Raw genomic sequence first — 144,179 nt, 5'->3', positions numbered from 1 at the left:
GGCCCCTATGCAAAAATAAAAATCCCATGCCTTAAGGACAAGGTAAAAACATTAATTTTAGGTGATATTGATACTTGGCTGAAGGCCACATATCAAACAAATTGTTCAACGGCTAAAGGCCTAGAAAAGAGTTTAAATTTAAAAGGCACAAAGCTTTATCTTAAAACATTTCATGCAAAAGGGCAAAACGAGGAAATTAATTTAAGAAATATTAAAACTCAGCTGAAGGCCTCACATCAATAAAATAACTAAAACCCAAACAGGGAAATTACTATGTAGCACACAAGGAACGGCCCTCAGAAGTTTCCAACGGTTAGCCTGGGATCGTAACACTAATGCCCGTTTAGGCGAGAAAGGCAGCCTGACCAACAGTCTCTAAATCGGAAGGCAGGCCAACCGACAGACAGCCAACGAAGCAAGCACCTGATTTCGGTCACCGGACCAAAATCACTACAACGAAATTGCCAGCGCGGCGAAGAGACCATTAACACTCGTCTTCAAATATTGTTGTGTTAATAGGCCCAGGCGCAATAACTACTGACAGATATGAACGTCGCAACGGCTGTGGAACTACACGTCGTGGGGGACAGCATCAACTCAGTAAGAAAACATTCACTCGCTGCTCTGTCTTAGCCGATCAACTGGCTACTGCAGTAAGCAGACAGCATTACAGAACTTCTACATCTACATCGATACTCTGCAAATCATATTTAAGTGCCTGGCTGAGGGTTCATCGAACCACCTTCGCAATTCATTATTCCAATCTCGCATAGCACGTGGGAAGAATGAACACCTATATCTTTCCGTATGAGCTCTGATTTCCCTTGTTTTATCTTGGTGATCGTTCCGCTCTATGTAGGTCGGTGTCAACAAAATATTTTCGCATCGGAGGAGAATGTTGGTGATTGGAATTTCGTGAGAAGATTCCGTTGCAATGAAAAACGCATTTCTTTTAATGATCTCCAGCCCAAGTCGTGTATAATTTCTGATACACTCTCTCCCATATTTCGAGACAATACAAAACGTGCTGTCTTTCCTTGAACTTTTTCAATGTACTCCGTCAGTCCTATCTGGTAAGGATCCCACACCGTGCAGCAGTATTCTAAAAGCAGACGGACAAGAGTGGTGTAGGCAGTCGCCTTAGTAGGTCTGTTACATCATGTAAGTGTCCTGCCAATAAAACGCAGTCTTTCGTTATCCTTCCCCACAACATTTTATATGTGTTCCTTCCGATTTAAGTTGTTCTTTACTGAAATACGTAGGTATTTAGTTGAATTTACAGCTTTTAGATTAGACTCATTTATCGTGTAACGGAAGTTTAACGAGTTTCTTTTAGCACTCGTGTGGATGACTGCCACTTTTCGCACAATTCAGATATCTTTTCTAAATCGTTTTGCAGTTTGTTTTGATCTTCTGATGACTTTATTAATCCATAAACGACAGCGTCATCTGCAAACAACCGAAGGCGGCTGCTCAGATTGTCTCTAAAATCTTTTATATAGATAAGGAATAGCAAAGGGCCTATAACACTACCTAGGGTAACGCATTGCTCAGTCGAACTGACACAGGGTACACAGTGTTGCACGAAACACTGCCACAAGAAACTGGAACACTCGTGAAACGAATGACTGATGAACAACTAGGACATATCACAGGAGGACACACACACAAAACCGAAGGAGAGTCGGTGACGAAACACGTCGTCTGACCACACGACCGACCAGCAGCCAACCAAGGTCATTGGCACTCAAACCACGTGTATCAGCAATGGTCGGGCGAGTCTTGCCTATCCGGAGCTCACTGCAGCTCCAAACCGACTGAACCCGATGTCTGTCGGGAAGTGGGAGACACGGCGATCCTGGCACGATAGCTCTGACCCAATCATGCAGAGGAACTCTTGCCCATTGGCCAAGACGTTCCGCACAAGAAGGAACCAAACCACATCCAGCAAGATGAGCCAGTGATGAGGCCCAGAAGCGGTGAAAAAGACCAAATATATGTCGGCCGATGAGACGACCAGCAGTCGTCCCGCTCCAATCTCCGTCCGTCAAACAGTTCATCCTCTGTCACGAGCGGTCTGCGAGCACTGGCTGTCCGCGACTCACCGGCGCTCCTTCCCCGACTTCACTGCTGCTGCGTCCCGACTGCACTGCTGGTGCGTCTCCAATTCAGCCGACTTTCTTCGGATGGACGACGTTCCAGAGACATTGGCTCGGACCCAGCCATGCAGAGGGAACACAGCCGACATCTCTGCACAGGAAGGAACCGAAAGAAAATACACGTCGTCGATGAGGTGACGGATCGAACGCCCAACCAACGGTCGCCCTCGCTGGTACTAGCTGTGCGGACCTCCCTGAGGCTCAGTATCTGACTGCACCTACGTTTCGACTGCACTTCTGCCGCGTTCCAACTCCAACCGCTCCAGGTCCGATCACCCTCACTGACTACCAGACACACGACGACACGGAAATACTGTCGGTCGCTCCAGAGATGGTACGACAGCGCACTTATCGAAATGCGCTGCTGCTGTCGCTCACGGACAAGTATGGTAGGAAGTTAGTGACGCTAGTAAGTAGAATAAGTAAACGAGGCGGGGGTATTGTAATAGAAGATGACATGGAATAAATGTCATGAAACACGAGCCATACACGGCTCAGGCGTTCCCACAGACCCTGTGAGAGAATATCTCATGATAGTGTAGGGAGAGTCATCGTGGAAATGCAAGACAATGCAAGTTTCAGAAAGTCCTGGTCATGTGGTGATGCATCCTAATAGTGAAGGTGATTGCTAGTCATAAGCAACAATCAAGATCTAACCCCTACAGATTTAATTCATAAGATAGGAAACCATCCCTGCAAACGGAAACTGCCTCTAACACACCAACACAGTTGCTATCTTTGGGGATGGTTCAAATGGCTCTGAGAACTATGGGACTTAACATCTATGGTCATCAGTCCCCTAGAACTTAGAACTACTTAAACCTAACTAACCTAAGGACATCACACACATCCATGCCCGAGGCAGGATTCGAACCTGCGACCGTAGCAGTCGCGCGGTTCCGGACTGAGCGCCTTAACCGCGAGACCACCGCGGCCGGCCTTTGGGGATGTATTCAGTATTATTGCATCTTACAACAAGTAATTTCATTCAGCTGCTAAGTTGTGTTAGGAATTGAAAATACGACAAATTTCAAACCTGTAGAAGAGTGCAGGGAATCCCTTGCATCCTTGCCTCTTCGAACGTCACAGTTTATAACAGCAGTAACTTTAAACGAGAACTATAACTTCTGCTTTGTCAAAAACAGGAATCAGCGACATTCCATTTCTTTACTTTAACACTAGGCTATCTCCCCAACATGTCGCGCTGTAGTTGTGGACAGTCTGCACAAGAAGTGACGGAACTCACCGCAGCAGAGAGACGGCGGCGTCATCAGGCTGTGGAGTGGCCTGGGGAGAGGTGGGGGGCACAGCTGTGGCTGGGCTCCGGCCGTCGTCGCTGTGGCCACTGTGCGGCTGCGAGGGGGGGCCGGTCCTGCTCTCTCCAGCGCTTGGCGTGCTGCACAGAAGGAACACTGCTTCGAGTCCACAGTGGTCAGATTACCATAGACGGTACTGCTGAGGTACTGTCCACACACAGATAATGGAAAACACACTCGCAACTACAGTAGCGAGCCCACTAAGATGAATCACTCAGAATGCAGATAATCAGTTTACACACTGCTTCTCCTAATTTTCTCATACCTGTAGCCTAGAATATTACACAGTATTTGGTACAAAATAAAGCATAAATATAAGGCTCGTACGAAGCTCAACAATTGTGTTTATGACCGCTATGTGTTGACATAGTTTCAAAGCACAGCAGCATAAATCACAAAGGAACTGGAATGACAGTTCCCCTTCAATGCACTTAATGTGTTGCTGCCGTCATGAGATGGTGTTTGTAGCTCGTGTGTTAAGCGGGGTTGAACGTCAAATGGGCAGACGTGGAGCAGGTGAGGCACCACAGGACACTTCAATTTTCACTGTCTATACTTTTACAAATAAATTCGTGTAGATGTGTCAGCACGAGCAAGAAGTTCCAGATTCACACTCCTAACAGTGGAAGTACAAAATCATAACAAAATAATTTTTTTTTTACATGTGACATTTCATAATTTTTTCACTTACTGTTGGCTGCATTTATTGCCATAGGTACACTTCCCTTCATAAGCATGAGAGATTCTTCGATGAATTTCGCACGCCATACAAACCAGTTATAGGTGTATGAAACTAAAAAAATTATTTAATTAATGAAAAGATGAATCAGGTGTTTCATTTTGAACTTCGTCTTTAGAAACAATTCAAATTTTATAGTTAAATATTTCAATTATTACCATAATTTTTAAAAGCTTTGAAAAACTCTACAATTTTGCACTAAAGAATTTGTATTTAACAAACATACCAGGTTAGAAAGTAATAGGATATTTATTTTGGATGTTATATGTACCCAAGTACAGAAATCTTTGTTTTGCGGAAAATGGCACTTAACGTTTCTCCTTGTATCTGTTATTCATTTACAGCTGCCCACCTCCATAAGCAGGTCCTTTTCAATTTTCCTAAACCAGTTTTCTTTCTTTTCACATTTCTATGATACACTCTTCTCTCATCCCCAAAAATAATTTATCTGTTTCACTACACTCTGTCTGTCCATTGCATAGAAAGCTTTGATGGAGTTCCCTCCTGCCTTGATTCTCAATTTCTGTAAAACATGTTTCCTGCTTTTTTCACCATCATTATAACACGAAACTGCATCATAAACACCAATAGCAAGTCCATTTATTCCCGCAAAATATGGTTTTTATGACTCCTATACACATTGTTTAAAATTTTGATTTGGCTTTTGGGTACCGCCACAAAGACATTTCTTCAATAAGTTTTCATTTGCATGTCTCTGAACATAGGTTTGATGGCTTCCATTACAGCAGTTGGTAGATAATTCCTGTGATGATATTCTTCACTACCAGCACTAAGAGATTGCTGTCCTGAGCCACTAGTGTCATATTTGTTGCAGCTCCCTTTACTGTGTATATGTTGCCCTGGTGACGTTGTTTACAGTTGAAGCAACGAATTCTAGGCATCTTGTGCGATAATATGCCACAAACGAACACAAAACTTTCTGTGTAAATTTGACCCGATTTTTCAACCACCGAAATAACGTCACATACTGTCTCAACCCGCGAAGAATCATTTCGTTTCGTCAGCCATTCTGGATACTTCGGTTCTTGTTGAGGCACTGTATACTTCAAGATAGACTCTACATCATAGTCTTAGATGGAGGTTACCTTTCCTGTCTTACCTGCTTCACTGTCTACAGACTCTACCCTTCTCTTCTGCTGCTGATAAACACCATACATTTATGTTCATGTATGTTACTCGTATAGCAGTGCACCATCAACCTGCTTCCACTTCCATTCTCTTCAGGATTAATTTGGGACATACATAACCAACAATGAAACTAGAAACTCTATCCACTACATCAATATATAAAGTATTGTATTGTATTGTATGTTAACCAGGGACCTAGAAACGAAGGAGAGGCTCCATCTCCACTGCAGCCGCAGTGGTTCACAACCCCACGACGACTACCGCAGTCCACTTCACCCCTCCGCCGCCCCACACCGAACCCAGGGTTATTGTGTGGTTCGATCTCTGGTGGACCCCCCCCCCCCAGAAAACGTCTCACATCAGATGAGTGTAGCCCCTATGTTTGCGTGGTAGAGTAATGGTGGTGTACACGTACGTGAAGAACTTGTTTGCACAGCAATCGCCGACGTAGTGTAACTGAGGCGGAATAAGGGGAACCAGCTCGCATCCGCCGATGCAAATGGAAAACCGCCTAAAAACCACCCACAGACTGGCCAGTTCACCGGACCTCGACACAGATCCGCCGGGCGGATTCATGCCGGGGACCAGGTTCTCCTTCCCGCCCAGAAAGCCGTGCATTAGACCACACAGCCAACCGGGCGGGCTAATATATACAGTAACTTTGGAAAAGAATTTAGAGTAGCAAACGTTCCCCATACTACTACACACAGCGAACTTTTGGTATGAAAATAATCTACACAGTCAGTGCAGATGAATACGTGGAGATTCAAAGTCCTTACATGAAATCTCTAAATTGAACGCCATTTCCTCTCTGAATCCACAGAAAGATGTCTACATCGATTAAAACAATAAGTTTACTGTTAACCATCACAACCTCTGCTTTTAGAAACTAAAATATTTTTTCTTCATAACACTTCGGTAACGCCATCCCCTCTAATTTGTTTACATATTTCGTTATGTAGTGACAGAACTCAGGACATGAAAGAGACGGTGGTACCATCATGTGCGAGGGTTGAGTGGGGACCTGTGGTCTGCACAACTGTGACAAGTGTCTGGCAGAAGTTGCTGTGCTCGCTGTGTGGCTGTATGCAGGTGGTTGGTCCTGCTGTGTCCAGTGGTTGGCACGCTGTGCAGATGTAGACTGCTTGGATACGTGTATTGACACAGAGACCAGACGCCATCTGTCCGTCCACAGATAATGGGACAAATACAGCCAAAGACAACAGCAGGTCCACTAATTCACTAAGATAAATGACTTACTAGTGAGACAATCACTTTACACGCTGATTCTCCTGAGTTCCTAATACCAGCAGGTTAACATACCAAACAACAATCACACAGAGATTAGAAATGCAGTAACTCTTAAATGTACTTAATATGCTACTATGTCCATCAGATGGTGTTTTTAGGTAGAATGCTACAGACCAGGATGCAGGGGGAACATACAGTAAATATGATGACAGATGCTTCTGAAATGACCAGTGAAGGAAATTCAGAGACAAACGTTTTATCGCATTTGTCATATTACGAAGCTACTACAGTAAAAATTTGACTTCCACTAAATGCTTTATTACAGAATTGAAACTTCAGCCAATAGATGCATTTGACACCAATGAGCACTCACACGAAATAGGCGAATGTTGAATATTACCTGACTGGAAGGATGAATGAGCCTATGAGTATGATCAGTAAAATAGGCAGACACATCAATTATATATATATATATATATATATATATATATATATATATATATATATATATACCTACTGAAATTAAGAATTTAGATTCGTTACTGTGTTCAGTGTATTACATAAGGCTATGCACAAAATATATCTACGTGAAGACTCATGAAATCATGCTTTTATATAGAAATTAGGGAAAGTCCATTGAGTGTTTTCCTAGTAAAGAGAAGATACAAACAAATGCCTGGAAACTGAAAGGTCGGCACTGAAGTCAATGAACGTGCCTGTGTGTGTGTGTATGTGCGTGTATCTCTGTGTGTGTGTGTGTGTGTGTGTCTGTTACATCAGTGTTTATTAATTGTAGATCGTTTATGGATGACATGGAATTTACAATTGGTTCATATGAAGCAAGTGTTGTCACGGAAAAGATAAGAAGCAATTCAAGAGTTTTGTGAACCATGCTACATGTAACAGCGGTGTTTAATGGCTGCAACTGTTTGGAAATCCATGTATCAAATGAGAACTACGTTATTGAAGATGTGGCACTTTCTAGTTTTGACAGCTGTAGTTGTGTTAGGTGTGTGTGTGTGTGTGTGTGTGTGTTGGTTAACGTTCGTGATTTCTCATGAGGAAACTGGGCAATGAATATAACATTGACATAACCAGAGATTAATCATGTATATGCATGTGACATGGCTGGATAAGTGGGTGTGAACTGGTTGTCATGGTAAGCAGATGTATTGCTACAATGCAATAGTGTACATAGCTTGAGGCAATGAAGAAGATAAGGGTTAGGTCTAGTGACATGCATCCTATTTAAGTTAGGAACTGCATTTCCCAACTTTACTTCTAAATAATTCAGATAAAATTACATATTTAATGTGTAAATAATGGGCATCTTGAAAAGCTAGCTATGCCGATAAGCATTTTCGTTCAAACATTAATTTTCGCTTCTAATTACAGAATGCAGTTCTACAACAATAAAAATAAATGAGTGATATGTCATTCAGTGTAAGGAGTATTGTCTGAAGGATAAGAAATTCAGTTTCTCAAGCAACTCAGTGAGTAGTGCATAAATATTCAGATATATGTAAAAATAAAAGTAATTTATAATAATTGCTAGTCAGAAGTATTGTAGACCCGCCACATTAGCTGAGAGCGCTAATGTGCTGCTTCATGAACTCGGGTAGGCGCGTCAGCCCCGGATCGAATCCGCCTGGCGGACTAACGACGATGGATACGGTTTTTAGGCGGTTTTCCACATCCCCCTAGGTGGATACCGGGCTGGTCCTCACGTCCCGCCTCAGTTACATGGCTCGCAGACCTCTGAACACTTTCGCATTATTCCACGGACTACACTAGTCGCAGAAAGGTGGGGTACACTAATTCCATCCAGGGGGGTACAGGGAAGGGCATCCGGCCACCCCTTAATCTAACATTGCCAAATCCGATTACCCATGCTGATCCTGCATACCTGCAGGACGAAGGCACAATCAAAAGAAAGAAAGAAAGATAGTGAGAAGCATTGTAGTAAGTATTTATAATTTGAAATGTTTATAACGAAGACAAGAAGGATCTTAAAATCTCTTTCATATTTACGTGGTTAGGGATGGACCTGTAATTGGAACAGGCCATATATGGAAAATCCTAAGATCTATCATAACAGAACACCGCAGGACTAACCTTTACTAAAGCCACATCGAAAATTAAGCGAAGATTGGTCAGTAGATATTTGACAGAATCTAAGAGGCAAGTATGGAGTTTTCACACATAAGAGTGCCTTTCTACGTTTGTTCCACAAGGGAGTGCACCGAAGTATGGCAATATCATGAGAAACAACACAGTAGAAGTGGGAAGGAAATGTGAAGGAAGACGGAGCGTTATATGGAACCGCCTGAAGTGGCAGTGCTGTTGTGGAACCCAGTCTCCTTTCTTGTGAGGTGTTCATGCGGTGTTTACGTTCTTACATGACCTTCTTTGCCGGCCGGTGTGGCCGTACGGTTATGGGCGCTTCAGTCTGGAACTGCACGACCACTACACACACAGGTTAGAATCCTGCCTCGGGCATGGATGTGTGTGATGTCCTTATGTTACTTAGGTTTAAGTAGTTGTAAGTTCTAGGGGACTGATGACCACAGATGTTAAGTCCCATAGCGCTCAGAGCCATTTGAACAATTTTTTTTTGACCTTCTTTAAGAGAAATATTCCATATGTGCTCCGACTGAGAACGACACCAATTTCCTTCAAGCATAGTATACTTCACAAAAGTTATTTCTAATTTCCTTCGACTACATGATTAGATTGAACGAATTTTTGTAACAGAAATTGTCACTGAATCCCTCATATGTATGTATAAAGTAAAAGGGAGATACACAAAACACATAAAACTCTATTACTGATATGGGTCTAGCGTTTAATGTGACTGTCTACTCTACTACAAGGAAGATTTCAGGATTTACAGAATAGAAACATCATGAAAGGGGAATCTGAAGTACGTTGCTAGCAATGTTGAGCCGTGCTGCAGCATACTACCGTACACTATGTGATAAAAACTATCTGCACACCTGGCTGAAAATAATTACAATGGAACCCTCCATTGATAACGCTGGAATACAATATGGTATTGGCCGACACTTAGCCTTGATGACAGCTTCCGCTCTTGCAGGTGCTGGAAGGCTTCTTGGGGAATGACAGCCAATTCAGCACAGAGTGGTGCACCGAGGAGAGGTATCGTTGTCGGTCGGTGAGGTCTGGCACAAAGTTGGTGTTGAGAAATACCACAAAGATGTTCTGTAGGATTCAGGTCGGGACTCTGTGCAGGCCAGTCCTTTATAGGGATGTTATTAGCATGTAACCACTCCACCACAGGCCGGGCAGTGTGAACAGGTGCTCGATTGGGTTCGAGGATGCAATCGCCATCCCCGAATTGCTAGTCAACATAACACAACCGGCTCCGAATTTTACTATTGGCACTACACACGCTGGCAGATGAACTTCACCAAGCATTCGCCGTACCCACACCCTACCATCGGATCGCCACATTTTGTGTCGTGATTCGTCAATCCGACAAGTTTTTCCACTCTTCAATCGTCCAATGTTTACGCTGCTTAAACTAAGCGAGGTGTTGTTCGGCATTTACCGGCATGATGTGTGGCTTATGAGTGGCCCCTCGGCCATGAAATCCAAGTTTTATCACCACTCGCCTAACTGTCATAGTACTTGCAGTAGATCATGATGCAGCTTGGAATTCCTGTGTGATGGTCTGGATAGATGTCTGCCTATTCCATATTATCACCCTCTTCAACTGTCGGCACTGTCTGTCAGTCAACAGACGAGGTCCGCCTGTATGCTTTTGTGTTGTAAGTGTCCCTTCACGTTTCAACTTCACTATCACATCGGAAACAATGACCTACAGATGTGTGGGAGTGTGAAAATATTGCGTACAGACGTATGATACACGTGACACCCAATCACCTGACCACGTTCGAAATCCGTGAGTTCCTCCTAGCGCCCCATTGTGCTCTCTCATGAAGTCCAGTGACTACTGAGGTCGCTGATATGGAGTACGTGACAGTAGGTGGCAGCGCAATGCTCCTAATATGAAAAACGTATGTTTTGTTGCATGTCTGGATACTTTTGATCACATAGTGTAAATGTTTCTCTGGTGCTGATAAGGAGCGTCTGACTTGCTCCACTTCTTCACTTTCACTTTATACATCATAGCGCCATTTATAGGTACCAAATTGTCAGTAGCGGGGTAGACAGCAAACGAGTACAAAGGTTACTTTGAATAAATTGCCCTAGGTACCAACAGTACATGTCACTGCGTCTCACTCTGATCTGAGCCGCCCACCATTGTGTCCATCACTAGAATGGCACCTGCAGTGTTCACAGCTCATTTTTCTTTTTCTTTAAACACATGATGACGTAAATAATAGCTTCTTGTACACATGCAATTTAATAGAAGTGACGACTGCAATTAGGACCTAAATAATTCATGAAGCTATTAAAATCTTATCTATTGCATGATTTTTGCGGGCTAACCTATCTGCTAACACACTCTGTTCTGTGCGGAGATTTGATGAAACTGTTAGAAGAATTCAACGAAAGCATCGTGTGCCATCAGAAAATGCTATTGCTATTTCCAGTGTCTATGTTTATGGGTCTACTATGCAATGGCCTGCAGACATGCATGAATGTTTGAAGAAACAGGTACAGCTGTGAACTACAGCTGCTTGAAGTACAAGAAACGTATGCACAGTAGAGAATACTATGACACTCTAACTGTACAGTTTACTGGGGACGTAAGAAGCTTGATGGACCTGGACTGGAAACCGAATGTCCCGCTTCGTTTATGCGGGCATGCTTCAGTGATCGACGCAAACCTGCACACACACCATCAGTTTCCATGTCTTGCTGTAGAACGAACACTGTAACACAGGAAGAAACTTACTCATTTTTAGTGCGGCCTTTGCCTGGGCATGTAAATACTACTTAACATGCTTGCGTTTAAGAGCCTTCTATGGCATGTCCTTCAGACAAGGATGCATGTCTGAAGGAACGGATACCGCTGCAGTTCACAGATCTACAAAACATAATAAATGTGTTCACAATAGAAAATACGACGAGATTCCAGCTCTACAACATATGAAAATCTACGCCAGACTAGGACCTGAACCTGGATTTCGCACTATATGTGAGCAATGGCCTTTACAACTTCTGCTATTCGAGCATACTTCTATCATCCGGGTTGGAGTCTCAGTTTCGAAAAAAATTTTGCTGTTTTTATACAGTGGATTCGTAGTCCGGGGCTCGTATTTGAGCCGTGCATGGCTCATGTTCCCGCTGTTTTTAACGTACTTGCACCTCACTACGGTAATTTAAATTACTACTGTCAGTGAGTTGTTGTTTTGCCTGACCGTGAGCGGCGTTAGCAGCGCGTATCGATATACCCCCTCTCGTAGTACCTTTGCTCGACTGCTATTACTTCCCGGTTGTTGTCTGTCGTAAGCTGTTAGGCTCTGGAGTTCGTGACGCGAGTTTGGGTCGGCCAGTCAGTTGGAACGCGTGTGGAGCGCAGTCGAGTCATGCCAGTCGGGGGTTGCAATGCGGCATTAGTGCAGTCGGGTTGGAGCAGCAGTAAGGTGTGCGTCGACATAGCTCGCCCGACCAAATGCCGCCACGCATCACTTGAGCCGGGCAATGGTCTATCGTCGGTCGGTCGTCCTACTAGATGACGCGTTTTGGCTCGCCAATCGTTCATGAGTCGGCTGTGGAATTGTGCATCGACTCCCGATTTGTCTTCCTGTGTGCTTAGTTACCGTTGGGTATCGTTCAGGTCTTCGTGCAAGTGTTTGTCAGATTGTGTGTGTAGTGGCGTTATTTCCACTGACAAATATTTAGGATGTTGTCGGCATTGCAAGGTGGTCTGGAGTGAGTCGGTTGGTTGTAGCAGACGAGGGAAGGTATATCCACGCGGTGCAGTCCTCTGGGGCCGCTGGCAGCCCCTGGCAAGTGTCGGACCGTGTGTGGAGCTGTCTGATCGCTACGTGCTTCGTGATTCACCGACCCAGGACATCAAGGTTGAGGAGCGGTTCCAACTACCCAAGCCACGTCCATTTATGTTGTGGTGGTTCGCTTCGATGGTTTGCTGTTGGGGAGGTTTTCCGGTGAGCAACATCGAATGGTTCTGCTGCTGAGAGTTAGCTGGCATGCGGTGCAATTAACTACTTTGGTGGGCTACGATTTGAGTGCACCAGCGGAATTTTCTGTCTTGCGGTCATTAGTGTTCTGGTTACCTGCCTGGCCACTATCGTAACTTCAGGCAGCGTTCTTTCCTCACCTGTTGTCACAGTCCAACATGGTGTGTAATTTTGACAGCTACTACATACTCCACTGTCGATTTCCATGTTTGTAACATTACCGGTTTGAGTTCTCATGTAGTCATTGACGGGAAGCAACTCGTTGTGTCGGTCGGTCCGTGGCTGTCCCCTGGTGGGGTTCCAATGGATCAAGTATAGTTGTGCTCACCACGCGTCTCACCTAAGTGAACGAGGGCAGGCCGACCTCTCTGGAGGCCATCTGAGTGCCACCGGTTTTTAATTATCTGTTGTCAGTTATTTTAAATTTTAGGCTTATGGTTATTTGTTTTGTTTTCTTAAAATTTTGCAAAATTAATTTTTTAATTTATCTTTCAAGCTTAAACACTGCACCAGCCTTCTGCCTTTAAAGATTAAGGTTATATAATTTAAAATTTTGAAGTTTAATTGTGGCCCTCAGCCATTGGTACTGCACCTTGCATATGTTGCCCCTTTAAATTATTTTGTTGCTATCTTAACTGGATTTTTATCTTGCTGGTTTGTAAGTTTTCTTGTTGTTAAACATGCTGGCTTTCTGCCTTTAAACGTCTATGGTAATATATTCTGAAGTTATGAAATTTTTGTCCCTCAGCCATTTCTGTTGCACCTTACATGTGTTGCTTTTTTGGGGGTTTTAAATTATTTTATTGCCATCTAAACTGAATTTTTGGTTCTTGTAAGGTTTCTTGTTCGCCTTCTTCCTTTAAAGGTCTATGCCAATATATTCTGAAATTTTCGAATTTAATTGTGGCCCTCAGCCATTTGTATTGCACATTGCGTATGTTGTTTCTGAATTATTTTATTGTTTTCTTAATTGGATTTTATCCTGTTAAGATTTCTTGTTGGAGGCCTTCAGCTATGAAAGAGTTACATTTGGTAAAGATTCGGCTATGTGCCATTTTAGTTGTACAGGTTATTAATGTAGAATGAATGACAGTTGGAAGCAGTAACTGACTTCAACCCTTGGCCCTTTCCACAATCTTATTACCTGTTCTGCCCAGCGGGTTTAGCAGGCGTATCAGTATTGTTAGCCAATCAATAGATTGTTTTAATACCTAGGAATCGTATTTTTGTGCAAAGATACACGTTTTTAAATAGAACAACTCCTATTGACATTAACAGACTAAAAGTAGCGTAAATCAGAATGCCAGTGGTGTTTGCTGCAGGAGTCGTTTACGAGATACCGAATTTTGGAATGTTCCAGATCGGCACTTGTTTGAGGCATTTATCCTGCTTAGTTGCTAAGTACAGTTTCTTTATATTTGCTTACATTGTGCTTGCGTGTTCTTTGAGAGCATTTCAACATGCTATTCAGTTAGTGTGTGACAGTCCAATGGTAACAACGCTAACATACACTATCTGACCAAAGGCATCTGGACACCCCCAAAAACATTCGTTTTCCATATTAGGTGCATTGTGCTGCCACCTACTGCGAGGTACTGCATATCAGCGACATCAGTGGTCACTACACACCGTGAAAGAGCAGAAAGGGGCACTCTGTGGAACTCAAGGACTTCGAATGTGGTCAGGTGATTGACGTGTCACTTGTCATACATCTGTAAGCGAGGTTTCAACACTCCTAAACATCCCTAGGTCACTGTTTCCGATGTGATAACGTAGTGGAAACGTGAACGGACATATGCAACACAAACGCGTACAGGCCAACTACGCCTGTTGACTGACAGAGTGCCGACAGTTGAAGAAGGTCTTAATGTGAAATAGGCAGACATCTATCTAGACCATCACACTGGAAATCGAAACTTCATCAGGATCCACTGCAAGTACTGTCACAATTAGGTGGGAGGTGAGACAACTTGGATATGACGGTCAAGCAGCTGCTCTTAAATCACATATCACGTTGGTAAATATCAAATGACACCTCGCTCGGTGTAAGGAGCGTAAGTATTGGACGATTGAACAGTAGAAGAACGTTGAGTGGAGTGGCTAATCGCGGTACACAATCTGGCGATCCGATGGCAGGGTGTGGGTATGGCGAATGCCCCATGAATGTCTTCTTCCAGCGTGTGTAGTGACAACAGTAAAATTCGGAGGCGCTGGTTTTATGATGTGGACGTATTTGTCATAGCACAGGCCTACATTGATGTTTTATGCACCTTCTTTCTTTCCACTGTTGAAGAGCAATTTGGGAATGGCGTTTGCATCTTTCAACACTTTCAAGAACCTGTTCATAATGCGCAGCCTATAGCGGAGTGTTTACACAGCAATAACATCCCTATAATGGACTAGGCTTCACACAGTCCTGACCTAAATCCCATTGAACACCTTTGGGATACTTTGGAAAGCCGACTTCGTGCCAGGCCTCGCTGAACGACATCGGTACCTCTCCTCAGAGCAGCACTCTGTGAAGAGTGGGCTGCAATTCCCCAAGATACCTTCCAGCACTTGATCGAACGAGAGTGTAAGCTGTCATCAACATTAGGGGTGGGCCAACACCATATTGAATTCGAGCATTACCGATTGAGGGCATCACGAAATTGTAAGTCATATTCAGCTAGGCGTCTGGATACTTTGATCGCATAGTGTATATCAGAAAAAGGATATCAATTTTACTGTGCAGGTACATCTAATTAAACTTAGTGGTGGACGTATTATACTTGGCAGTACACACACTCAGAGCTGTGCAACATAGATGAGTGGCTTACCTGGTGTCTGTTGGCGTCTCTGCAATCAGGTGAGTCAACTCCACAACAGTTTGTGGGTCGTTGACTACAGCCTCAGCCCAGCCCTGCGTCGCCACCACACGGAGCAAGTGGGACTTTATGAAGGCGATGGCGGCCTGCTTCAGCCTGTTAGCTGAGTGTCTAATCGCGAGAACACCTGTGGCTGATGCAGTCTCGACAGACAGCTGTGAGGCCACCTGTTGCTCGCAATGCGCCTTCAGTACCGACAAGCCGTATTTGTCGGCGGCGACCAACAGCTGTGGCGCCATGCTGGGCAGCTGTGGGGGCTGGAGGGTGTAGAGGTATGCCAGCACCTGGCGCAGCACAGGGCCCTCTATGTCCGAGAGTACGAGCTGGTTGCTGCTGGCCTCTAAGGTGAGATGACGGAGCATGCCCGCAAACACGGCGCTCCTGGCGGCCAAGACAGCCCTGTGAGCCACGAGCCGCGTGTCCCCGGCCAGCAGAGTCACCACAGCGCCGTCCCCGGCGTCCAGCAGGGCGCCCAGATCCTCGGCCGTGGCCTCCTCAGCCTCATGAACTCGTCCCACTGTGAGCGAGTCTGGAACACAGTGTCACTGATCACTTCTTTGCCCTCACACAGCACTCTCTATACTTGTATGAGCCGCAATCAAATCTGTATGAACCTGCAGTTAGGATATGTTTCCAATCGCATGCCAGCTGCAACAATATGATATCTTTGCTGTGTCAAACTAATGCCGAAAGTGAATAGGTAAAAGTAATTAACAATACTTTATAAGGGGGGATGTAACGGAAAATGATAACATTTATTTAAAAATCATTACCGTCATATTTATTAATGTGCAATCTAAAATTTTGTATGCATAAAGCAAAAGAGCTGTGTTTCAACAGCAAAGTATAATAAAATATGCATCATTAATATTTTGCCTAAATTTGAATTTTTCATTTTTTATTGTCTTTTTTATAAAAAAGCCATAGCTCATATTCTAATCATGCAATTAATCTGAAAATTTTATTGTTGTGTCCTGAAAAGGTTATAAGACCACTGAACAACAGTTATTAATTGTGGTACAAATTGTATCATTAAGAGTTTTTAATTTTGTGCATCCAAATTTCCTTTTTCTACATACAATCATCTAAATATCCGAAAGTAAGTGGTGGATCCAGAATTTTTTAGTTCCAACGAGACAGCAGAGCGTTGTGAACAGTTCCTGAAAATTTCATAGCATTAGAGAATATACTTTTTGAGGCAAGGCTTCCAATAAAGTAAAAAAAAATGTAAAACAGAGAAAATGATGTTCAAAGATTTTCTTCTCATACTTCTATATGTAATAAGCTTACCTCAATTTTAAAATCCTCCATACTGATATTCCTCATCCTCCAGGTTTATCTTCTCTCCTCTTAGAATATGCATGGTCTGTATTTGCAGGTAAGACACTGATCTGTTAGCTTTCTTGACCCTGCTCTCGTCGATGGTGTAAAATGCTTTTCTTGTATACACAGCAGGATCTGTACCAACTCTCTTCAGAACTTCAATTCTGCCATTATTTCCATTATTGTAACATATAACGGCATCATAGACACCTATTTTAAGTACTTCAAGTCCACAGAATGTCCTTTTTAAGCATGTAATCCAAATTAAATTACTGAGGCTTTCATATGCAATTTTGTGACTTTCCGTGAAGACAGTTCCTCAATAAATCAGGGCTTGCAAGAAACTTGAATGTGGGATTAAATAAATTCATTACATATTCTGGTAATGAGTGTTATGGGAATACATCTCATTTTATATTGTTCAACTTACACTGATCGTCTGTTTGACACAGATTGTACATTGGTGCTTTGTCACTGGATAAGCTAAGAGCTTAAGTTCTTCACTTCTAATTTCTTCCTCTTTCTTTATGGTAACCCGATTTCCATGAAACCTCCATTTCCTAAACATAGTTTTGCCACCACCAATTATGCATAAATCTGGACTCCCACGTAAAGATTTGTGAATTTAACCTTCCACCTACTAATATGTGTTAGTATTGTCAAAACGTAAATGAACCACATGCAAGAAAGTTTTCAGGCAATGATATAGATGTCAGCCAAAGGAATCGAAAGAAAATAGCTTTGACACTGACAAATATTCCGCTGAAGCAACCAGTTTCCCAATTGTTGGAAAAGGTACCGGCTGTGTAGAGTTAATCAGTTTAACAATTTAATGGCATTTCTAAAACCGCTATCACGATAAAATTCACACACAGCATAGAGTAAACTGTGTAGATGAAGAAAATAATATTTTTGAAAAATCCATTTTTGGACTTAAATCTATTACATCCCCACTTAGAACTTTCCTATTTGCTTGTACAAAAAGCCCGGAAGGAAGAGACCTCTTATCGTTAATCTGTTTCTACAATTACCTGTGCAGAATATCAAAATGGAGATCTAGCACAATACTAAGAGCGTCAGAAGGTAGTGTATTCAACACACAGTCCCGATTTCTGCAGTTATTTAAGGAAACAACGATATTCTGCGCCTGAAATCTGTATCACTCTGCCCTTAACCGCTAATCCAGCATGTTTCTCTGCAGGAACTGATACTCACAGGGGATCAACTAACTGCTATCATGGTCTGATATGACTTTCTACAAACATAAGATCGAGATGGCGGGCATAGCTAGATCCAAATCCTGACATCCTCCAATCTCACAACACCCAACATTGTGTAGAGTAGAGACATAATTAGCCCCCCTCCCCCAATGGATAAAATTAAATTTATGAGGAATGAAAACAAATGTGTCTAAATGTGTTTCGCTCACAATACTAAATTACTTCCAAAAGATTACTTTTATTATTACTATTTCATAATGATGTGATAGTTATTGCATAAGTTACCATTAATTAATGGTTATTTTCAAATAAAGCATTAACGAATTACACGATGTGGTGCAAATAGAAGTTGCCAAACGAATGTATGGACTTCATCTTCCACACATAATCCTCATGCTGTACACAGTAGTTTGTACTTTGTACCATGGACCTATGGTAGAGATACCGAAGCACATAAATTGCATACGGTAAATGTCTCATATAATGCACAGTAGTTTGTACCATGCACGTATGGTAGAGAAATCGAGATACACAAACTACATACCTTTAAATATCTCCATAACAATAAATGAAATAAATTAAACTTTAACTCAACACATATTATGTAGTGGCCCCTGTTCTGTTGTAGGGTGTGTACAGTATTATTATTATTACTATTATTATGATTATTATTTGTAGCACCTAGTAAGACACAAAGCATTGGTAAAATGAAATAGTTCGATTTCTGACAGTACAGGAGTAAGGAGTCCAGCAATCAAGTGATTCAGAAAAAGTAAGTAGAGTGCAAGGATTTTAACTCGATTGATTTTAAATAAGGCTGTAGGTGAAGCAAGTGCCATGAGAGAGAGAGAAGTGGTGTGGAGGAAGCATGTTTTGCAACAAGTATATACCTTCACTGGAGACAGTTAACTTGCGTTTTCAAGGAGTAGTAGATGCAATGAGAAGGGCTACATCATACTACGAAAAATGGTTGTTACAAATAAGATGTACCAGTCATGTCATTGACTCATTCGTTATGGTGATGGGTATGACGCGCTGAGTCCTCCCTGATGCATGGAGCCCAGTCCTGCCACTGACAGGCTTCTCAGAGTCAAGTGGATGAGTGGTGACAGATCATGGACTTCCTGTAGAAGCTGCTGACAGTCCAGTGGATAAGCGGCGACAGATCATGTACTTCCCATAGAAGCTGCTGACAGCCAAGTGGATAAGCAGTGACAGATCATGTACTTCCTGTAGAAGCTGCTGACAGTCCAGTGTATAAGCGGCGACAGATCATGTACTTCCCGTAGAAGCTGCTGACAGCCAAGTGGATAAGCAGTGACAGATCATGTACTTCCCGTAGAAGCTGCTGACAGCCAAGTGGATAAGCAGTGACAGATCATGTACTTCCTGTAGAAGCTGCTGACAGTCCAGTGGATAAGCGGCGACGAATCATGTACTTCCCGTAGAAGCTGCTGACAGCCAAGTGGATAAGCAGTGACAGATCATGTACTTCCTGTAGAAGCTGCTGACAGTCCAGTGGATAAGCGGCGACGGATCATGTACTTCCCGTAGAAGCTGCTGACAGCCAAGTGGATAAGCAGTGACAGATCATGTACGTCTTGCAGAATCTGCTGACAGTCCAGTGGATAAGCGGTGACAGATCATGTACTTCCTGTAGAAGCGACAGCAAGAGGCGAGAGTAATTCAGGTATCTGTGGTATATCTGATAGATGACTGTTGAGAACTCACCAGAAACACCCATGCACAGCAGCTCCCAGTCGATTGATCCTAGCTTATGAACGTCAGCTGACTCTTCCCACTTTCAAGGATAGTTTACAGAGTGTGGCTGCAGTATGGTTGGTGTAATGTCTTACAGAACGGCAAACAAGTATCACTAAAGTAATCCTGCTATTCTTTTTTATACTCTGGACCAGTTACGTTCGAAGGATAGCTAGTTACCGTTAAGATCTGAAGCAGTCTGTACACAAATCGAGATTTTCTTTACGGCAGCAGTAGCACCTTCTATAAAAGCTACTAATTTCCTGAAAGTGTTTAGATGTAGTAGTCGAAAACAAAATCAAAATCATCGTTAGTTTACAGCAAATGCAGACAAGAGAACACGACATGTTACTTACAACAAGCACTACACACACACTGGTTTTCTATGACGTACCAATACACATCATTGGGAACTTACGAAAATTCTCAAAAATTTACGTTTATTTACGTTGATACACAATGAAATATTGGGTAAATGTGTCTTTGAATGGGGTTGCTAGTGCAAAGTTTTTATCGAGGAGAAATGTTAAACGCAACTGATGTTATAGCTCAAAGTACAGTTCCCGTGGCACACAGCGTACGAAAATACTTAATTTATTGCAACACAAGCTCGGATTTTGATGCAGTTGACACAAAGAACATGTTTAAAATTGATGTGAAGTTTTGGGACCTGAATTTTAGAGGCGAATTAATCTGACACATCTGATTTTACTTGGACACGAAGGAAATAGAGGAAATTGTGAGTAAATAGCCATGGGAAAAAAGTGCGGTGTGGAGCACAACTCAACTAAAGGAGTGTTGGTAAACTTTTGTGAAAATTCCATGTACAAACCCTAGGAGTCGATGAATGGGAGTATACGGAACAAAAACTGTCCAATGATGTCCGGAAATGCATGCTAGGCACTATTTATTGAATCATACTTTGTTACAGAAGCTACAGTGTAATTCCATGCAGCCACGGTTACAGTATTCACGGTTTCCTCCTAGAGGGTGATACTGTTTCTCGCACATAATGACCTAGGATGCAGAAAGTCATGAAGGACGTACCCTAAATGATCGGACACCAGAGTTGGAAGAAAATGTAATCAGCACTGTGGAAGGCGACCGCCATATCAGTAGCAGGCAGTTGGCCCACCACTACAGGGTAAGCCAGACGACCGTGTAGAACATTCTCCATGACAACTGGTACTACCCTTATCAGTTAGAGCGTGTGCAGGGCTTAGTAGTGACAGACTTTCCACATCTGTACCAGTTTTGTCACTGGTTTCTTCACCAGGTAACCACGATTCCGGGATCTGTGTCATCCATCCTATTCAAAGATGACGCCATCCTTACGTGATCTTCAGCTTTTACAACAGCCATCTTTGGGATGGTATGCAGAAGGCCCATGGTATGATGACAGCGAATCATCAGCATCGTGGCAGCCTGAATGTCTGGGCTCGGATAATTGGCGACCTATTTTGGGACCAGTCTTCCTCCCACGTCGCCTGACAGGTCGGAAATATCGGCGTTTCTTGTGGGTGACTTGCTGGAAACAGTGCACTGATGATTCTAAGGGTTATGTGGCTGCTACACGATGGTCCTCCAGCCCACTTCGCCATTAACGCCTGGACGCATCTCAATCGCATCTTTTCTGGTTGAAGGATCGGACGAGGAGGTCCAGTTATACGGTCTGCTCGTTCACAAGATTTCAACCCGCTACATTTCTGGTTACAGGGTCAACTAAGAAGTAGCGCGAATGAAAAGTCCGTTCCAGACGTGGAGACACTGGGGCAGCGTATTCATCCTGCCTCTGACACTGTTCGGCTGCAGCCTGATCGATGTGAGCGTGTGAGACAGAGCACGCTACGGCGCGTATACGCGCATGCGTTGGAAACGATTTTCAGCACACACTGTAATTGTCGCTGCGTGGTACAGCGCGAATTATACGGCAGTCTTTGTAACAGTATGTGACTGAATAAAGATTCTCTAGCGTGGAAACCATGCATTTTCGGACATAAGTTCGTTACACATTTCTGTTCCGTATCCCCTCATCGATCAATCCCTAGAGTCTGTACACTGTGGTCAAAATCACCCAGTATGTGCAACATGACGACTAAATGGCATTCCAACTGGAGCTTTCTACAATACCAAAGGCAATGATACACTGATACCCAACGGCGTTGCGTAGTTCGGTCGCAGAATTCTTGTGACTTCCCCTTGACACAAAGCAGATATTCCAACAAGTCCACGCCGGCGTGTACCACGGGTGGGTCACGCCCGTCTCTGCCAGTTATGCTACTGGAAAAACAGTAGCGTGTGAGGCACGTATTGCCTATCTTGTAGGAGCAACGAACAGTGCTGAATACAAGTTTGTGTGACCCTTGGACGAGAGAGATTTCTGAACAAATGAGATATCACATAATTTGTGATTAATTTAGTGTACAATCATCTTTCATCCTCTTTCGCCGTTCTAAAAATAAGTAGCAATGCAGTGTGTTTGAATACGACCGCCACGCCACGGCGAGAAGCAGGCAACAGGTGGCGCAGGCAGCTGGAGGGAAGCTTGTACACGCTCGCCTCCCCACGGCGCCGGCGAGGACGTCTCAAACCACGAGATAAGACTACTGTGATTAAATAAACTAGTACCAAAAGAACCACGTGGACCATGAGGTGTCTGTAGCAGCAATGGATGAAACACTTACCTTTGTTGGTTGTTAAACTATGTGCGGTGACTTCTGTATAGAATTCTGAAAGAGAAATTCGTAACAATCTCAATGAAAAAATTAAAAATATATTTCATTTCTTATGGTTATCTACTATCATACCCAGACTCATATGGATCGAACAAAGTAAAATTTTTACCTGTAACAGAAATTGGGTGGCTGCAGCCAGTAGATATGACTACCGCCACAAAAATGCGGACGAACCAACAAAAGCTTCTGCAGAACATGGCGGAAGGTCTCAGGTGTCGCGACAAGTAAGGAACTTTTCTGTGAAAATAACCTCACCAAACTTGCAGTCTGCTGAACAACCTGAAATTTACGGAATAAGTGTAACCTAAAAAGACATTTTCTAGCAGCTAGCTTCATAATAAATAAATTAGCGTAAATTAATCTTGATTTCACCATTTTACGAGGCGGCTGCCACTCCGTTGTTCCGAATATACTGGGTGACTCACGGAGATATACAGTTGTTTTAATATGTTATTCTACAAGTAAAATCAAAGAAAAAAGTTCATATAAACATAGGTCCGCAAATTTTTATTTACGCAGTTACGGTTAATAAAGGTTTTTGCCTGAAATTTACCAACTTCGCTAGTATAAAGGCATCGCAAAACTGTACGACGTTAAAGTAAAGCACGATTTCCATTTATCTTGTTGTTGTTGGTCTGGTGAATCTAATAAAACTTGTCCCAGGCGTGTATCTCCAGTAATTTTCCAGAACATCCAGAAAAGAAAAGAAGTAATTTCATAAAGTTTTCAATTTATAAACTAGTTGGCCCAATTTGTTTTATAAATTCCAGATGTTTCCACAAAGTATTTAACAGAAGTTGTAGAGAATTTGATTTTGGAAAATAATGCTAATAACGTTAACTGAAACTCTATGAATGTGTCAGATAATGTGCTTTAATTAATACCACAGCACACATGAATTCCTGTTAAACCAGAAGAGACAAAGCTCACTGTTAAGGAAGTTGTACATTGAACATACAATTTCTCAATACATTATAAATAAATGTTCAAAAATGTCTCCACCGAGTTCAGTGCTTTTACCTGCATGTGTAGGAACAGATTTTGTTGCTTGTTTCAATTTCACAGGGTTGTTCTTAATTTCGCCTACTGCATTCATAACGTGAGCAAGTAATGCCTCACGTGTACTGACTTTTTCCTCACAAACTATGCCTTTCATCCATCCCCATACAAAAATCCATTGGCGTTAAATCGGGCGATCTGGGTGGCCACAGACGTGTAGCACCACGACCAACCCATTTCTGAGGAAAATGATCATTTAAACGTTTAGTAACTGCGTTGGCGAAATTTGGGGGCGCACCGTCATGTTGAAAATACATTTGCAATCGCGTAGCTAGTGGAACACCTTCGAGGAAGCGGGGCATTTCTTGTTGAAGGAATTACAAGTACGTCTCGCCTGTTAGACGTCGTGGGAAAATGTTTTATTAGATTTACCTTATTAATAACAACAAAGTAAATGGAAATAGGTTTTTTACTTTAACCTCGTACAGTTTTGCGATGGCTTCATATTAGCGAAGTTGCTAAATTTCAGGCAAAATCTCCTATGAGCCGTAACCCCGTAGCTAAATATTTGTGGACCTATGTTTATTCGAACTTTATCCTTTAGTTTTACTTGTAGAATATAATGTTAAAATGTTTGCATACCTTCGTGAGTCACCCTGTATACTGGCTGATCAGCTGAACTGTTTACGTCAGTTTCGAAACCGTTTAAGGGGTCGTTATCATGTTTGCACCTGCTTAACTGCGAGGAACTGCTGGATGAGCGACGTCGTACTCATATTAACTGCAGGGGACGGGGATCAGCCTCTCTTTTTCAAATGAAATTGCAGTGTGTGTCAATACGTGGTGATGTATTATGCAGAGCTGGAGGAGGACAGGGGGCTGTGTCTCGCCTACAGAAGTGTCGTTAGCCGAGTTAGGCGACCCTCAGGCGGCTAAGGACACGCCAGCGGGTACATCCGAGTGCGGTGCTGGTGGAAACTGCACTCTATGAAACACAGAGTGTGTCAAAAAGTGTCATCCGATTTCAAAAAGATCATAGCTATTATGGTATTTGAGATATGTGAGCCGGCCGCTGTGGCCGAGCTGTTCTGGGCGCTTCAGTCCGGAACGGTGCTGTTGCTACGGTCGCAGGTTCGGATCCAGCCTCGAGCATGGATGTGTGTGATGTCGTTAGGTTAGTTAGGTTTAAGTAGTGCTAAGTGTAGGGGACTGATGACCTCAAATTTTAAGTCTCATAGTGCTCCGATCCATTTGAACCATTCTTTGAGATATGTGGGTGAACAACACACTCCTGGAAAGAGCAAACTTTCGAGTTTTACATGGTTATCAATAGGTAGCAGCAGTGTGCGCCACCTTTAGTTCCCCTAATAATAAAAATGGTGTCGGGACAACGGAAAGCGTTTTGCGAACTGCGTGTCAGTAACAACCATTCAGCGTGACTTTCGTACTGTGTACGATGTGGATCCTCCTACAGCACACAGCAGTAGTCGATGACGTGAACTATGGCGAGAAACAGGTTGTTTGTGTAAAGGCAAATCGCCAGGTCATCCCAGAGTCTCTGACACACACGTCGAAAGCATCCGCCACAGTTTCCCAAGGAGTAAGCACAAATCCGTTCGCCGTGCATCTCGACAGCTTAACATACCCCCGATGTCCGCCTGGCGTGTGATGCGTACACGTTTACTTACGAAACCGTGCCGGCCGCGGTGGTCTAGCGATTCTAGGCGCTCAGTCCGGAACCGCGCGACTGATACGGTCGCAGGTTCGAATCCTGCCTCGGGCATGGATGTGTGTGATGTCCTTAGGTTAGTTAGGTTTAAGTAGTTCTAAGTTCTAGGGGACTGATGACCACAGATTTTAAGTCCCATAGTGCTCAGAGCCATTTGAACCATTTGAACGAAACCTTACAAAATTCAGTCACTGCAAGCTCTTCGAGAAGGTGACAAACAACAACGTGTGGAGTTCTATCATTTAGGTCTTAGCAAGATGGAGGATGAAAGTTTTCTTCCACGCTTAGTGTTTAGTGACGAGGCAACATTCCATTTAAATGGAGAGGTGAACCGTTATTATGTGAGAGTATGGGGTAGCGAACAACCACATGAACTTGTACAACATGATAGAGGCTCTCGAAAATTGAATGTGTTTTGTGCAGTTAGAACAGTAAAAGATGTACGTCCTATTTTCCTTGGCCTAGAACACTGTTACAAGAAGTACATATTTCGATATGGTGGAGAAAGTTCCTATCCCACAGTTGCAGACTGATTCGAACGACTTCATTTACCAACAGGATGGGGCACTGCCACACTGGCATCTGGAAGTGCAGGAATTTTTAAATCAAAGGATAGTCTAACGATGGATCGGCCGCACTGGACCAAATAATTCAGCCTTACATTCTTGCCTCCAAGGTTACCGGACCTGACTATGAAAGACTCTGTTCATGTGCCTCCATTACCAACAACAGTGAATGAACCGAGACATCGCTTAACAGCAGCTGTGGAAGCTGTAACTCAAGACATGCCCGCTGCAGTGTGGGAACAACCTGAATACAGCATTCACATATTCCGTACATTTCAAGGCCGGCATAATGAACACTTATCAGAAGGAATGAAAAAAAAACTTTTTGAGTTTTCCGTTCATCAAAACACAAAAGTCATTGTGTATGTTTATTAGTTACAGAAATATAAACGTGTCAAATAGGATAAATGTTTTTGATATACCCTGTATATGGTGGCAACTGAGTGCTGACTCGAATGGGGGCAATCTATCATGAAACCGAAGATATCACAGAGATATTGGTGAAGAAATGAGCGCACCGCAACATTGATCACAATTTTGTGACAATTATTACAACATTTACGAAACTTTTGATTACGGATATTGTCAGAGACCACTGACAATTAACAACTAACACACTCTTCGAGCTGTAGTAGCATATGAGGTGTCACCTCAAAGCTAAACACTACAAAAACCAGATTTCATTTACGCAACTTGCTCTGTTTTGTAGCATTACGGATTTTTAAATGTGCCAATACTCTGAACTTGCCACAGTTGCACGTGATAAGCGGAAGGTTGAGATATTTAGATTCAAACGTAATCATAATCTATGATGATTACTGTAGCTGATGTTGAATGCTATTTAATCCAAGGTTTATTGATTTATGGAAATGGGCTTTAGTGAAAATTCTAAATGAAAAAGGAAAAGCTCCAGTTTATGTAACTTCTTAGAGAACAAATGAACAGATGGCGGGTGGGCACTCCTCTTACATTAGCGACACGTTAATCGTATATCTCTAAGTAGCATATTTTGTGTGTGCACAGAACGACTTACTTGAATATGATTTACGTTTTTGTTAATATCTTATGTAATATCACACTGCTCATGCTTCGAGTGACCACAAAATGTCCGTGGCGACTAAGATTATTTTGAATTTAACTATTTTGAATTTAATGTAAAGTACGTATGTGGGACAGCCTTAAATATGAATATTACTCAGTGTTAAACGTTGAGTCAGTGTTGGGCGATGCCACAGAGAATGTGGAAGGGCGTGGACCACTGCGCCTGTTCTCTTTGCGTCTTTCGGTTCATTCGGTATTTGGTGTTCCGTCGTTCGAGTTTCAGCAGCTTTCTGTCTCGGAGTGTCGTTCCGGTTCTCTCACGAGAGGTATACCTGTAGACAGATCTGGTCGGCGAGTTAACGCGAACTCTGTCTGGATGCAGAGCGCTGGACTCCAATTAATTTACTGAGCTCTGCCCCACGCTTCCTGCAGGATTTCGAATACTATAAATATAGTTTCGATGATTTATTTTGGAACACTTGTTGGACCTCTAGCTTCGTACTAGTGAGAACCAAGGCAGAAACGAACTTGCAATATTATTGAAATGAATGAAATAAAATCGCAAAAAAAAAAAAAAAATGGTTCAAATGGTTCTGAGCACTATGGGACTTAACATCTGTGGTCATCAGTCCCCTAGAACTTAGAACTACTGAAACCTAACTAACCTAAGGACATCACACACATCCATGCCCGAGGCAGGATTCGAACCTGCAACCGTAGAAGTCGCGCGGTTCCGGACTGCACGCCTAGAACCGCTAGACCGCCGCGGCCGGCAATAAAATCGCCATAACTTGCCAACGGTTTGCTTTAGGACGTTAAAACTGCACGGTTAGCCACGGGCCATGATGGGAATTAATATCCGCATGCGTTTGGTTTGCTTTAGCGACGAAGCCCACTTTAATTTGCGTAGATTCGTCGATAAGCAAAACAAGCGCATTTGGGGGACTGAGAATCCGCACTCCGCAGTCGAGAAATCTCTCCACCCTCAACGGGTCACGTAATAATCGTTGCGATACTCGTCGATGGCACGGTGACTACCGAACGGTACGTGCAGGGTTTGGAAAACGATTTCATCCCCATTATCCAAAGACACCCTGATTTCGACAAGATGTGATTCATGCAAGGCAGAGCTCGATACTATCGAAGCAGGAGAGTGTCTGATGTCCTGGAGAAGCGCTTTGGGGACCGCATTCTGGCTCTGGGGTCTCAAGGGTCTCTACTGGCCGCCATATTCTCCGGACCTGATCACATGCGACTCCTCATTGTGCGGCTATATTAAAGACAAGGTGTACAGCAGTAACCCCGAGACCACTGCTTAAATGAAGACAGCCATTCAGCAGGTCATCGACAGCATCGACGTTCCTACACTTCAGCGAGTCATGCAGAATTTCCCTATTCGTCTGCGCCACATCATCACCAATGATGGCAGGCATATCGAACGTCTCATAACCCATGGACGAATATCAGTAGTGATATTCACATGCTGCACGCCCGACAGCTTGTGACTAATTCGCGATTTTTCTCATACAGTTGAATAATTCTGACCCTGTAGATTATTTTGCTACAGCTGTGTTATTGGTTGCATGTGAGCAGTGAACGATGTTTTGCATCGTGTGAAGGATCAAAATTTTTTGAAATGTTTGCACACAGTTTTGATAATTACCGCTTTGAGAAAAAAGAAATCTGCAAGCATATGTTCTGCATTTACGCTGTACTTCTGCACTTTATTTATGATTATTTGTTAATGACTTTCCTTTGAATCCACAATGAAGTGAGATCACCATTCACAGATATTTCAGTAATATCAATAAATATTTATGAATGATGAACTGTAATTCGATTGTGTTAGTCCACTTTATTAGCCCTACGGTTTTGATTGTTCAGTCCATTTCTCAATACTCCGCTAAACATCCTATAAATTGTTAGACAAATGGATCATTTCTTATCTGCGTACCGGGACATTAAAACACTAGAGTGCGACTAACCTCTGTGGCACATAAAGGCGAGTCAGCCCGCAGTGCAGGTCAGATATTCCGGCCTTGCGACGTCCAGACACCGCTGCCAGAAGGTAGGGAAGAGACTCATTTGTAAAAAAAATTTACAGCTTAGGATTTATCTCCTTTGAACACCGAACCGAAAGTTTTGTTATATGTAAATTCGCGAATTCTTTTGACAGTAGCGTAATACGAAGTTTTCTACTCTCAGTACAGAACTCCAAAATTGGAAAAATAAATTATTTAATGAAGCAACTCAATTCTACTGTTCTGCAAGTCCTGTGGACAAAAGAAAATAAGCTGTATGATTCAACGAATTGGAAAGATACATTACATCTGCTGACTTCAAATAAAATGCTGAGTAGTTGTATCCTTCTGTTAGGTCAGTGAAAATATTAAAGTGATAAGTCCCCACATTACGGCATCGAAATGGGGGATGACAGAGATAACCGACATACTACACTTTTTTCCAAAATTGTTTCTCTGAGGAAGATCTTACAGTGGTTCCTTATTTAATTCGTCAAGCGAACGCCTGAATGACATATTCCGAAATAAACGTCCATTGGGCACAAAAACTACTGAAATCACTCTACAGAGGAATAGCTACTGGATCTGACAGAATGTCAATCTGTTTCTATTTAGAGTATGCGAAAGAATTTTCTCCTCTTCTAGAAGCAATGTACCGTATGTCATTTCAGGAGCGAAGCGTTCCTAGATTTGGAATTGTCTCTTCTCAGTTCCTGATTGTATTGCTGTTATTGTTGTGGTCTTCAGTCCTGAGACTGGTTTGATGCAGCTCTCCATGCAACTCTATCCTGTGCAAGCTTTTTCATCTCCCAGTACCTACTGCAACCTACATCCTTCTGAATCTGCTTACTGTATTCATCTCTTGGTCTCCCACTACGATTTTTACCCTCCACGCTGCCCTCCAATACTAAATTGGTGATCCCTTGATGCCTCAGAACATGTCCTACCAACCGATCCCTTCTTCTAGTCAAGTTGTGCCACAAACTTCTCTTCTCCCCAATCCTATCCAACACCTCCTCATTACTTATGTGATCTACCAACCTAATTTTCAGCGTTCTTCTGTAGCAACACATTTCGAAAGCTTCTATTCTCTTCTTGTCCAAACTATTTATCGTCCATGTTTCACTTCCATACATGGCTACACTCCATACAAATACTTTCAGAAACGATTTCCTGACACTTAAATCTATACTCGATGTTAACAAATTTCTCTTCTTCAGAAACGCTTCCCTTCCCATTGCCAGTCTACATTTTATATCCTCTCTACTTCGACCATAATCAATTATTTTGCTCCCCAAATAGCAAAACTCCTTTACTACTTTCAGTGTCTCACTTTCTAAACTAATTCCCTCAGCATCACCCGACTTCATTCGACTACATTCCATTATCCTCGTTTTGCTTTTTGCTTTTGTTGATGTACATCTTATATCCTCCTTTCAAGACACTGCCCATTCCGTTCAACTGCTCTTCCAAGTCCTTTGCTGTCTCTGACAGAATTATAATGTCATCGGCGAACCTCAAAGTTTTTATTTCTTCTCTATGGATTTTAATACCTACTCCGAATTTTTCTTCTGTTTCCTTCACTGCTTGCTCAATATACACATTGAATAACATCGGGGAGAGGCTACAACCCTGTCTCACTCCCTCCCAACCACTGCTTCCCTTTCATGCCCCTCAACTCTTATAACTGCCATTTGGTTTCTATACAAATTGTAAATAGCCTTTCGCTCCCTATATTCTACCCTTGCCACCTTCTGAATTTGAAAGAGAGTATTCCAGTCAACATTGTCAAAAGCTTTATCTAATTCTACAAATGCTAGAAACGTAGGTTTGCCTTTCCTTAATCTAGCTTCTAAAATAAGTCGTAGGGTGAGTATTGCCACACGTCTTCCAATATTTCTACGGAATCCAAACTGATCTTCCCCGAGGTCAGCTTCTACTAGTTTTCCCATTCATATGTAAAGAATTCGCGTTAGTATTTTGCAGCTGTGACTTATTAAACTGACAGTTCGGTAATTTTCACATCTGTCAACACCTGCTTTCTTTGGGGTTGGAATTATTATATTCTTCTTGAAGTCTGAGGGAATTTCGCCTGCCTCGTACATCTTGCTCACCAGATGGTAGAGTTTTGTCAGGACTGGCTCTCCCAAGGCCGTCAGTAGTTCTAATGGAATGTTGTCTACTCCTGGGACCTTGTTTCGACTCAGGTCTTTCAGTGCTCTGTCAAACTCTTCACGCATTATCATATCTACCATTTCATCTTCATCTACATCCTCTTCCATTTCCATAATATTGTCCTCAAGTACATCGCTTTTTTATAGACCCTCTGTACACTCCTTCCACCTTTCTGCTTTCCGTTCTTTGCTTACAACTGGGTTTCCATCTGAGCTCTTGATATTCAAACAAGTGGTTCTCTTTCCTCCAAAGGTCTCTTTAATTATCCTATAGGCAGTACCTATCTTACCCCTAGTGATATATGTCTCTACATCCTTGCATTTGTCCTATAGCTATCCCTGCTTAGCCATTTTGCACTTAATATCGATCTCATTTTTGAGACATTATATTCCTTTTTGCCTGCTTCATTTACTGCATTTTTATATTTTCTCCTTTCATCAATTAAATTCAATATTTGTTCTGTTACCCAAGGGTTTCTACTAGCGCTCGTCTTTTTGTCTACTCGATCCTCTGCTGCCTTTACTATTTCATCTCTAAAAGTTACCCATTCTTCATCTACTGTATTTCTTTCCTCCATTCTTGTGAATCGTTCCCTAATGCTCTCCCTGAAACTCTCTGCAACCCCTGGTTCTGTCTCCCATCTCCTTAAATTCCCACGTTTTTGATGTTTCTTCAGTTTTAATCTATAGTTCATAACCAATAGATTGTGGTCAGAGTCTACATCTGCCCCTGTAAATGTCTTACAATTTAAACCTGGTTCCTAAATCTCAGTTTTACCTTAATATTATGTATCTGAAATCTGCCAGTATCTCCAGGCTTCCTCCATGTATAAATCTTCTTATGTGATTCTTGAACCAAGTGTTAGCTATGATTAAGTTATGCTCTGTGCCAAATTCTACCAGGTGGCTTCCTCTTTTATTTATTAGGCACAATCCACATTCACCTACTACGTTTCCTTCTCTCCCTTTTCCTACTACCGAATTCCAGTTACCCATGACTATTAAATTTTCGTCTCCCTTCACTATCTGAATAATTTCTTTTATTTCGTCATACATTTCTTCAAGTTCTTCGTCATCTGAAGAGCTAGTTGGCATATAAACATGTACTACTGTAGTAGGCGTGGGCTTCGAGTCTATCTTGGTCAAAATAATGCGTTCATTATGCTGTTTGTAGTAGCTTACCCACATTCCTATTTTTATTCATTATTAAATCTACTCCTGCATTACCCCTACTTCACTTAGTATTTATAACCCTGTATTCGCCTGACCAAAAGCCTTGTTCCTCCTGCCACCGAACTTCACTAATTCCCACTATATCTAACTTTAACCTATCCATTTCCCTTTTTAAATTTTCTAACCTACCTGCCCGATCTGTAGAACGCCAGTTTTCTTTCTCCTGATAATGATGTCCTCTTGAGTAGTCGCCGCCCGGAGATCTGAATGGGGGACTATTTTACCTCTGGAATATTTTACCCAAGAGGACGCCATCATCATTAACCATACAGTAAAGCTGCTTGCCCTCAGGAAAAATTACGGCTGTAGTTTTCCCTTGTTTTCAACCGTTTGCAATTCCAAAATTGCCAGATCTGTCAATCATCCAGACTGTTGCCCCTGCAACTACTGAAAAGGCTGCTGCCCCTCTTCAGGAACCACGCGTTGTTTTGCCTCTCAACAGATACCCCTCCATTGTGGTTGCACCTATGGTACGGCTGTCTGTATCACTGAGGCACGCAAGCCTCCCCACCAACGGCAAGGTCCATGGTTCATGGGGGGGGGGGGTCTAATTGTATTAGAATTACTTCTAATTGTGTTGTATTAGAAGTAAAAAAAAGGAAATGGAACGTTATCTACACCTTGTACAGAAATTGAACTGCAGTTATAAGGACATGAAACGATAGCTTTGAAGTCTTTAGCGTACGTAATTGAACTGCACATTGAGTGTCTTGTGAAGAAACCAAGGACAAATTGAGCAAGGAAATAAAAAACTAAGGGAGAGGAATTGTAAAATTTAAGGTTATCTGACGAAACTGTAATTATGTCATAAATAACAAATGATTTGAAAGATCAGTTGAACATAATGGATACAGTCTTGAAAATAGGGTGTAAAATGAGCATCAATAAAAGTGTAACAATAGTTCTGAAATGTCGTCGAATTATATGAAGTGATGACTAGAGAATTAGGCTAGGAAATGAGTAAGTAAAAGCAGTTGCTTTGTTATACGGAGAGGAAAATAATTGTTGATTGCCAATGTAGATGGGATATAAAATGCTGACTGGAACATCACGAAAAGAATTACTGAGAAGAAGGAATCGATTAAGATCTGATATCAATTTAAGTGCCAGTTAGTGGTATCTGTTACGAGTGCAGCCGTAATTGGAAGTGAGACGTGGAGGATGAATAGTTCAGACAAGGAGATAATGGTACATTTTGAAATGTGGTGCAACAGGAGGATGCAGAAGATTAGATGGGTAGATTGAATAAGAAATAAACATGTAATAGATACAAAATAAAATACAGATATTTTATCTTGAATGTAATCTTTCAACTGTACAATACTTTCTGTCACTGAAATGAAATGTCGTGTGACGAGCGCCTCCCGTCGGGTAGACCGTTCGCCTGGTGCAAGTCTTTCGATTTGACGCCACTTCGGCGAGTTGCGCGTCGATGGGGATGAAATGATGATGATTAAGAAAACACACCATTCAGTCCCTGAGCGGAGAAAATCTCCGACCCAGCTGGGAATCGAACCCGGGCCTTTGGATTGACAGTCTGTCGTGCTGACCACTCAGCTACTGGGGGCGTCACTTAGAATTTGTGTAGAGTCACAGATATAGAACATGCAGTATTTTCGTTGGATGAAAGGATAGACTTATTGTATGACTACTTCATATGGCGGACTGTCATGTATTTATTTCAGAAAAGGATCAGAATTCGAAGCAAGATATGACCTTAGCACGATAAGTACAGAAAAACTCTGCTACATCGGCTATTTAATGGCCAAGAAATTAATCAATATGTATGTGTTTATCTCGATCTCCTGGTGATAGTGTGGCCATTTTCCTCAATAAATTAACAGAAGTACCAGCTAAAATCTCAAGTAGAATAGTCTACATATTGTTGTGTGAAGACATAAACATGAAGACGAGTATCACAAGAGAAACTAGTAGCATCCCCACAAACATCCTTCAGAGTTTAGGGATGTCCCAGTTGGTCAATAGTACAACAATGGCTACTACAACAAAGGGATCAGTGATTGACCATGTGGCCAAAAGTATAGACAGAGAAAAGTGTGAAATAGCTGTACAAGATCTTAGATTATCAGAGCGTTTCTGTCAAATAACAGTAAAATCGGGTATGGAAAATTCCCTAAACTCCAAACTTATGAAACATATTTATCAGAAATCAAAGTACAAGGTTTTCCAAAAGAACCAGCAAACCAAACCTGGGATGAATTGTAATGAGAAACGAATGTAAATGTAAAATCGTCTATATTCTCAACATCATTTAAATTGAATTTTCAAAAGACCTTTTGAAAAGCACCCAAATCACTAAAAATGTTTCACAAAAATAAATGGATAACAGCAGTTGTTAAGAAATCTTTCCAAATGCTTCTGCACCTCAGTTACATTAAAAACAGTCATAATGCGCCAGAATTATTAAATCTTTATCGCACGCGGCGAAAGATTTAAAAACGTTGCTAACTGCGGCAAAAAGTCATAAGTACACTTTTGTTGCTAGAGCAACAGAGCAAGAAGCTAGTAAAACTATGCAAAACTAAAATATGAAAGGTCAAAAGGATTAGATGAAGTAACAATGTGTGTACTGAAACGCTGCGTAGAGAGTGTACATGCTCCCTTAATACACACGACAGACGAGTTCTTAATATCAGGGAAATTTCCAGAATGTTTAAAACAGGCAAGATTTGCACCCCTGCTAAAGAGAGGTAAGCAGACAGTATAGAAAATTAGTGGCCCATTGCGCTGTTGTGACCATTCTGGAAAATATGAACATTTATGAAAGATTAATGAGTTACTTGAATAAATACATTTTAAGTGAATAATTGTTTGACTCTCGAAGTAGTAGGAGTATAGAATGAGCCATAGTGTAATCATAACTTAATGCTCTTGACAAAGATAAGTGTGTCACACGTAGTTTTTAGATGATTCGATTGCTTGTGATACTGTTGACCATGACATTCTACTAAATAAGGTACAAACATTAGTGATAAGAGCAGTAGCTAGTGACTGGTTCTGTCCATACCTATCACACAGCGTAAAAATCATACAGATAACACATACCTCAAATAAGCCTAAGGTCTTAGTAAAGCATTTATCAGAGTCAAAACATATTAATGCAAGAGTGCCTGAGGGTAGCATTTTAGGAACAATACTCTTCCCACTAGTGACAGTCATGGAGAAATAACATCTTTGCTGATCTCTGAGAAAACTAGGGAACTCCTTGTAGAGGGAGCAAACAAGGCCCTTAAGGAGTTTTACAATCGGAAAATAAGCAATAATGTGACATTTAACATAAAGAGAACAAACGTCATGAATTTCAGTTTGAAGAGGGAAAGTGATCCTATTCATTTAAATGTAGTGGCACCTCTATAGACAATGTAGCAAATGAAAAGCTTCTAGGGATGAATACTGAATCTCAGTTGAACAGCGAAAGGTACTTGCTACGTGATGTATTCAGCATCCTATTCCCTTAGGGACCCGCCGTCATTATACACTGAAGCACCAAAGAAACTGGTATAGGCATATGTAACCAAATACAGAGATACTTCAAAAAAGCAGAATACAGAGCTGTGGTCGTCAACGCCTACATAAGACAACAAGTGTCTGACGGACTTTTTACATCGGTTACTAATGCTACAATGGCACTTCATCAAGAGTCAAGTGAGTTTGAACGTGAAGTTACAGTCGGCGCACGAGGGATGGACACAGCATCTCCGAGGCAGCGATGAAGTGGGGGTTTTCCAGTACGACGATCTCACGAGCCTACCGTGAATACCGGGAGACCAGTAAAACATCAAATATGCTACATCACTGCCGGAACAAGATCCTGGAAGAATGGGACCAATGATGACTGAATAGAATCTTTCATCTTGACAGAAGTGCAACCATTCCCCAAATTTCTGCAGATTTCAGTGCAAGTGTCAGTGAGCGAACCATTCAACGAAACGTGATTGATACGGCCTTTCTGAGCCGAAGGCTCGCTTGTGTAACCTTGATGACTGCACAACACAAAGATTTTCGTCTCGCCTGGACCTCTCAATACCGAAACTGTGTTGCTGACGACTGGAAACTTGTAGCCTGGTCGGGTGGGTCTCATTTCAGATTATATCGAGCGGACGGACGAGTACGATTATGGAGACAAGCTCATGAATTCATGGACCCGGCATTTCAGCAGGGGACTGTTATAGCTCGTTCAGGCTCTGTAATAGTGTGGGTCGTGTTCAGTTGGAGTGATATGGAACCCCACATATATCTACATCCGACACTACCAGGTGACGTGTGCGTAAGAATCCTGTCTGCTCACCTCCACCGATTCATGTCCGTTGTGCATTCCTACGGGGTTGTCCTATTCCAGCAGGACAATTCCAGATATGAACATTATTGAGCATATCTGGGATGCCTTGCAACGTGCTGTTTAGATCACCACACTCTCGTACTCCTACGGATTTATGGACAGCCCTGCAGGATTCATGGTGTCTATCCCCTTCAGCATTACTTCAGACATTAGTCGAGTCTGTGGCACGTCGTGTTGCGGCACTTCTGCGCAGTCGAGGGAGCCCTGCACGCTACCAGTTTCTTCGACTCTTCAGTGTATAACAGCCAGCATCTTGTAGTTACATACTGTTCATATGTACGCTCAAATCTTGATTATAATATTCTCTTCTGGGAATCAAATGTACAAAATACGAACACAATTTTCAAAACTGCAGAAAAGTGTCATATCATAAGTAACCAAGCGTAGAACTGGAGGTGATTGGCAAAGATCTGTTCAAAACACTGGGGTCTTAAGTGCACCGTGTGTGTACATTTACAAACAAGTTGTACACATGATAGATATTCGCTTTTACTGTCCGAAGAGCTGGAACAAGATGAAGACGGAACTTACTTTAGCAAGAAAAAATAAGCATAATTTTAAGTAAAGGAATAAAACTGCACTCTAAGTTTCCGAAGGAGATTACGGAAATTGCTTGCTCAATATACAGATTGAATAACATCGGGGATAGGCTACAACCCTGTCTCACTCCCTTCCCAACCACTGCTTCCCTTTCATGGCCCTCAACTCTTACAACTGCCATTTGGTTTCTGTACTAATTGTAAATAGCCTTTCGCTATTCTACCCCTGCCCCCTTCAGTATTTGAAAGAGAATATTCCAATCAACATTGACAAAAGCATTCTCTAAGTCTACGAATGCTAGAAACGTAGATTTGCCTTTCTTTAATCTATCTTCTAAGATAAGTGTAGGGTCAGTATTGCCTCACGTGTTGCAACATTTCTACGGAATCCAAACTGACCTTCTCCGAGATCGACTTGTACTAGTTTTCCCATTCATCTGTAAAGAATTCGCGTTAGTATTTTGCAGCTGTGACTTATTAAACTAATAGTTCGGTAATTTTCACATCTTTTAACGCCTGCTTTCTTTGGGATTGGAATTATTATATTCTCTTGAAGTCTGTGGGTATTTCGCCAGTGTCATACATCGTGCTCACCAGATGGTAGAGTTTTGTCAGGACTGGCTCTCCCAAGGCCGTCAGTAGTTCTAATGGAATGTTGTCTACTCCTGGGACCTTGTTTCGACTCAGGTCTTTCAGTGCTCTGTCAAACTCTTCACGCAGTATCATATCTATCATTTCATCTTCATCTACATCCTCTTCCATTTCCATAATATTGTCCTCAAGTACATCGCTTTTGTATAGACCCTCTGTACACTCCTTCCACCTTTCTGCTTTCCGTTCTTTGCTTACAACTGGGTTTCCATCTGAGCTCTTGATATTCAAACAAGTGGTTCTCTTTCCTCCAAAGGTCTCTTTAATTATCCTATAGGCAGTACCTATCTTACCCCTAGTGATATATGTCTCTACATCCTTGCATTTGTCCTATAGCTATCCCTGCTTAGCCATTTTGCACTTAATATCGATCTCATTTTTGAGACATTATATTCCTTTTTGCCTGCTTCATTTACTGCATTTTTATATTTTCTCCTTTCATCAATTAAATTCAATATTTGTTCTGTTACCCAAGGGTTTCTACTAGCGCTCGTCTTTTTGTCTACTCGATCCTCTGCTGCCTTTACTATTTCATCTCTAAAAGTTACCCATTCTTCATCTACTGTATTTCTTTCCTCCATTCTTGTGAATCGTTCCCTAATGCTCTCCCTGAAACTCTCTGCAACCTCTGGTTCTGTCCGATTATGCGGGTCCCATCTCCTTAAATTCCCACGTTTTTGCAGTCTCTTCAGTTTTAGTCTACAGTTCATAACCAATAGATTGTGTTCAGAGTCCACATTTGCTCGATGGAAATGTCTTACAGTTTAAAACCTGGTTCCTAAATCTCTGTCTTACCATTATATAACCTATCTGAAACCTCCCAGTATCTCCAGGCCTCTTCCATGTATACACCCTTCTTTCATGCTTCTTGAACCAAGTGTTAGCTATGATTAAGTTATGCTCTGTGCAAAATTCTACCAGATGGCTTCCTCTTTCATTCCTTACCCCCATTCCATATTCACCTACTACGTTTCCTTCTCTTCCTTTTCCTACTATCGAATCCCAGTCACCCATGACTATTAAATTTTCGTCTGCCTTCACTGTCTAAATAATTTCTTTTATCTCATCATACATTTCATCAATCTCTTCATCATCTGCGGATCTAGTTAGCATACAAACTTATACTACTGAGATAGGCGTGGGCTTCGTGTTTATCTTGGCCACAATAATGGGTTCACTATGCTGTTGGTAGTAGCTTGCCAGAGCTCCAATTCTTTTTATTCGTTATTAAACCCACTCCTGCATTACCACTATTTTATTTCGCGTTGATAACACTGTAGTTATCTGACCAGAGGTGTTGTTCCTCCTGCCACGGAACCTCACTAGTTCCCACTATATCTAACTTTAACCTAACCATTTCCCTTTTTAAATTTCCTAAACTACCTGCCCGATTAAGGGATCTTACATTCCACTCTCCGATCCGTAGAACGGCAGTTTTCTTTCTCCTGATAACGCTGTCCTCCTGAGTAGTCCCCGCCCGCAGATCTGAATGGGGGACTATTTTACCTATGGCATATTTTACCCAAGAGGACGCCATCATCATTTAAGCATACAGTAAAGCTGCATGCCCTCGGGAAGAATTACGGCTGTAGTTTCCCCTTCCTTTCATATACATTTAATTTCACTTAATGATTCCTTCATTTTTTGACAAATTATTTCATTCTGTTTGAATTTAACTAAATGCCTGTCTCGGTGTAAAGTTCGAAGCAACCTCTGCTGTGAAGCATGAGTAATGTTGCCAGATGACCTCAGAGTAATAAGTACATTCAAATTTTGTTATCATGTAACACAGATAATTCTGTAATTTTTCAAGACATCGAGTGTGTTTGATGAATTCGTATTGTGTTGTAAACTGTTTCAGGTGGTAGCTTACCCCTCAAACCGAGTTCCCTGCCGCCTGAAGTACTGTACGCAAGGGATAAACCGAATTAGCTAGCACTGTCTTAAACTGACTGGCCTTGTATTCGGGAGGGTGGATGGTCCGCTCTTCATTCTCCCACCCTAATTTAGATTTTCGTGGTATCCGTAAATCATCTCCGATAAATGCTAGGTTTATTCCTACTATAAGGCCACTGCTAACTATTTGTCACGCTCTTGCCATTCTAGACCTATAAGCCTACAAATGTCTCTATATGTGAATTATCTTATTTTATCGTTCCTAGATTGTAATACCAGGACGTGTCCGATATGCCTGTAAATAGTGATCTACTAATAAACAACTACTACTACTACTACTACCACCATTACTACAACAACTACACACAAATGCTAAAGTACGCTTACATACCTGGTCAATACATGCATGGGAGTGTGATCACGTGTGTTCTGGACATAATGTAAAGCGCTCATGCGGACTTGTTACCTCATTCCTTCCTCAGTTTATCTGCAATCAGAGGTACAGTTTTCAGCCCTTTCTGGCCTTCTACTGATAATGGTCGACCTATCGTAGTCGCTAAGTAGAGCGCCATACAGCTATAACTGCTGTAACCAAGTGCGTACTTAGTATCTGAGCTAGGAGGTAATTCCTACTAATTTTGTGGATGGGGAATGTGTGGAGAAAACTAAGCATAATTTATTACGACGAGAAACTAAGGAATTATGAAAAACAGTTTATCAGTGCCACATCGTCGTAGTAGGTACCTACCAAAATAAATAGCTCCCTCATAACCTGATTACCGTGTGGGTCAGACCCGCTACCGTGTCAATCTTTGCCATGCCGACTCTGGTTACTTCTTCAAAGTGGCAACAAGCCCAGTACAGGCGCATTAGATTTATTTCTATTTTAATCTGGTCCAGAGTTGATAGGAATATGATTAAGTCTCTTTGTAATCATTTAATGACTGGGGTCGTACTTGGTGACAGACTTCAATGAAGTTTGGAAACAGAGATCTGTAAAAATCCAGATAAGCGAAATTAGTTACAGACCTATTAGAGTCCTTCAATTCCTTTCAAAAGTCTATGAGAATGTGGTTCGGATAGAATACTGATTTGTGTGACTGACCAAACCTTCTTACCAGCCGCACTGTTTGCCTTTTGCAACGAGTTCTGTATAGAGAAAACACTACCGAAGCTCAGAAACTGAACGATTGCAGAGGTAAGCAAAATTAAATATCCCGCTGTATATTTTGCGAAGTTGTCAAATTCTTCCACTCTGTGAGCCCAAAGCTCTACAGAGCAGACAATTAGTTGTGGCATTAACGGCATCATTTCTACACTGGTGGAGTCAGACCTTCATAACAGAAATCATAGGGTGTCGCAGGAATGAAACTGCCTCGGAATGGGAGAAAATGTCGCGCGAGGTCCCTTAAATGGCACACTCTTGTTGTTAATCCTCATAAAACTATATCGCCGTCTAGCGACTTTAAAGTGAGGTCTCAGACATGCAATAATTACGTGTTACCAACACAAGTAGGCATTACTGATCTTAAACTAAATTAAACGCAGTGTGTATAAGATTCCTATTGCTCTGTGCGTAAACGAGAATACTTTAGTCCGATATGAGAATTTTAACCTGTGCAAATTTTGTGAAGACGAAAGCGAGTTAGCTGAACCAGGTGTGAGGCTGTGTAAAGGTGGGCAGAATGGAAGTCTTGTTTTATGAGTAGGAAAAGTAATAGTCGGAGGGAAAAGAACTATAGCACGCAGGGAGTTGAAGTAGTTTGAGCACCCAGAGACTAAGGAAGAGGTTAAGTAGCCAGCATATTAACACAGCAGCACTATCGCATTACAGTACTAAAATGTAGGAGGAGATCACACTATTCGTTTCGAAACTATCGACGGGGAAGAAAAGTCCGAAGACAAGGAGGAGGAAAGAGAAAAGGTCCAAGAACTTAAATTTCAGCTGTGTATCGACGGAAACGATATAAAATTATCAAGAAGAAGGATGAAGACAAGGGAAGTACGAGAAGGTACCAATAGTTGTTACAGAACACGAGTATAAGTTACACAAAGAGAGGATGTGTACGAAATAAAACAGTTATATGGTCCCAGAAATAGAGTGAGATTTTGAACTACAGCAATGGTGCAGACTTTGATATAAAACGTGAGTGTGTACCGACTTGGTGCTTGAGCGAATGGGAAGTAATAAACTGATTAAGTATTGCACAAATTATTTAATGTCAGGACCTAAACACACGTTCTCAAAAGTGTGACATCAAATAAAGTGACGCCATCCAACTTGAGTGACGGACTGTAAATTTTACGGCAACATGTGTTAACGAAACTGAACTTCTACAGACACCGTGTCATGTAGACGATGTTGTTGATATGACAAGAGATAAAAAACATTAAGAGGCGTCCGATGAGGGGAGCGCAGGAGACATGCAAATTGGTCTCCCCATTCGATCTAGTGACTGCGATATGTGGCATCGTGTATGTCACGTACTTGCACAGATAAGGCTGCAGGCGTTCCACTTAGTCGTCGTTTCGAACACCTGCTGTTGTGCACAACGTTGCTGAGTAAACTTTTGGAATCAGCCTCTACATAAATTCAACATCCAACTTTCCTCCATGTTGTTACTTAGTTTAGTAAAAACATTTATGAACCCAGAGCATCTGAATTTCTTCCAGCTGGCAGATAGATGTTACGTACATTACCACTCTGTAGAAGTGTTCCAGCAACTGTCGCCTGAAACGTCCTGGCAGATCAGAGCCGTGTGCCGGACCGAGACTGGAATTCGGGACATTTGCCTTTCAAGGGAAAGTGCTCTGCCAGGTAGTTTCATATTACTCACACTCTTTTGCGCAGTGAAAATTTCATTGCGGAAGCCTCGCCTGCTTCAGTTGTCATTTAGGTCCGACAAGCATACATCAAAAGCAACATTCGTTCTGAAACCTGTATCCAAACCATCCAACTCCGTACAATAATAACTAATGCTGGCAGCACCATTATTTACATTGTGCTGTAAGAAGGTGTATTTACTAAAGATCATAGCTGACGTGAGACAATACAGGAGTTCATAATAAGAGCTGTCGCGCTACAGGTAGAGGAAAATAGTTGGGAAAAGTGAAAAACATCTCAGTCTCCCTTTAGTTTTCCCCCGCTTTCATACCCGCCGCTTTTAAGTGTGGATAACACTGAGAACACAAGAATGTCAAATTGAGGGAAGTTAGACGCACAGTATACACCTACCGTACGTTGATGGCAGGAGTACGTGGAGACTCACCAGACAGGTCGGGCGCCGCGGCAGCCAGTGCAGTGGTGGTCGCCAGCGGGACTCGCTTCTTGTCCTGGACTGGGCTGCCGCCTCCCACCCACTCTGTCCGCAGTTTTCCTCGAGACCCCCTCCCTCCCCCACTCCTTCCCCCTCCCCCCTCATCACCGACAACGATAACCCTTGCCTAGGTCTGACGTTCGAAATATTTCTGCCATGTGATCTTAGCCGAAACACTAAGAATTCTTGCTCTTACGCAAAGGCTGTAAGTCAATTCATAACGCGTATTCTGTCGCCCAGTGGCCATTCTGGCACCGTAATGCAAAGTGATGCATTCGGTATTTCTAAACTGTTTCACCGTGAAATACGGTCCCTTCTTTCGACCATCGCACGAAGCCCCAAACTGCAGAGACTAAGATAAGCGATCGCGGAACAGAGTGGCTGGAACCTCTGACTAGCAGAAAGCCACGGGGGCCACATCAGATGCTGTTCGTTCCCAGCCTCTGTCCACTCCATTTCCCGGCAGCGACGTACTTGCCCACCACGAGGTGTTCATTTCAGTGGCCTTTCCTTCTCCGACATACGCACCCCGGACAGACAATTACTCGCCCTCTGGAGGCGCCTCGCACTCGCCGTCAGCACTGCGTCCAGCCGTGACAGTGGTCCCGGTCCAGCGATGCGCCCTACAATTGATGACCAGATTTGTAGAGTTACATAATTGAGAAGATCTTGACTGCCACATTTCTCTCGCTGTTCCAAACAGTCCTTGGCCTTTTCTATATTCTTCCTGTTGGAGGAGAAGGCATTCGCGCCTGAAAGTGTATAAAGATGTCGATAATCTTGTGATTGAGGGGGGAAACCACACGAGGAAGCTGTTTGACACCGAATTGTCGAGATTCTTTTGGGGTGGGAAGATTTAATCAGAATTATAAGCAATTTTTATATCACTTAATACATATTTCGAACAGTTTTTGTGAATTTTATTGAATAATTTCAGCCAAAATTAACAAAGTTAGGCTGTGATATCCGCTGAAGATTGTGAGTATAGTTCTCCAATTGCGTGCAGTGCAGCCATTCCGATTTTCATCTGAAATCAAAAAGATTTTGATTTTACATTAATAGCTTATTTTCTAAGAATATGAAGCTCAGTGCAGGTGAAAATAATGAATATTAATATGTCTGCAGGCGTTGGAACAATTTACTTCGATTTTCAGGATAGTTTTTCTCTAGTTAAGCAAAGAAAAATACCCTTGAAACCATGATATGATCTCACACGGTGGTTCAAATATATCATAATTTTATAAAGAATCATTCTACCAAATTTCATAATGATCGGTTCCGTACTTTTTGAGTTAGATTGCACGCAAATGTCAAAAAAGTCATTTCGAGATGAACGCCTTTGAAACATAAATTCTCGGAAACCAGAAATTCAAGGAAGTTAACAATAATGTAAAATGCTTTCCGAGCACTCTGCGATTCCAGCAGCAAATAGTAAACCTTACTCTTCCTCACATGCTTCGTTTTGCTCTAGCAGCTCTTCTTTCCGAGTTTTCTGACTTCTTTCGATTCCAATCAACTAAGTGTAAAATACGATGACCCCATAAAAATGCACCTATTCCTTTACTTGAGATATGTGCGTGAAAATGTACTGATGGGAAGAGCAATGCGGGACGGTAATAACTTTTCAGCGTGACTTTCGTACTGGAAATGGTGTGGATTCCTACAGCACAGAGCATTAGACGATGGAACGAACAATTGCGAGAAACAGGTTGCTTCCGTAAAGGCAAATCATCGGGACATCTGCGAGTGTCTGACACAAACGTCGAACGCATCCGCCACAGTTTCACAAGGAGGCCGCAGAAATCCGTTCGCCGTGCAGGCCGACAGCTCAACATGCCTCCGATGTCCGTCTGGCGTGTGTTGCGTAGACGTTTACACGTGAAATCGTACTTAATTGAGCCACTGCAAGCTCTTCGTGAAGGTGACAAACAACAACGTGTGTTCTGTAATTTCGTTGTCAGCGAGATGGAGGGTGACAGTTTTCTTCCACCCATAGTGTTAAGTGACGACGCAACATTCTATTTAAAGGAAAGGTGGACCGTAATGCTGCGAGAGTATGGGGTACGGAACAAAGACATGAAGTTGCACAACATGAGAGGGATTCTCGAAATTTTAATGTGTTTTGTGCAGTTAGACGGTAAAAAATGTACGGTCCATTTCGCTTTGCCGAGAACACTGTTACAGGAAGCACAAGCCTCGATATGTTTGTGAGCGATCCTATCCCACAGTTGGAGACTGGATTCGAACGACTTCGTTTACCAACAGGATGGGGCACCACCACACTGGCATCTGGAAGTGCGGGAATTTTTAAATCGAAGGACTACTGAACGATGGATCGATCGCAATGGACCAAATGATTCACCCATACATTACTGGCATCCAGGTGTACGGTCCTGGCTGTATGTGATTATTTCTTATGGGGGTTTATAAAAGACTGTGTTTATTTGCCTCCATTACAAAGAACAATGAGGGAACTGAGACATCGCATGACAGCAGCTGTGGAGGCTGTAACTCAGGACATGCTAGCTGCAGTGAAGAACAGTTTGAATACCGGATTGACATTTGCCATTCATGTCAAGGAAAGCATATTGAACACCTACGAAAAGGTATGAAAAAGAAAGTTTTTCAGTTTCCCGTTAATGAAAAAAGGATATTCATTGTACGAGGTTCACTGAGTAAGTAATGTTCCACTTTTTTTTTTTTTTTGGAAAATGCATTAATGTACAAAGACAAATATCCTTGTTGATGCTTCACATTTTATGTCTGTTATGTGCCCGGTGAAGTTTCGAACTGTTCTGGCAGATGGCAGAGCCGTAGTACAGCGTCAACATGGCGTCTACATACGACTAACGTTACAAGCAGCGTGCTGTTATTGAATTGTTGTGTGCGGAAAGACGAACTGGGGTGAACATCCATAAAATTTTGCGTACAGTCTATGGCGATGGTGCAGTTGATAGGAGTACAGTTGGTCGATGGGTAAAGAAAGTTACAGCCTCAGGAATTTCAGAAACAGAACTCCATGTTTAGCCATGCTCGGTACGTCCTGTCACAGCCACTGCTCCAGGCATGCTGAGTCGTGCGGAAGCCATTATTCGTGCCGACCGGCGCATCACAACTCAACAATTGCCTCGACAGTTGTCGGCCAGCATTGGAACTGCGTCTGCAGTGATCGAGACTCACGGATATGCAAAGAGGTGCTGACGATTGGTTGCACGAATGCTCTCAGCGGACCACAAGATTCAAAGAAAAGCCATTTCATCTGAAGTTTTGAGACCGAGGGACGGACCTTTCTGTCACGGATCGTTGCCAGTGACGAAAGCAGGGTTCGCCACTTGGCGCCGGAAACAAAAAGGCTGTCGATGGAGTGACATCATCCTCATTCACTACAAAAGAAGAAATTCAAGACAACCCCCTCTGATAGCAGTATTCTGGGATTGTGATGGCGTCATTCTGGTAGATGTGATGCCAAGGGAGTCAACCATCAATTCATTGACATACCTGAAGACTCTGAATAAAGAACCGCTTCCGACATGTCCGATCGGACAAGAATCCAGATCTTGGTCCTACACGATAATGCACGCCCGCACACAAGTGTGGGTACCCGGGAACACATCGCCAAACTGGGTTGTACATCATTGCGGCATCCATCCTGCCGTCCAGACCTGCCCCCCCCCCCCCCCCACTTCCATCTCTTTGCGCCGCTTGAAGATTCTCTACGGGGAACACTGATGATGACGAAAGTGTCAATTATGCACTGAAAACGTGGCTACGCCCGCAGGACAAGAGCTTTTACCAGCGGGGAGTACATGCTCTTCCACAACATTGGGGTACAGCCAAAGATCGTGAGGGAGATTACGTAGAAAAATAGGACATGAACAAGACATGTTGATGTATATTGTCACAAAATTCTGAGTCTTAACAATATATACGTTCTGAGGAAAAAATGTAGGGTATTACTTAATGGACCAACCTCCTATATCTTTGTTAGTTTCAAAAATGTAGACGTGCCAAATCGGATGATTCTTTTTCATACACCCTGTATAATGAAAACGGCGATATAATTTGACGAGAACTGTACATTAAACATATCATAAAACTAGCATTTACGTCTTTTTCCTCACGTGCAGCGCCCTTCTTCGCAGTTTGTTTGTTGCTCAGCTGCTCTGGTGAGTAATTACTTCTCAGAAAAGAAAAAATAAACCTTGATAGCGACTGCTGGCGGTCGAGGGCAGTGGTTCACAAGCGATATGCGGCGCCTCGCCTTCGCTAAGTCGGCGGCTCCCTGCGTCACACCGACAACGCGCGGTGCACTCGAGAGGCTGTTTCAGTTCACAGAGTTACAACATGGCGAGCGAGGCAGGAACGTAGTGGAACCCATCCTCCCCCCACCACCTCGAGTGTTTGTGACATGACGTAAAAAATTTAAAAAGATTAGATTATTCAAACATATGTTCATTTTGTACTGCGCATCTTTCTCAAGGGTTTGATGAATAAAATATATATGTTCGAGGATTTGTAAGACAAGTTATTCGGTCTTACGTATGCCAAACTGGAGTGCCACGCTTCTTCACACAGCATTCGTCTATCACACGTCACTGTACTTTGCTCTGTGGAATTCGATCGTGTATATTTTGCAGTGGAAGGCATCAAACGTATATTCAGGGCAGTGGAATTTAAATTGTCCTGTAGTGTCTTTCCTGCTCCTAGTCATTCGGTTTCACATCCTGCCTCCTCCTAAGGAAGAAAAAAAAAAACAGTAAAAACAAGAGACCATCAAAACAATACACATCTCTTTAATCCTTAGGTCCCAGAATTTTTTTGTGTCTAATCTTGCTACAGATTTCCATGGTGTGCCTTCCTTACTGTGAAAGAATCTACTACCTCATCAAAGTCCGTCAAACGGTCCGCTATATGCAAAATCAACATGTCGTCTTCTAATACTGTAAAAACTGTTAATACGCGTAGTACTCAAGACTTGTGTGGTTTTTCGACTTGATTATGTCTATTTTTCCACTGTCTGCTAGATAAAATGAACTGGCCTTCCTAATATTGCTGCAATTGTAACACACACCAAATAAGTGAGTCCGTTTTCGCACAAATGATCATTTTCATTTACGTCGCTTACGTAAGTAACATGACAGCATAACTCACGAAGTATCAATCTCAAATGCCTATTAGGCGTACTATAAGCAGAAAGTTTTATATTAAGAAATAGTATCACGTTTCGTTCATGAGATCGAAAAATAGTAGTACCAAATCTTTTATATAAATTTGCAGTCGTCATATTCTTCCACATAATTTGTGTGGTGTCGCCGTTTCCTCTCCTTCCTCGTTCTAACAAGAATCTTTTCATCAAAAATTCTGTAAGTATTCCCTCCATTGTGAAAGCTTATTCTTTGGTTAATTTCAGTAACCCTGCCAGCACCACAGGTTCAATTATCGCGCGTTTATTCCCCGTTCAGGCGTCATTACGTATTCGTACGACTCGTTTTCCGCTCTCTACCGAGAACAGACCTTAATGCGACTGCTAACCGGGGAGTGTACAACTGGTAATGTAGCGATCTGGCAAAAATTTTCTGTCAAAATTTCCTTTTATTGGATAAGCGCAGAAATATAATATGTAATCCGTCTTACCAGTTATTTCCACTCTGATAGTCTGAATTTATGGAATTAACTAATAAAATAACGCTGATAATTCGCACTGCCAATCAACCACATAAACAAACTGCAAATAGCATTCACCCGTTCGGGTTTATTCGGCTCAGCTCGTATAGCACCGTCCTCTGTTTTTATTTCTAGACGCGAGGGAATTCCCTGGTAGAGATATCACTTAGACTATGTATACATGCGAAAACAACTTATGATTCTTTCAGATACCAACTTAGAATGTGTTCAAAAATATCCAGAAAACAACTTAGATGCATTTCAAAATCATATGAATTATTGATAGACAACATGTACTGGATGCTCAGGAGACATGTGAAACAAGGTTTCTTTTTTCAAGAATATGTACTTGGCGCCCTGTGAAATTGCCGCTCTGGGCAGACACTCCTGTCTGCCCCCCCCCCCCCCCCCCCAAATCCGGGCCTGAACTATTCTCGTCGAGCAGTCCTCAGGTGCGTGCAGTGTATGTTGATATTTTTCACGTTAGGTTCAAATGGTTCAAATGGCTATGATCACTATGGGACTTAACATCAGAGGTCATCAGTCCCCTAGAACTTAGAACTACTTAAACCTAACTAACCTAAGGATATCACACACATCCATGCCCGAGGCAGGATTCGAACCTGCGACCGTAACGGTCGCGCGGCTCCAGACTGTAGCGCCTAGGACCGCTCGGCCACTCTGACCGGCTTTCACGTTAGGTCGTTCATAGTCATGTGAATTAACGAGTTTTATGAGGCTATTAACCTTGATTTTTTTCAAACGGCGTTGTCATTGGTAGGGTGTGTGAATCATGTTCTGGTTTTAGTTCTATTCTTGTCCTTCCTTTTGTTTGATGGATCAGAGCTGGCAATCTGAAGGTTATGTCACCTCAGGTTGTCTTTTGAAGATAACGCGGAGGAAAGGACTGTTCTTACTGTCAATGGCGTGCTGTTGAAAATTACAATGGCAGGAAGATGAAGAACAGCGCTGAATCCTGAACAAGAAGGACCTGTTTATCGTAGGTCGCATGGAGCAACCAAGCGTAGCTAGCGACTGAAAAGAAGCGCAGGCATTTTCATTTCGAAGAAGGTTCATAAGACCGAGGTAAATAATAATACGCCTGTATCGTTGACATCAACCAAGAATTACGGAATATGAACTACGCTCACGGAAGCCTACTGTATAAAAATCAACATGGATTCCATGTATAGAGATCTTGGGACACTCAGCTCGCTGTGTTCTTCCATGAGGGCCACTACGGTGTATACACCGGTGGCCATGTTTGTGACGTTTTCCTTGACTTCAGGGAAGCATCCGACACAGCTTCGCACTGCCGTTAGTGATAAAGCAAAATCGACGCTGTTATTGTGGGAGACCGAACACTTCTAATCTCAGACTGCACGCGCGTCTTTATAGCATCTGAAGTGAGCTGCTGAGCATTGTCATGAAGAGGGTCACTGCCCAATGCCAGGGTTCCTCTTCGCTTGTTCTGGACTGCTCCTTAAGGTCGATTTTCTCGAATAGCCTTATCCAATCAGTGAACAAGGACGTCGGCTGTCATTCGCTTCCTTCCCTGACCGCCTGAATCATGGACATCCTGCTTCAAAGATCTCGCATGACTTCCACTCTTTGCTATCACACCTGACGGCTGTGTTACATGGGCCGCATGAGATCAGGCTGAATCCCTCAGCATAAAGAGATCGAACTGCGGCACACACTTCTCACCTGGAGCGTGTCTCTATTGCTTACGCCACCAGCAGCTCTGCTCACTTTGTGCTCAGAGCTGGAAAGTGCGACGAGGCGCGACCAGAGACACTGCACAGCACAGCAAAGTTGCCTGGAGTCCATTTGACAGTGAAATCCAACAAATAACCAGCATTTCTCCGGAAATATGCGCAACCACCGTTGTGATCCTAAACAGCAGCGAACGAAAAAAAGGAAAAATAAAACCAAGTGCAGAAAAATCGTCCAAAGAAATCTTAAAGCGATTTTGTACAAGCTTCAATTATTACTGCTTACATTGATCAAAATTATGTTTGCTTCTAGATTTACGGCAGTATCAGGCCTAGGATGTATAGTTGCTGTTTCGTCCGTACGTTGGCCGTGAAATGCACTCTCCAACATTTGGTTTTCAACACAGCTTGGAACGCACAAATTGGTGTTACACTTTTTCCAGTGTGATAAACTCGGCGTTACAATATATCAGGACGGTTTTAGCGAGAGGAAAAACATCTGCGAAAGTATGTCGAATGAGGGAAACTAACATCTTGAATCGTGTTTTCAAATCCATGTGCAGAATTACAGGCTTCATCGTTCTACTTATCTAGAGCTACATTGTCGTTGAAAAGTGAAGCTAACTGTCTGCTATATGAGGATTTCACCAAACGATATGCTGTACTGCACCACACGGCTCATGCTCAAGGCATTCGTTTGTTTAATTTCTCCTATAGAGCTCAAGTGAATTAGGTTCCGGTGGAATGGAAGGAACTAGACCATTTAAAGTGAGGAAACTATTACTGCACTTACCTCTGACAAGACTAGCAACAGCACTGAATTCAGATGATGAGCGAAACGGTGACCCAACATTGCATTAGAAAACGTGTCCACACAAATAACCGATAATAACTGCAGCTCCGTCGTAGCTCTGAGAATGTTCATTACCTTTAAAAAAAATCTTTGTTCGACTTCAGCTACAGCTGTGACCTAGCGAAGTATTGGGAAGACTACAAGAAAAACTAAGGCAAAATTCGATTCACATATCCCTTTCTGTATTTTATGCGTGAGCGTCTCTGAAACAGAAGTATTCGGTTCATTCTGTGTTACATTTTACACTCCTCCAGGCACACATAAAAGCTCCTAAATTTTGCTTAAGCTGTTTATTTGTTGTATTCACAGAAAAGAAATTCAACAGTCCAGCGTTAAACCAGCTTCTTTATAGTAGAACAGTTTGAAAGCCTCTTGCGATATATGATTCAGGTGTAGGTTACTCAGTGTTATGTTCTTCTCCTGTTGCGAACTGCGGGCACAAAAACTGTGCCGCAGAGTCCCACGCACATACTAGTTAGTGCAGCCCTGCTTGAGGTTCCAAGGTTTCACCGCCTAGTTGTGGCTGCGCGGGGTAGCTGCGCGGTCAACGGGGGCGCGTTTCTACGGTTCGGGCAGTTACCCCCGTCGGAGGTTCGAGCCCTCTCATGGGCGTGGGTGTGTTTTTCTTAGCGTAACTTACTTTAAGTTAGGTTAAGTAGTGCGTAAGCCTAGGGACCATTGACCTCAGCAGTTTGGTCCCATAGGAACCTACCACCACCACCGCTTGCCTGTCCTCCTGTGAATCGGTGCTTAGTTACTATTTTTTCTAAGAATCATAAAGAAAACAGCATTTATTGAAATCTATTGTATAACATCGAATGTGATTTTACCGAATATTATGTCTGCCCCCTGTAGCTCAATGATCAGCGCGGAAAAAGGGCAATACGAAAGGCCCGGGTTCGATTCCCGGTGGAGTCGGAGATTTTTCTCCGCTCGGGGACTGGGTTTTGTGTTGTCCTAATCATCCCTATTTCATCCCCATCAACTCGCAGGTCGCCGAAGTGGTGTCAGCTCGAAAGACCAGCATCCAGCGAACAGTCTACCCGACGGGAAGCCCTAGCCACACGACATTTATAAGGAATATTATGTTATTCAGTATGTATAGCGAGCAAGCAGTAAAGCAAACGAAAGAAAAATTCGGAGTAGGAATTAAAATCCATGGAGAAGAAATAAAGACATTGAGGTTCGCCGATGACATTGTAGTTCTGTCAGAGACAGCATAGTAACAGGAAGAGCAGCTGAACGGAATGGACAGTGTCTTGAAAGGAGGATATAAACTGAGCATCAACAATAGCAAAACGAAGGTAATGGAATGTAGTCGAATTAAATCAGGTGATGCTGAGGGAATTATATTAGGAAATGAGACACTTAAAGTAGTCCGCCGGTCGTTGTGGCCGTGCGGTTCTAGGTGCTTCAGTCTGGAATGACCGCTACGGTCGCAGGTTCGAATCCTCCCTCGGGCATGGATGTGTGTGATGTCCTTATGTTAGTTAGGTTTAATTAGTTCTACGTTCTAGGGGACTGATGATCACAGAAGATAAGTCCTATAGTGCTCAGAGCCATTTGAACCATTTAAAGTAGTCCATGAGTTTTTCTATTATGGAGGCAAAATAACTGATGATGGCCCAAGCAAAGAGGATATAAAATCTAGACTTTCAATAGCAAGGAAAGCGTTTCTGAAGAGGAGAAATTTGTTAACATCGAGTATAGAATTAGTCTCGTGAAGCCTTTTCTGAAAGTAGTTGTATGGAGTGTAGCTATGTATGGAAGTGAAACATGGACGAAAAATAGTTTGGACTAGCAGAGAATAGAAGCTTTCAAAATATGGTGCTACAGAAGAATGCTGAAGATTAGATGGATAGATCACGTAACTAATGAGGAGGTACTGAATAGAATAGGAGAGAAGAGTAATTTGTTCCATAAGTTGACTAGCAGAAGTGATCGGTTGGTAGGCCATGTTCTGAGCCATGAAGGGATCATGAATTTAGTATTTGATGGCAGAGTGGAGGGTAAAAGTCGTAGAGGGAGACCATGAGATAAATACACTAAGCTGATTCAGAAGGCTGTGGGTTGCTGTAGGCACTAGGAGATGAAGAAGGTTGTACAGGAGAGAGTAGCACGGAGACCCACATCAACCCAGTCACTGGACTGAAGATCACAACAATAACAACAATACCGAATTTGTTAAACTATCTAAGGAGTGATATTAAATTCTAATTTTCGTTTTGGCTTCACCTTTGTTCAGAGTTTTAAGGTGATGGGGTGGTGGTAAGTTCCTTTGGGATCAAACTGTTGATGTCATCGGTCCCTAATTTTACACACTACTTAACCTAAGTTACACTAACTTACGCTATGGACAACACACCCACCCATGCCCGAGGGAGGACACGAACCTCCGACGGGGGGGGGGGGGGGGGAGCCGCGCGGACCGTGACTAAACGCCTGAGACCGCGCGGTGTAGCAGCCTCTCCAAGGTCCATACCTTATGTCACTTACAGAGTTAATTATGTGTGTTCCTTGTCATATTGCTTACCGTCAACAACTATTTTGTTAATTGCTGTTCTTCCTGGTGTAGCGATTTTAGAGGAAGGCAGTCAATATACCGAAGCAGAAGTTGCCTTGCCATCTGGGCAAGCGAGAACATGGTTACTGTGCATCGAGTATACTTTTCACCTAAAACAAGTTAGCCATAATAAGCATTGCCAAAACTGGGGTTTAATGTCTCTTGCATCAGGGAGAGAGGGCCGTATCTAATTCAGTGGGCAGGCTGTAGAGCTGAACTTAACAACGACCTGCAATAAACCCTAGTGCCAACGGCCTCGCCACAGTGGTAACACCGGTTCCCGTCAGATCACTGAAGTTGAGCACTGCCGGGCTGGGCTAGCACTTGGATAGGTGACCATTCGATCGGCTGATTGGTGTTGTCAAGGGGGCTCCACTCAGGCCTTGTGAGGCAAACTGAGGAGCTACTTGACTGAGAAGTAGCAGCTCCAGTCTCGTAAACTGACATACGGTCGGGAGAGCTGTGTGCTGACCACATGCCCCTCCATGTCCGTATTCAGTGACGCATGTAGGCTGACGGTGACACGGCGGCCGGTCGTTACAGTTGGACCTTCATGGCCTGTTCGGACGGAGTACAGTTTTAGTTTATAAGAATTCCTATTGTGTGTCGAGGGAACATAGATGTGTGGAGAGTATATACATACTTCATTAAATATTTTGTCGTCTTTTGACGCTGCAGGATCAGGAAGAAAAGCTATTAACAAAATATTACTAGTTGTCTTCACTTTTCTGAGCGCCTGCAGCTTTGTTGAAATGTGTGTGAAATCTTATGGGACTTTACTGCTAAAGTCATCAGTCCCTAAGCTTGCACACTATGTAACCTATATTATCCTAAGGACAAAGACACACACACACACACACACACACACACACACACACACACACACACACTTCCATGCTCGAGGGAGGACTCAAACCTCAACTGGTACCTGCCGCACAGTCCATGACTGCAGCGCCTTAGACCGCTCGGCTAATCCCGCGCGGCCCCTGCAGCTTTGCTGTATAGTTAAATAATGAGGGCACACTGTCAGGTAAAATGTTATGGAGGTATGGTAGTCCTCAATGAGGATCTCTGGGCGGGGGAAACTCGGGAGGATGTCATCAACAGAAAAAAAAAACGAAACTGGCGATCTAGAGGTCACAGAGGGGAATATGTTAGCCGTTTAAGTTGGTTAGAGAATTTAAAAAGAAAATGAACAGGTTCAGTTTATTTGCAGTGGGAGTAGTGAAGTGTGGTAGGACGAAGGATAGGACTTCTGGGGAAGTCAATATAGGTTTACCAATACAAAGTCAAATGGGGTAATGTACGAGGTGTGGCTAGAAAAAAACCGGACTAGTACTGGTGAAACAATAAAACGAATGCAATAAGGCTGAAAGTCGCGTGGCCTGTCACGTGACTCTCGCTCCGCCTACTGCTCGAGTTTCATCTGCCTCCTGCACTCAGTCTGCCCGTGGCGTCTGTTTTAAGTAGTTGACGTTTTGTCTGTGCGTCGGAAAATGTTGAGTGTACAGAAAGAACAGCGTGTTAACATCAAATTTTGTTTCAAACTAGGAAAATCTGCAAGTGAAACGTTTGTAATGTTACAACAAGTGTACGGCGATGATTGTTTATCGCGAACACAAGTGTTTGAGTGGTTTAAACGATTTAAAGATGGCCGCGAAGACACCAGTGATGACACTCGCACTGGCAGACCATTGTCAGCAAAAACTCATGCAAACATTGAAAAAATCGGTAAAATTGTTCGACAAGATCGCCGTTTAACAATCAGAGCAGTGTCTGAGTTAACAGAAGTTGACAAGGAAACTTGTCGAACAAGTTTACCGATTTTTTCAATGTTTGCATCAGTTTTTGCTGACAATGGTCTGCCAGTGCGAGTGTCATCACTGGTGTCTTCGCGGCCATCTTTAAATCGTTTAAACCACTCAAACACTTGTGTTCGCGATAAACAATCATCGCCGTACACTTGTTGTAACATTACAAACGTTTCACTTGCAGATTTTCCTAGTTTGAAACAAAATTTGATGTTAACACGCTGTTCTTTCTGTATACTCAACATTTTCCGACGCACAGACAAAACGTCAACTACTTAAAACAGACGCCACGGGCAGACTGAGTGCAGGAGGCAGATGAAACTCGAGCAGTAGGCGGAGCGAGAGTAACGTGACAGGCCACGCGACTTTCAGCCTTATTGCATTCGTTTTATTGTTTCACCAGTACTAGTCCGGTTTTTTTCTAGCCACACCTCGTAGATGCAGGTCTAAGAATGAAGAAGAAAACGGAAACGTGGCTAACGCACTGTAAACAGCGCAGAGAATGCATTATCATGGCGAAGATAAACAGGAAGCTAAAACCAACCAGAGCAGTACAAGTTTTATACGTCAACCAACTTCGCAAATGATACATAAAATGAAACAATTTAATATGAAACAATAGAAATTATTCATAAGTTAACGGAAAGCAAAATTTAATATTGGTAGAGGACTGGTATTCGAGTGTAGGAAAAGGAAGGGAAAAAAAATTCGCAATGTGATCAAAAGTACCCGGACACCAGCAAAAACATATGTTTTTGGTATTAGCTGCATTGTGCTGCAACGTAATACCAGGTCCTCCATACCAGAAACCACAGTAGTCATTAACCATCGTGAGAGAGCAGAATGGGGCGCTCTGCCGAACTCACAGACTACGAATGTGGTCAGGTGATTGGGGTGTCACTTGTGTCATACGTCTGTACGCTAGATTTCCCCATACCTAAACATCCCTAGGTCCACTGTTATGGATTTGATAGTGAAGTGGAAACGAGGAGGGAGACGTACAGCAGAAGAGCGTACAGGCCGACCTTTTGACTGACAGAGAGCGCCAACAGTTGAAGAGGGTCAAAATGTGTAATAGCCAGACGTTCATCCAGACCATCACACAGGAATTCCAAACTGCATCAAGATCGACTGAAAGTACTACGACAGGTATATGAGAGGTGACTGAAACTTGGATTTTGTGGTCGAGCGGCTGCTCATTAGCCACACATCACGCCGGTAAATACCAAACGACGATTCGCTTCCTGTAAGGAGCGTAAACACTCGACGATTGAACAATGGAAAAACGCTGTGTGGAGTGACGAATCACAGTACACAGTTTGGCAATCCGATGGAAGGGTGTGGTATATCGAATGCGAAGTGAACGTCTTTTTCCAGCGTGTGTCGTGCCAACAGTAAAATTCAGAGGGCCAACAGTAAACTTCTACACGTGTTAGTTGTAAATAAGCTGGAAAACAGTAACACTAGACAGAACGGTGGACGAGTATACTCCCATATCTTGTTAAGCTGGTTTCTCAGACCCCAGCTTCCATACCTCAAATTGTTCAGTGGAGCAATCTCTATGTCCTGTTGAATTTTTGTTCGGCCTTACGGAAACACCCGGTAAGTAATGTTAACAGTATCGGTCCTTCGACACGTCCTTCTGATGCGAATGAAATCACCTTTCCACTTGACGATGTAGTTCCTTTACGAGCAGCGTGCTGAATTCTGGCCGCAGGGAAGGCTTGAGCCTGGTTCCCTGACCGGCGACGTCTTGTTTCCTCAGCAAACGGAGAGCCTGCACTGTCCCAAGTGACTTCCTGAAGTCAGTAAACTAGGAGGAATCAAGCTGGCCGCCGATGTCTACAGCGCTGTGACACTCAAGGAGAGTATGTGATACGTGAGCATAAAACTTGTTCCATAACTCAACAGCAGTTTGACGTCAGCAACGATTGCTTCTAATTTAATTTTTGGAAAATGTCATGACTTGTGCTTTTTTCATTTACTTCGTTGCTCCACTTGTTCTTGTTTTAAAGCTGTTCTTTTGGTTTTTTCCATTCGAATTTTCATTAGAACGGCAACAAGAAATAAACTCTCCTTTACTTCGTGTTATCTGGTCGCAAAACGGCACGCTCTGGTGAAGACGAGGCCAGCGCTATCGCTGGCGACCCCTACGCTGTTGACCCGCGACGAGTCCAGGGAGCGCCTGAGTGTTTTCCTGGTGGACAGTCACTCATCAGTGCAGCTGGCCAGTGGTTTCAAGCAAGCTGCGAAACCACAACTAAATAATTCGACTGTCATTCTACGACGAAAGGAGTTCCACCAAACTTTCAAAAATAATTGTATCTTAATGTCTGATGATGTGTTCATTGCACTGGTATGATTTCACGTTGTTACATTTCATCTCTCTCATTCTATTAAGTCCATTCATTTCAGATAATTTATTTTACTCAAATATGATCTATTATATTTATTTTTCTCATATTAATTGAAAATATATATGGGTTTTGGGAAGATCAGCTATTAACATTACCATATCTACAGCATTTATTGCAAAATTACAAAAAGTCTTAATTGCATCATATATCCTCTAGGAGCTGAAGATACTGGTACTCCTGCATATTTTCATAGAGGGCCCCAGTGAACACGCAGAAGTGCCACAACTCGATGTGTCATGGACTCCACTATTGTCTGAAGTAGTGCTAGAGGGAGCTGACCCCATGAATCCGGCAGAGCTGTCCATAAATCCGTAAGGGTACGAACGGGTGGAAAGTTTTTCTGAACAGCACACTGCAAGGCATCCCACATATGCTCAGTAATGTTCATGTCTTGGTAGTTTAGTGGCCAGCGGAAGTGTTTACACTCAGAAGAGTGTTCCTGCAGCCACTCTGTAGCAATTCTGGACGTGTGGTGGTGTCGCATTGTCCTGCTAGAAATGCCCAAGTGCGTCAGAATGCACAATGGACAGAAATGAATGCAGGTGATCATACAAGATGCTTACATACGTGTCACTTGTCAGAGTCGTATCTATACATATCAGGAGTCCCATATCACTCCAACAGCACACGCCCCACACCATTATAGAACAGTGAACAGACCTCCTCTGACATGCAGGCCGCATGGATTCATGAGGCGGCGTCTAGACGCTAGATACAATTTCAAACGTGACTCTTCCGACCAGTCAACATGTTTCCAGTCATCAACAGTCAATATCAGTGTTGACAGGCCCAGGCGAAATATCCTCAGACCACTGGAAGAATGTGAGAGTTCCTATTTCACATAATGCAGATGCTCACAAGTGAAATTTCTACAGACTCACAAATTTAGTGAGGTACAGTCGCCATATGTTCAGACGAACTATTTACGGAAGAATGGAAAAAGTGACAAAAAACCCATGTCGGGGGAGATAAGCATATGCTCCAAGGAAATGCAGGCATACACCAGGCTGCACTTACCCTGCAACTTTCTCTAGAACAGAAAGGAAAACATTTTTTATAGCGTTTGTAGATTTAGGGAAATTTTTTGACAATGTTGATTGAAATACCTCTTCGAGTTCTCAAAGACACTGAGATGAAATATACACTCTGTGATCCAACATATCCGGACGTCCCCAAAAACGTGCGTTTTTCATATTAAGTGCATTGTGCTGTCACCTACTGCCAGGTACTCCATACCTTCGACCTCAATAGTCATTAGACATCGTGAGAGAGCAGACTGGGGAGCTCCGTGGAACTTACGAACTTCGAATGTGGTCAGGTGATAGCGTGTCACTTGTGTCACACGTCTGTACTCGAGATTTCCACGCACCTAAACGTCCCTAGGTCCACTGTTTCCCATGTGATACTGTAGTGGAAGCGTGAAGGGACTCGTAAAGCACAAAAGCGTACAGGCCGACCTCGTCTGTTGAGTTACAAAGACTGACGACAGTTTAAGAGGGTCGTAATGTGTAATAGGCAGACATTTATCCAGACCATCACACAGGGATTCCAAACTGCATCAGGATCCACTTCAAGTACTATGATAGTTAGCCGGGAGGTGAGAAAACTTGGATTTCAGGGTCGAGCGGCTGCTCGTAAGACACACATCACGCCAGTAAACGACTAACGACGCCTAGCTTGGTTTAAGGAGCGTAAACATTGAATAGTGGGAAAACGCTGTGTGGAGTGACGAATCACCGTACACAATGTGAAGATCCGATGGCAGGGTGTGGGAATGGCGAATGCCCAGTGAACGACATCTGCCAGCATGTGTAGTGTGGTGGTGTTGCGGAGTGATGGTGTTTTTCTTGGAGGGGGCTTGCACCCCTAGTTGTTTTGCGTGGCACTATCACAGCACAGGACTAAATTGATGTTTTAAGCACCGTCTTGCTTCCCACTGTTGAAGACCAATTCGGGATGTTGATTGCATCCTTGAACAAGATCGAGTAGCCGTTCATAATTGACGGCCTGTGGCGGATTGGTTACACGACAAGAACCGGGATGAACTGGCTTGCACATAGCCCTGTCCTGAATCCTATAGAACACCGTCGAGATGTTTTGGAACGCCGACTTCGTACGAGGCCTCAGCGATCGACATCGACCCCTCTCCTCGGTGCAGCACTCTGTGAAGTATGAACTGCTGTTCCCCAAGAAACCTTCTAGCACCTAACTGAAGGTATGCCCGCGAAAGTGTAAGCTGTCATCAAGGCTAAGGGGGGGCCAACACCAAAAGGAATTCCAGCATTACCGATGGAGGGCGCCGCGAACTTGTAAGTCATTATGAACCGGGTGTCTGGATAGTTTTGATCAGATACTGTTGTGATATTATTGGATTTCAGACATTTTGCATATGATAAAAGGACAGCCACCAAGTTGTAGTTTGCAGTGATATTAAGCATGACAACACGAGAGTAAAAAAAAAAAAAAAAAACGAAATCTGTTTATAACGTTCGCCTACACCAAGACGCGCGGCCAGCGTTTAAAAGGTACTTTTAAATACTATGACTCGCTGGGCGCAGATATTTAAAATCATTGCCGCAGCGCTTGATAGCAAGAAGCTGCGAAACAGAAGAAAGAACAATTTATCATTTGTTAGGAAAATTCTAGAGTCTTTGTAGTTGGTTGTACTTCTGGTCGCCGATATGTTAACATGTACTTCATTACCTTTGATGTTTGGTTGCCGACTTGTTAAGACGTGTTGTGTAGCACCGCTACAAGTTATATTTCATTTAGTGTGAAAAACCACGTTATCATCAAGAAAGAAAACGCTTTTGTAAACCTAGTGACGATAAAAAATACTTACGCGCACGCCAGGACATTTAATTTTTACAAAATATCACACATACAAAAGCAGCGATTGTTGGACTGCTCCATGTATGAGAAAAACATAAAAATGTAAGTTTTGTATTCATTGTAAATTTGGTAATGTTTATAGTTTAACGCCTTTCTTCTTTGAGAATATACTTTTCCTCCACTGTACAGAAAATCTATGCTTATTCTTTTCTTTAAATTAACCACAAATAATGTTTATGTTTAAATGAACTTTGTTACAGGTTCGCTCTTTATCGCGGTGTGTCGATTATATTTGGGAGACCATTAACGTGTTCAATTTACGATCTGACAACTTTTTTTTTACAAAATTTCACTGTTTTGCATTCATTTCCAATTTTTTTTATTATTCAAATAGGTCCCTTAGGTAATTTCATTGAAGAGTCGAGAACCGACGCATCATCGATCATTCATTAATTTTTCTCTTTTTCCAAGTCGTACCAAGAAACGGCCAAGGAGAACTGCCGTGAGTACGCAATCTAGTGTTAAAAGGTTGCATTCTTTATCTTGTCGGCAAACATTGCCATGAATTATCAACATCAATGTTATATTTGGTTAAATGTGAAAAGCCCTAAAAACCTTTTAACGCTAGATGTGGCGCCCGAACAGGGACCTAACTAAAAAATTAATTTGTTCTTTTTATTTTCATGCTACCATCTGGAGAAAATTGGAAGCCAAAACCAGTGATAAAAAAAGGACGCATATGCAGAAAATCGCAGCAAGAATCCAAAACAGCAATAAATAGCAGCGCGCAAGACAACTAATGTGAGTACGATTTTTCATTACGTTTGAAGCTTTGCGTACCGAGCATTCAGTCGGCTCGTGACATTCACTCTCTACGCTTTTTTCCTTTTCCTCAAGCAATTTAATTTCTAAATTTCTGTTTCCTTTTGTTATTAGATCCGCCTCCATCACATCATTTCGCTTACAATAGTTAGAAATAGTTAGCAAGAATTTCCATTGTTGTGCATTTTAGTAAATCACAATGGACGCCAGTTTCAGTGCTCTATAAGTGTTTTTCATTTATTTTATCTCTCTCGTTGCCATATTGGCATTTTCGTGTGTCAGAGTTTCAATTGTTTATAACGCGCAAGCAATATCTGAGAAATCAGGACGCGAAATCCTTGGCGCACCTGACAAGTGAAAATCATTAAAAAAAATTATTTTTTCTAGCTCGTGCAGTGTAACTACTTTAAATTTACGATGGCTGATGAGCAACCAAGGCAACTTAGACCGCGCGCGGGTGTAAACAAACCTGAATCTCGTAGTGAGGGAACAACACAGGACGAAGCGACACGTGAGCTGTCGGCGCCACAGACCGCGTCGCAGTCACGTGAATGCTCGCTGTCCGATATACTAAAATTGTTTGCTGATATGAAAACCAGTTTTGAAGCAAACATGGGTAATCTTGGAACGCAAATCAGTCAGTTAACAAACCAAAGTGATAATCTTGGAACGCAAATCAGTCAGTTAACAAACCAAAGTGACAATCTTGGAACGCAAATTAGTCAGTTAACAAACCAAAGTGACAATCTTGGAACGCAAATCAGTCAGTTAGCAAATCAAAGTGACAGCAGGTTCAGCAGTTTAGAATCAAGGATAGAGGACATCCAAGCACAAATCAAAAATTCGAATGACACCATGGAGGAAAAAATTAAAGCCATTACCACTGCTTACGCAAGCGAGCTAAACGCAAGCGTACACGCAAAAATTGATAGTGTTCTTTCGATGGTGGAATCCGCCGAGACCAATATTGGTAGCAAGTTCATAGATATGCAGGCCCAAATAGATGTGTGTAAATCAACTGCGAGTGACTCTTTGAAACATTACAGTGATGTTTCAAAGAGAGTAAGCCAACTGACAGACAGTGTCAACCACGTTGGCGAGCGAGTCGAAGACCTTGCTCAGCAAATATCCGATGTCAATATTGACAAAAAGATCGCAGATGTCAACACCGGTATAAGCAATACACTTAATAGGGAATTTGAAGAGTGGATGCAATCCAAAGAACAGTACATTGTCAGCAAGGTACACGCTGAACTAAAGGATACGGTTAAATCTGCTACAGCCGAAATCTTAACCGCTCCCGGTACTTCTGGTGACACTTTAACCAGTGAATTAGGTGAAATCAGACGAGCATTTAGCCACGATCTTCCGGAATGGAAACGTCAGCTAAGCAATGATATAGATCAACTAAAACGACAAGAGACGGAATTGCAAGGTGACAATCAAAGTGAGTATTCGCTACCGCCAGAACACGATAGTCGTCAATATCCCGCGTGTCAGGTACAATTCTCACCAACAGTAAATAATACGCGTGACGAAACTTCTACGTCACGTAGTCATGCCGATCAACTAACACTCGTTGAACTAATGCGAGACGAGAGTGTGCTAAAACACAGAGTTTTTCAGCCTTTTATACCTGAAAAACGAAATATACATCCAATGGTATTTCTAAAATCATTCACAGGCGCTTTTCCAGAATCATGGAACGACAGGCAGCGGATACAGTTCATCTTAGGCTATGTACACGGTGAAGGATCAATTTGGGGTACAGAAATAATAAACAAATGTCACACCTATGCAGATTTTGAAAAGCATTTTTTGAATAAATTCTGGAGTTCAGGTATACAACAAAGACTCCGAAAAGAGGTTTACAACGCCGAACCTTTCAACACCAAAGGAGGAGGTTTGAGACGTTATTTTGAAAAATATCTACGTAAAATTCAGTATTGGGACACGCCCATTTCAACCAAAGATGTAATCATGATCTTAAAGTCAAAACTTCCTGTGTCAATAAGAGAAAAATTAGTTAATGTGAGTGAAGAAGACCTAAAAGCCTTTCTTTCTGTTCTTGACAATTTGGATATGATCTGTGAGGATGTGCGTGCGAGCGCGCGGAATAATTATAATAACGGACCGCCCGCTCCGCAGCAGCACATAACAAATTGCGTCAATGGAATGTCGTACCAACATAACACGGGACAACCAAACGCTCAGCCTTACGGCAATCATAACAGTTTCAACCGCCGTAATGGAAAACAATATAACAAACATCCACACCAGAATAGATACAATCCGATTTATCAAAACACACAGCAACAATACGGTAATTCACCGATAAATCATAACGGTAATTACCAGTACCAGAACAACAAGACGAATAATGGAAATCGTCACAAGGGAAAGAAATGGAACAATTATAACAATCCACCACAGTACAGTCAGCCGAGTCACTTCACTCCCTCTCAGCAAATAAATTTTTCACAGCCGAAAAATGCGACATTTTCTCACCAACCCAACCAACAGTTCAGGAACAATAGTCAGGACAATTCGTCGGATGCTTTTCCTGACACCGCCGGTTATAATAGCCAAGGAAATCCGACTATTTTTTACACACAGGCGAACCAACCACCAAACGCGTTGTCAAATAACACACAATCAAGTGATGCACAGTTCGTATGGGATACGAACGCAAGTTTTCGGCCTAACATGACACAAAATATTAGTCAAGTAAAAATAACTGACATTTCAGCTCCATCCCAGTCGGAAAACTATTGGTAGCTTCTTTGTGCCTCCACGGGGAAGCTGCGGACCGAAATTACAACACCCTGAAGTAACATTAGACGACAAGTTAAGACAAGCTCTCATATCTTTAACAACTCATGCCAACCTAAGAAAAAAGGCGCATGACAAACACATTAGCAAAGTCTTATCGTATCGTATAAATGAACGAGTGCTATTAAAGACCCACTTCAAACCATCTTTGATTCATCATAAGAATCGCAAGTGGCAGCACTTGTATGAAGGACCATATATTATCTTAAGAAAGCCGCACATTGGTTGCTATCTATTAGCTGACCCTGTATCTGGACGAATAAAAGGATTGTTTCATCACGCAGACTTGAAGAAATACCGAGTCAACCATTGAAAATATATGTTAAGTTAAGCTGCTAAAATAAAACATACACACACACTATAAGTTGTCATACTATGTGTGAAGTACCAACGTATGTAAGAGTAGTGGACAAGACTAACACCCTGTCGACCTGCCACAACAAGATAAGTAATTTATATGAGCACCTTAAGTAAAACACATTTATTGTAGGAGAGCAAGATTTGCCTTAGATGTAAGTTAGTTTTAAGTTAATTGAGCCATGAACGGCCACAGCCGAAAGAGCTGACAAATAAATATTATAGTAGGGACGTGCTAAGTGCCACCTGCTACCACTAGTTTTAAGTATAGCAAAGCTCTCTCCTCTTGAATGAAATAAATTAAAATGATCATTCAGACCAGAATGATTGCTCGTAGGTAAAAAAAAAAAAATTAAAAAAAAAAATAAAAAAAATTATCAAGGTCGCTTACTCTAATGAGGTAAATGTTATGTTATGCATAAGGAGTGTGTGACAACAAATTTTATGAGACCACATATGAAACACTGCAGGCAAAAAGCAGCAGCTAAGCATATAAGAATCAAGTAAGTCAATAACGATCCAGGTAGCAGGAAAGAAGTGCGCAACTCAATTATTTTATTATAATACGGAGAAAACCGTATACGCTCATAACAATTTTACGGCACAGTGCAGCTGAAATACCTACAAAGATCATTTATAAATAAACTAATTTAGTACTTGAAATATCTATTTCAGGTCCTCGAGATACGATGATTTTTTTTTAGGAAACCAATTTTATGATACATGGAACAGAAGATACTTAACAGAAACAGTTCACTGCTAATGCATGGTTGAAGTAATTTTAGATATGCATAGAAAATTGTTTAGAGAGCTGGATCAGACGACACTGAAACTACTGTATCGATTTAATTATACTATTTGTCATGAAAAACTAAGGTGATAATAATTTATGTTAAGCTCATCATATCATACGTCATTAACACTGTGTCTTCAAATCTCTTCACTCCATAAAAGTCTTTTGTGTTTTTCTCTAACCAGTATCCTTACCATCCTACCTTATCCAGTAGAGAAGTGAATTTTACGAGCTGGTTGCATGATTGATACATACAGGCTATACGAATGGATAGTCGTGACACATTGGTTGTCGACGGGCTATGCTTATTCTTCGCAAATTGCGAGTTCAATTAAGATTTGTTATGTGCAATTGCACGACAGGGAACACCAAGCTTCCCAATTACCCTAATGGTAGTTTGAACACGAACTGTTCATCACGTAAACGAAGCCACATTGACTATGTCTTCAAACTAACGACGTAATAGAGAGAAAATAAAAAGAGCTGAACTTGAGAAAAAAGTAACCATTGTAAAAAGAAAAGAATAACAAGATTTCGAACAAAGTGTAAACCTAAAGTACCTTGGAAGTACAAACTACGAACAAGAGACACGCTTTTCGTCAGGCCTTGTAGTCACAGAGACTAAATATTTCTTTGTAAATAGTTTTTAGACATGATATGTATACTAAATGTTAACTGTACTTTGTAGTAATAATGCAGTCAGTAATAAATGGACACGTATGTGCTGCTGCGTGTGAACCGACTATAGACAAGTAATTAATGGACACGTATAAAAGTGGAGCGTGTGAACCTTAACATGACGACCAAATAAATGTGAACACGAATTAATAATAAAGTGTGAACTGAAAAGGTGATGACTCCAAGGGCACGTGTGAAATACCGCGTGTGAAGTAATGTTATAAGTACTCGTACCACGAAACCACGATGTAGAAAGCCGAAGATTGAAAGTGAATAAGTGTTGTACTTACCACAAACGGTACTGTACGCCTTTCCACGGACACATTCTTCGAAACAGCTGCGGGAGTCGCCGCATCTGGCTGCTTCCGTAATCCAGAGTCGATGAAAAACTGTGTAAAAACTCACACCACGGCTAGTAGACACCAAACGCTCTGCTTCTCGCAGAATACTGCTGCTAGCTTTGTGGAACTGTCAAGTTATTATCACGTGATTGTGACCAACGGACGTAACACTGTGTACCCTGAGCGCTCAACAATCAATTTTTCTTTGCACAACGAGCGCGGATGCCAAATGTGTTTGAAATGCATTCAAAATAAAATATGATAAAGCAATGAATTAAGCACTCATGTACCTTGTGAAATTATAAAGACACTAAACGGAAGAGTCTTAAGCTCGATTTTGACAATAGCTACCGAATTTACTGACCAGGCCGAGTAATGACGAAAACGTGTCGAACCAAGTAAAACCAGAAAAATAGATAAATATGAGAACTAAGCATTCCTAAGAGAATGAGACCTTATGTACATAAACAGTTGTTATCCTTACCTAATCCAATTTTCTTTTAGACTAAGTTATTAGTAAGTAAGCACATTCTAAACAGATTTTTTTTCTGTATTTTTCATGTACGAAAACATAAATGGAAGCACGGACAAGTGTCAAGTGAAATAGAGACCGCCACAATACGGCTCAACATGTTGCAGAACCAGTCTTCCAGTTCCTGACCCACGACGTATTTCCAACGCAACATCACACCCCGACAACTACTCCAACTTCCACAATGAAAGTGATGCCCTACTTTTCCTCCACTGTGAAAGTGTAATCAATTTCCCCACTCAAGTGCAGTGCTATCATTTATACCCGAAGTTCTACCACTCCCAGTGCAACTCATACCTACCGAAGTGTAGTGAAACTTTTTTTTTTTGCAGGTCATAAAAGCCACAAATAAGTAAAGTGCTACGTATTTACTGCAAGAAATCTTCGACGAAACAACGACAAAAATATTCCTGTAGTATGTCACTGTAAAACAAGAATGTCAATTTTTTGTAACATATTTTTCCCACGAGTGCACACAGCACCCAGACTTCCTGCGAAGTCAAGTAATTTATTTCTTTGTTTTTTTTATATTTATTATGCCATGTATAATGTATCTATGTATGTGTCTCTTTATCTTAATTTCATTATCTTTTACCGAGAAATGAACATTTGCTATCCTTGTACAATACATTAGAAAGGGCACAGTTCAATTGTCATGTAGTTACCCTATGGACAAATTACTATCAATTTCAGTCGTACGAATATACTTACCTGATACTCTGTATGTTAACCACTTTGCTTGATGTAATGCGTAAAATCTATTGTAAAGAATTTTTGCAAGTAATACTAACTTGTTTCACGAAAGCAATAATATCACGACTACGCGTGAGTCTCGATGATCCTGACGGAGTCATCGCTCCTCACGCGGGAAGCAATGTGATATTATTGGATTTCAGACATTTTGCATATGAGAAAAGGACAGACACCAAGCTGTAGTTTGCAGTGATACTAAGCATGACAACACGAGAGTAAAAAAAAAAAAAAAAAAAAAAAAAAAACGAAATCTGTTTATAACGTTCGCCTACACCAAGACGCGCGGCCAGCGTTTAAAAGGTACTTTTAAATACTATGACTCGCTGGGCGCAGATATTTAAAATCATTGCCGCAGCGCTTGATAGCAAGAAGCTGCGAAACAGAAGAAAGAACAATTTATCATTTGTTAGGAAAATTCTAGAGTCTTTGTAGTTGGTTGTACTTCTGGTCGCCGATATGTTAACATGTACTTCATTACCTTTGATGTTTGGTTGCCGACTTGTTAAGACGTGTTGTGTAGCACCGCTACAAGTTATATTTCATTTAGTGTGAAAAACCACGTTATCATCAAGAAAGAAAACGCTTTTGTAAACCTAGTGACGATAAAAAATACTTACGCGCACGCCAGGACATTTAATTTTTACAAAATATCACACATACAAAAGCAGCGATTGTTGGACTGCTCCATGTATGAGAAAAACATAAAAATGTAAGTTTTGTATTCATTGTAAATTTGGTAATGTTTATAGTTTAACGCCTTTCTTCTTTGAGAATATACTTTTCCTCCACTGTACAGAAAATCTATGCTTATTCTTTTCTTTAAATTAACCACAAATAATGTTTATGTTTAAATGAACTTTGTTACAGGTTCGCTCTTTATCGCGGTGTGTCGATTATATTTGGGAGACCATTAACGTGTTCAATTTACGATCTGACAACTTTTTTTTTTACAAAATTTCACTGTTTTGCATTCATTTCCAATTTTTTTTATTATTCAAATAGGTCCCTTAGGTAATTTCATTGAAGAGTCTGATTGCGTGAAAGCAATCCGGGTTAAGAGGTCATTTGAGAAATTATTTTCACGCAATCAATCCGTACGTCTCCCAAACACAATCGAGAACCGACGCATCATCGATCATTCATTAATTTTTCTCTTTTTCCAAGTCGTACCAAGAAACGGCCAAGGAGAACTGCCGTGAGTACGCAATCTAGTGTTAAAAGGTTGCATTCTTTATCTTGTCGGCAAACATTGCCATGAATTATCAACATCAATGTTATATTTGGTTAAATGTGAAAAGCCCAAAAAACCTTTTAACGCTAGACTGTACGTAGTGAAAGGTTATTCACATTAAGTACAGAAACAAGAAGTGTCGAAAATGGAGAGAGACAGGATTGAAAAGAATCGCCGCTTCTATTGAGTCTGTACGTGGAGCAAGCTTTGAAGTAAAATCAGGAGATATTTTGGAAGGTAATTAAAGTTCAGGGTAAAAAAATAAAAACATTTAAGTATCGTTACGACATCCTAATGTTATAAGGCTTGCGAAGGACTTGGAAGAGCACTTGGAATAAATGGATAGTGACTTGATGATATATTATAAGATGAACATCGAGATTAGTAATCAACGACAATTAAGTGTGGCAGAATTACATGAGGCAGTGCCATGGTAATTCGATTAGGAAATGAGACACTAAAAGTAATAGATGTCTTATACTGTTTGGAGAGCAAAATAACTGATGAAGACTGTAGTGCAGAGGATATTCAGTGTAGAGTGACAATAGCAAGGATAGCTATACTGAAGAAGAAGTGTTTGTTAAGGTGTAATATCAGTTTAAGTGTTAGGGAGTATGACATGTAGATATTTGTTTGGCAGTAAATCGTGGATGATTAGCAGATCAGACAAGAAGTGAATATAAGGTTTTACAGCATGGTTCTATTTTAAAAAATGTTGAAGGTACGATGGACTGAATAACAAATGAAGAAGATAGAAGAGACAGACAAAAATTTGTACCAAGGCAGGGATTTGAAATGAGGATCCTGCGCACTACGGAGAAGCAGTAACCACTGCGCCACGCTGGCACAATGGCTTTGCACAACTCCACAGACTATCCTAGAGCACCTCCCTCCCCAAACCAAATCCATATTCACACCTGAGGCCGTTTGGTAGGAATGGGAACTTTAATTGAACATTGAGGCATGCAAGGGTAGTGCACACTGTTCTGCAAACCCACTGTAGCAGGGTGCCGTACTAACCAGCACATCTGCCTAGTGTGCAGGCCAGGCAGGTTCAGATCACGGCCTTGGTATGAATTTTCATTTCTCGCTCCAGTCTACACACACACACACACACACATATATATATATACATATATATATATATATATATATATATATATATATATATATATATATATATATATTACACAGATGTTTCAGACTTGAAGAGATCTCTGGAACCATATACTTTCATTTGATTAAGTGACGAAGTACTTAACGGAATTGAGGGAAAGGAAATTTATGACGCAACTTGAGTAAAGGAAGAAGCTGGTTGATAGGAGACGTGTTGATACAATAATGAATTGTCGATTTCATTGTGGAAAGATACGCGGTCAATGGTGGTAAGAGTTGTGGAAGGAGACAGAGGCTTCAATAAAGTAAGTACGTTGAAATGGATATAGATTGCTGTAGTTATACAGAAATTAAAAGACTGACGACCTCATCAGAAACAATCAAGGGAAGTTGTATAATGAGGTAGGACTACAACTTGAATAAAGGTGGCTGATTTGAGTGTATACCAAAGCGGACTGCCCAACGTGTCTTAACGTTCACCTCCATGTAATGCGACGTGGGGACAGTGATCGTAAGAAGCAAGACGAGTGTCACACCTCGTTAATGACAGCAGGCATCAAACCTATTATTAATTGCTTCTGTCACTGTGTGTCTGGCCATTTCGACAAGTTTGCGAGTGAACTTTGCTAAGAGAACCGTATACAATGGACATTTAGCGCTAGTAGACAGCAGCACACGAGACTGCAGGTCTTCAGCTGTGTCAGACAGCACGGGAACAGGTCAGTGGCCGGCTGGAGGTGTGCCGTTTGGCCCGACGTATCACAGGTCTGCTCCCTCGTCAGATGACGCGAGGCCCTGAGTGCACCGAAGAAGCAACGAGGCGTTCTGCCCGGTACGTGTGGAGGCTGCAGTTCACGGTGGAAGCGGCTCAGTCAGCTTTTGCGGTGTTTCGCGTACCGTCACTCAGGCCCGTTCATTCAGGTTACCGTGAACGTGGACCACCGTGTGTACTTTCGTACAATCTCGGTGTCCAGGTGTTGCCGTTACTGAGCCGTGATTTCCTGCCTGCGATGCTCTTGTCAGGATAGTTTCCCTGTCGAAGTAACGCACTTTGCGGCGTCCAGGTTGGCCAGCGCCCTCTAATTAGGACGGCCGCGGCTCTGGAGGAGAGGCGGCAGCCACAGGGGGAAGGAGGCAGCGCGCGGGGCGCCGCGAGCAGTCGGCCGGCGCTCCGTGTACTGCGGGGACGCACCGTGCTGACACTCCGGCGCCTGGGTCTGGCGGCGAGCGCAACTGGAATGGAGAAGCAGTCACCGGCCAACACAGGCTCTGTTTGAGAGCTGGGTCTGTCTGGAATCCTGAGCAGAGCGCGGGAATTTACCTGGAGTGCAAGTTAACGGCGATCTCCTGGACTAACTTTAAATGGTGAGCCATTTGTTGTAGAACTTTAGAATGTCATTGCTCGGTGTAGCCTCTTTGATTTTCGCTAGTCATTCCTTAAACCACTTGGACGTGGGTTCGGGATATTAGGTACTGCAAGTCCATCTAACTGCCCTGGTTCCGTTGCCTTACGAGTGTGGCCGATAATTGACGATTCCTTGTTTTATTACGGTTGCTAATTCGTTAAGTGGTCAGTTTTATGAATCAAAGTTTATTGTCAGTATAAAACTTCAGCCACCAATTTAAGTCGGAATCGCCAACTTCCTTGTCGCTTTCAATTATAACAGTTTCAACTTTGCACCGTCAAACGACGCTTTGGTATTTAAGGTTGTGTGCGGATTGTCGGATCATTATCATCTTGAACTGGTTGTGGTTTGTAAATTTATCAAGTGAAATTTGACGTCAGTCGAGATTGTGTAATCAACTATTGCTTTAACAGTAACTGCAATTGACACACTACAACGTTTAACATCTCCTCCTGCGTTTGGGGCTATCCAGTGCTCGGCTGTTAGTTTTAGTATTTTGGTGAACAGTGTATTAATACTGGGCCTGTGTGTTCTAGAAGCCGTTTTTGGCGTGCGCAGGTCCTCCTGCGTGTCGTTCTCACTTGAGCTCTCGAGCACGGAATTCACACGCGCGGCCATCGAGAATGTGCTGATTGATGTGTAAATCTTTCAGGCTATCATAACATCCTATTCCAGAACGTTTCCCATAATAGTTAAATCACGTATTTATGAGACCTTGCTGTTTGAGTATTGTTCTTGAGACCAAATACCTTTTACAAATTGTAATTTTTCATATTCACAGGTCACTAGTGAACTCAGATCTGTCGTTATGATACGGTTATATTTGTGTAAAGTAATTTTTTATGAATTTAAAGTTATGGCCATGTGGTTGTTTCTCTTTAAAATTATGTTCTGAATTATTCTCATTGTTTTATACAATTGAATAAACGCTGTAGATCATCCCAATTTGCAAATCCTAATTAAACACTGTGTTGTTAACAGTGCTCTGTTTTAATTATCGTTTTGAAAATAAATTCTTGTGTCCACAAATGAGATCAGCATTCCACTCCAGAAGCCCATGTGCCCTGCGTAGTGTTGTACCACCTTACCACTTACTTCTGCACTTCCTGCTGACCGTGCTGTAGACACTCCCGTTTGGATAGATGCCAACAGCCACATTCACAGGACTGAATGGACACGTCCCCCTCTTGACAAACGCTCAGGAACGCGATCACATCTTAATAGCCCCACTAAATAAATGGATCTTAGTCCCATAAAAATGCGAGTCTGTGAGTTCCTGGGACAGCGTGTGATCGCAGCCCATCACCGACAACTAGCTCTAGAGATGTAATCATCATTTGGTGTATATCATACAAAATCCGTGAACTTCATTAGTCGCCGAATGGAGGCCACTGTCAAGGGCACACGCAATGTTGACGGTATTTGCATCCTCAGGGCGTGCCTCTCAGGGAATGGGCTGGAACGGGCTCTGATGTGAGCAGGTACCTGGTTAACACGGAGTCGTTTTGGAAGATGCCGCGAGGTCAGAATGAGCAGCAGAGCGGTTGCCATAGTTATCACGTGCCCTTGAGGTCAGTGCTGCGAGGCGTTGCGCAACAACGCTTCCAATGTCGGATGTCAGGAAAGTTTGACGACGCTTGAGGGGGAGGGGGGGTGAGAGGGGGAGGGGTTGTGGAGCAGAGGGCAGACTGCGGATACAGTAGGTGGGAGGTGTCAGCCGAGTCCAGCAGTGGCCAAGATAAGGATAAAAGGCTGTCTTCGCGACAGCCCACTACACTGGCTGCAGTGGCACAGAGCAGAACTCACACATCTGGTAAGTCTCTACGTGTTTCTTCCAGCACTGTGGCGGAGTGCTCAGCGTATCACTTTCCTCAACTTGACGGTCTCCTGCTCTCAATGGTACCCCCCTCAAAAACGGTACCTACGACCTATAGCGCAATAGCTCTTGATATGCATTCCGTCATCGGTTCACGTCATCTACGCATTTCAGCAGCTACTGATTCTTACGGCGTAGTCTACGTAATGGCGTCACTAGCCCCACTAATTATTGGTATATGTTGTATGCCGTCGAAACAGATTCACGAAAGCATTGTACTTTCGATACAAACTTGTCAGATCAGACAATAGAAGTAGTAGAGATCTGCTGGAATACGGCTGTACAGGCCTAATTTACAGGGTTATTCACGAAGATATGAAAATACTTTAATATGTTACGCTACGTTTAAAACTAAAGAAAAAAGTTCATAGGTCCGCTAATGTTTAGTTACGGAGTTACGGGTAGTAAAAGATTTTGCCTGAAATTTAGCAACTTCGCTAATATGAAGCCATCGCAAATATATAGATGGTTAAAGTAAAGCATGATTTAAATTTATTTTGTTGTTATTGGTCTGGCGAATCTAGCAAAACATGTCCCATATGCGTATCTACAGTAGTTTTCCAGAACATCCAGAGAAGCAAAGGCATAATTTCGTAAAATTTTGAATTTATTAACTACCTGGTCTAATTTGTTCTTTAAATTCAAGACAACTGCACAAAGTTTTCAACGGAAGTGTAGAGAATTTAATTTTGGAAAGTTTATGGTAAAAGCGTTATCTGAAACCGTATGAATGTGTCACATAATCTGGTTTTATGTATACCACAGCACACGTGAATTCGTGTTAAACCGAAAAAAAAAGAAAGCTCACTGTTAAGAAACTTGTACAAAGTACATACAATTTCGCAATACAATCACAATCACAGTAAATGTTCAAAAACGTCTCCACCTAGTTCAGTGCATTTAGCTGCACGTGTACAGATTTTGTTGCTCGTTTCAGTTTCACAGGGTTGTTCTTAATTTCTTCTATTGCATTCATAATGCGACCGAGTCGTGCCTCACGTGTATTGATTTTGTCATTATAATCATTATCTTTCACCCATCCCCATACACAAAATCCGTTGGTGTTATATCGGGAAATCTGGGTGGCCACAGACGTGTAGCACCACCACCAATCCATCTCTGGGAAAAATGTTCATTTAATTGTGCAGTAACTCCGTTGGCGAAATGTGGAGGCACGCCGTCATGTTGAAAATACATTTGAATTTGCGTAGCAAGCAGAGTATCTTCGAGTAAGTGGGGCATTTCTTCTTGAAGGAATTGTAAGTACGACCCGCCAGTTAGACGTCCTGGGAAAATGAATGGTCCAATAAAGTGTTTATACCATCTCGAGTAAACTGTGCCTCATCAGAAAATAAAACGTATTTGTGTAACTGTCAATTAGTTTTTAACCAGTTGCACAACTCCAAGCGGAGGGCTGGATCTCCCGGATAACTGATGCACTTTTTGTTTATGGCAGAGACACACATTATTTTACTTCATTGTACACCATATCTTACATTGTGAAATGCCTAATAGTTGAGAGATACGCCGTGTACTGTACACAGGCTAAGTTGAACAGCATCCATAATATCCTCATAATCGTCTTGACGTATCGAGCTCTCGTACTGATTATGAAAGCTAGGTAGAGAACATGTCTCCCGTAACATCGAAATGCTCCACTAATGATTCGTCCATTTGAAAGCCATCGAGTTGAATAACGTACGCCATATTCGTTAATTTCAGCTGTATCATTGCCATAACATTTTCCATAAATGAACACCATAGTGGCGTATTCCTACGTCGTAAATTTGAAAGGCATTCCTATTTCATAAATAATCTACAAACTACAACAGTTACTATGTGGTTTTACTTAAATACACTGTTCTTATTGTGTTCTTTCACTGAACAGTACAGAAAACTAACTCGTTTCAAGGTTAGGGAACGTCTGCAACAACTCACTAAAGGTAGCCAACAATGACACACACGTTTCTACATTCTTAATGAAAAATAAACAAATTTACTTGTATTACAACCATTCCTTCTCTGGACGATACACTGCAGATACACGTCTGGGACATGTTTTATTATATTCAGCACACCAGTAATAACAAAATAAGTCGAAATCGTGTTTTACTTTAACCTCTTAAAGTTGTGCGATATCTTCATAATATCGAAGTTGCTAAATTTCTGGTAAAACCTTTTATTACCCGTAACTCCTTAACTGAACAATTGCGGACCTATGTTTATAAGACCTTTTTTTCTATATTGTTACATATAGAACGACATATTAAAATATTTACATATCTTCGTGAATCACCCTGTATGGAAGATGTATTTGCGATGTGGCCCAGCTTGAGACACTCAGTATTGATAACTGACCCAACATGCAAATTCTTGAGTTTTGTTTTCGAACGTCGGACGTCATTAAAGCTTGACAACGGTGCGGGAGGAGGCTTCATATCAAAGTCCCCGGGTATGTGCCACCAGTTTCTGACGTTGGACCTTTTCTCGCCAGGATACCTGCTGCATCTGAGGAAGGTTTTGCCCCCCGTAGATGCCTAATGGACTCGGGAGAGCGCACCAGACTTCTCTGCAAAGACGTTATGCACTGCAGTGAATGTGACACTCGCAATATTGAAGACATTCTGCTGTACAAAACGTAAAATGTGATTAAAAGTGTCTGGACACCTGGCTGAAAATAACATACAAGTTCGTGGCCTCTCCATCTGTAATTCTGGAATTCAATATGGTGCTGGCCCACCTTTAGCCTTGATGACAGCTAACCCTCCTGCAGACATACGTTGAATCAGGTGCTGGAAGGTTTCTTGGGAATGGCAGACAATTCTTCATGGAGTGATGCACTGAGGAGAGGTATCGATGTCGGTAGGTGAGGCCTGCCACGGCGTTCCAAAACATAGCTAAGGTGTTCTATAGGATTCAGGTCAGGAATCTGTGTAGGCCAGTTCGTTACAGGGATGTTATTGTCGTTTAATCTCTCCGCCACTGGCAGTGCATTATGAACAGGGGCTCGATCTTGCTGAAAGATGCAGTCGCCATTACCGAATTGCTCTTCAACAGCGAGAAGCAATGAGATGCTTAAAATATAAATATAGGCCTGTGCTGTGGTAGTGCCACGCAAAACAACAAGGGGTGCAGCCCCCTCTATGAAAAACAAGACCACACCATAACACCACCGCCTCAGAATTTTACTGTCGGCACTACACACGCCGGCAGATGACGTTCACTAGGAATTTGCCACACCCAGACCCTCACATCTGATCTCCACATTATCTACTTTGAGTGTCACTCCACACAACGTTTTTCCACTGTTCAATCTTCCAACGTTTACACACCTTACACCAAGCGAGGCGTCGTTAGACATTTACCGGTGTGATGTGTGGCTTATGAGCAGCCGCTCGACCACGAAACCCAAGTTTTCTCACCGCCCACCTAAGTCATAGTACTTGCAGTGGATCGTACTGCAGTTTGAAATTCCTGTATGAAGATCTGGGAAGATTTCTGTTTATTATACATTACGACCCTCTTCAACTCTACGCGCTCTCTGTCAGTCAACAGAAGAAATCGGCCTGTACGCTTTTGTGCTGTATCACATTGGAAACAGTGGACCTAGTGATATTTAGGATTGTGGACATCTTGCGTGCAGGCATATGACACATGTGACACCCAATGACCGGGCCACATTCGAAGTCTATGAGTTTCGCAGAGCGCCCATTCTGCTATCTCACGGTGACTAATGACTACAGAGGTCGGTCATATGGAGTTCCTGGCAGTAGGTAGCAGAACAATTTACATAATATGAAAAACATGTGTTTATGGGGGTGTCCCGATACCTTTGTTCACGTAGTGTATGTCTATGATCTCCCATTAAATCACTGGACCCATTTCACCGAAACATGGCAAACAAACAAACTACATGACTGTACGAGCATCATCACTGCTTGTCTTGTAGCCTTCCAGCTCGACAGGAGTGGGAATAGGGACAATATCGTATTTTGTCAGCCCATGCCATATTGGCTGAGCCGTATAATAGGCAAGTTGTGTTTAAGTAGTAGTGGCTGGCCTTAGGAACCTGCTTTACTGTGAAGCCTACTAACCGAGAGTACGAAATGGTTTGACAGTGGGTAGGCTGTACTGAACGATAGTGTGTTGGGTTCAAGTAGAACCGACCTGCTTTATCGATCTTCTTTGCATGACAACTTATTTGACAGGAGCAGTGATTGGTTTCAAGCCCCTGATGTGTAAGCTGCACTTCACAATACGTATGTGGTGGGAATATTATCAGCCTGCTTTATCGACATGTTTAGTGGGGGCTACATTTGTGAGTGGGCATGGCTGAGGAATGTTGAAGTAGATAGAGGAGGTGATAGACTGAGGTAGGGACCAGGAAATGATGGACAGGGTAAGTGGAGGCAGGGGGAGATGATAGGAGGTGATGGACCGAGAGAGGAGGGGCAATAGAAAACATAAAGGGAGATGGGTGTGGGAGGGAATGAACACTGATAGGCTGGGAGTAGAAGATGAATGAGGAGAGGGGACTACAGTAGATAGGTGGGAGAGATGGGCAGGAGGAGAGGAACAAAGATGGGGAAGAAGAGTTGGTTAAAAATGGCTCTAAGCAGTATGGGACTTAACATCTGAGGTCATCAGTCCCTTAGACATAGAACTACTTAAACCAAACTAACCTAAGGACATCATACACATCCATGACCAAGGCAGGATACGAACCTGCGACCGAAGCAGCCCTGTAGTTCCAGAATGGAGTGCCTAGAACCGCTCGGCCACAATGGTCAGCGAAGAAGAGATGGGTTTGGAGAAGAGGGAGATGAGGACAGAAAGGTAGAGAGGTGTAGGTGATGATGGAAAGAGAAATGGTGGCAGAAGGAGATGGATAAGAGAAAGAGGCCAGGAGGATATGGACAGGGAAGGATGGAAGATGCGAAGGGAGAGGGTGCAAGAGGAAATGGATATAGAGTGGGGGCTGATTTAAATGGAATAACAGACTGGGGGCAGGGAGAGGGAGAGTGAGGAGAGGCTGTTGACAAAGTGGGGTGGCGGATATGTACAGTGAGAAAAGGGGAAGGAGAAAATGGAGAGAAGGGGTGGAGAATATGGACAGTGTGAGAGAGGGGAGGAGGAGATGTAGAGAGAGAAAATGGAGGAGATAATCAGAGATAGAGGGAGAATGAGATGGGGGGATGCAGGAGCCAAATGGATAGTGTAGATGAGTATTGGTAAGATGGAAAATGATGAGAGCATAGTATTAGATGGACAGACAGAGGGGTGAAGTGGAGATGGGTGAAGACAGTGAGTAGGCAGAGATGTATACAATATATGTGCCATACAGGTTCGCAAGTGAAACTGTGGGGACAGTGACATACAACTGGTCATCTAAACTGTACACATATATCACAGACATTATAGTCAGTACGATTTAGGAGCATACGGGCTGTTCCAACTTTATAAAGTACCTTGAATTATTGGCACATGGACAGCACTGACTCGGAAAATATCTTTCTTATGGAACGCTAGTGGATTTTTGTTCACACAAAGTAATTACTGCTATCGACAGAGGACCTGCAGTTGATTTCATAATTCTAGGCCTACCGATAACTATTGAAACAGTTGCTTACAACCAGCTTCTAATAAAATTACAATCCTATCTGCGACTGAACTCGTGATTTCACGCTATAAGGTTCTCATTATTCATCTCTTGGTGCTCCATCTCTCTTTCCATTCCTCTTTATCCCAATCCATCACCATCTGCCCTTGTCTCTAGCATCCCCTTTTCCATGTATTTCAACCTCCCCCGGCCATGCTCACCCAGACATGTAGCCCCTATTAAACGTGACGACAAAACAAGCCGATAATACTCCCACAACACACCTATAATACTGGGTGGCTTGAAACCAATTAATTCGCTTGACATGTATGTGGTTGTGCTCTGTATGGCGTCTGCAGGGTGAACCATCTAAAGCTTGGACTGCAAATATTATGGAAATGGAAAGTGCTATTGACGTGCAGTTTTCACAGAATGAATTCGAAGCCAGGGTCTCGTACTGTTATCCAATAAACAGATTGTAATAATACTTAGAAAGTGTATTTTCTGTACCTGCGATTTTCCTAATGAAAAAATCTTATTACCAGTAACAAACTAAAAATAGGGTAAACTAGAATTTCGGTGCTGTTTGCTGCAGAAGTCTAGTGCAAGCCAGTTGTGAAATACCACGTTGTGAGAAGTTTCCACACTGACACTTCTTTGTGCCATTCGACCTGCGTAGTTGTTAGATCGATGTTGTTATGTTCGTTTACAGTGTGCTTGTGTGTTCCTCGAGAGCACTGCTATCAGTTTTCTATGTGACAGTCTAAGCAGTAGCTCATGTGTATACAACGGGATTTATCAGTGCAGAAAAAGCTGACATGCTCATGGTGCATGGAGAGTGTAGGAAGAATGCAGTTTGTTCTTCTACAGTGCTTGCGGCAGGATCCCAATCTCGACCATCTTCTCAATCAGTTGTGTGAAAGTGATAGTGTAAGAACTAGGGAACGTAACAGAATGAAGCAAGTGATGACAGAAGAGCGGGAAATTAACGTTCTTCCTGTTGTTGCAGTTGATCAACACTTTACCTCCTGTGCAATCGCATGTGTAAGTGACATGGGTCAGGCAAGTGTCCTACACATTCCCCATCAGCCTAAATTCCATCCCCATTACATCTACCTCAATGAAGAGCTCCATGGAAACAATTATAAGAATCGTGTTAACTTCTGTACATGGGAATTGCGACTAGTACTCCATATGTATTACGTACCTTGTTTAGTGGTGAAGCCAGGTAAACCACCAAAACGTATGCTATTGGTGTGTTGACAATCCCCATTGGCTTCCTCAGGTGGAACATCAGCGCCCATGGAGTGTAAACATTGCTGTGGGATAGTAAACCGTCAGATCATAGGCATGAGTTTCATAGATAGAACACTGAATGCGTACAACTATCACAGCCTCCTAACAAACCATCTCCCACAGATACTAGAAGGCTTTCCTCTGCACACATAGAGGAACCTGTGTTACCAATATGACCGCTGTCCAGTACATAGTGCGTGGAGTATTACAGCATGTCTTCACAAATTGTTTCCAAAACGTTAGATTGGATGCAGAGGACCAGTACGTTAGGTGCCCCATTTTCCAGATTTGATGCCTGTTGACTTTTTCTGTGGGGAAAGCTGAAAGACGCTGCCTGCAAGGACATACCAACTACACCCAATGATACATAACGAAGCATAACTGCAGCCTGCTCGGAGATGTTCGACGAAACGCTAGCATGTGTGCAGCAGTCGCTCCATACCAGATAGGAAACGTGTTCTGTCACTGCTGGTGGTCATTTTGAACACAACCTGTGATGGACAGTTACCTCGTTACGGCCCAGAATGCACATAACTAGTGCATGCATTTGTGTTGTTCTTTGGTGTGTACTACTACAGGTATTGTACAAGTGACAGTGTGGCAACTTTCCAAAGTATTTATATTGTAAGCAGCTTGCACTAGAATCCTGCAACAAATCAACTAACATAATTTACGCTATTTTTAGTTTCTTAATGTCAATAAGAATTGTTCCATTCAAAAAGTGTACTTTTGCACAAAAAATACACTTTATAAATATTATTACAAACTGTTTATTGGCCAACAATAAACAGCCCCTGACTATCTGCACGTTCTGTGATAACTGCGCATCAACAGCACTTTCCATCTCCGCAATATTTTCGGTGCTAATTTTATTTTAGTCGCCCTGTATGTATACTTTAAATTTTCTTTTACACACATATCTGCAGCCAAGCTGCTGTCCTGGAAACTAGCATGAGTTTTTGCAGCGCCTATGTGACCAATCGGTACATCCGAACATTATGAAGCACCGAGAAGAAAAGGATTTATTGACACATAATCAGCACGGACTCTGAAAATATCATTATTTTAAAACACAACTAACTCTTTTTACTCACGAAGTAATAAGTGCTATCGACAGGGGATTCCTATTTTTAGATATCCAGAAGGCTTTCGACACCGTTCCTCACAAGCTTCTTCCAACCAAACTGCGTGCCTATGGAATATCGCCTGAGTTGTGCAACTGGATTCGCGATTTCCTGTCAGAAAGGTCACAGTTCGTAGTAACAGACGGAAAGACATCGAGTAACAGAGGTAATATCCGGCGTCCAACAAGGAAGTTTTATAGGCTCTCTAATGTTCCTGATCTATATTAACGACATAGGGAAAAAACTGAGTAGCCGTCTTAGGATCTTTGCAGATGATGCTGTCATTTATCGTCTTGTAATGTCATCAGATGACCAAACCGAATTGTAAAATGATTTAGATAAGATATCTGTGTGGTGTTGAAAATGGGAATCGATACTGAATAAAAAAAAACTGTAAATTTCGATTACGCGATGACTCACACAAATCAGAAGGCTGCAAATTCAAGTAAATAGTTAGGGATTACAGTTACAAATAACATAAATTGGAACGAGCACATAGATAAGGTTGTGCGTAGAGCAAACCATAGTCTGCGATTCGTTGGCAGAACACTTAGAAGGCGCAACAGGTCTTCTAAAGAGACTGCTTACACCACGCTTGTCCGCCCTATTCTGGAGTATTGCTGCGCGGTGTGGGATCCCCATCAGGTGGTACTGACAGATGACACCTGATAATTTCAAACAAGGGCTGCTCGTTTTATATTATCGCGAAATAGGGGAGATAGTGCCACAGAAATGATATGTGAATTGGAGTGGGAATCATTAAAACAAAAGTGTTTTTCGTCGCAATGGGATCTTCTTATGAAATTTCAATCATCAGCTTTTTCCTCCGATTACGAAAACATTCAGTTGGCTCCCACCTACATAGGGAGAAATGATCATCACTATAAAACAAGAGAAATTAGGGCTCACACAGAAAAATTTAAGTACTGGTTTTTCCTGCACACCGTTCGAGAGTGGAACGGTAGAGAGACATCTTGAAGGTGATTCATTGAACCCTCTGCCAGGCACTTTATTGTGAGTAGCTGAGTAATCACGTAGATGTAGATGTAGAACCCTGCATAGCATATGGGGCTCTATCTAGAAAAATCCGTTGACAGGGTACGATTTCATTCCTCTGCTGAATGTACCCCACAGCCATTTGGGAAGCTTGAGAAAGGGGTCACATGTTGCCACTGGGCGCGTCCTGTGGAGCAGAGGACACTCAAGTGTCGCCCTCTTGTGACGCAGTCGCCATGCAGAGCAGACGCTCCTGTATTTTCAGCCTTCTGTCGTAGCTGACCGCACTTTGCGGACTGTTCCCTTCTCTGCTCTCTGGTACCAGAAACCAGCTTTCTCTAAACGTGCGCTACCTTCTTCTCTCTTTCCTGCACCAGTACTTCACTAACAGACTGATGAACGACCCTCAAGTCCAGCCTGGACAAGACCTCGTGTACCCCGTAATTTTCAAAATGTACCAGAATGTTGGTTTCTCTGCCAGTGCTCTTCTCTCGCATTCTTGACACAGTGCACTTCCACAAGTGGTGCGATTTGTACAATTATTGTGAACTGGTTTTGACTTTACCACTATACAGGAAACTGGTAACATTCTGTGTAATGATGTGTAAATGCTTTGTTGTACATAAAGACAGTGAGTGAGTAATGTATGAGGGAGTGCCTGATTTTCTCTTAATATATGCGAGATGACTCATGTAAGATTTTGACCTTGAAAATACACAATGCGATCAAAAGTATTCAGACACCTGGCTGAAAATAACTTACAAGTTCGTGGCCTCTCCATCACTAATGCTGGAATATAATATGGTGTTGGCTCACCCTTTGCCTTGATGACAGCTTCCATACTCGCAGGCATACGTTCAATCAGGTGGTGGAAGGTTTCCTGGGGAATGGCAGCACATTCTTCATGGAGTGTTGCACTGAAGAGATATATCGATGTTTTTCGGTGATACCTGGCATGATGTCGGTGTTCCAAAGCATCCCAAAGGTGCTTCATAGGACTCATATCAGGACTCTGTGCAGTACAGTCCGTTACAGGGATATTATTGTCTTCTACAGACGCCTTAGACTCTGCATTATGAACAGGTGCTCGATCGTTTTAAAAGATGCAATAGCCATCCCCGAATTGCTCTACAACAGTGAGAAGCAATAAGATGCTTAAAATATCAGTGTAGGCCTCTGCTGTGATAGTACCACGCAAAAAAACAAGGGGTGCAAGCTCCCTCCATGAAAAACACGACCACACAATAACACCACCGCCTCCGAATTTTACTGTTTGCAGTACACGCGCTGGCAGATGACGTTCACTGGACATTCTCGATAACCACACCTGCCATCGGCTGGCCACATTGTGTACCGTGATTCGTCACTCCACGCAACGTTTTTCCACTGTTCAGTCGTCCAATGTTTACGCTCCTTACAGCAAGCGCGGCTTTGTTTGGCATTTACCTGCATGATGTGTGGCTTACGAGCAGCCGCTCGACTGTGAAATCCAAGTTTTCTCACCTCCCGCCTAACTGTCATAGTAGTTACAGTGGATCCTGATGCAGTTCGGAATTCCTGTGTGTTCGTCTGGATAGATGTCTGCTTGTTACACATTACGACCTTCTCCAACTGTCGGCAGTCTCTGTCAGTCAACAGACGAGGTCGGCCTGTACGCTTTTGTGCTGTATTTGGTGCTTCAATTTTCCATCTCACCATTACATGTCAAATAGTGGACCTAGGGATGTGTAGGAGTGTGGAAATCTCGCATACAGACGTATTATAAAAGTGACGTCTAATCGCCAGACGATGTTCAAAGTCCGTGAGTTTTTGTGAATGTTTTGATTGATTTCAGCCAAAAATAACAGAGTTGCTCTGTGATATCCGCTGAAGTTGTGAGTATAGTTCTGCAATTGTGTGCAGTGTAGCCATTCCGATTTTCATCTGAAATCAGAAAAGATTTGATTTTACATTACTAACTTATTTTCTAAGAATATGAGCCTCAATGCAGGTGAAAATAATGAAAATTAAAAACTGTGCAGGCGTTGGAACAATTTACTGCGATTTTCACGTTTTTTTCTCCATTTAGGCGAAGAAAAATACCCGTGCAATCGTGACATCTCCTCATAAGTTGGTTCATATAATTAGTAATTTTATACACAATCATATTATCACATTTAATAATGATCGATTCAATACTTTTTGAGTTAGACTGGACGCAAATGTCAAAATAGTCATTTGGAGATGAACGCGTTTGAGAAATCAATTCTTGGAAACTGGAAATTCAAGGAAGTCAACAATAATGTAAAATGCTTACCAATTGATCTGCGATTCCAGAGCCATATAGTAATCCTTCTTCTTTCCCAGAGGCTTCGTTTTGCGCCTGCAGCAGTGCTTTCCGAGCTATCCGACCTTCCTTCGTTTCAATGCGCTACGTCGATTCTGCCAGCATACGCGCTGGTTATCCATTTGTTCGGCATAACTGAAGCTTTACGTGTCTCCTAAAATTCCTGCCTCGTTCATGGCCATCAGAAGGGATGAATTTCCTTCATTGAATAAGCCAGCTGCTAAATACGACGCCAAATCAACCACTTTTAGTCCGGAGTGCAAGTGTTTGGGAGCTAATCACCAAATAGTGGAATTAAAAGTTTCATTAGCATTTTGTGTGTGGCCACCTACACATTTCTCCAGTAATTCATCCCCTGATAAATCTTATATGGGAAGAATTTCCTTCTGTACGAATGCGAATTTCGCTTTGAAATTTTGACAAAGTACTCTTGGATAGTTAGCTTAACGATTTCTCGAACCTCCTAGTGTGGTTTCCGCATTAACCATCGTAATCCAAATTAGGTTATTATATTAATTTAGATTTTCTGTCCAGTTTGTTGAAAGTAAATGAATGGTGGAGATATATTTACTCATAAATTTACAGATTCTCCAGCAGTTGTTTATTTGGCCTGGCAGCATTGTCCTTACATCATGTTCTGCAGAAGCGTTAGGTGGTTCATCTGCATTTTTGTCGCAGTTCTCACTGCTGCCAACTATAGCGACTCTCATCCCAGTACAGGTAAAGATTTTACTTGTACAAATTGACGTAAGTCTGCATATGATAATGAATAACCAGTTTTAGTAGGTAATGAAAAACATATCCAATATTTTCATTAAGTATTTTATATATTTGTTTTCAGGATTAGATCCCGAAGTCACAGTCTACCACTTTGGAACTGACAATATGAGTAAGTGTCATAATTTTCCATTACTTCCAGAAACTTTTCATGGTTCAAGAAAATCATGCAGTGTAAACTTATCTCATTGGTAGATGTATTTGATGGTTTAATAACTGATTTTGGTCATTTGATTATTATGCATAAAATCTCTAAGTTCACTGAGTTTCTATATTATTACTTTTGTTTTTTTAGTCGGTATGAGTTGGAATACAGTTTACATATGTGTTACATACGTGTTGGTAGACCTTGAGAGTGGTAATCATGGCCTTTTTCTAAATTATTTTCATAAAGGTTTAGTTGTCCCGTCTAGATCAATATAACACATGAATAGACGAAGCTAAACAGAATCTATTTCACATAAGTAGTCGTGATATACAGGTATTTGACATGTCTTCCAGGATTACAGTAGTACATTGTACACCGCCTTCCATAAATTTATATTGACTACAGAAAAACCTTCTCACGTTCACAATATTTATATAACCAATTAAAAACAGAAATCTGATAATGGTAATCATCTCAGGAGGTATCCATCAGAAATTGTAATGCTTGTGCTGACTACGTTATATCCCTGTTTCTTATCTGTTTAAATTCATTGAGATATGGGTTCAAAATTATGGTACGTTTGCTTCCAACGTGTCCTTTCATCAGTGGCAGAGTTTTTAAATTAATAGTGGATGTCATCATTGTGGTTCAGCTGAAGATTTGCTTTCATGTAAAACATTGTTCCATAGAACCTTCACATGGACACAAACAGTAAATTTTGAAGGAGTGTTAAGTATTCCCATCTATATAGATAATTTGTAGCACTTACTCCTTCAGTTTATTTTGAACAACATACTAGTTTCTCTTTTCTTGGAAATAATGGTTATTTTAGGAAGACAGGTATGACCTTAAGAGCCCGTTACATGGCACATGCTGCAACTATACCAGTAGCATTATGATTCTCTTGTTAGTAACATTAGTAAATCAATAATAAACCATGTTCCTCTTCACAGTGTGAGATATGTCATGTTCCCTATTATGATTGCTATCTGAGTAAATGTCCATCAAATTATTGCTATTTACTTTCTGTAACAATACGTTACAGAAAGTAACTACAAGTTGGTCTACATTTTCGAAGCAGTATGTAGTTCAAAAATGGTTCAAATGGCTCTGAGCACTATGGGACTTAACATCTGTGGTCATCAGTCCCCTAGAACTTAGAACTACTTAAACCTAACTAGCCTAAGGACATCACACACATCCATGCCCGAGGCAGGATTCGAACCTGCGACCGTAGCAATGGTGCGGTTCCGGACTGAGCGCCTAGAACCGCGAGACCACCGCGGCCGGCAGTATCCAGTTGATATGTACACTGTTTCAAAGGAACCACATGGTAAACAAAATGTCATTCTAGAATGGGACGTAATTGATGTCTGTAGATCATAAATTTTAAGTAACCACGTCGGTGTCGTCTGTAAGCATTAATTTAATTTCACACATAATTAATGCCTGCTGTGTGCAGATTGTTACCAGAAATTTGAAGCATAAGGGGACGCTAGGCTATACAAAAATGTAACTCCTTGTTCTGATGTCACAGAAACTTCCTGTGATGAGACAAGTTTTTAGCCGGTTAACTGATGAGTTACTGATTTTATAATTGCTAATAGCAGGCTGAACAGCACAAAGGCTTTAGTCAAATCACGCAAGCTATTAACAGAAGAACAATTTCTGTGTCAAAGCTCTAAGGTATACACAAATACAAAGATAGGAATATTCCTCTGAAGGCCAAATTATTTTTATTCCTAATTGCAAAGAATTCAATACATTTGATTGTATGAATTAATTATTTTAATAATTTGAGGTTCTCCATATTTGTAACATCCAATTAGAGTTCCCTGGAATTTTGTGTAGGGCACCTTTTTCTAAAGAGTTCATATGATGGTGTATTTCGTTTTGATAAGACAAATACTGTGGTGAAGTGTTGCATTAAAACATGAATGAAATCTATGTATTCCATCTAGTTCCCCAGAGTAGGTTTTCAGCTGTTTACATGATGTACTGCCACATCATGTGATGTATATTTCTGGAAGGCAGGATGGTTTGGTTGAGTTACCCAGTGGTTACAGACAGGTGACTCATAACTTTCATGTAAAATATTGGGAGTTAGTTGTTGTAGGATATACACTGCAAGTCTAATGTCAGTGACATTTGAGCATCTCATGTACCTGTTCAGTTTGTGTCATTTACCTTCTGCCTAGTCTGATGCACTGTCGCAACTTCCTCCCTGTGCCAACCTCTTACCTTCAGAGTAGAACTGGTTATCTCACGTTCCATGTTGAAAATTCGTACCAGGACGTAAAATCTTAGAAATATTTTCCTTATGTTTGGTTGTAGTAGACACCTTCGACGGAGGAAAGCCATCTTTCCCTCTGCATGTCTGCCTCTGAAATCCGCCTTACTTTGTCCTTCATCTGTAATTTTGCTTTCAAGGAAGCAAAATTCCTTCATCTATTTTGTGATCCCAGACTTTGACGTTAAATTTAACGCTAATCTCGTTTCTGGTATTCCTCATTACGTTAATCGTTCATTTGTTCACACTAAGTACATATTTGCATTCATTTGAATCCCCATTCCACACAACAGACCTAATAATTCTTCCTGATCTTCACTGACAGTAATGTTTTCAGCGAATCTTCCCCATGGCACTTATAACCATGACTGTTAATCCAACTCCTACGTTTGTCTTTTATTTTATTACGGTTTCCTAAATGTACAGATTAGACAGTGGCGGAGAAACACCGTTTCATTAATTTACACCCTCATTAAGCACATCTCCTTTTCATAGTCTTCCGTTCTTATAGCTTCTTTTGTGTTCCTATATATATTATTGTATACCCAAATTTCCCAGTATTTCTAGTCACTTCACGCTGTAGAACGCTTTTCCTAGGTAGAAGAATTCTATACAAGTATCTAGATTCTTATTAACTCTTGAACACATTACGAAGTGGAATGCAGCACATGTGTTTTGGGTTCTGTCGTGTTTCCTATGCACTTACGCTACATCTGTTCTCCAGAACAGAGCTTTCTTTGTGGACCAAAGTCTCCTCCAGCCACTCACCCTCCCACTGATGCAAGACTCTTAAGCTCAACATCGAGGTGATAGCATACAGGAGGATGGCACGCTGTAATACTTGAGGATCGAGACAATACTCTTGGCGGCCAGATCTGTCCTTTCATTCCTCACAATTCCGATGTGTTTTTGTACCCAGCAAAAAGACACCTAAATCCCCAGTCGTTGTGGATGGAGCAGGAACTAGCTTCCCTGCTGAGTACAAACGTCTCACAGAGTGAAGGGAACATAGAAAATCGGATGAGACAAGAAATTTATCACTGGAAGAACGTCTCACCTACTCCAATGACCGCAAGATCGCATAAAATTCTGCATAAAAGACAGTAAACGCTTAAGGCAGTCTGATCTTGAGGACAGGATCTGTCAAAAAAACATAGCAACCAACAGGATCCCCCTGTAGCGATACGTGCATAAAAACAGCTATATTGTTGCGGTGCCCAGGTAAAATGTCAGAAAATATGTCATTAAAAGCGGAAGCAGGAGTGTAATCTCTCTTGTAGCGCCCCAAATCTAAAATCACTCTGGGTCTCTCCAGTAACCATGGCAGCAGGCAGTTAAAACCCTGGATTTGGGGCAGTACAGGCTCCTCACTGAGGGACTCCAGCACATGGTGCACATGGATCGCAAATGGCATTGTGGCTCTTAAACGGTTGGAAATAAGGGGGATGAGCAACGTTATAGAGTGTGAGTGAAGTTGGAGCTGTGAGGAACTTGCATGCCTGATGCAGTAGGTAGAGCTGCTGGTGACCCCCCCCCCACCCCCAGCCTCAGCACATAGGCTGGGTATGGGACTGGTCCTATAGCGACCTGTGGCCAACTGGAGACCCTCAAGGTGGACAGTGTCAATTCAAATCAAAAGGCCTCGTCAATGCATAAACCATGCACCCATAGTCCAGCCATGAATGCATGAAAGCCGTATAAAACTTCAGTGCTCAGATACACATTGCTGCGGCTCAATGCAAGTTCTTTAGCTGTCAGAATCTACATTCCTAAATCAATAGCTAGGGTCCGGGGTCTCTCCCAGGAATGCTGGTCCCCATGTGCCAAAATGCATCCCTTGTGCATCAGCTCTCATCTGTGACTAGATTTTAGCTCACTTTCCTGATGAAAACCTCCAATAGAATCTTCTGAACCTCAAAGATCCATTGCTCATCTCATGACTTCCTATCATTCGACTTCTGAGCAGGCTGCCACAGCAGCAGCTTTTATCGAAGACCCAATTCTGGTATTTGCCACATAACCCAAATTGGAAGAACATTGGTTGTAGCACAAGTCTGGGACAGTCCTCAATGCCATTTCCACAAGGTGAATTGTGTTACTAGGTGTTAGTGTGCCCACAAAGCTGAAATTTGCCACACCTCCACTTCTATGTCTATGGACTGGTGACTGGGCGACACCAAGGAATATTCTTCCCAACCATATTTTACAGAAGCGGCGCTGGTACCTATCTATACTCTTGCAGTCCACTCAGTTGCTGTCTATACAAGTCAAGTTGTAAAGCAAGCCAGTCACCTTCCAGACTAACACTGTGTCATCAGCTACAGTAATCGACTGGGCTACACAAGCCATTAAGTCTCCTCCAGGCACCCCTTCACAACATAGTTATGTAGTTTTAGTAAAAACACCATTTCTGTTACAGGACATACCTCTTAGAGGACTTTTCCAAAGCAAACGCTACTGTGGCGTTACAGTAACTCCAGCTTAGATTCTGATGGTTGTGGCCCCTCAGGTCTCTAACCTGTCCAGCATAGACTTATTCCATGCCTTGGGGCTTGAGTTCTGCGCCAATTCTGATGCAGTCCAAGCACTGGACCTCTCCCTACACCACCTACATCTTGGTTAAATTAGGACCAGTGTTCTGCCAGCGAGCATCCTGGGGATCCAGTCGCATATATCCCTTACACCTACTGCAGCTCCAAACTCCAAAATTATTTAAGGTCCGTAGCGTCGAGTTTGCATACCAGGATAAGTATCAACAGGACTTGCAACATCTTCAGGATGAGGGCGTCTTCATCCCAGTAACACACAGCCAAAGGGCCCTTCCTATTTGACTGTGGAGAAACCATCAGGCGCTGGCTGCATTGGTGGTGACTTCCCAGACACTGTGAATGCCCAATCTGTAGTCGTCAGATATACCACTCCCATGCTTCAGGACACTGTTTACATCTCGCTGGGTCTATGGTATTTGCCAAAAATGACCTTCATTATGCTTATTTGCCCAAAATGATCTTCATGATGCGTATCTACACCTCACACTGCGTAACGGCTCCCAGGAGACTGAAATCATAAACACCATAGCCACTCCTTTTGGATTGCTCCAATATACATAGCTTCCATTTGGCATCGCCAAAGTTACATCAATTTTTTGGAGGTACTATGTTGTTGGTGTGGTCTTCAGTCCTGAGACTGGTTTGATGCAGCTCTCCATGCTACTCTACCCTGTGCAAGCTTCTTCATCTCCCAGTACTTACTGCAACCTCCATCCTTCTGAATCTGCTTAGTGTATTCATCTGTTGGTCTCCCTCTACGATTTTTACCCTACACACTGCCCTCCAATGCTAAATTTATGATCCCCTGATGCCACAGAACTAGTCCTATCAACCGGTCCCTTCTTCTTGTCAAGTTGTGCCACAAACTTCTCTTCTCCCCAATTCTATTCTATACTTCCTCATTAGATATGTGATCTACCAATCTTCAGCATTCTTCTGTAGCACTACATTTCGAAAACTTCTGTTCTCTTCTTGTCCAAACTATTTATCGTTCATGTTTCAATTAAATACATGGCTATACTCCATACAAATACTTTCAGAAACGACTTCCTGACGCTTATATCAATACTCGATGTTAACAAATTTCTCTTCTTCACAAACGCTTTCCTAGCCATTGCCAGTCTACATTTTATATCCTCTCTATTGCGACCATCATCAGTTATTTTGCTCACCAAATAGCAAAATCCTTTACTACTTTAAGTGTCTCATTGCCTAATCTAATTCCATCAGCATCACCCGACTTAATTCGACTACATTCCATTATCCTCGTTTTGCTTGGTTGTTTTTCATCTTATATCCTCCTTTCAAGACACTATCCATTCTGTTCAACTGCTCTTCCAAATCCTTTGCTGTCTCTGACAGAATTAGAATGTCATCGGTGAACCTCAAAGTTTCTATTTCTTCTCCATATATTTTAATACCTACTTCGAATTTTTCTTTTGTTTCCTTTACTGCTTGCTCAATATACAGATTGAATAACATCGGGGAGAGGCTACAACCCTGTCTCACTCCCTTCCCAACCACTGCTTCCCTTTCGTGCCCCTCAACTCTTATAACTGCCTTCTGGTTTTTGTACAAATTGTAAATAGCCTTTCAATCCCTGTATTTTACCCCTGCCACCTTTAGTATTTGATAGAGAGTATTCCAGTTAACATTGTCAAAAGGTTTCTCTAAGTCCACAAATGCTAGAAAAGTAGGTTTGCTTTTCATCTAAGATAAGTCATGAGGTCAGTATTGCCTCATGTGTTCCAACATTTCTATGGAATCCAAACTCATCTTCCCCGAGGTCTGCTTCTACCAGTATTTCCATCCGCCTGTAAAGAATTCGTGTTAGTATTTTGCAGCTGTGACTTATTAAACTGATAGTTCGGTAATTTTCACATCTGTCAACAAGTGCATTCTTTGGGATTGGAATTACTATGTTCTTCTTTAAGTATGAGGGCATTTCGCCTGTCTCATACATCTTGCTCACCAGATGGTAGAGTTTTGTAAGGACTGGCTCTCCCAAGGCCGTCAGTTGTTCTAATGGAATGTTGGCTACTCCTGGGGCCTTGTTTCGAATCAGGTCTTTCAGTGCTCTGTCAAACTCTTCACACAGTATCGTACCTCTCATTTCATCTTCATCTACATCCTCTTCCATTTCCATAATATTGTCCTCAAGTACATCGCCCTTGTATAGACCCTCTATATACCCCTTCCACCTTTCTGCTTTCCCTTCTTTGCCTAGAACTGGCTTTCCATTTGAGCTCTTGATATTCATACAAGTGGCTCTCTTTTCTCCAAAGGTCTCTTTAATTTTCCCGTAGGCAGTATCTATCTTACCCCTAGTGAGATAAGCCTCTACATCCTTACATTTGTCCTCTAGCCATCCCTGCTTAGCAATTTTGCACTTCCTGTCGATCTCATTTTTGAGACCTTTGTATTCCTTTTTGCCTGCTTCATTTACTGCATTTTTATATTTTCTCCTTTCATCAATTAAATTCAATATGTCTTCTGTTACCCAAGGATTTCTACTAGTCCTCGTCTTTTTACCTACTTGATTCTCTGCTGGCTTCACTACTTCGTCCCTCAGAGCTACCCATTCTTCTTCTACTGTATTTCTTTCCCCCATTCCCGTCAACCCTTCGCTTATGCCGTCCCTGAAGCTCTGGAAAACCTCTGGTTTAGTCGGTTTATCCAGGTCCCATCTCCATAAATTCCCACCTTTTTGCAGTTTCTACAGTTTCAATCTACAGTTTATAACCTATGGATTGCGGTCAGAGTCCATATCCGCTCCTGGAAATGTCTTACAATTTAAAACCTGGTTCCTAAATCTCTGTCTTGCCATTTTATATCCTATCTAATACCTCCTAGTATCTCCCGGATGATTCCATGTATATAACCTTCTTTTATGATTCTTGAACCAAGTGTTAGCTATGATTAAGTTATGATCTGTGCAAAATTCTACCAGACAGCTTCCTCTTTCTTTTCTAATCCCCAATCCATATTCACCTACTATGTTTCCTTCTCTCCCTTTTCCTATTCACGAATTCCAGTCACCCATGACTATTAAATATTCGTCTCCCTCCACTACCTGAATAATTTCTTTTATCTCATCATACAGTTCATCAATTTCTCCATCATCTGCAGAGCTAGTGGGCATATAAACTTGTACTACTGTGGTAGTCATGGGCTGCATGTCTATCTTGGCCACAATAAGGCTTTCACTACGCTGTTTGTTGTAGCTTACTTGCACTCCTATTTCTTTATTCATTATTAAACCTACTCCTGCATTACCCCTCTTTGATTTTGTATTTATAACCCTGTATTTAGTTGACCAAAAGTCTTGATCCTACTGCCACCGAACTTCACTAATTCCCACTATATCTAACTTTAACCTATCCATTTCCCTATTTAAATTCTCTAATCTACCTGCCCATTTAAGGGATTTGACATTCCGCACTCCGATCTGTAGAACGCCAATTTTCTTTCTTCTGATACCGACAGCCTGTTGAGTAATCCCTGATCGGAGATCCGAATGGGGGACTATTTTACCACTGGAATATTTTACCCAAGAGGACGCCATCATCGTTAACCATACAGTAAAGCTGCATGCCCTCGGGCAAAATTACGGCTGTAGTTTCCCATTGCTTTCAGCTGTTCACGGTACCAGCACAGCAAGGCCGTTTTGGTTAGTGTTACAAGGGCAGATCAGTCAGTCATCCAGATTGTGGCCTCTGCAAGTACTGAAAAGGCAGCTGCCCCTCTTCAGGAACCACACATTTGTCTGGCCTCTCAACAGATACCCCTCCATTGTGTTTGCACCTACGATATGGCCATCTGTATTGCTGAGTCACGCATGCCTCCCCACCAACAGCAAGGTCCATGGTTCAGGGGGGGGGGGGGCGATGAGCAACACTTAAAGGACGTCTCAGGGACCATGAGCTACCTTGACAATTTTCTGGTTGTAGGAAAGTATACAGCTGATATGAAACTTCCTGGCAGATTAAAACTGTGTGCCCGACCGAGACTCGAACTCGGGACCTTTGCCTTTCGCGGGCAAGTGCTCTACCATCTGAGCTACCGAAGCACGACTCACGCCCGGTACTCACAGCTTTACTTCTGCCAGTATCTCGTCTCCTACCTTCCAAACTTTACAGAAGCTCTTCTGCGAACCTTGCAGAACTAGCACTCCTGAAAGAAAGGATATAGCGGAGACATGGCTTAGCCACAGCCTGGGGGATGTTTCCAGAATGAGATTTTCACTCTGCAGCGGAGTGTGCGCTGATATGAAACTTCCTGGCAGATTAAAACTGTGTGCCCGACCGAGACTCGAACTCGGGACCTTTGCCTTTCGCGGGCAAGTGCTCTACCATCTGAGCTACCGAAGCACGACTCACGCCCGGTACTCACAGCTTTACTTCTGCCAGTATCTCGTCTCCTACCTTCCAAACTTTACAGAAGCTCTTCTGCGAACCTTGCAGAACTAGCACTCCTGAAAGAAAGGATATAGCGGAGACATGGCTTAGCCACAGCCTGGGGGATGTTTCCAGAATGAGATTTTCACTCTGCAGCGGAGTGTGCGCTGATATGAAACTTCCTGGCAGATTAAAACTGTGTGCCCGACCGAGACTCGAACTCGGGACCTTTGCCTTTCGCGGGCAAGTGCTCTACCATCTGAGCTACCGAAGCACGACTCACGCCCGGTACTCACAGCTTTACTTCTGCCAGTATCTCGTCTCCTACCTTCCAAACTTTACAGAAGCTCTTCTGCGAACCTTGCAGAACTAGCACTCCTGAAAGAAAGGATATAGCGGAGACATGGCTTAGCCACAGCCTGGGGGATGTTTCCAGAATGAGATTTTCACTCTGCAGCGGAGTGTGCGCTGATATGAAACTTCCTGGCAGATTAAAACTGTGTGCCCGACCGAGACTCGAACTCGGGACCTTTGCCTTTCGCGGGCAAGTGCTCTACCATCTGAGCTACCGAAGCACGACTCACGCCCGGTACTCACAGCTTTACTTCTGCCAGTATCTCGTCTCCTACCTTCCAAACTTTACAGAAGCTCTTCTGCGAACCTTGCAGAACTAGCACTCCTGAAAGAAAGGATATAGCGGAGACATGGCTTAGCCACAGCCTGGGGGATGTTTCCAGAATGAGATTTTCACTCTGCAGCGGAGTGTGCGCTGATATGAAACTTCCTGGCAGATTAAAACTGTGTGCCCGACCGAGACTCGAACTCGGGACCTTTGCCTTTCGCGGGCAAGTGCTCTACCATCTGAGCTACCGAAGCACGACTCACGCCCGGTACTCACAGCTTTACTTCTGCCAGTATCTCGTCTCCTACCTTCCAAACTTTACAGAAGCTCTTCTGCGAACCTTGCAGAATCTCATTCTGGAAACATCCCCCAGGCTGTGGCTAAGCCATGTCTCCGCTATATCCTTTCTTTCAGGAGTGCTAGTTCTGCAAGGTTCGCAGAAGAGCTTCTGTAAAGTTTGGAAGGTAGGAGACGAGATACTGGCAGAAGTAAAGCTGTGAGTACCAGGCGTGAGTCGTGCTTCGGTAGCTCAGATGGTAGAGCACTTGCCCGCGAAAGGCAAAGGTCCCGAGTTCGAGTCTCGGTCGGGCACACAGTTTTAATCTGCCAGGAAGTTTCATATCAGCGCACACTCCGCTGCAGAGTGAAAATCTCATTCTGGAAACATCCCCCAGGCTGTGGCTAAGCCATGTCTCCGCTATATCCTTTCTTTCAGGAGTGCTAGTTCTGCAAGGTTCGCAGAAGAGCTTCTGTAAAGTTTGGAAGGTAGGAGACGAGATACTGGCAGAAGTAAAGCTGTGAGTACCGGGCGTGAGTCGTGCTTCGGTAGCTCAGATGGTAGAGCACTTGCCCGCGAAAGACAAAGGTCCCGAGTTCGAGTCTCGGTCGGGCACACAGTTTTAATCTGCCAGGAAGTTTCATATCAGCGCACACTCCGCTGCAGAGTGAAAATCTCATTCTGCATACAGCTGATGTTGCTCTTCTCCCCATTCACAGAAGCTTACCTTTGTTGTAAACTTGGCATATGTTATTTTTCCATCCACCAGATCGAATATTTAGGACACATTTTCAGGACATCAGGCATATGGCTCACACCACATTGTGTGCCTACCATCCAAAAATTACTAGCCTCGATAGATGCATTCCAGCCGAAGTCAGCCAAACTGTTATAGACCATTCATGCCCCATGCTTCAGCGATGCTGGCACCACTCGCTCTGTAACAGAGTTCCCTGGAAGTGGCCATCCTAATGTAATAAGTTGTTCCAAAACCTGAAGAAGGCCCTCTTCGACCTACCTGTCTCATGGCATACAATCCAACGAAACCATTGGTATTAGTGGCCGATGCTGACTGGCAGACTTTTGTCCCATATTGAGAATATCGTGGAGCGACCCACTGCATTTGTATCCAAGACACTTACAGCAGGATAGCGGAACTACATAGAAAAGGAGGCTTTGGTCATCATCTTTGGCAGCAAACGCTTCCCTACCTGCATCTATAGCCACCGTTTCACACTCATGACATATCATAAGCCTCTAATGCGTCTCTTCAAGTATTCAGCAACTTGCTACTGTGGGCCCCGTTTCTCTCAGGATATGCCTATTGTATCCAATATCACCCCATCTTCCAAGTGATGCACGCTTTGTGGGATATCACACAGTGACAGGCCATGTCCTCCAGGAGGATTTGCATTATACAACAGAAAGACAGCCTGTTGACAAAGTAATGTCTCATGTACCCAGACCTCCAAGCATTCTGTAGCATGCAGCAAAAAAATGGTTCAAATGGCTCTGAGCACTATGGGACTTAACATCTTAGGTCATCAGTCCCCTAGAACTTAGAACTACTTAAACCTAACTAACCTAAAGACATCACACACATCCATGCCCGAGACAGGAGTCCAACCTGCGACCATAGCAGTCCCACAGTTCCGGACTGCAGCGCCTAGAACTGCACGGCCACCGCGGCCGGCACGCAGCAAAAGTCTTTATCCTTGCATCACATTGCGCTGATAAAGGTCGCGATGGGCCATGCTCAGATCCTCATTCCCAGAACCCTATGGCATTGGGAAGTCATTTTGACTCTCCTAGCAATACATCCACTGGAAGGGTATGGAGTCATTTAATGCGAGAATGGTGCCTCACATGTCAAAACAAGCAAGCTGTGCCCTCCTGTCAGTATTTTCCATGGCCTCCTATGGTGACTCATTGGTCCTGTCTTCATTTGGACTTTGCTGGCCCATTCCTTGGATCTGTGTGGCGTCTGATTTTGATTGTGAGCAATGGGTTCTGCTTTGTGTTTTTCATGCCATTCACAACCTCAGCGAAGACGATCCAGATTGTTGCATGGTTGTTCGCCCTTAAAGGCGTCACACAAGCCTTTGTCACTGACAATGGCCCCAATTATCATCAGCAGAATTCTGATTCTTGCTATTCAATTTAATTTCATCAGTCCACATGGTCATCCTCACAAATCACCATTTTCCCTAGAATCAGAACAGCCACATACCTTCTTGTATCAATGGATTGTGTAGGTTTTCTTTGCAGGATCCAGTGCAGCTGTGGACGCCCTCCATTTAGTCTCCATTTGATTTGGCAGGCAATGTTTGAATTCCAGTTGCTGCAAAGAGGCTGTTGCTGCTGGCATATGTATGATGTATGGGCCCATCATGGATACAAACCACTAATTGGTGCACTCCAGATGCCTTTAATGCGACTCTCTTTGCGCCATATACCATTTCCCCCAACCCAAGACCTCCTGTGGCCAGCCACAATTCGTCACGCTCTCATCCCATATGAATAGAAGAGGATCCAGTCCCCCCCCCCAGAATGGTGAATGCTCCAACACGGTCGAGGCCTCCAGGGACTGCTGTGGCCTAGATGCACTTTTGGGGGAGAATGGCGGGCAGTGGCAACATGAATTATGGTTGTACCATGTATGCCACAGAATGTAACACTCATGCAGTCCATAGCAGCCACGCAAGATTTTCAGAAGGCGCACCAAGAACTACAGATCAATAGATATCTCGACAGGCAAAAGTAAGAGGTCGCTGGCCTTATCGCAAACCATGCCCGTATACGGTCACGAGTTAGAGTGGGACAGCACGGTTCTTCCTGGAGAATAACTATTTAAGGAAACCCAGGGATCACTGTGGACAGTTCCCATCGACGAGAGTTGGCCGATTCATGCTACTGTCTCTACGCTATCGATGACGACAATTTAGCGGTGAGAAGTAGGCTTCTGATTTGGAAAACAGCTCTCACTGATTGTTGGTCATTTCAATGTTGAGTTCCGGCTCCAGGGATCTAGGTGGAGCCAAATCCACTGAATTGTATTTTGTTCGGAAGCGCAGAGGAGGTATAGTCTGATTGTAATTATAAATTGTGACAGTTAATTTTCCTTTCAAACAGACAATAATGGAACTAAGAAATTTTTTTGCTTCAACTGGGATACTCAATAACGAAAAACAGATGGATTTTGCAGAAATTATGAGCTCCACAGTGAGAATAAACAGCTAAATGGTAGTTCTGTTGTATGAATGCATAAGGCCCACAGGAATTCCCCCACATAGATGCAGCACAGCCACAGGCCTGTCCTCAGAAACGTGCTTTATAATTGCACGAAAGTTACCCATGTACTTGTCATCTTGTTTATCAACTTCAGTAGGATCTAAGTCATTAAGGGGGCCTTAATGCAATCTCCTGACATCCACAGATAATCACCACATCGATGAAAGGGTCTAGCCCTTTTCTGTTTCCTTCCCACCTGCTCCACCAAGCCTTAGTCCTGGCGATGTTTCCTATCTTTTGCCTTGTTCATCATCATGTGAACAAAATTTTGACAATGGATTAGAGTAGCTATATAGTAAGTACTGCACGCCTGGATGTTGAAATATTGAAGATCATGCTTCCACACCAGAAACCTGGAGTTTTCCAGGGCTGTAACATTTTGATTACTACCTTTACCAGACTCGTCATAACGAAAAACAAACAGTACTTACAGAAGACACCGTCCTCTTTGGCAGAGTATACTAAAAAAAGTTGAATGTACGATATTGGCAAATTTGCAAAGTGAGGGGAAATATATAAATTGCATTAGGCACAGAAAAGTTTTGGAATTGTTGTAGCTTCATGTGGTAATTAATTTTTTTTATGCTTAGCGAACAAATACTTATCTCATAGTTACAGCCCGATCGTGTATTGTCTCCACGCAGCCAAACATAACCATTTCCAGCCAATGATCGTCTCAGTTGGACCAGAGGACCCAGTCCACTCCATGTAATCACAGTCCACACCAGTATGAAGCTAGCACCAGCTTGCACTGTGTCTTGTTGACAACTTGCGCCATGACTTCGTCGGGGTCTGCACCATCCTCGAACTCTACAATCAGATCTTACCAACTTTAATCGGGACTCATCCAATCAGACCACCGTCTTCCAGTCGTCTAGGGTCCAACCAGTGGGATCACGAGCACAGGAGAAGGGCTACAGGGGAAGTCCCGCCGTTATGCAAATGCACTCACGTTGGTCACGTGCTGTGATAGCCCATTTACGTAATTTCGCTGCACTGTCCTAACGGATACGCTTATCGTCCGTATCACACTGATTTTTGCGGTTGTTTCGCGTAGTGTTGCTCGCCTGTTAGCGCTGACTGACAAACGCCGCTGCTCTCGGCCTCTAAATGAACGCCGTCGACCACTGCCTTGTTTGTGGTCAGAGGTACTCTTGACGCCGTGGATCTCCAAATGTTGAATTGTCTAACGATTTCAGAAATGGAATGACCCATTTGTCTACCTCCTCCCCCTAATCAGCGTTCAAAGTTTATTAATCTCCGTCGTGCGGCTATAATCAAGCTGGAAACCTTTTCATGTGAATCACCTGAATACAATCGACAGCTCGGCCAATAAACTGCCGCTTCATACCTTTTGTAGGCTGGACTACCGCCATATGTGAAAGTGCATACCGCTATCCCATGATTTTGCCACCTGTGTGTGGCTGTAGCAGCTGGCATCTCTCGTAGTTTGATTCTCGAACTTCAACCGTGGACTTCCTCTGGTATTTTTCTGATGATATATATATGTATATCCATTTCACCTAAACAGATAATCAACAAATCCCTTCTAGCCAGCATTATTTTATTGATTTCGTTGTTTGTTATCTTATTAGTCCCTTTGACTTCTCACGGTGTGCCTTTAACAACGCATTTCAAAAGTATTCCGTTTTTCAGTTCCTTACATCACAGAGTCCAGGTCACACATTTACAAGATGCAACACAACAAACGCGCTTTTGGAAGCATTTTTCTGGCGTGTTAGCAGTCAGTTTTAGAGGCTAACATCTTTTTTCTATGTTTTGTTCGGATTATTACTTTTTCCTCGCTTTTTACTCCTCCAGCGATTTTATTTCCTAAATCAGCAACAAAGTGTCGGAGTACGTGGCCATTCACGACAGGTACATGGACGCTGATTTGTCGCCGTTTTGTCATAAACCATTAGTAATACAGTTTCGTCATGACTTTGTCCACTTCATTGAAGGTGGAATCTAAGATGTGCTGGATCAAATGGTGTCGTTAAGAATATGTGGGTATTCACGTGACTTGTTATTTTGACACAGGAAGAATGTCGTATTGTTGTACAGACTTGTGAAGAACAATATTTCTACTAGGAGTACTATGTGGGTAATTTTTGACCCACAATGGATTTACGAGGCCGTTACCCGCCTCTATAATCATCGCACGACGAAACGTTCTCGTGACTTTTCATCATTTATGGGGTTGTACAACTTACCAAAATTTCATCCCCCCCTAGCTTACCCACCTAGAAGTATGAAAAATTTATCTGTTATACCAGTAGTACGATGTGGGTCATTTTTGACCCATACCTATTTAACGCACAGTTTGATATGAGGTAACACCGGTTTGCTGTCACTAAATATGATCTGGGCACGCCTCGACGTTATTCACGAGCTGTTAGAGTATATTATACTTTGGGCCAAAAAGAACATTAAATACGAAGTATTCGGTTGTCGAATGATACATTATATCAGCGAGGCTTTCCGTTTTCTATGGACTGGCGACATCCAGAACTACGCGGAGTAACATTGCAAAACTACAGAATAACATGTGACATATTATACTTCATTACTTTTATCGTGGCAGCGACAGGTAGGGGCGGAGGACATACGTTGCCATATGTAATTTTATTTATGTTCGAAACAGGCTTATGTGTCTTGAGACTATTTTATTAGTCTTGACACAGCTGCTGGTCTAAGACATTATTCATTTATTTGTGTGTATGAGTTTTGAAGGCGGCTATATTATTATAGCAGAAACCTTGGTCTAGATTTAAAATAAACAAAATTTTGAGCAACTGTGGGCTGTTTTTCATTCGAGACAACATATTATACAGTGCAGAATCCCACCGTCCCCCCTCCCTACACTACTGTCTGGAGCACTGCTAACAGTTCTCTTACACTACAGCAGATGTCAGTCGCGTCGCCCTTACGGAACGTCACGACTGACAGCTTCTTCACCTCCATTAAACAGGCAGATGAGCGCTGAAGTGGAGACGACACACTGTATGCAACACACTCACAAGTCAGGCGACCATCTCCTCACAGATTACGATGGGAAATGGTAAAAGATATCCGTATCCTGCGTAACATGCATGCTGGACGTCAGAAGACTGAGAATACTGAGAAGTAACTTCCAGAAACAGTGAAGTTTTATAATGACACCAAGGATGGAGTAGATGTTTTTGACCAAATCGCTAGATACTACAGTCTCCGAGTTGTTACCCAACGATGCCCTGTAAGTGTCTTTTCCTTGACCTCGCCATGATTAACGCTCGCACAGTTTTTAAGTTACGTACCTCTAGGATTAGATTACATCATGATCAGACAGAGATTCCGAAATCAGATACTGGATTGTAAGGCGTACCCAGGAGCAGATATAGGCTGAAATTCTAGACATTAGTCAGGAAGAATCAATACGCAAAGAAGTGTGATACGGAAGTACTAAGGAATGACGAGATACGTTTGAAGTTCTCTAACGATATAGATACAGCAATAAGGAATAGTGCAGTAGGCAGTACAGTTGAAGAGGAATGGACATCTCTAAAAAGGGCCATCATAGAAGTTGGGAAGGAAAACATAGGTACAAAAAAGGTACCTGCGAGGAAACCATGGGTAACAGAAGATATACTTCAGTTGATTGATGAAAGGAGGAAGTACAAACATATTCCAGGAAAATCAGGAATGCAGAAATACAAGTAGCTGCGGAATGAAATCAATAGGAGGACGAAATGGCTGCAGGAAATATGTGAAGACATCGAAAAAGATATGATTGTCGGAAGGACAGACTCAGCATACAGGAAAGTCAAAACAACCCTTGGTGACATTAAAAGCAACGGTGGTAACATTAAGAGTGCAAGGCGAATTCCACTGTTAAATGCAGAGGAGAGAGCAGGTAGGTGAAAGAATACATAGAGAGCCTCTATGAGGGTGAAGATTTGTCTGACGTGATAGAAGAAGAAACAGGAGTCGATTTAGTAGAGATAGGGGATCCAGTATTAGAATCGGAATTTAAAAGAGGTTTGGAGGACTTACAGTCAAATAAGGCAGAAGGGATAGATAACATTCCGTCAGAATTTCTAAAACGACTACTCACGTTGGTGTGTAGAACATATGAGTCTGGCGATATACCATGTGACTTTCTGAAAAGCATCATCCACACAATTCCGAAGACGGCAAGAGCTGACAAGTGCGAGAATTATCGCACAATCAGCTTAACAGCTCATGTATCGAAGCTGCTTACAAAAATAATATACAGAAGAATGGAAAAGAAAATGGAGAATGCGCTAGGTGACGATCAGTTTGGCTTTAGGAAAAGTAAAGGGACGAGAGAGGCAATTCTGACGTTACGGCTAATAATGGAAGCAAGGCTAAAGAAAAATCAAGACACTGTCATAGGATTTGTCGACCTGGAAAAAGCGTTCGACAATATAAAATGGTGCAAGCTGTTCGAGATTCTGAAAAAAGTAGGGGTATGCTATAGGGAGAGACGGGTCATATACAATATGTACAACAACCAAGAGGGAATAATAAGAGTGGACGAGCAAGAACGAAGTGCTCGTATTAAGAAGGGTGTAAGAAAAGGCTGTAGCCTTTCGCCCCTACTCTTCAATCTGTACATCGAGGAAGCAATGATGGAAATAAAAGAAAGGTTCAGGAGTGGAATTAAAATACAAGGTGAAACGATATCAATGATACTATTCGCTGATGACATTGCTGTCCTGAGTAAATCGGAGAAAGACGAAGGTAATGAGAAGTAGTAGAAATGAGAACAGCGAGAAACTTAACATCAGAACTCATGGTCACGAAGTCAACGAAGTTCAGGAATTCTGCTACCTAGGCAGTAAAATAACCAATGACGGACAGAGCAAGGAGGACATCAAAAGCAGACTCGCTATGGCAAAAAAGGCATTTCTGGCCAAGAGAATTCTACTAATATCAAATACCGGCTTTAATTTGAGGAAGAAATGTCTGAGGATGTACGTCTGCAGTACAGCATTGTATGGTAGTGAAACATGGACTGTGGGAAAACCGGAACACAATAGAATCGAAGCATTTGAGATGTGGTGTTATAGACGAATGTTGAAAATTAGGTGGACTGATAAGGTAAGGATTTAGGAGGTTCTACGCAGAATCGGAGAGGAAAGGAATATGTGGAAAACACTGATAAGGAGAAGGGACAGGATGATAGGACATCTGCTAAGACATGAGGGAATGACTTCCATGGTACTAGAGGGAGCTGTAGAGGGCAAAAACTGTAGAGGAAGACAGAGATTGGAATACGTCAAGCAAATAATTGAGGACGTAGGTTGCAAGTGCTTCTCTGAGATGAAGAGTTTAGCACAGGGAAGGTATTCGTGGCGGGCTGCATCAAACCAGTCAGTAGACTAATGACCAAAAAAAAAAACCTCTAAGAAGATTTCACGGCGGGACCTTATCCTCAGAGTAGCAGATGACCTCGCTGCCTCTTACACACTTCAGACAAAACTCAGTCTCCCCTTACAGGCACTCCATACTGGCATTGGCCAATAAGGAGTTCGAAGGTCTTCTCAAATTCAGGTTTCCTGCAGACAACAAAACTACAAAGGGAAATAAAACGTCAAGTGCAACAAGTATGTGTGCAAAAGATGCCGAACAAAAACTGTTGTCGGCTTTCTGAATCCCAAAGTAGGCAATTCTGTCACGTCCTTTTTCTTAAATATACTTAAATATTTATAATTATAAGCTGAAGTAATTTGTTCTTATGTTTTATTTCCTTCATTGCAATAACTACAAAAAATGCAGAGCATTTTAGTCACCTACTGCTTTTTAGAATGTTTCACTAATATTTGGTGCTTATCTTATTCTTCTACAAAAGGAAAAATACTATTAATACTCGCATAAACAATATGTTTTGATTCAGTTGCAATCTCTTTATAAAGAAAAACATTACAACATTGCTTTACCAAATTTACGAAATATTGTGGAATTTCTTCTGTAACATTTAAAATAAAAAAAATGTTTACTTAGAGAAAATTCATATTTGACCGTGTACTATTCATTTTAGAGACGAATTGTCAACATGAAGACACTCATAATACCACCCAGATACGAACAAAATGGTGGTTTTCTACTGCGGGTAAAAATGACCCACATGGTATTACCAGGGGTATGGCGAAGTCTAGTTCATTTAGTGTTAGGAAGTGGTGGTTGACGCAGATCCACTTGTGGCTCAAGCATGTTCTCACACGGAGGGTGCTCTGCAAGGGGAAGGGTCTACTCAGTGACGCTGTGTTTCAGAATCGCCCACAGCAGGACAGGTCCAGGAGGGGAAAGAGGCTCCCACTGTGGACCTGGGCACCCTGCTGGACGCTGGAGGCGGCGCCGTGGTGACTCTGGTGGCGGGCGACACCCGTCTGGCAGCGCACAGGGCCGTCCTGGCCGCCAGGAGTCCCGTGTTCGCCGCTGTTTTCAGCCACGGCACGCTGGAGGCCACAGTCCCAGACGTGGGGGGCCAGTTGCTGCGCCACCTCGTGGCCTACATGTATACCCTGCAGGCCCCGCAGCTGGCCAGAATGGCCCCCCAGCTGCTGGTCGTGGCTGATAAGTACGGCTTGTCAGGCCTGAAGGCACAGTGCGAGCAGCAGTTGGCCTCACAGCTGTCTGTTGAGACTGCGGTGGCCACAGCTGTGCTCGCTATTCGGAACTCCTGTAGCAGCCTTAAGAAGGCCGCCGCCGCCTTCATAAAGACTCATATTTTACACGTGATGGCCACGAAGGGCTGGACAGATGCGCTACATTGTCAGCCTGAAGATCTGATTGAAGTGCTCAAGCTGCTGTCTGAGCCAGCAGCAGAAACCAGGTATGCACAAGACAAGCTACATGCCTACGTTGTCCAGTCCTGTGTAGTTCTGTTTGTGTGCGTGTATTTCCAGCCCCTGAATATCTTTACGTGTATGTGTACTGCAAAATACACCATCACTGACAGACATTTTCTGATATCTCGCTATGCTTTCATTGATTTCTCATGTTAGATTAATGTTGTTGTTGTGGTCTTCAGTCCAAAGACTGGTTCGAAGGAGCTTTCCATGCTACTCTATCGTGTGCAGTACCTACTGCAACCAACATCCTACTGAACCAGCTTAATATATTCATGTCTGGGTCTCCCTCTACAGTTTTTAACCTCCCCCCCCCCCCCACGCTGCCCTGCAATACTGAATCAATGATCCCTTGATGCTTCAGAATATGTCCAACTAACGGATCCCTTCCTTTAGTCAAGTGCTACAAATTCCTCTTCTCCCCAATTCTATTCAATACATCCTCATTAGTTATGTGATGTACCAATCTAATCGCCAGCATTTTTCTGTAGCACCACATTTCGAAAGCTTCTATTGTCTAAACTATTTATCATCCATCTTTCACTTCCATACATGGCTACACTCCATACAAATACTTTCAGAAAAGGGTTCCTGACGCTTGAACCTATACTCGATGTTAACAAATATCTCTTCTTCAGAAACGCTATCCTTGCCACTGCTGGTCTACATTTTATATCCCCTCTACTTCAACTATCTTCAGTTACTTTGCTCCCCAAATAGCAAAACTCTTCAACTACTTTAAGTTTGTCATTTCCTAATCTAATTCCTTCAGCATCACCTGATTTAATTCAACTAAATTCCATAATCCGCCTTTTGCTTTTGTTGATGTCCATCTTATATCCTCCTTTCAAGACACTGTCCATTTCTTTCAACTGCTCTTCCAGGTCCTTTGCTGTCTGTGACAAAATTGCAATGTTTTCGCCAAACCTCAGAGTCTTTATTTCATCTCCATGGATTTTAATTCCTACTCCTAATTTTTCTTTTTTTTTCCCTTTACTGCTTGCTCAATATATAGATTGAATAACATCAGGGATAGGCTACAGCTCTGTCTCAGTCCCTTCCCAAACACTGCTTCCCTGTCATGCCTGTCAATTGTTATAGCTGCCATCTGGTTTCTGTGCTAATTGTAAATAGCCTTTCGCTCCCTGTATTTGACCCCTGCCACCTTCAAAATTTGAAAAAGAGTATTCCTCTCAACATTCTCAAAAGCTTTCTCTATGTCCCCAAATCTTACAAACGTAGGTTTACCTACCGTTAATCTATCTTATAAGTCGTAGGGTCAGTATTGCCTCACGTCTTGCAACATTTCTATGGAATCCAGACTGGTCTTCCCGTGCTCGCTTTCTACCATTTCCATTCGTCTGTAAAGAATTCGTGTTTAATATTATGCAGTCTTGACTTGTTAAACTGTAATATTCACACCTGTTTGATTTAGAGAAGTACTAGATCCAACTGGGTTTATTAACGGATAGGTTAGGCTAAAAAAGTCATCTTAGAACTAAATTATTCGTTGATTTATAAGTGGTTTTAACATTATTTGCGGTCATTACTTGTACTGAACTGCATATGTGGAACAGCCTTATAGGTTCTGGTGTAAAGTATCTGAATAAGTGGTAAATTTGCTGTGAAGACGGCAGGAGCCATTTCAGTGGTGGACACAGTGATGTGCTGCTCACAGCAGATGTACTGTGGACACAAGATGTGTAGTGCGAGCAGCCAGGGTAGCGAGCCTACAGGCTTTATTCTGTTTGCTGTGCAATTCACCATAAATCTCTTTACTCAGTGTTACATATATTGTTCTCTGCTGTCTCTGCTGGTGTTCACAATGAGATACTTACAAGTGACATATGCTGCATAAAGGAAAGATAGCGTTGATCAACAAGCGTGTAGTCCGACATTAACACCAGGAACTCTGCAGCGCAGTTCAAAGAGATCAGAAAAGAATTTAAAACTTTCCATCTCTGATGTTGTCATGACATAAATATTAAACCCTGGGAAAAAATAGGTGCTGTACAGAAAACGGTCAGACTGATCGCTATTTCCACATTACTACTGCAGTTTGATTTCTATGTTTCTCCTTCACTTTCTATGTTCATTTCTGAAATATACCTATGGTTACAGAACAAACTTTGTTTATTCTCCCCAAGTAGTACAGTGTTATAAGATACACGTCTTAAGATGTGTGCTAGGTTCCAAGAAGAAGGGTGCGGGGTGAATAGAATCATGAGGAAGACTTCCGTTGCAGGAAGTGACACATGTACGTCTGCAGGAAGCTGTAGGTACTTACTCCTCAAACAGCCTGCGTCCACTTCAGGAGACAACAGACCACTCTCTACAACTCAGAAAGATCCACAAAATTCGCAGATCCACACAACGCTTCCCATTTCCTTTCGCATTTTGTTCAGTTGTTCCAAAGGATGTATGCTGTAATCTGGACATTCCCATTCTCTAGCATATTAGGAGAGGTGGTTTTATTAGTCAAAACGCTGTATGTGCTTCTTGGTGGAACATCTGTCGGTTGTCTAGCAACCTGCCGGCCTTGCTTGTACTTCTCTATGCTGTTTCTAAAGGCTGCCCAAAGAACTTCACAGTGTTAGGACCTTCCCTAGCCCATACATTGCAGTTACAGATACATCTCACACAATATGAGTATTCATAAGACCTTTTGTCTCATTATCATTTTTATATGCTATATCACTTAACAAATGCACCATTAAATCCTAATGCCCAATAGTTTTCAATTTTATATATATATATATATATATATATATATATATATATATATACACTCCTGGAAATTGAAATAAGAACACCGTGAATTCATTGTCCCAGGAAGGGGAAACTTTATTGACACATTCCTGGGGTCAGATACATCACATGATCACACTGACAGAACCACAGGCACATAGACACAGGCAACAGAGCATGCACAATGTCGGCACTAGTATAGTGTATATCCACCTTTCGCAGCAATGCAGGCTGCTATTCTCCCATGGAGACGATCGTAGAGATGCTGGATGTAGTCCTGTGGAACGGCTTGCCATGCCATTTCCACCTGGTGCCTCAGTTGGACCAGCGTTCGTGCTGGACGTGCAGACCGCGTGAGACGACGCTTCATCCAGTCTCAAACATGCTCAATGGGGGACAGATCCGGAGATCTTGCTGGCCAGGGTAGTTGACTTACACCTTCTAGAGCACGTTGGGTGGCACGGGATACATGCGGACGTGCATTGTCCTGTTGGAACAGCAAGTTCCCTTGCCGGTCTAGGAATGGTAGAACGATGGGTTCGATGACGGTTTGGATGTACCGTGCACTATTCAGTGTCCCCTCGACGATCACCAGTGGTGTACGGCCAGTGTAGGAGATCGCTCCCCACACCATGATGCCGGGTGTTGGCCCTGTGTGCCTCGGTCGTATGCAGTCCTGATTGTGGCGCTCACCTGCACGGCGCCAAACACGCATACGACCATCATTGGCACCAAGGCAGAAGCGACTCTCATCGCTGAAGACGACACGTCTCCATTCGTCCCTCCATTCACGCCTGTCGCGACACCACTGGAGGCGGGCTGCACGATGTTGGGGCGTGAGCGGAAGACGGCCTAACGGTGTGCGGGACCGTAGCCCAGCTTCATGGAGACGGTTGCGAATGGTCCTCGCCGATACCCCAGGAGCAACAGTGTCCCTAATTTGCTGGGAAGTGGCGGTGCGATCCCCTATGGCACTGCGTAGGATCCTACGGTCTTGGCGTGCATCCGTGCGTCGCTGCGGTCCGGTCCCAGGTCGACGTGCACGTGCACCTTCCGCCGACCACTGGCGACAACATCGATGTACTGTGGAGACCTCACGCCCCACGTGTTGAGCAATTCGGCGGTACGTCCACCCGGCCTCCCGCATGCCCACTATACACCCTCGCTCAAAGTACGTCAACTGCACATACGGTTCACGTCCACGCTGTCGCGGCATGCTACCAGTGTTAAAGACTGCAATGGAGCTCCGTATGCCACGGCAAACTGGCTGACACTGACGGCGGCGGTGCACAAATGCTGCGCAGCTAGCGCCATTCGACGGCCAACACAGCGGTTCCTGGTGTGTCCGCTGTGCCGTGCGTGTGATCATTGCTTGTACAGCCCTCTCGCAGTGTCCGGAGCAAGTATGGTGGGTCTGACACACCGGTGTCAATGTGTTCTTTTTTCCATTTCCAGGAGTATATATATATATATATATGTGTGTGTGTGTGTGTGTGTGTGTGTGTGTGTGTGTTCAGAAATTTCCTTTAGAGACTTATATGATTTGTAGAGGGGAGTGAGAACTGGAATCCATGTCCAGAAACATACCGTTTCCCTCCTACGGCGGTCTCAGTTCAGATGTTTAACTCATCCAGTTCTGCTTGAGCAGCTGAGTTGGGTGTGATGCAGTACAGTTATTAGATAACAATTCGAAAGAAACACAGCGAAAGATCCCATTATCAGCTAAGCCTCTTGTTTGTATTATCACTTAAATATTGTGTGTTCACATTACCCCAAAACAAGAAATCAACCTAGCATACTGTACATGCAGAAGGTAATGTTTAAGTTTTAATGAAAACAAATGTGCGGAACTGATAAATGGATGCTTCGTTATGTTTACTTTCGGACTGTTACCTAATAACTGTTCTACATCATGCCTAATTCAGTTCCTGAAGCAGAATTGCATGATTTAAACATGTGAACTCAAACTGTCGTAGAATGCATACAGTACGTTTCCAGACGGGGTTCCTGTACAAAATACTACCTACTCTCTCCCCTTTAAAAGTCCTAGTAGTTTGTAAAGAGAATTTCCGAACACCCTATGTATGCTTCCATCACTGATAGAGTTTCCACTTATCAAGCTGTATTTTCTCCTCACTTGTAGCAACCACAGTTTACTTTAGCCACATGTACTGACTAATAATGATTTAATGCGTCTTTACACAACATTACATTGTCTCCTGTGTTATGTAACCCATGTCTCCTTAATTTAAATCCAACTCTTTCCTTCGTTCTACAGCAAATCTCCTTATCACAGTCTCATAGAACTGTATATATAGAATATAAGAATTAAACAGAATTTCTATTTTCATTCGAATAACAACTTCCGATTACATATCCTGCATAAGTGTATGTATAGAGTACTTTGCCTTTTTTTATCTTAATGCTCAATGTTCGCTAGTTTATTGAGAATGCTCGTTGGCCAATGTGAAACAAATTTATTTACTTGCCTATTTTGGTGACAGTTAAACGTATTAAGGGAATAGCTGCTCAGTATCACACATTCTGTAACCCTTGCTTCTCTAAATTTCTTTTGGTGCACAGTTCAGAATCTACTCTTCTGTAGTTTACCAACTGTGCATCCTACAGCCAAGTCGCTAACAGCTACCGATACTATCTGATGATAATGGTACAAGTTGAACATGTAAAGATTACTTCCATTTTTATTTCTGTGGGAATGTTGTTTTTATGTGTTTAGACTACGCTGATGACTAGTTGTCATATCAGTTCTACCTAAATGTTGACCTTAGCATGTATCTTTTATTTGTACTTTAATTTATTCAGCCTGTTGTTTGCTATGCGATGCTACTAGTGTGGGGGCTAAACCGATTAGCACAGGGGTAAGTCCTTCGTCTCAGAGGACCCAGTACTGATGTTGAAAGTGTGTGTTCTATTAGTTGTGTCTGGACAAACTCTCAGCAGCATTGTCTGCAGTGGGCTGCCCTCTGTCCTCCGTGTGTACGGAGTGACCACACCCTGTGTCTCTGCACAGCACTCCAGCCACTGGAGACAGCGAGGTCACCCCGACCAGTCAGCTGCACATGGGCCACAAAAACTGCAGCAGGGCTCCTGTTCCAGCTGCAAAGCACACAGCTACCTGCCCCACTCCCACATTTGACGATGCTTCCGTCTCTTTCCTGAGGTGAGTACTGTCGCTATACATGCACGATTTCCACATTCATTATACCACTTATGAGGGCGTTAGCCAAGTGATCTTATCCAAACACAGAATTTCACTTTATTGTATTTCTCGATAAAATAGAAGTTATAATTGTCAAGGATCGGAATTTTATTTGTTAATTTTTGATGTTTGTGTAAGCATGTATCATAGTGTTTCTCGAGATATTTTTGTGGGAACAGAGTGTGAATTACAACCTGTTCAGACCACAATTGGTCCACTCATGCAGTTATTTGACAAAGGTACCATAAACAACTTCTGCTCTCCAAGTGTAGTGAATGAATAGGTGTGTCGGGTGAAAGCTATCATTTCAGTGGTGGTTTCCCATCTCCTAAAGTAAATTTGTATCAAATTGGTGTTACAGCTACATCTATGCATTGTAACTAAAATATTACTTTAATGCGAATAAATAATTATGTACAAGTTCGTTATGGTCGTCAAAAGGAAATGATGATGGGTCATTATGAAGGAAAAGATGTAAAAATAGTATCCATCAGGAGAATAAGGTTATGGAATGTTGTAGAGTGAAGTTTAATTTTTATGTAATTTCCTGCACTTTTTCTTCAAATTAGTTTTTGACGTTTCAGTATTTAGTAACAGCTGAAAACTTGCGCCATACTGGATGTACAATACTTGTTTAACATTTGCAACAAGCGGCCTTAACTAGTAGGTCATCCTATCAAACGACCTCACTTGGCTCAAACTTTCAGCTGTCAGTTTTATTTCCATGTTTGTTTTGCAGACACTCTAATTACGTTTCACGGGATGAGCCGGAATAGCACCATTGAATGAATGGCGTCTGTAAGAGACGGAGATTCAGTCTGCCACGAGAGCTGAATATGAGGTCGTCTAGCAGTAGTTGTTGGAAATCATTTGTTGGAACATCAGCCTCAACGAAACTGGGAGTCACACGTGCATCGTGTGGCGAGGCAGCCTAGTAGTAAAGGCGACTGCTTGTGATGAGCGAGAAATATGTATTCGACATCCTGTATGGAACAAATTTTCGGTGGTCACTACATAATGGTCAAGATGGCTGGTCATGTTAATCAGGCAATCCTCCTGCACGTGTGGTCAGGTCGAGTCGTGTGTAGTGGCGTACGACGTCTTCTGTAAACAAATCCCTGCAATTGACAGTGTGTCACAGGTGTTGTGGGTACAGATCTTGACTCAGCATGGGGAAATTTCTGCGTAAATGGATCCTGATATCGACTTATATTTATGCTAATCGATTGTCGATGGTAGCAGATAATGGTTGATGACTTTACGAAAAACTGTGAGTGCACATTGCATTACATTTGTTGTATATTTAAAGACCTGCTACCTGACATTTCAAAAAGCATGTCGTGCATTATGCAATTTTACATATAATACTGCATTGTTCTACATCACTAGTAAAATTAGTTTTGAGCTATAAAAGGAGGGTAATAACACTGAATTACAAAGTAAATTAAATTAGTTGTAGGAAATAGAGTATTAATAAATAATAGTAATTAGAACAGAAAATAGAAACATGGGAAAGGAATGCTCTCCAAATATTATTTTACTGTTAAAACAAAATATAACATATAAATTATGATTTGTGTGGTTGCCATTCCCTGTGGGAGGGCCTTGGCAGAAACCTTACTAAATGAAGTACACCATGAGTGACTGCGAGTGTATTTGTTTATACTGTCTATGGAGTAGTGACACTAATTAGATCTTATCTAGGGCATACTATTGCACTATTTGTGTTGCCATGGCTAGATGTAGTTACCCATATACATGTCGTATGTGTGCTGTTATCTTGTATGTCTCTGAGCATGATGTTTTTATCTTTAAGCAATGTCATAGGCTGGAGTGGAACCACAGTACCTAAAGATTCGCCTCACCATATAGCATATTCCTTAGATGTAATGAGTGTCTCAGTTCTTCAATTAGTCGTTTTCCTTCCCCATTTTAACTGTTGCATTGAAAATGCATATCATGTAAATGAAAAAATCACATGTGATGCCTCCTTTCTTATAGTTATCTTTTTTTGTCTGTTTTAGGTATTGAACCTCTTATGAGTCTTTGTCTGATGTTGTTGCTGTGCTTGTGTCATTTTCTGTTCCCGCATCTACGTCAATGTCTGTGGTGTGTCTGAATTTGTGTCCTCCCAAGGATCGTGTTGTTGTGGTTGTTATGTGCTTGTCTGAGATCTGCCTTATGAGTTTCCTCGTCTGTAGATTTCGTGCAGTGTTCTTGAAACATTAACAGTTGCGCTGCTTAGAGCACACTATTTGTCTGGGTCTCGTAGCATTTCTTTGATGTCGTTATGCTCTGTTACAGACCTTATATGTGTGAGGGTGTTGAATGTAATGTCACATGTTCAGGAGACCCTTACGCCACACATGTGCGTGTAGTACTCTAGCTAAGGCCCACTCTGTTCAAGCGCAGTCGCAATATGAACAACGGCACGGCTTGGATCCGTATGCTTCTGATGAAGCTGTACCTGTAAATTGTGGAAGAAGGAGAAAACACGATGGCCTTTGTCGGTCATCTCCCAGTCCATTTTTCAGGTCTCAAGGTGGCTGTTATTTAATTGACTCATGTCTGCAAAGTTTGCCCCTGTTATTAGTGGAATCTTGTAGTGTGTACCCCTCATGACCCAGCACACCGCCGCTCTGTGGTGGATAATGACGTCAATGCGGCAAGACCCCAGAACCACACACAAGGCCTCTACTGACGTGGTGCCAAAAGCACGCAGCATTCTGAGTAGCATGCTCCTCTGTCCTAGCCTCACTGTGCTTCCATAGGCCACTGGACACAGGCAGTGTGTTTATGCACCTGCTGCGAAGCATAGTAAGGCTCCCAAGAGAGCTGCATTATATGTTTGTAGTGAATGCACAGGACCATATAGTGATTTCATTGCTAATGCACTTACTGTTAAAGTCATAAAGACTACGTATTTTGCACGTGAACAATACGTATACATGCCCTCAATTAGCAACAATGACAGTATTCAACATGGTTTCTTAATATAATTAAGGCGTAATAAAATAAGCTATTGTGTGACATACGAATTTCTTTATTATTCAAGCGGATATATGGGAGGGAAAGAAGAATTGTAAAGTTTATATTTTGGTACAAAGTCCATACTTGAATTTAAGGAAACACAACGCCTGCTCCACAGAGATTCCAGTACTTCGTGCTTTGGTGAACCAGGACAGTCAGCCATGGGCATGCATAAACTGTAGATTCAATTTACATTTAAAAGCCTCGTACGCCATAGGTGGACAATACAATTCACACACAGTGATACATAATCATGGAAAACAGAACACTTATTCTGAAGTTATATCACGTACTGGTAACTGACAAGCATTTGCCAAGTGTCGTGCATAAAAGTAATGCAGGTGATGTAACACAAGAAGAGGTGCATGCTAACAGCCAACGAGAAGAAAGTATACAAAAAAGTTATTAAAGAGACAGAACACAGCGGGAATCTGTAGAAATGCCAGGTACCTCTCTGCTTGAGGTGACAAGCAAACATGCACACCGCAAAACATACGACATCGTTAAGCACAGTGTACATACTGTTGAGGAAAAAGTTTAAAACATATTGTATGTAGTATATTCAAAATTAGTGAATCTCAGTAAAGTACGTGACAGAAAAGGAATTATACCAATTTATGGAGTTACGAAAACTGAGGGACGCAATCCTAATAAAATATCAAAAAGCGATGAGGGAACTACTGGAGAAGGAAATAAATGTTAGAACAGAACACAAAACAAACTACGACAGTATTTAAAAGACTGGTCGAGAATTATGTTAGTAAAGATAACAAGAAGAGAGCAGAACGTGTGTCGAGAAAGACTTTTGTTATGTATGGTTCCAATAAGCACATCGATGTACAGGTAGAAGAAAGTTAAGACCTTCCTCGCTGACGGCTGTGCGAAGGCGTAAAACAACTTACATAAAAGATCACAAGTTATGAAAGACTAAGTGCCTACGAATGATAGCCTCAGAAACGGAGAGGCTTCGAACGTGCCAGTGTCGTCGGCATCTAGAGAAAGTGGCTGGAGACCAGTAAAACCACGAGCAGACAGTGATGTGTTGAGCGCCCACATCCCATCTCAGAACACTGAGGTCAGAGTTTTGTACAGCAGGGCAGGTGGTGGTCTGGCGGCACAGTAGAATTCTGGTGCCAGCACAAGTGGTTCACAGCAAAAACCTGGCACACGTTGTTGAATGTGAATATGCATACTGCATGATCTGATACAAGTTTGCATGTGGACAGATTAAATCATCATTGTTGGATCTTGCCCACTCGTCTCGTATAGGGTGCCTAATGGATGCTGCATTCTCAGAATTCTACACAATAACTTAAGCTTAAAACGTTAGTAGTTTTATTTCTATAAAGCAGATTGACAATACTTAACTTTAATGTAAAAAGGTGTCACAAGCGATGGGCGACATGCAATATAAAGTAGTCTAGTGCAATATGCAATGTTCAAGAAAGTCTGTCTCTCAGTTTGTGGATCACAACTATCAGTTCTCGTAGCACTCTCTGCTAGGCCATGCTAATGCTGTCCACTAATGTCTGGCCGCGGCTGGCAGGAGCGGCGCCTATATTCATTTCTCGCAGGTGTCAATCCAGTCATGGTGCGGTCCTAATCAGTGCACCATTGGCCCATGTCGTTTCACTGCCTTCTCTGGTCTTGCGTTCTTCGTCTTGGTTAAAGGGGTCTTGTATTGAGTGCGACCATGGTGGGGGATGAATGAGTGTAGGCGCAACGACGGGCCGAAAGCTGTGGCTGCAGGGGACACCAAGCTTCCAGCCGTACTCCGCCATCCGGCCTGTGCTCTGGCAAAAATGGCCCCCCTGGACACCACCAGAAGGGTATGCGTCCACCTCCTGGTGTAGAACATGTAGAAGGCGGCGACTGTTGTGTTGTGGGCGGATCCAGCTCTATAGGTAGGACGAGAGGGGACGGAGGAGGCGAAGGCTCCACCTCAATGGGGTCGTCCTGCAGTGTCTTGATGTGCTGTGGCCACTTTGCTCTCTGGACCCGTGAATCAGGGGGAAGAGACACTCAAAAATCGTTGTGTACACGACAGTGGCGAAGTTGATTTTGATGGCGGCACTGCAAAGCATCTGGAACTTAAAAAAGATACATGCAAGCGCCAAGTCGATGGACCATCCCATCCTTGTCGCCCACTGTTGGGTCTTGCCCACTCGCCTCGTATAGGTTGCTGCCTTCTCGGAATTCTATATAACAATTCAAGTTAATAACTTTAATAGTTTCACTTCGTTAAAGCAGATTGACAATGCATAATTTTAATGTACAAAGGTGTCGCAAACGATGAGGGACACGCAATATAAATCAGAGTCTTGTGTAACATGCAGTGTTTAGGCAAGTCTGTGACAAAGTTTGTGGATCACAACTATCAGTTCTCGTAGCACTCTCTGCTATGCCATGCTAATTCTGTCCACAAATGTCCAGGCGAGGCTGTCAGGAGCGGCTCTTATATACACTTCTTGCAGGTATGGTGCGGCCCTAATCAGTGCACCATTGGCCCATGTCGTTTCACTGCCTTCTCTGGTCTTGAGTTCTTTTTCTTCGTTCTGGCGCTCGTGGTTATGCCAGAACCGTCACTACCACTGTAGTGGCAGCAGGCTCATCGAGACTGGACAGTGGATCACTGGAAACGTATGTTCTAGTAGGATGAATCATGTTCTTTTGGTTACATTATGCTGATGGCCATGTCCAGACATGCCATCGTCCAGGTGGACAGTTACCCAAAAGATGCACAGGTCCATATATGCTGCACAGTGAGAGCCGGAGTATGTGGTGGGTGTTATCACCTGGGCTTACATGACATCTGTCACCGATGCCACCATGACAGCTGAGGATTACCTGTACACTAATGCGGATAACCTGTACATTTTCATGCTTTATGTCTTCCTCAACGACTATGAACCTGTCACGAAGACAGGATTGTGGTACAGTGACTGGAGGAGAATGATACTGAACTCCTCTTGTCTCGTCCACATAATTTGCAGCGTGTGAACCTGATGGAACACATTTAGCTCGCTATCAGACGTCACCTCCACGAATACAAAGCAGTAGTCCATAATTTTCGAGAGCACAGTGTTGTGTAAATGTAGAGATAACACACACATAAATTTAATCAGAATTATGAACAGAAAGGCTAAATAAGGGTGACAGCTACACTGAATCTGATTCTTTGGCATTACACATTGCACACTACAAGCAAAGCAAAGTAGGTGCCAACAGAACAGTTAGTGGCCGAGGACGGAACGCAACAGCAGGCATAGTAAGGAATTACACAACATGTCCCCACTGTCCTCTTTCATCCCCCTCACCATAGAGGATTTCTCTGCATCTACTATCCAGCATGGTAGCCATCCATCTTGGGCAGCTGTCAGGTACCCTCTTGGTCCTAGCCCCCTAACAACACAGGGATCGCACTGCTGATGTCTGAGCTGCAAACTCCCCACATTTGCCAAGCACTACATGCCCATCTTCTTGGGGAATCAGGACTCCTGGTCACAGCCATCATGCCAGGTGGCCTTTGCTGTGGCTGGGTGGCGCCTGTGGAGAGACCCTCTGATCAGAGTGCGTGGCATCAGGGCGCACGACCTGCAATAAAGTGCACCAAGTCATCTCTTGTTGGTGACTGGCGCCAGCAATCTCTAAGAAGGGCAGGGTAAACTACAATGTTGACAGATATGATCCTGAATTGTTCTCCTCCGTAGTTACACCATGAGACGAAGAAAGGAGTATGGAAAAGAGAGAACATCGTTCGCCAAGTTATTTAGTCTGCAGCAGAATAGATGGGCACTGCTTTCTGGCTATAAAGCCTCTATTTTCTTTATCAAGAACCTGGAGGACGAGTTTGACGAAGTGGCTGTATTATCGAAAATGAGAAATGCGGCAGTCCTAAACTAGACAGTATCCTGAGCCCAGCCCTGGGCGTTGCTCGCCTGTGACCTGCTCAGTCATATTCCTCTTCCTGTCATCCCCCATCAACATGGTCCCCCACAACATGGTCGAGGGGATTATTTTCCACCAGGACCTTCTCTTGCAATCTGACGACAAGCACCACACCAATTTAGAACAGTGGGGTGTTCACCTCATTCAGCATATCTATACGGGACTGAAAAACAATATGGTTGCTACTGGTGCCTACATCTTGCCCTTTGAAGTTGGTTCATTTCCCAAAAAATCAAGGTGATGGTATATCGATGTGATGTAAAACCATACGTCCTACCCCCTATATGGTGCTTGAACTGCTGGTAATTTGGGAATATGTTTTCCCACAGCAATTCCAGCACCACATGTTGAGACTTGCAAACCGTTACAACATTCTCCTTTCAAGGCAACAATTTCTACCCGTAATGAAATGGCAAACTTTTGCATGGTAAGAAAACACACTCATAACCAACTAACTGTATAAAACACGTAAGCACGTTGAGTAAAAGCCTTAAAAGGTACTGAATAGAAAAAACACACAACAGTTCTTGCTGGCTATAAACAATATAAAATAATCCACTACGGCATACATTTACAACCTTGCTTGATTATAGCCATATATACATAAACACAAATTTACGTAAGTTAGAGCTTCCAGATGAGCAGGAATTCCTTATGCAATTGACTAGTTCTTACTACGAGGAAAAAGGAATTTTTTCTTCTTTCTTGGAGTACCTTTTACATGTGAGTCTAGTAATACCAGTTATGGTAGGCGAGAGAATGGATCACTCTTAGTGCCTTGCATTTTAAACAGTACAACCATTGGTGCCTTAGACTTTCACAGACATAGCAGAGGCTAACAGTCCAGAACCGCGCGACTGCTACAGTCGCAGGTTTGAATCCTGCCTCGGGCATGGATGTGTGATGTCCTTAGGTTAGTTAGGTTTAAGTAGTTATATGTTCTAGGGGCCTGATGACCTGATGTTAAGTCTCATAGTGCTCAGAGCCATTTGAACCAAACCCGTAGGTAAGCTGGGAGAGGAAAGAAGCAATCCGAACCACAGATGTACTCTGACTCGCTCCCCTTTGGTCCTCAAAAGGGGACAAACGGACCACCCTTTCTAATATTACCACCTTCCCGCAGGTGGGCAGACGAGAATGAATGGCGGGAAACCCCCAAAATATACGGTTGATATAATTAACATGAATAAGTACATTGAATTCAATTAAACTTCAGAAAATCTGTAACAATCAATACTCAACTTCTGGTGCGTTACGACTCCCAGGCTGAACCAACGCAACACCTCTGCCGAGCCGCCCGCTGCCAGGCATTTCAACGGACGCAGGAAGGCGCGCCGATTTTCAGAACCTCCTCGCCGGTCGACAGCATACTGCCGAACTGCAAATTAGGCCCCTCGCAGACCCACGCTCAGGAAGACTCCTTTCGCGACGAGCAGTTAATGCCGCATACCATGGAGCCGCTGTTCGCGTCGCTTACGCTGATGCCGCGGTCTGCGCGCTGTCCCTCTGGCACCAGCAGAGAAGTCGCTTCTTCATGCCGCAACTGCAAACTCTCCACAAGAGCCCACACAGCCAAATCATAAACCCTCGCGAACAGCCCACTTTTCCCCTTTCCCTCTAGAGGGAGACACCGAAGCCTTCAATTGCGACAACAGCACCACCGTCAGAGAAAGGAGGGCGACTGCTTCACGCTACGTGCTGTGGCGCGCTTTTCAAAGCTAACTTTACTATGGCTCACCAGTGGTCCCAACACCACCAGTCCCTAGCAGTTCCAGGTCTGAGGACGAGGTGGAGATCGTAGAATCCCTCAAGGTCCTAGATCTTGCTGACGCTTCAGACGCAACAGTCCTGGATACCAGCACTCATGGTGACACTGAGGCATAAACTTTCTCCTTGATCCCTTCATGCATTCCCAAATGACTGACTACCTATTGCTCCAGTGGAACTGCGGCGGTTTTTTGTCCCACCTCGCTGAATTATGACAACTTTTGAGCATTACATTTGCGTTTTGCATTGCTTTTCAGGAAACGTGGTTTCCTGTGATGTCGACCCCAGCCCTTTCTGCCTGACATGGGTACTACAAAAAATGTACTGACTGTGACAGACTGCAAGGTGGAGTCTGCATCTATCTATGTCTGTAGCGAACCTATGCTCTTTGAAACACTTTTGGGAGTTGTGAGGACAATGCAGGAAATTACCATCAGCAATATATACGTCCCTCCAGACGATGAAGTTTTGCACCATGTATTAGCTGCCCTAATTTCTCAAGTCCCACCCCCACCCCCACTTTTCCTACTTCTGGGTGATTTTAATGCCCCTAACTTTGTTTGGGGTGGAACCAAGATTGCTGCTGTGGTAAGGTTTTCAATGATCTACTAACTCACCTCAGTTTTTGCCTCCTCATTACAGGTGCCCCCATTCACTTTAGTGTGGCATATGACACATACTGAGCCGTTGATCCCTTGGTTTGCAGTCCTGGTCTGCTCCTTTATATCCACTGGAGATCTCACGACGAATTGTGTGGTAGTGACCACTTTCCACTCTTTCTGTCCCTACCCCAGCATCGCCTGGACACTTGCCCATATGGGCTCTTACCAAGGCTGAATGGGATGCTTTCAAGTGCACTACAACTGTAGAATCTCCTTTTTATAGGACCACCATTACTACCATTGTTGCCCAAGCTGAATCTTGAATCTCTAATTCCTCAGGTTGCCCCAGTGGAAGTCAGTGCCTTGGTGGTCACTCAAAATCGCTGTGGCCATTAGAGACTGTAGGTGGGCCCTTCAACATCATAAGCACCATGGATTTCTAGAGCACGTCATTGCCTTCAAACAGCATCGTGTCCAGGTATGTCAGCTCATTGCATGATGGTAGTATTGGGGACGATACAACTCCACCATTGGCACAAGAACCTCTGCTTCCCAGGTCTGGACCAAGTTCAGATGCCTTTACGGATATGAGACTCATGCAGGTATACATGGAATTTCGAGATGGAGCTGTATATGCCGATCCACACATAATTGGAGAATGTCTCGTGGATCATTATCTTCGCACCTCAGCATCTGAGAATTAAACAATGGTGAAACGACAATTCCTATCTCTCGCTCCACACCAATCCGAGACATATGGTGCTCCCTTCAGTGAGTGGGAATTGCTCAGTGCCCTTGCCAATTCTCCTGACTCAACCCCTGGGGCAGACCACATCAATTCCCAAAAGCTTAAACGTCTGTCAGTGGATTATCAGTGCCACATCCTTGTCATCATCAACTGAATCTTGAGCGATGGCGACTCCCCATCGCAGTGCCAGGAGAGTATGATCATCCCAGTGCTAAAGCCTGGTAAGAACTTGCTAGATTTGGACTATTATCGTCCTATCAGCCTCACCAACGTTCTGGGCAAGCTGCTTGAATGTATGGTGAGCTGGCCGTTGTGTTGGCTCCTCAAGTCTCAGCGTCTTCTGGCTCCCTCCCAGGGCGGTTTTTGGCGAGTTCGCTCTACCACTGACAACTTACTCTACCCGGAGACTGCGATCTGAATGGTCTTTTCCCGGCGTCAGCACCTCATTTCCACCTTTTTTGGTCTGACGAAAGCCTACAATATCACTTGGCGACATCACATCTTCTCTACTCTGCATGAGTGGTGTCTTTGGGGCCCGCTCCCGATTTTTATACGGAACTTTTTGTCGCTACGCATTTCAGAGCTCGATCTGGTGCCTCACACTGTTTGCCTCACATCCAAGGGAATGGGGTCCCACACGGCTCTGTCCTGAGCGTTCCAATCTTTTTAATCATCGTTAATGGTCCTCAATATCTCCTTATGATTTTTGTATTTCCCTTTGCTCCTCTTCTGTTGGTGTGGCTGAACGTCGACTGCTGGAAGTTATACAAAAGGTGCAGCAGTGGGTCCTCACTCACAGGTTTCAGTGTTCAGCTGCCAAGACTTGTCATGCCCTTCTGTTTTTGTTGTACTGCCATCTCCATCTGTAACTTTACCTTGATGACCAACTACTTAATGTAGTGGAGACATTCTGCTTTTTGGGACTGGTCTTTGATACTTGCTTAACTTGGCTTCCCCATCTTCGTCAGCTTAAGGAAATGTGCTGGCAGCATGTTAATGTTATTCAGTGCCTGCACCACAACGAATGGGGTGCTAATCGCCCTACACTGCTGCAGCTGTGCAAAGCACTTTGCAGTCCCTTCTTTCATATAGATGCCTGGTGTGTGGTTCTGCTTTGCCATCAGCATTCCAGCTGCTGGACTCTATACACCACTGTGCGACAGGAGCTTCCCAAACCAGCGTCCTTGTAAAGGCTGGTGTTCCTCCATTGCGAATTAGGTGACAGCAGTTGCTTGCAAATTATACTTCCCATATTCATTATTCGCCTTACCATTCAAATTATGATCTCCTTTCCCTAATATGGCTAACCATCCCTGACAAGCCGGCTGCGGTGGTCTAGCGGTTCTGGCGCTGTAGTCCGGAACCGCGGGGCTGCTAGGTCGCAGGTTCGAATCCTGCCTCGGGCATGGGTGTGTGTGATGTCCTTAGGTTGGTTAGGTTTAAGTAGTTCTAAGTTCTAGGGGACTTATGACCTAAGATGTTGAGTCCCATAGTGCTCAGAGCCATTTGAACCATCCCTGACAACAGCAGCGCACATTGGGGATGCCAATTGCAATTTGTGTTTGCTTCTTACTGATCTCGACACTTTCCTTCTATCACTTTTCTATGTACAAAATTGTTAAGGCTTTCGTGGCCACTTGTTGACAAACTGCCTATTGGCTTCTGTCTCGGGTTCTTCGGCCGACGTTCATCTAATGATTTTTCTGGAGTTTCGCCAGCACGAGTGGCTGGCATTGTCAAAGCTTCACCCTCCATTGCCGGTGGTGAACTGGAGGCGAGCTCGCGGCCGCAGACTATATGTAAACACGGCGTAAAGACGATTTTCAAACCGACAAGGAAGATCAAAGAGTGTCTTAGATCGGCGAAGGAGAAAAGAGACCCACTTGCAATGTCGGGAATATACCGTATTCCATGCACATGCGGAAAAGTTTATGTCGGAATGACTGGACGATCAATTAACACCAGGATCAAAGAGCATAAGCGACATTGCAGGTTGGGGCAGGTGGAGAAATCGGCCGTGGCAGAGCATGCACTGAATGAGGCCGACCACGTAATAAAATTCTCCGACACGCAAGTTCTGGCTGTAGAGAAGCACTATCACACGCGTTTGTTCAGAGTAGCTGTAGAAATACAAAAACACGCTAATAGTTTCAACAAGAAAGAGGAAAGTCTTAAGGTAAACGGATCCTGGCTGCCCATACTGCAGCGAACGACCGTCGCAGGTAGTAAGAGGAGAACCGCACCGGAAATGACAGCGGAGAAGCCCTCGGACGTTGGCGCGCCATGTACATATAGTCTGCGGCCAGAGCTCGGCCCCAGTTCACCACCGGCAATGGAGGGTGAAGCTTTGACAATGCCAGCCACTCGCGCTGGCGAAACGTCAGAAAAATCATTAGATGAACGTCGGCCGAAGAACCCGAGACAGAAGCCAATAGGCAGTTTGTCAACAAGTGACCACCAAAGCCTTAACAATTTTGTATTATGCCTCTACGGGGAGGAGATTTGCAGATTGTACCGACGCCTTGAGTACGACGGAAGAAGAAAGCGCGACTGATGTCCTCTCTCGCCTTTCTGTCACGGTGCCGAGATGAATGTGCTACACCGAAGTTCTTGAGATGCAAGCGCCTATTCACCACCGCCCAAGCACATCGTATCTACGACAGAATGGAACGAGCTTTTCTTCGTGAGCGAGTACATACAACACGGAGAGACTTGGCAAGAACGGATCGGGAACTTCTGAACATTTTCTATCCACTAAGTAGCAGAATGCATCGAGACGACTGGGACAAGATCGACAGCATCACTCACAGGAGCATGCAGAACGAACTCGAGCGCTGCACTGAGCGGCAAAAGAAAAAGTTTGAAAGATGCCGGAAGCAGACCGACAAGGCGATTCCCGACATGTCACACACAGTGGTCAACCTCACTGAACGACAATTGACCGAAGAGGAAGTGTCTGTTCTTCAAAAAGGAGGGAATTTCGCTATCATCCCGAGAACTATACCTATGGAGGACATCATTGCCAACACCGAAGCAGCCATTCGGACCCTTCCTTGTGAAAGGGCAGAGGAAATACGCACTGTAACAGCCAGGATACTGCACCGAGCAAAACCACCAGCTTGCAACATGAAGAAAGAAGAGGTACAAGCCATTAAGAATCTCATCGCCGACAAGAGTGTATTGGTACTGCCTGCCGATAAGGGGAATGCGACCGTCGTAATGAAGACCGAAAATTATGAGCAAAAGATCCGAGACCTATTAGATCCGACGACGTACCGAAAACTAAGCGCAGATCCAACGCAGCGTATCACTCGGAATACGAATCGATTAATCAAGGCGTCTTCTCTGCCGGCGGACATACAGAGAAACCTGCGCAACACAGAAGCCCAACCGCCTCGGCTGTATGGATTACCCAAGATTCATAAGAACAACGTTCCACTGAGACCGATTGTTAGCGCTCCTGGCTCACCAACGTATAAACTGGCGAAACACTTGGCCTCTCTGCTCCAGCCACACGTGGGGAAGACCGACACATACATTAAGGACTCAGGACATTTCATTGAGAAGCTGAAGAAACTGAAACTTTCGCCAAACGACATCCTGGTCAGTTTTGATGTTGTTTCGTTATTTACGAAAGTGCCATTCAGTGACGCTCTGGAGCACATCGGTTCCATGTTCCCACAAGACATCAAAAAGCTCTTCCATGCATGTCTCACCACGAGCTATTTCACGTGGAATGGCGATTTCTACGAACAGCTGGAAGGTGTCGCCATGGGTAGTCCTCTCAGTCCAGTGGTGGCCAACTTCTTCATGGAACAATTCGAAGCACAGGCACTGGACTCGGCGACTTGCAAACCTAAGGTGTGGTACAGGTACGTCGATGATACTTTCGTGGTGTGGAAACCACTCGGTGAATTCCTAAGACACTTGAACAGCCTCCATGCCAACATAACATTTACCATGGAAGTAGAAAAGGACAAGAAACTGCCATTTCTAGATGTGCTGGTCACAAGGGACGGCGAAAACCTGGGACACAGCGTGTATCGGAAACCGACACACACGGACCGATACCTACTCAATCTGTCAAACCACCACCCGAGCCAGAGAAGAGGCATGATTAGTACGCTCGTAACGAGAACAGGACGAATATGTGAACCTCAACACCTCAAACGAGAAATGCAACACCTGGAAACTGCTCTGCGGAGCAATGGGTACTCCACAAATTACATTAGCAGTGTAACAGAGCCAAACACTCGGCGAAGTAAGGAACCAGAAAAAGAAATGTCGGGCACGGCCTTTCTGCCATACATTCCCAGAGTGACGGACAGAATCGGCCGTATATTGCGCAAACACGGCGTAAAGACGATTTTCAAACCGACAAGGAAGATCAAAGAGTGTCTTAGATCGGCGAAGGAGAAAAGAGACCCACTTGCAATGCCGGGAATATACCGTATACCATGCACATGCGGAAAAGTTTATGTCGGAATGACTGGACGATCAATTAACACCAGGATCAAAGAGCATAAGCGACATTGCAGGTTGGGGCAGGTGGAGAAATCGACCATGGCAGAGCATGCACTGAATGAGACCGACCACGTAATAAAATTCTCCGACACGCAAGTTCTGGCTGTAGAGAAGCACTACCACACGCGCTTGTTTAGAGAAGCTGTAGAAATACAAAAACACGATGATAGTTTCAACAAGAAAGAGGAAAGCCTTAAGGTAAACGGATCCTGGCTGCCCGTACTGCAGCGAACGACCGTCGCAGGTAGCAAGAGGAGAACCGCACCGGAAATGACGGCGGAGAAGCCCTGGGACGTTGGCGCGCCATGTACATATAGTCTGCGGCCGCGAGCTCGGCTCCAGTTCACCACCGGCAATGGAGGGTGAAGCTTTGACAATGCCAGCCACTCGTGCTGGCGGAACGTCAGAAAAATCACTTTTCTATGTGTTCACTTTGTGGTCCATACCACAGCCACTGGTTCGTCTGGACCTATCGCAAAGCCCAAAAGGCTCAGTTCTACCTGTGGCCTCCACTGGCAGTTTTTCTCTATTGTTGGTGAGTTTCAGGACTCAGAAACAGTCTACACAGATGGCTCAATGGCTCTTGTTGGCTTCACTTACGCTCACATTGGAGATGCTGAACAGAGCTCCTAGCTGGATTGCGTCAGTGTTTTCACTGCACAGTTGGTAGCTATCTCGCGCACTCTTCAGCATATCCATTCTTGCACAGGTGAGTCCTTTGTCATCTCTAGTGACTGTTTAAGTAGCGTACAAGCTCTCTATCAGTACTTCCCTCACCACCCTTTGCTGTTAACTATCCAGCAGTCTCTTTGTGCGCTCGGCGACAGCGGACATTCGGTGACCTACATTAGGACCCCAGGACATGCTGGGATCCTGGGCAATGAACTTGCTGGCAGGCTGACCAAACATGCTACCAGTAAACCAACTCTGGAAATCTTCGCACTGGAGACTGATCTCCAGTTGGTCTTATGCTGTAAGGTTTTCAGGATCTGGGATGCTTAATGACACACGGTCAGTACACCAAATAAACTATGTGTTGTCAAGGAGAATACAAATCTGTGATAATTATCCATGCAAGCCACTCGCAGGGAGTCTGTTGTCCTTTGCTAACTCCACATCAGCCGCACCTGGCTGACACATAGACACCTCCTCCGTCACTAGGACGTACCTCAGTGTTGCTGTAGGTCCCACTTGACTGTCGTCCTCATCTTACTGGACTGCCCTAGTTTAGTTGCTCTGCAGTGGACTTTTAACCTACCCATCACACTGTTAACGGTGTTGGGAGTCAATGTCTTAACAGTTGACATCGTTTTACGTTTTATTTGTGAGGGGAATTTTTATCACACAATCTAATGGTGAGCGTCTGGCTTTTTCTATCTTTATTTTAACTCTTCCTCACTCTTTCTTTGCTGTTTTTTAGCCTTAGTGTTCGTATTTTCCCTGTTCAAGTTCGTCTAGCCTTGTCTTTAAGGCTGGAGGTTTTAGTGTGTTGCAGAGTGGCTCGCTCATCCTTTATTCCTGTCGTGATCACCCAGTCCTGGCCATCTGCTGCATTGTTCTGATACCATCCACCGTTTTTTCTTTTAGTTTACGTTGTCCACTTTTGTTAGCCTTTTTTGTTTCCTTCTTCAGTGTGGTTTCGAGTCAGTCTTTCGCCTTTTACTTTCCCGAAATCGTTTTGGTAATGTTTTTAACCTGAGAGCTGTTTGAATGTTGGGTAATGGACAGATGACAGCGTAGTTTGATCCCTTTACTCACCACACCAACCAACCAATTAAAACTGCTTCTCATAAAGAATCGAGCTCAATGCAGTTTTCGTAGTACTATAGCTAGGAACATGTCAGATCTATTGCCAGAATGTACAAATATATTTTATATCAGACCTCAGCTTGTAAATCACATCCAGCGAAAGTGATAGTTGGGTTTGACAATGCATATGACTGAGTGAAAAACAATTTTTAATATGACTGTGAGCAAAATGCGATTTAACGGATGAGTGACTAACATGATATACAGTGTTATAATTAACGAGGCATCCACAGTCATCGTTAGTCAGCATCTTATGACAACACTATACCCAGATTAGTATGGGATGGCTGCTGCCAGCAACATCACATGCTTCTGATTTTAAATCACATCTCGTAATATGACAAGGACTTCAGGTTTCCAAGATGAAGAAGATATGAAAGGAAAATGCTCATAAATCAGTTTGCAGTTCAACAAGAACTAAAATTTGCAGAAAACTGCACACGTTTGAACAGCAAGACCAGTAATTGACTACGAAACAGTTCCAGCTCATAAAACTAGCCTAAATATCATCTCCATAAATGCTTGCGGATCTTATGTATTTTCCCACAATTTACAATATGGTTTGAGTTAGTTAGGAACATAGCCGTATGTCAGTGCTTCAAAGGCTAGACGGCTGTGACACAAAAATTACTTATAAGATACAAGTGGTAACTTTCATGAAGACTTATACCATTGGTAAAAGCATTTAGCAGTAGTATTTCCACTGTTCACAACATTTCCAAACAGAACACAGGCAGTGGTGTATTCCTTCATGTGTAATGACAGCACCTTCAAGACCATCTTTAGTGTCACAATGCTACAGGACTTGCAGATGTTGGATCTCAAGCCACGGAACTGAACGTCACGAAAGGCAAGAAATTACTGCTATGTCCAAATGCATTCTCATTCCATATGAAGCATCTAGCAGATACACTTCGATCAATGTAGATCTAATAAATCACAAGCTAGATTCTGTTTCCGAGTATTAGTTGGACACAGTTTTTTTTCAGGGAATAATCTAAATAATCCCTTGCTGACCACAAAACTCAGAACCAGCAGGTAGGAGGTAATTTGTGATAATGTTCCCATCACAGATAAATTATACAGTTTCCTATCCCTCCAAGTTTACTTTGCCTGCAATTCTGAATAGTAGACAAACGATGAATGGAGCTGCATGGTGGAAAAAACATGTTCACCAACAGAGCAACTTACAAACACACGGAATTCAAGTGCATTCCTAAACCGAAATATACTGATCACCAATGCACTAAATCACTATTTTAAAGAAAAGAAATCCTATTAACTGTCTCTCAAAGTGAAAGATTAAAAAATCTGTTAAAGTCCTTGTTCATGCTAAGCAGGAAATCTAACTTGCGGTTGTGATGTGAAACAAAATTTAAACTGTCACTAATGTTCATTACATTACTTTGCAAATTCAACTTTTCTGAGTGGTTTTCCAGGGTATCATTTCACTTCAGTGCATGTTCATTGTTTTCAGTGTGATTGGCTTCTTCTTTCTTAGTGCATTAGATTAATTTCACTTCAATTATTGTTTATGGCACATACTGTCTCTCAAATGGTTCAAATGGCTCTGAGCACTATGGGACTTAACTTCTAAGGTCATCAGTTCCCTAGAACTTAGAACTACTTAGACCGATCTAACCTAAGGACATCACACATATCCATGCCCATGGCAGGATTCGAACCTGCGAACGTAGCGGTCGCGCGGTTCCAGTCTGTAGCGCCTAGAACCGCTCGGCCACCCTGGCCGGGGGCCTCTCAAAACATCTTATTATAAGTGAATTATATTTTTATAGTAGGTTTGTGTTCCTGCTACTTTCATGAGGTGAAACATTATTTTTCATCACTAGAGAGGAAAAATTGTGCGCCAAAATTATAAATGAAAAACACTGTTTTGAGAATCATTCGGCTAAAAGTCCGTTAAGTATAACAAATATTTTATAAAGTCATTCTTACATTTCAGAGTGAATCATAAGTTACCCCATTTCCTGTTAGTATTTTACGTACAGTAATCCATATGCAGAGAGCGAACTTTTAATTTATGGGAGCACAGTCAGTCCCATGGTTTGAGATCCTACATCTGCATGTACTGTAGCATTGTGACACTAAAGGCAGTCTTGAAGATGCTGTCATTACATAGAAAGTGACACACCACTGGCTGTGTTCTGTTAGGAAATTTATTGGGCAGTGGAAGGACTGCTGCTAAATACTGAAAGAATTGGGAGTGACTCATTATTACTAACAAAGTTTATATGTATGTAATATTTGTCAAAAATATGGGAGAAAATGCTAGGAAAGCTTATGGCGTGTAGTTTTCATTTTCATGCATGCAATTTTGGGCATGGTTTGCAGGTCTCCACCAAATCCATTGTACATCAGTGCTAGAAACACGACTCAATAAATTGCCTGCTACACCACACCCCATCAGAGATCACTCGTGTACAGAAGGTGGCTATCATCGGTTCACAGTTGAGGCACGCCCATGCTGGGTGGTACCAATACCAGCCCCAATAACCACACATATGAAAGGCAAAGACTCATCGCTCTGTAGAAATTGTGTGTGGCTGCTTCAGCAAGAGATTTAGAGTACAGAGTAGCGGATCATTTTTTAACAGCGATAAACTTTGTGGCCCAGAAGCCCACATACGACTGATCTAACAGAATATAGACTTGCAGCATCTTGTCCACCCAGTAAATCTGTTCGGTTGGAGGAGAGGGGATCATGCACTGGGTGTACTCATGAGGCAACGAGCTGTAATTAAAGTGGGGATTCCATAAAATATTCAGTCGTAATGAGAAACCGTAGTAGATCAAGTGTCTTAAATTGTCACTGATTCTGGTCAGGTTATAAATGATTACCATTAAAGTACCAGTAATGATAGTTTAACGCCTGTTTGTGAAGCAGCTTCCATAGCTCCGTATTAAATTGCCCAAACAGCTCAGAGACTGGCTCTCATCTGTAGGAGTTTTTTGAATCTGGAGATGTGACTTTGACTCTGTCAGTGATCTGTGCATTTAAAAACTAAGTAGCACTATTTCAAACATTCAGTGTCACACCGTGGGTACACCTTCACCAGACTACACACACACACACACAAAACACACACGCACAAAACACACATACACTCAAACATGTGTGCGAGGCAAACATAAATACACTGCCTTCACCGGGACCACACCAAGTGAAACACTGTGGAAGTCAAAAGAGCTTCAGAGCTGTTGGTTCCTGTACAGTAATTCAGGATTCACGTTTGTTTCTCTCTATATAGAAAAGAACCATTATTATCTCATGCAGTTATCACAACTATAAAATGAGTTTTGAGTATGTCAGCTGTATGATTTTCAATAGAATCAGCAACATTTGCAAATCTGTCTGCCCAAAATATTTCTAGAAAAAGGAATTATATATTTTATCGATCAGCGGATATTGGATTCATTAATTTAATACGTCATTTACCATTACTTCTTAATTGACTTTAGTTTCAGAAAATGTTACGAAATTCTTCTCCTGAACACATGTCGCACAGTGTATCAGCATGTAGGTATTTTCGTTTAGACCCATCCTAGCGAGATTGTCGCATGTAAATTACATACTGCAGCACTTTTCCACGAAACAAGATTTACTTTCCAACGGTTGTCATATCGAGACAAGTACATTAAACTTTAATTTACTCTCATGATCTCGCTGTCGCCTTAAGGCGCATCACGGCCAGAGGAATATAAGACGAAAGTTTCTCTTTCTCTCTATCTCTCTCTCTCTCTCTCTTTGTCTCCCTCCCTCCCTCTCTCTCTCTCTCTCTCTCTCTCTCTTTCTCTATGTGTATGTTTCTGTGCGTGTGTGTGTGTGTGTGTGTGTGTGTGTTTGTGTTTGTTTGTTTGTTTGTTTGTGTTGGTTCTTGTGTGTATGTGCATCTGTCAATGAGTGTGATTGTGTGTAGGGGTAGAGGAGTCCAGTTTGGTATCATTGCTGTACCCTAAACGTCACTACTAAATGGTTTCCTGGTTAACAGTAGCTTTCTCTGTTTGACGAGTTTGTGTCAAGAAACTTGTTGATAATTGGGTTTACTTTTGCTCCTGTAATAACAGAAACTTATCTTTAAATAGCAGGAGACGTCATTAGCATTATTTGTCACATTTGCAAGTGTCAGAGAGGACTGCTGCACACAGAGACGTAGTAATGGCTGAACGAAGTGGAAGGCAACAACTTCTATAATGACTGAATTCTAAGGTCAAAAAACTAACGATCACGAATTAAAGTGACAAAATGTGATAACTTTGTATCTTGAGAGTTGGAGTGTAGGAATTTTTTGTGGAGAGTGCATGAAGAATTTGAGAGGATGACGTAACTGTGCATCTGTACGTTAATATAAAACAACTTTCTCAGTGTTCTGTATCACAGATGGGAGATTTATCAGTTGTCAGAGATATGAGTTTTAGAATTGGTTACAGTTGTACCACTCCGATACGCTTCTTCATCAGAAGTGTGTGTCTGAAGGAGAGTATGAGAGTTTCTGTGTTTTGTGTAGGGCCCTCTCTGCAGCGGAGAAAGGCAGGAGGCTGATCAAGGCAGCTAACGATGGGACAGTGCAAGAGCTGCAAATGCTGCTGGCAGCTGGGGCTGATGTGGGTGCGACGGATGGGAACAAGAACACTGCGCTGCACTGGGCAGCCTGGGAGGGTCACGTGGAAGCGGCGAGCTGTCTGGTGGGGGCTGGCGCGGAGGTGAGCGCCGGGAACTGGGTCCAGAACACGCCGCTGCACTGGGCTGCATGGGGCGGCCGGCCGGCCGTGGTGCGGCTGCTGGCGGCGTTCTCTGCAGACCCCAATGCCAGGAACGTGGACGGGGACACGCCGCTGCACTTCGCGGCTGAGCATGGCCGCACGGAGGAGGCGACTGCACTACTCGATGCAGGGGCTGACAGCGGGGCCAGGAATCACAAGGGGAAAACCCCAGTGGACCGCGCCAGGCAGTTCAACCACCAACACTGGATAGACAGGATAACACGAGACTGGCACTACAATACACGCCTCTGAAGTAAATAGAACACTGCTCTAGTAAAATCACCACAGTAGCGACAATGTGAGATTCATATACACTAATGTGTGTAGCAAGAAGCGAGTTTCCTTCCATGAAAACTCAACAATAATTGAAACGTATATCATTAATAATAAACATGTTTTTAACTAAATTCATTATTGTAAAGTAATTGGTAAAAATATGCTATTACACATAACACCACAGCCTGTTGCGGTAAGTTGCTGGACTACAGTAACAATAAATCTTCAATTTAATCAACAACAATTTATTTATTCAGCCAACTGCACAGTTTGCAAACACTGCCAGTGAGTGTCCGTCAAGTATGACTTTAAGTAAACAGTTATGATGAAAGTCCAAAGACAGTCATCTGAACAGAAAAAGAGCACGTTGTATTGAGCAGGAACATCAGTCATCCCCAAGGAAACCATAGAGGCTTAGTTTGTGTCTCAGAATACTGTGATACAGTATCACATTAGCTGTGGAAAAAATAACAATGATTACTAAAACAAACCATTCCTCTTACAATACCATAAAGATATTACAGCACTTCTTAAAAACATCAAGAATTTTCTTACTTGCGAAGGATAAGCATTTACAAGAGAAACACACTCACTAATTATGTCCATGTCTTGCGGAGATGCAAATGTGTTCACAATGCAACAATTTCCAAAATTTATGATAAGGCATACACCCACAGAAATTTTCATTGAAGGAGTCCATGTACATGAAAATAAATCATCTTTGGTAAAACAATTACTGACTGGTTCTTCCGTGTAGTATGCTGCACAAAGTGGAAGCCGTAAGATAACGACAACTTAAAGAAATAAAGGGTAAAATATTATTAATCTGGCCTTAAGAGTCAGTGTAACAATCTATCAAACAATGCTCAGAGCTGTATCTCATCTAGAGTAATTTAAGATTATGTTTACATGTTATTCTAAGCCAATTACATACATGAAAAACAGTTTTGCATCACCCCAGTTCCCAGAACTCCTGAAAATAGATGTTGACTTTGGCTACTGTATCACGGAAACAGTCTATTTTACTGTTCAGAGTTGTCTATACCCACCCAAAGATGTAAATAACCATGTATGAGCAGCGCCTATTAGATGGAGGGAGTCCGACAGCTGATCAGTTCCAGTCATTCCACCAAGAAGGAGGTGCATGGCTAGTGTTGTCTGTAGTTCAACCCTGCCTAGACGGTCAGTACTACGGTCTGATTGCGTTCGCATTGTTTGTGTCAGGAAGGGCTCTCAAGAAGGGAAGTGTCCTGGCGTCTCAGAGTGAATCAAAGTGATGTTGTTCAGACATGGAGGAGATAAAGAGTGAGAGGAACTGTCGATGACATCCCTCGCTCAGGCTGCCCAAGGGCCAGTAATGCAGTGGATGATCGCTTCCCACGGATTATGGCTCGGAGTAACCCTGACAGCAACGCCATCATGTTGCACAATGCTTTTTGTGGAGCCACAGGACATCGTATTACAACATAAACTGTGTGGAATAGGCTGCATGATGCACAACCTCACTCCAGATGTCGATGGTGAGGTCCATCTTTGCAACCACAACACCATGCAGTGTGGTACAGGTGGGCCCAACAATATGTGAATGCATCCCTCAGGACTGGCATCAAGTTCTCTTCACCGATAACAGTCGTATATGCCATCAGTCAGACAACTGTCAGAGATGTGTTTGGAGGTGACCCAGTCAGGATGAACGCATTAGATACACTGCCCAGCGAGTGCAGCAAGATGGAAGTTCCCTGCTCTTTTGGGGTGGCATTATGTGGGGCCGACGTACGCCACTGGTGGTCATGGAAGGGGCCATTATGGCAGCACGATACGTGAATTCCATCCTCTGAACAATAGTGCAACTATATTGGCAGCGTATTAGCGAGGCATTCGTCTTCATGGACCATAATTTGCGCTCCCATCGTGCACATCTTGTAACGATTTCCTTCAGCATAACGACATCGCTTGACTAGAGTGGCCAGCATGTTCTCCAGATATGAACCCAATCGCTCATGCCTGGGATAGGTAGTGCGGTTTATGGACGACGTGACCCTTGAACCACTCTGAGGCATCTACGCCGAATCGCCATTGAGGAGTGGGACAATCTGGAGCAACAGTGCCTTGATGAACTTGTGGGTAGTGTGCCACGACGAATACAGGCACGCATCAATGCAAGAGGACGTGCTACTGGGGATGAGAGGTACCGGTGTGTACAGCAATCTGGATCACCATCTCTGAACGTCTCGCTCTATGGTGGTTCAACATGCAGTGTGTAGTTTTTATGGGCAATAAAAAGGGAGGAAATGATGTTTATGTTGAGCTCTATTCCAGATTCTGTACATATTGCGAAACTCTCCGAACCGAGTTGATGCAAAACTTTTCTTGATGTGTGCGTTTTAGCTGGTCAAGAGGCATCAGATAAGGCGCTCTTGCTTAACTTCTCTCTGTAAATAAATGAATGTATGAAAAGGAACTTCATATATGTCGGTCAAATGTGACCATACATATAATTTGGAATAAACTTCTACCTATTGTGTGAAACTAGTAGATAAAAAGAAGACGAAAATGAACTTAAGTAACCAATTGCTCTAACTGGAACGACTTAGCAGAAGTCTTGTTGGGCAGAGTAGTGCCCAACAGCCAACAGCGTTCCACAGGTTACAAACAGAGTAAAGTTAACACTACGCTGGATACCTGTAGGAGGCTCACGAGGAAGAGTAAATAAGCTTACCTTGCAATTAATACACACTGGCCTACGGTTACTATTAAAGGAAACGTAACATATCCAAATACCTCAATAAACGATACGAACGAAGAATGAGTGACGATGGATAAACAGTGTTACGTGGATTAGTACAATTTTGAACTTAGCCAGACTCCCCTTTAAGACAAGTAGTGACCTTGGTCACAAAACCTGGCTTTGGCCTGTACTATTCGTATTTTTATCTAATAATGGACATTTATACTAGATCTTAAGTCACTGGCAAGAATAGTAGGAATTAGTACACAACAACAAAAATAAATAACAAGCAGCCAAATCAGTAGTTTTCTCAGAAGAGTCCATCAGTTGAGTCACACTAAAACAGAGCATAGGTCTGTAAGAGAAGCGCGGAATACTAACACAAATCAATCACAACTAACGAAATCTGCAGTTAACACCGAAGATCAGTTACTCTCACAGCCCATGAATTGACCACACAGAAATGTATCTGAAGTTCCACCACTGCACGCAATATATAACTGCCCAACTCTGTACAAATTGACCAGGTAAAGGTGCCAGCAAAATCATAGAGGAGAACATTAACTGAACAAAGATAGAGGTGGAACCAGAATGCGATGGATTACTGCGATGTGAAGCCAGTACTTGGTGAGACATATCAAGTGTCACGGTTAATTACAAGAATCGCAGTATCGGGCAGTCCAAACCATTTTCCTTCCGCCTAAGGCCTGATTTATTAATCACGCAGCTCCATTGGTCATCTACAATCCAAGACTCTGCAAAGTCCAACAACCGCAAACACAGCAATAATAGGTCCCTGTCAGCGCCTATGACTCTGACCACGAAATTCTCCATCGGCCATGTAAAATTGTCCTTCATGTGCCCAAAATACCCTGTGCTCGGGCACCTACAGCTGACCGGCGGAGCTAGGAACTCTTAGCTTCGCTGGAACCAAAGAGTGCGCGTGAGCTACTGATACACACTGGTACCAAGGGAACAGAACACGTGTGTGGCAGATCCATATTACTGGCATATGAACTCTAGGGATAGAATGCATTTTCACTTCAAATCTAAGACTGCTTCTGTGTGTGCAGACGATGCATTAATTGGCGACCTCTGTTATAATATGACATTAATAGCAATATTCACACCACTTAGTTCTGATCCCAGACTAAATTTACTCATGTGTCAGCAGTAGAGATGGTTTGAAAGCTAGTGTGTTTATAGCATGGCGTTAGTACCAATATTTGCACCATATCGTTTGCGCATGATATGATACAATATAATAGGATTACGTTTATTTACAATGAATTGTAGAAAACCGTTAGTAACACATGTCCCAACAGAGCTGTAAAACTGTAGTTCCACAACACATTACGATGTGTGGGGTAAAATAGACCTTCACGGTGACATTACAGGGTGCTGCAGCATATTTTCCCTTTTTCAATTTTTGCCTTCCATCAGTCGTCTGTGCATCTCCCTGCACCAGGCGTCACAGCGGCAGAGCGCCTGCAGGTGCCGAAACTCTGGCAGGGCGGGTGCCCTAGTCAGCAGTGTGATGAACTGCAGAAAATGTACCGCTTGTTCAATATGCAGATTGAATAACATTTGGGATAGACTACAACCCTGTCTCACTCCCTTCTCAACCACTGCGAGGGCTTTGTGTGTATCTTGGCTACAATAATGAATTCAATATGCTTTTCGTAGTTGCTTACCCGCACTCCTTTTCTTTAAATCATCATTAATCCTATTCCTGCATTACCTCTATAACCCTGTATTCACCTTACCAGAAGTTTTGTTTCTCCTGCCAAAGAACGTCGTTAATTCCCACTATATCCAGCTTTAACCTGTCCATTTCCCTTTCTAAATTTTCTAATCTACCAGCCCGATTAATGGATCTGACATTCCACGCACCGATCTGCAGAACGCCAGTTTTCTGTCTCCTGATAAATATGTCCTCCTAAGTAGTTCCTGTCTAGAGATCCGAACGGGGGACTTTTTTACCTACAGAATATTTTACCCAAGAGGGCGCCATAATCATTTAACCATACAGTAAAGCGGTGCCCTCGGAAAAATTACGGCTGTAGTTTCCCCTTGCTTCCAGCCGTTCGCAGTGCCAGAGCAACAAGGCCGTTGTGGTTAATTTTACAAGGCCAGGTCAGTCAATCATCCAGACTGTTGCCCGTGCAACTACTGAAAAAGCTGCTGCCCGTCTTCAGGAACCACACGATTGTCTGGCCTCTCAACAGATACCCCTCCATCGTGGTGGCAACTACGGTACTGCTATCTGTATCGCTGAGGCAAGCAAACCTCCGCGCCAACGGCAAGGTCTATGGTCCATGGATGGGAAATGGAATATATTACACATCAAAAATGAAATTGATAGCATCTTCATTGCATCATGCACTCATTTCATCATCCAAATAAAGTTGTCAAAAGGGTAGACGTTCCCATGCTGACAAAAGTGAAACTGCGACCTATGAACACAAGACAGTCAAACAAATTTCACAAAGATAGACATGAAATGGAACCCACCCTAGGCAGAATGGTGCAACTGAGGTGGTAATTCAAATAACACAAGTACAGGGAATAATTTACTACTTTTTCTATAATTCAAGTAAATAATTGTGATTAAGTTAGTGATCGTCAGCTGAGTTGCTGATATCCATATTGATGGAAGCTAAACAGCTTCTTTGACTCTCCGTGAATGATAAAGCATAATATGTCTATCAAACGTTTGTAAATGTTAAGCTATCAGTACCTATAGATAATGAGGAATTCATACTTCAGCTGCACAGCTATTGACCTTCACTTGGGGAGTATCAACAACATATACATCTACATGAATTCTCTGCAAATGACATTTAAGTGCCTGGCAGAGGGTTCATCGAGCCACCTTCACAATTCTCTATTATTCCAATCTCGTATAACGTGTAATGAACGAGCAACTGTATCTCTCTGTACGAGCTCTAAGTACCCTTATTTTGTCGTGATCATCGTTTCTCCCTATGCAGGTCTGTATCAACAAAATAATTTCGCATTCGGAGGAAAAGTTGGTGATTGAAATTTCGTTAGAATATTCCGTCGCATAGAAAAATGCCCTTGTTTCAATGATGTCCAGCCCAAATCCTGCATCATTTCAGTGACACTCTCTCCCATATCTCGAGATACACTCCTGAAAATTGAAATAAGAACACCGTGAATTCATTGTCCCAGGAAGGGGAAACTTTATTGACACATTCCTGGGGTCAGATACATCACATGATCACACTGACAGAACCACAGGCACATAGACACAGGCAACAGAGCATGCACAATGTCGGCACTAGTACAGTGTATATCCACCTTTCGCAGCAATGCAGGCTGCTGTTCTCCCATGGAGACGATCGTAGAGATGCTGGATGTAGTCCTGTGGAACGGCTTGCCATGCCATTTCCACCTGGCGCCTCAGCTGGACCAGCGTTCGTGCTGGACGTGCAGACCGCGTGAGACGACGCTTCATCCAGTCCCAAACATGCTCAATGGGGGACAGATCCGGAGATCTTGCTGGCCAGGGTAGTTGACTTACACCTTCTAGAGCACGTTGGGTGGCACGGGATACATGCGGACGTGCATTGTCCTGTTGGAACAGCAAGTTCCCTTCCCGGTCTAGGAATGGTAGAACGATGGGTTCGATGACGGTTTGGATGTACCGTGCACTATTCAGTGTCCCCTCGACGATCACCAGTGGTGTACGGCCAGTGTAGGAGATCGCTCCCCACACCATGATGCCGGGTGTTGGCCCTGTGTGCCTCGGTCGTATGCAGTCCTGATTGTGGCGCTCACCTGCACGGCGCCAAACACGCATACGACCATCATTGGCACCAAGGCAGAAGCGACTCTCATCGCTGAAGACGACACGTCTCCATTCGTCCCTCCATTCACGCCTGTCGCGACACCACTGGAGGCGGGCTGCATGATGTTGGGGCGTGAGCGGAAGACGGCCTAACGGTGTGCGGGACCGTAGCCCAGCTTCATGGAGACGGTTGCGAATGGTCCTCGCCGATACCCCAGGAGCAACAGTGTCCCTAATTTGCTGGGAAGTGGCGGTGCGGTCCCCTACGGCACTGCGTAGGATCCTACGGTCTTGGCGTGCATCCGTGCGTCGCTGCGGTCCGGTCCCAGGTCGACGGGCACGTGCACCTTCCGCCGACCACTGGCGACAACATCGATGTACTGTGGAGACCTCACGCCCCACGTGTTGAGCAATTCGGCGGTACGTCCACCCGGCCTCCCGCATGCCCACTATACGCCCTCGCTCAAAGTCCGTCAACTGCACATACGGTTCACGTCCACGCTGTCGCGGCATGCTACCAGTGTTAAAGACTGCGATGGAGCTCCGTATGCCACGGCAAACTGGCTGACACTGACGGCGGCGGTGCACAAATGCTGCGCAGCTAGCGCCATTCGACGGCCAACACCGCGGTTCCTGGTGTGTCTGCTGTGCCGTGCGTGTGATCATTGCTTGTACAGCCCTCTCGCAGTGTCCGGAGCAAGTATGGTGGGTCTGACACACCGGTGTCAATGTGTTCTTTTTTCCATTTCCAGGAGTGTAATATAAAACGTGCTGTCCTTCTTTCAATTGTTTCGATGTACTCCATCAATCCTATCTGGTAAGGATCCAACACCGTGCAGCAGTGTTCTAAAAGGGGACGGACAAGCGTAGTGTAGGCCGTCTCCTTAGTAGGTCTGTTACATTTTCTAAGTGTCCTGCCAATAAAACGCAGTCTTCAGTTAGCCTTCCCCACAATATTTTCTGTATGTTCCTTGCAATTTCAGTTTTTCGTAATTGTAATTCCTAGATATTTAGCTGAATTTACGGCCTTTAGATTTCACTGATTTATCGTGTAACCGAAGTTTAACGGATTTCTTTTAGCACTCATGTGGATAACTTCCCACTTTTCTTTATTTAGGGTCAACTGCCAATTTTCGAAGCATTCAGATATTTCTTCTAAAGTGTTTTGCGATTTGTGTTGATCTTCTGATGACTTTATTAGTCGATAAACGACAGCGTCGTCTGCAAACAACCTAGCATGCCTGCTCAGATTATCTCCCAAATGTCTATATAGATAAGGAACAGCAAAGGGTCTATAACACTACCTTGGGGAACGCCAGATATCACTTCTGTTTTACTCGATGACTTTCCGTCAGTTACTACGAACGGTGACCTCTTTGACAGAAAATCACAAATCCAGTCACATAACTGAGACGATATTCCCTAAGCACGCAATTTTACTACGAGCCGCTTGTTTGGTACAGTGTCAAAAGCCTTCCGGAAATCCAGAAATAGGGAATCAATCTCAAATCCCTTGTGAATAGCACTCACCTCTTCATGCCAATAAAGAGCTAGTTGTGTTTAACAAGAACGATGTTTTGTAAATCATTGTTGACTGTGTGTCAATAGACTCTTTGCTTCGAGGTAATTCATAATGTTCGAATACAATACATGTTCCAAAATCCTGCTGCATATTCAATCCTCAGTGCGATTTCATTTAAAACCTACACATGAGTTGTTTTAGCGTAGACGAGTTAGAATTTTTTTTTTTTTTTTTTTTGGCCGCCAGCATAGCCGAATAGTTATCGTCATTGCCTTCAGTGTGGGAGGACGAGAGTTCGAATTCTGGAACCACCTCATCTTTTCTATGCGGCCAGGAAGTCTGGAGAAGGTTCCACCCAGCCCTGTGGGGCCAGTGGAGTAGCTGCTCGAATGAAGAACTGGTGATACCATCAGGATACATCTGTGGCAGTAGCAGGTGGAATTATTGGCTGTATGGCGATGACAAGGACCACGGTCATAGACAGCTCATCAGTCTGATTTGTAGGCATAAGTTGCCCAGACTGAACAGACCTAAGGCTTAACCTCTTAATGGTTTACGTTCTACATCCAATATTTTGTACCTACAGTGTACAGGTCACTAGGACAGAATGTACACTTTTACACGATTTAACACTATGAGGTAACAAAAGTCTTGAGATACCTGCTAATACCGTGTCAAACCACCATTTGCTCGCCGGCGCGTAGCAACTCGACGTCGCATTGACTCAACAAGTCGCTGGAAGGCCCCTGCCGAAATACTGAACCATGCTCCCTCTACAGCCGTCACTAACTTGTAAGGAGTGGGTCAGAACTCTCCACTACAAGAAACAATATATCCAACTCAACGCTATTCTTCCCATTGTGTAAGCACTCAGATATCGGTAGTAACAATATGAGGACGAAAGATGGGAGCGCATTGTTGTGGGACGAGGTGTGTCTGCAGGAGTGGAAGCAGTGGTGTCGGTCGAGACCTCGGAGACAGAAGGCGTGTCACGGTGCCCTCATGGCTGTGACGGCGGATCTCACCAAACTCGAGGCCTGATGTCATTTATACAGCCAGGAGAGATTTAGATGGCTTAACTATGCTTGGAGATGGAATTCCAGGTAAAATTCGCAAGCCTAGCGCAAAAGCAATTACAAGGTTAGACTCGTGATTGTTAGTCCGAGTTTGCAATAATCCCATGTTTCGCTTGTCAGTGAAAGAAGGCTCCTTATCTTCCAAATAATAATAAATATTCTCCACATATAAATAATATGCTGTGGTTACTAAATGTTAACGCAATTATGAAACTGAAATAATTAGTTAATCTGGCACTCAGCCATTATTGACACATACGTCATTTGTCATTGTCACTATTAATACTTGTTCATGATGATTCTGAAGTTTACAATAGAGTTAATTGATAAAATCTGTTCTCACAAGTTATTTAGTAGTCAACAGGGCCCGAGCAAACTACTTTTTATTAAATTTACTCTTAGTAACAATAAGCTTTAGCCGCTGCTGCTGCATACTGCTGAGAATTGCTGTAAACGACATGGAAAAAGACAGTCATCTAAAGAGGTGAGTGCAGAACTTAGGGCCAAAACAGAGACACTGACTCACCACAACATGTCATGTACTCTAATCCAGTGAGTTCCGTTGCACAAGTCAGATTCTGTATCACCTGTAAATTCTGGTTCAAAAACGCAGTCAGATAATTTGGGTACTGTTTCAGGTTCATTTGTTCCTGTAGTTTTTCATATTAAAATACGCATACAGATAGCTTATCCAAATGTTAGTTTTAAGGTTTTATGTAACGATCTGCTGAGGGCTGATATGACAGTGAATATGACACTCATACAACACGCACACAGCGTAATGAAGGTTAGATTCCGCTTACTGATAGCCCACGTTGCTTACCGAGTCCAGTTTCACAGATGAACATAGGCAATTTTGGCTATAGCTACGTTACATATATTAGTTGAATATACGTTACAAACTTCAGAAATGTTGCCATTGGAAGATTTTATGACAAAGTGACGTCTCGATTATGTTCCATATTTTTTTCCACTCATGTCGGCCGATCTGGGAGGGCAGTTAATCGCGCGAACTGTGCAGAAAATTCTTAAAACCAGTCGTGAACTTTTGTGGCCCGGTGACATGGGACACCGTCATCCATAAAAATTCCGTTGTTGTTAGGCAACATGAAGTTCGTGAATGGCTGCAAATGGTCTGCAAACAGCACAACATAGCAGTTTCCAGGCAACGATCGGCTCAGTTGGACGAGAGGAGCCAATACGCTCTATGCAAACACAGCCCACAACATTGTGGAGCCGTCCCCGACTTGGACAGCGGCTTGCTGTC

General features: G+C 43.0%; 2 protein-coding genes across 3 annotated transcripts in view; one reads left to right on the top strand and one right to left on the bottom strand.

Annotated features, from left to right (window-relative positions):
- LOC124554069 (ankyrin-3-like) overlaps nt 1-43,207 on the bottom strand; it is a 52,289-nt gene extending 9,082 nt beyond the window's left edge. The window contains exons 1-5 of one of the 2 annotated variants that reach the window (XM_047128113.1): nt 43,133-43,207; nt 22,764-22,933; nt 22,604-22,648; nt 15,568-16,144; nt 3,406-3,555 (exon numbers count right to left, since the gene is read on the bottom strand). In XM_047128113.1, the coding sequence (XP_046984069.1) occupies nt 3,406-3,555; nt 15,568-16,144; nt 22,604-22,648; nt 22,764-22,851 (860 nt within the window). In that variant the 5' untranslated portion in view covers nt 22,852-22,933; nt 43,133-43,207. The other variant, XM_047128114.1, reaches the window with a different exon arrangement.
- A 30,400-nt stretch (nt 43,208-73,607) lies between these two features.
- On the top strand, nt 73,608-133,903 carry LOC124554018 (ankyrin-3-like). Its single transcript, XM_047128046.1, has 6 exons — nt 73,608-73,709; nt 85,699-85,833; nt 85,955-86,002; nt 105,741-106,302; nt 112,098-112,247; nt 133,241-133,903. The coding sequence occupies exons 2-6, from the start codon at nt 85,746-85,748 to the stop codon at nt 133,746-133,748; spliced, it is 1,356 nt and encodes a 451-aa protein (XP_046984002.1). The 5' UTR covers nt 73,608-73,709; nt 85,699-85,745; the 3' UTR covers nt 133,749-133,903.
- Nucleotides 133,904-144,179: the final 10,276 nt, after the last annotated feature.

Source organism: Schistocerca americana, chromosome 11 (genome assembly GCF_021461395.2).
Source record: "Schistocerca americana isolate TAMUIC-IGC-003095 chromosome 11, iqSchAmer2.1, whole genome shotgun sequence".
Lineage (NCBI taxonomy): Eukaryota > Metazoa > Arthropoda > Insecta > Orthoptera > Acrididae > Schistocerca > Schistocerca americana.
The sequence above is the reverse complement of the archived record's forward strand: the minus strand, read 5'-3'. Positions and strand labels throughout refer to the sequence as shown.

Coding starts and splice junctions, on each gene's coding strand:
- LOC124554018 (XM_047128046.1), top strand. CDS start 85,746: ATGTTCTGCAGAAGCGTTAGGTGGTTCATCTGCATTTTTGTCGCAGTT. Junction 85,834..85,954: donor CGACTCTCATCCCAGTACAG/GTAAAGATTTTA, acceptor ATTTGTTTTCAG/GATTAGATCCCGAAGTCACA. Junction 86,003..105,740: donor CTTTGGAACTGACAATATGA/GTAAGTGTCATA, acceptor GCTGTGTTTCAG/AATCGCCCACAGCAGGACAG.